The sequence below is a fragment of the Erpetoichthys calabaricus genome, chromosome 5 (genome assembly GCF_900747795.2).
Source record: "Erpetoichthys calabaricus chromosome 5, fErpCal1.3, whole genome shotgun sequence".
Taxonomy (NCBI): domain Eukaryota; kingdom Metazoa; phylum Chordata; class Cladistia; order Polypteriformes; family Polypteridae; genus Erpetoichthys; species Erpetoichthys calabaricus.
The window spans coordinates 177,489,045-177,633,223 of NC_041398.2; the positions used below are offsets into that span (position 1 = coordinate 177,489,045).

At 39.6% G+C, this 144,179-nt stretch overlaps 1 protein-coding gene across 1 annotated transcript; it reads right to left on the bottom strand.

The window, feature by feature from the left end:
* Positions 1-3,261: 3,261 nt before the first annotated feature.
* On the bottom strand, positions 3,262-105,604 carry LOC114652069 (probable tRNA methyltransferase 9B). Its single transcript, XM_028802248.2, has 4 exons — positions 105,191-105,604; positions 21,380-21,534; positions 14,148-14,321; positions 3,262-9,029 (listed from the first exon to the last, which is right to left on the bottom strand). Exons 1-4 carry the CDS (start codon positions 105,208-105,210, stop codon positions 8,113-8,115), a joined length of 1,266 nt encoding a protein of 421 aa, XP_028658081.1. The 5' UTR covers positions 105,211-105,604; the 3' UTR covers positions 3,262-8,112.
* Between the last annotated feature and the right edge of the window lie 38,575 nt (positions 105,605-144,179).

The window sequence follows — 144,179 nt, forward strand, 5'->3', positions numbered from 1 at the left end:
TTGGCACCCTGCCCAGGATTGGATCCTGCCCTGTCTTGGCTGGGATTGGCTCCAGCAGACCCCTGTGTTCGGATTCAGCGGGTTGGAAGATGGATGGATAGATTACCACTTATAAGAATTTTTTTGTACTCTGTATACATAACAAAAATGACTCTATAATAGTAAAATTAATGCAGGGCCACCTAGGGTTATTTCTAGAGTGGAGGCCCCAGGAGTTCCAAATGTCCATTCTTGACCCCAGGAATGGCCCCAAAGCCTACTCTGGAAGTGTTTCAGATCACCTCAGTCCAATAAATGTGGAGTAGGGTGGAAAGAATAAATAAGTATTTATCTGTCAGGTGGAGAATTAGAGACAGAAGAGTAAAAGAGAGACGACAAGCTCTGATAAGTAAGTGTACTAGGAATGTTCACAAAGCTAACCTTGGCTTGAACCCTCATGTAGATAGGCCAAGTGACTTTCTTACACCTTTTGGTCCACGTGAATGAGGTTTATAGATGTAACGTTGACTAATAACTTCACGTGGTGGGCAATAGAAGGGCAAAAATAATGGTAAATCAATGTGCACGTTGGGAAACCAAAGCCCCAACATGACAAGGCTAGAGTCTCTAAATCAGGTCAATTTGATAATGACCACCACTGGATTTTCCCAGCAAAACAATTTGAGTATAAAAGTAATCAGTTCAATGACAGATACTGAGAAGAAGTGGCAAAAACAGACGGCTCTATTCAAAGAGAAAAAGATTGGCGCTGGTGAAAGGGATCGGGTTCACATTACAACCCATGTAGCATATAAAAAAATTAAGTCTACAATGATTTCTTAGATTGTAACCCATCTTAGATGTGTAGCACAGCTAGACAGTATATATATATATATATAGCATGTGTATATGTGTATATTGTAACAACACAGGCCGCTAGAGAGTCCCAAACCACAGACACAGCAATGCAGCACACAATATATCTTTAAAATAAAGGACTTTTATTCCTTCCAATCCACCTTTCCACTGACCTCTTTCTAGCAATCAGCCACAAATGCAATTACAATCACAATCAATCAATGAATCTTCCTCTTTCCGTCCTCCAGTTGAGGGTTACATGCTGCCTCCCAACTCACTTGAACTGAGGCAGTGGATTCCTTTTACGTCATGCCTCTGAATGCTTCTGGTGACACTCCATGTCTTCCCATAAAGAAAGTAGGGTGGTCCTCCCCTGACAGCACCGTCTAACAAGACCCAGGGATGCCGACAGGGCTGCACTTCCAGACTCCAATTCCTAAGCACTCCTGCAGGTATCCCAACTGGATTTTCATTATGAGGACCACTGCCACCTGGCGTATGGGGAATGGAAATGCTCTAAATGCTCCGCTGATCCACCCATTAACACAAAGTTATTTCTCTGATCCACTGACCAATTTGCTTCATTGTTGCAATAGCCTCCAGTCTGGGTAATGTATTTTTCCCTGCCTCATCTGGGATGCCCATTCTCCTCCTACATAGTGAAAGCCATCCATCCCGTTGAGGGTGAAAGAACAATGCAGAGGCGAGCGCTCACAGTCTATAAGTTGGCGACTGCAAAAAAAAAACAAAAAAATTTACAATTGGTTCATGGTGGCTGCTGTTGAAAAACTTCCAGCTCTGACCCCATAGTATGTTACGTGGGGTAGTGTCTCCAGCAGTCTCCCCCCCTACAGCATAGATAAAGCTGCCCCCTCCAACTATTAAAGCAGAGGGGATATTGAATGTTTTGGGCCCCTTCCTGCACAATTCCCTTAGGGGCTACATCCTGTCTGGGTGTGTCATCCCATGATGTATTTAGTATAGGTAACCCCAAAGGATCACATGACTCCGGTTGGTGAGCTGGAGTGGTCGTCTTTATTTTATTGAGTGAGTCCTCCATTTTTGAGTGACTGCCCGTTTCTCTTTGTGGCCTGCAGTTGGTTTGAGACTCTCTGCCGATCAAAAGGAGTCTCTTCACTGTCTGTGTGGCCTTCAAAACACTGGGAGTTTCTTTCCCCTTCACAAATTTATATTTTGTTGGAGTCAGCACTACTCAGCTTTCCTCAAGATTATCCAGATAGTGTCAAGTGAACATACTGGAGTGGGCTAGAAACTTTCATGATCTGAGCCCAATTGAAAATTTATGGTCTTTCTGTAAGCAACAACTTTGTGGAATGGACTGCACAACAATTTAGAAGATGATTCAGGCCCTAATTCAACTTTGGTACAGAGGTCCCAAAATCCTCCAAGATTGTTCAAAATTGGTGGATTCCATGCCAAATCACATCTAGATGCTTCTCAAGAGTCAAGGAGGTCATGTCATGTATTGATATAAGTATATGAATATTATTCATAATAAAATAATTTAGCAAAACTGATTTTTTGTTTTTTTAATATATAAATAATGAAGTCCAAGTAACAAAACAAAACAGAGGTTTTAAAAACAAAATTACCTAGTAAGTAATACAGTACAACCAAATCAGAAAATATCAAACTCCTCTGCCCCAGGGCCTAACTAAACAATAATAATCCTTGGCTGCACTGTTGACATGTTTCCTCTGATCACCTTCCACTATGGAGGTTTCATTGCTATGTCCAGTTGAGCTCTTTTCACCAGCTGCCTCCCAACTCTAAGGTCTCTGAGCCAAGGAAGCAAGGCCCCTTTATGCACCTTCCAGGTACCCTGCTGTAAGAAATTCTGGGGTCCCGGCTGACACTGATTTCTGGTTTTGTGTGTGTAGGACTCCACCTAGAATCACCAGATAGTCCTGCATGTTAGCCCCACTACAGAGTTGTACTGGAAAGGCCCAGATCAGTTGTCCTTCCCAGTATGCCTGTGAGGTCTGGGTAGACTCAAACCCTGTAATAGGGCTTATATTATGACCTCCGGGGTCTTGAAAGACATCTTGCTTTAAGAGTAGTGTCCTCTACTGGTCAAAAAGGGTACTGCTGCCCAAATTAACCACAAAAGATTAAGGAAATGAATCCAATGAAGGTTTTAAAAAATTCTCCCCAATGTGTTGTCTTTTTTCTGTGTACAGAAACTTAAAGATGCCTTTTAAAATTGTGTTGCTTCACCCCTAAAGCAAAAGATACTATGAGAAAACATTGTTTACTGGTGTTTGTAATCCATTTCTGCTGTTTTCAAAGACATTAGTTGTATTTTACTGTATAAAGATGCAGTGAAATGATATGATTGTTTGAAACCCAACCCCGCCCCTCTCCCCCAAAACAAAAACACACACACATATTTGAACTTAAATATATATTATTTTTTAACATAGTAAGCAACTTTTATTATATCACTCTAAGTGTTGCTTCTGCTTTTTATGTTTCTGATTACATTTTATTACACAAATAAAAATAGTTTTCCACCTACCATTTGAATTATTGCATAATAATTATCTGGGCATGCAAAAAGCCACATATTGTACATTTAATCAAACAATAACAGAAGGCATGTATTTGTAATAATACCCAAACCACATGATGATTTATTGTAAAAGGGCTATTCAACAGGCCAACTGAACACATAGGGTCAGTTGCAGTGTGCATTTAGCACAGAATCAACCCACAATGATCTCATCATTGTCCATATTGATGGTAACAAGACTACCGATCAGTTTTAGCATTGTTGCCATGTGTACTTCAAGACTTCTGTGGATTACAACCAAATGCCATTGCAGTTGTATCTTAGAGCTGGTGAAGGGTAATAAACTTGCATACTTACAAAAACCACTGTGTGGGCAGGTCTACCCAACTTACAGTGGTGAATGTTCTAAAATGAATACCCGCACACATCGTACAAACTATTGCAGACATGAAAAAGCACTTATGTGCAAATACATAAATTAAACCATTACAAAGGTCAAATTATAAGACATATATATTTTGGCCTGTCTTTATTTGTATTGAACTTGATAATAGCTATCAAGTCGATCTATCATACTTAACTCAGGGTCATTGAAAACAATAGATAATGCATGTAACATTTAATATTGAATAAATCAAATTGTCCTGCTGCGTATTCAAAAAAATAAGGATTGCCTTATATATTTAACTTTTATTTATTCTTCATGATTGGCAGCGCTGTTAGTAAGTTTGTTTAAAGTTCCATTCCTTCTAACTCTAGAAGTATCTCTGCAGTGTCTTCCATGTCCTTGACATTACATTTATCCCAGTATGGGCTGTTTAGCACTTGTGCTGTGATGTGTAGTGGTTAGTCATGTTTTATGAATATTGTCCAATATCTGAAAGTATATCCCTTCTGATGATGTATGCGTAATAGCTGATGTATCAGATTAATTTGGCAATTATTTATTTTTCCAATTTGTTATATTATCTCATTATCAGTTATCTATTAATTCACATTTATTTTTAGTAGGACTGACTACTGTAATGCGTTGTTCACTGGCTGTTCTAATCATCCTTTATGCAGCTTTCAGTTAAATCAAAATGCTGCCACAAGAATTATTACACAAACCAGAAAATACAAACACATAACTCCAGTTCTTATGTTCTTACAGTGGCTCTCAGATATGTATAGAGCTGATTTAAAATACTCCTTTTAACTTATAAAGCCTTAAATGACCAAGGCCCTGTTTACTTATCTGAAGTTATCATTATCTACAAACCAGAGTGCTCATTGAGATCTTAAAATGTTGGCCTACTTAAAATTCCAAGGATTAATAAAATAACAATGGGAGATCGAGCTTTTGGTTACACAGCCCCAAAGTTGTAGAACAATCTGACTGCTAATATAACAGGTGCACCTTCTGTCTCAGCTTTTAAATCCTGGCTGAAGATTCAGTAACTTAATCTAGTATACCCTGATCAATGTTCCCTCTAAGGAGTAGCATATAGTGAGCAAAAAACATTGTTTATGAGCGACATTTTGTTTAAGCCAAAAATTTATGAGCACCAACTCCGACGGTTGGAGTGAGCAATCGTGCGATAAGTACGAGTGACGCCGTCGGAATGAGCGATCGTGCGGGAAGTATGAGCAACGCTCTGAATTCGTGTGAGCGATCGCTCACGCGCTCAGCTTAGAGGGAACATTGACCCTGACTAGAGCTGCTCATTAGCTGTGCATACTGCATTTTTGTTTGTTAGTCATTTGTACAGAAATGTAAGTATCACAATATTTTTAAACCATTACTATCCTTTTCCATTCTGTTTATCTTCATGGAATCTGGAGGTGGCACTTGGTGCCACTTCTCTACTGCTAGGCTGCTCTTCTACACATGGAAAAGTTATTTCGGTTAACTGAGCATTGGAATCATCAGATGGAAAGATGTTCTCATCAGATTGAACAACCAGCACAGATCCCACTACAGAAAGCCCAGGCAGGGGTGAGGAGCTAGTTGGCCAAGGCCTCCAGAACTGTAACTTTATTTTTAGCTTTCTCTTTTATAATTTAAATCTCCTCCATTGTCAACTGGCCATAGCACATCAATTAATTAATTGACAGATATTGTTGGTTTCAATTTATGTTTAATCAGTTTCTACGTTGTTCTCTATGTGTTTTAACAAATCTGTATTTATATGGGTATCATTTCTTAATTTATTACTTCTATCTTGACTCTGAGAACTGCTCACAGTGTTCTGTGTGGTCAGGTGTAATCCACCTGAAGCTAAGCATGTTCGGGCCCAGCCTTTACTTGGATGGGTGATCATCTAGGAAAAGCTTGGGTTGTTGCTTAATGAGGTGTTGCTGAGGCCAGCACGAGGCCCTTATCCTGTGGTCTGGATGTGGATCCCAATGCTCCAGTGCAGTGATGGGGACACTGCTGTAAAAATGGTGCTGTCCTTCAGAAGAGACATAAAACCGAGGTTTGACTCTCTGTAGTCATAAATGATCCCTGGGCATCCATCTTAAAGAGCAGGGTGTATCCCGCTGTCCAGGCTAAATTGCCCTCTATGGCCTAGTCAATCTGACCCGATAATCATCCCCTATCTCTAATTGTCTATCTCTTTCACTCCTTCACCCTCTGATAGATCATGTGTGGTGAGCGGACTGGTGCAAAAATGTCTGTCATCACATCATCCAGGTGGATGCTACACATTGGTGATGGAAGTGGCTCCCCAGTTACTATGAGTAGTGAGATAAACGCTATATAAATTTAGAGAATTATTATTACCATTATTAATTGTGTATTAAGTTCCTGATTCAATCATTTTCAGGTGATGTTTTACAGTGAGTGAAACTGATTTCAAGGCCTTTTCATAAGTCCCGAAATGAATAATTTTAGCAACAATCCTGCAGTCCACCATGTGGCGACACTCAGTTTGAAATATAGTTTGATATAGTAAGCTTGATATAATAAGTTCATGTGGTGTTTCTAATAATGTTTCACAAGTTTAACAAATAGTTCCACACCATTTTTTTTCTCTGCACTGACAGTTTCAACTTTGGGGAATGCATAGCAGCATGTCATGAATTACCAATGCACCATTGCTAACAAGATATCAGATGCTCAGCAAACAATAAACATCAGACCACAATAGGACTATCGGTGGGTTATTTAAACTTGATCTCCTTCTGTCATTCATTTCAACAACACTTAGTCCTGAGGACCATCCTTTCCTAGCAATGTTCTACATAGTGCAATCCTGATACAGTAATAGGATGCAGTGGACTTTCTGCTTTAAGGGCAAGTGGGGCACTTCCCCCCAACTCCAGGAAAATGGCGCTGTTATGTAAAACTTAAATAGTTGAAAACTTGCCCCATAATTTAACATTATTGTTAAAATGCTTACAGCAAACTAATCTTAGTCAGTATAATCAATTTTTTGCAGTTTGACAATAAACAACTTCTTATCTAGAAAAATATTTCCTTTTGAAGTACTGTATGTGAAATTGTTGTTGTGTCTGGCACCGCTTGCCTGTTTCCAGGTTGTTGGAGCAGGCTGTTCAAACCTGCCGTGTTCTATGCATGACTTTACTCATGCGTGTGCATGTGCAGCATGAACTTGCAAACTCTGCCATGCAGCTTGAAAGCTATTGCCCTTTTTAAGCAACTGATTGGCTGATTTTTTTTTGACGCAATTGTACATATCACTGTTTTACAGAGGTCGTAATCATTATTGAGTATCAAGTTGATTACCAATGTACAATACAATTTAGCACTTTCCCTATTGGAAATGAATACTTATTCATTTGAGTTTCTGCTTTCAGCATTAAGTATTTGATACTGTTGCTGTAATTTCTTTTAATACTGTCCTTTGGTGGTTTTACTGTATGATAAAATATTGATCTTCCTTTTGTCTGATTGTTTAATGGCCTTTTTTGGCTGAAACTTTATCATCAGAGATGCTGGTAGCCTAATACATTGTGAAATGTAATGTCTCTTCCCTGATCCATCACGTGAGGCTTATTGGAGAAGATCTCCTACCTCAGCTCAGCCACCACTCTGATCTTCTACAGCTCCTTCCATGTGGCTCCCATGATCTTTTTTCTCCCATGTTTCCTTCCTACTCATTTATACCACTGGCTATGCCCCACACAAGTCACTTGGGGTCAGAAGCGACACCATCTGTACTGCCTTTTTCCAAATGAGCCGATATATGGCAGTATCCTTTCCAATCCTTGCCTGGCCAATGGATTTAAGCAGAAGAGTGCATGTTGTAAGTTATGCTCTTTAAATTCTTGATCATCTCTCTCTCTCTTATTCACAAAACCACACCCACTCTGCACGGCTTCTCAGGATGGCTCCGCCCCTTCTGATAGTGTCACTCTGTTCCAGGTCAGCATGGCCCCACCAGAATATTCATGCCAAAAAGATAACTGCTAGGACGGTACTATCTCAAGTACACTACAACTGACCCATGAAGTAAGCCAATGGGCCAAGGCTTGTTACTTTTTTCTCTCTGATTTTTTCACTGAACTTTTATGGTAAGAGGATATCACTTTCTAAACTTACACACTGACACTGAGAAGAAATAAAGAAAGGATTTAACACATAATAGCCATGCTTTGTAGCTGGAATCTTCTGTTTAAAAAAATTATTGCATTTTTTTAAAGGGTGAATATTTCTTACCTGGCAGTGTATCATTTGGTGGATTCATGACCCACTAGTTGAGTAGCCCTGCATTATAATGCATGACAGAGCAATGCTATGTTATCTTTCTTGCAATTACACACCAGTTACCATGGTCAAAACATGAGGAGACAATGCTTAGTTCTGCCACATTCTCCTCTATTAACTGTGATAGTTCCCCATCCCTGAAAACATGGTAATAGCGCATAAAGTCTTTGGTGTTTACCAAAGGTTCAGCATCAGCATTTATTGCATCAAGAAAAGAATCAGTGGAATCTAATGTTGAGGTTCTCAAGAATATTCGATTGCTAACAGAATTTAAATTGTTTGCACCCAAAATGGTGGGCATGTATTGCTCATTTTTAATTGAGAGGGATTCCTCCTTATTTGTAGTCTCTACAAAAACATCATCATCTTCATAAACCTGCCCATTAAGTAATGATCCGGTATGACCTAAATCTATACTGCAATGTCTTGATGGCTGAACTAGAACAGTATTCTCTACCCAGCCATCTGAATTTTTTAAGGGCCTGACCCTTTCCATATGTTTTTTCAGGCTTGATTCATCAAATGATTTAGAGAAAAACCATGACCTTAAGGATTTCCCAAAACTGCTATAAAATTTATTTTCATGTTCTTCTGGAATTTTGAGGCAGCATCTTCCAACTGACACATAGTTCCCTGCACTGTAGGAACGCTTGGCTGTGTTCTCTTGTCTCAAATTGTCATCCATCCTATAGTCTTTGGAGTACAGCATTGGAGGGAGGTCTATGTAACCTGGACTGTTTTTGTTTGAATTCTCACTTGAAGTTGAATTGTTTCTTGAACATAAAGCCTTGTTCCATGGAACAAATACATCTTGCTTTTCAAACCGCCTGTGTTTTTGCTCGAGTGCCCAAACATAAATCATAATCAAGCCTCCGGGGACCATTGTTCTCGCCATTTCTCTTATGGCACGAATTCTTCTTTCCTTCATTGAAAAATGATGGATCACTGTAAAACACATAAAAAAAGAAATTCTCAAAGGTTGCAATGTATTTATAAAACATTTTAAGAATGCAGCAAGTATATTAAATATATTAACATCTAACAAGATCCATGTATACTTGAAAACTAAAAAAAAAATGGTAATAACAGAAATTAAGACAAAGAAGTGGAATTGATATTATTGTTTCTATTCTTATAAATTATATTCTCTTATCATTTATGAAGACCATATGCCATTTTCAGCACACATCTGTGCCTTTGACAAATGGATGTTGAAGACCGATTGGTTTAAATAAGTATTTCCATGTGTACATAATTTACAGTTAGCTCATTTGATTTGTTACACATGTTAAAAGGAGATATAACATTGTTCCACTCCATAACTTTCACCACATGGAGACAGAATACTGCACAGACCAAAAATAAAAAAATGATATTCAAGAAAGTATGTTTAAGCCAGTTTTAAATTAAGGTTTGTGTTTAAATAACTAATATCCTTACTAAAAACACATGCATCTTAGTTTACTGTACTAGTTTCACAATTTGGTTCAGTGTAAATCCCAATAATTTTGCCATTTTTGATAAACTGGTCAATATGCTGGTAGAACCTAGTATGTTGTAATGGACAATATTATTTTATATACTATCGAACAACAGCTGAGCAAATCTATTTTTATCATATGCAGCACTGACAAAGGCACAGTGAGCTAGACTTTTTACATTTGGAAGGGATTGGGTGTTACTGAAACTCCAAATCCTTGCTAATCTTTTATTTTGAAAAGACTGCTAGGGGTAATGTGAACACAGGAAGGACTTCTATGTTGATGTAAAGTATAACAGGAAGCTCATCATCCTGAGGAAGGTAGAAAAAAAAGAAAAACAGGAAAAGAGGAAAAAAAGAGAAGATCCGCCATTTTGGGGAAGACAGGCCTGGAAAGTAGGCTGCTGGGACTGGTCTTAGGGATTACAAAGGTTTACAAAGTGGTTGTGGAGTTCTAGGTGGAATGGAGAAGCTTCCAGATAATTAATTTAACGGATTATGCTTACTGGAAGCTTCCTGTTACACTTTGCATCAATATAAATGTCCTTCCTATGTTCACATTACCTCTGGCAGTCTTTTCAAAATAAAAGTTTAGCAAGGAAGTGGAGTTTCAGTAACACCCAATCTCTTCCAAGTGTAAAAATTCTAGCTCACTGTGCCTTTATCACAGCACCACAGAAGGTATTCAGAAACATTAATAAATGCCATTAAAAGTTTGCTGAATTGAAAATGATCAAGCATCAGTTTTTTAAAATCACTTTTCAGCTTAGATGTTTAAAGATGACCAATTCATTGTGCTTTAGCACTAGTATACAGTAGATCACTAGCTAAAGATGGTATCCAAGTAGAGTAATGCGGTACACAACTTAGTGCCATTCTGTAGTATTAGTTAAGTTTTCCATTATGTGTTGAGCCGATGTCACATTACATGACTTCTAGTCAGAGGGGATGGCAAACTTGACAACTGTGGCTGCTGATCTTATCACCCAAGTAAGTCATTTTACATGACTAGATGTTTCAATGGATATCAAGTTAAACAAGTGTGTGATGACTTTCCAGCACAGTTTCAAATATCCAAGTTAATGCAAGCTCATCCCTTTTTCTGACAGTTGATAACATGCTGCTTGACAGGGCTGATACAGGTTTGGCTGCAATCTCTGACCCTTTTTTTTATTTAATTCCTTCATTGTAAGTGAAACAAAGGACATCAAACAGATGAGCTTATCTTCATTTTGTAACGTCCGACATGCCCACGTGCTGCCTGATTCCTCATCACTACATTATATGTATTTCTGCGTGAGCACTCACTGGTTGTCAGAGCCCATCCTTACAACTTAAGATAAAAACTGGGTTTCACTGAGTTGTTGGGTATGTCACAATACTTTTACTTTCTGTCTTGCAATTTTGTCAGTGACTTTCATTTTGATATTGTCAGTCTTCTTGCATTTTGACCTTATGCTTTTTTTAAACTTGCTTTTTCCCTTCCAGATCTGTCCACTAACATTTGACCCTGATAGCTTGGCAGGTAGCTTACCGAATCACACCTTTGAATCCAACCTGTAAACCTTTGTTTTCAGCTCTTCTTGCACCTTGTCTAATTCTCTCTCTCTACTTTTAAATGAACATTAGCTATGTCTACCAAAGAAAAAGTGAGGCACAATTGAAGATGAGGCAGAGCTCTGAATAATATGAAAATTGCAAAATTAAATGCATGCAAACCTGTGTGACTTGATGGGGGCTGATAGTTTCTTATTTTGATTATTCAATGAAAGTAGCTGTGACTCAATGCTGATTTATCAAGTATCACATCTTTGTTAAGTATGTGTGCTTCTTTGTGGTGATCAAGATGGAGCTGGGGATGAGATCTCAGAACTATTAAAAGAAATGCGTGTAAATCATGTCACCATATCAATTTTAAAATATAATTTATTGGAATTCCGCAGAAATGAATCAAGTAATTCAAACTTAGTTCACTGTGGTCAATGTAATGCTGGCAAAATTAGTTGCTCTAACAACTGTGTAATATATTAGGTTACCATACTGTAACTGTTAGTCACTATTAGTAAACCAGTTTTGTTAAACCTAATTAATTAGAACAGTCTAGACAGGAACATTGCTGTGAAAGAGATGCTGTCAAATAAATTGAAACCTAGCGTACAGAACAGTAGACATATTAGAACATTAGAAATGTTTCAACGGGAACAGACCATTCAGCTCAACAAAATCTGCCAGTCCTATCCACTTAATTCTTTCCAAATAACATCAAATCAAGTTTTGAAAATCCCTAAAGTCTTACTGTCCTTTGCACTACTTGGTAGCTTATTCTATGTGTCTATGGTTCTCTGTGTAAAGAAAAACGTCCTAATTTTTGTATAAAATGTAACCCTAACAAGTTTCCAACTATGTCCACATGTTCTTGATTAACTCATTTTAAAGTAACAGTCTTGACCCACTGGACTAATTCCCTTCATACAAAACATGAACATTAACTGCACAAAAGTCAAGTGAGTTCATTGCATACTCACAGAGTTAGGAGTAATTCCTATCGATTACATTGTTCTGTTTTTAAAAATTGCACTTCCACATATTAATTAATTCATCAAATCATTATATAATTTGATAACCAATTGCAAAAATCACATCATTATAAAATAAGATTACAAAGTTGCCACATACACCAGATATTTTAATTAACAGATTATCTATTCCTATGATGTATGCTGTACAGTAGTGATGAGTGAAATGGGTAAGTTTTAATTCGTATACAGTTTTGCAAAACTGACACTAAAATTTTATGTAATGCTCACTGATACGAGTTTTGGAGGGTTTTTTTTGGGGGTGCAAAGCAAGGAGTATTGCTTCCTAAAATCACATTCACACGTCTTTGTTTACCAGTATTCTTCGCTGCAGCTACATAATGCATGAATCTGTTGTACACACGGCAAATCAATTCTATTTATGCTTCTCGTTCATATCACTGCACAGGTGTAGTGTGGGTTATTTATTTATTTTTAAAAAGAGATTTGCCACATATTTTTTACTAATGAAAAACCACACAAAAACACCCAATTGTGCACATTACTGTATTATCTCCACAAGAGCATCTCACTACACAGGGAACTGTACCCCCAAACTCTGCCCGGCAGTGCCGTTAGCCAGCAACCCCACTTTGCCGTTTATTGATTCCTGTAGAACAGGTTGAGAACATCTCCAAGCGCCGTGGAGCTTCGGGTTTCTTTCCTGTCTCAGATGCATCTTTAGGATTGCGATTGTCATTATAATTGACGAAGTGTGGATTGTGCCAGAAAATGTCTGGTGGCTCAACAAAAATGTGAGAGAAAATGATTCAGTGAACTTTCTGTAAATTCTAAATTAATGCACATGAACACTTATAAACAGGAACTAAACATACTTCTTCAATACCATAAATGTCATTGGAAGTAAAACAATATTTATTTTGTAAGTTTCTGTTTCATGCAATTCATTTCTTTCATTACTATCAAAGACAAACCAGCCCAAAACCAATGTCATTACCACACAAATCTTTGACACTTTCATAAAATTCTGTTATGTGCAGCCTTTATATTACCCTGACACTATATAAATGGGTGATTTCCAAGAGTCTTTGCAAAAGAGGGTGGTCCCTTAAATCAAATTAATTAAATATATTTATTAATAAGGAAATTTTTGCCAAGAAAATAACTGAAAAACAGCACAGTCATTCTGGTTATATCAATTATATTAGGAAGCAGATATGTAAAGCCTACAAACATCAACTTGAATCAATTTGAAATTTTTGGCTAAAGGAAATGTTCTTTAAAATAATTTTTAGGGCTTAAGTAACCTTTGAGCAAAGTTAGGTAATTGCAATATAGTTGTGATGATATTTAAACCAATGAACTCCTTGTGCGGTATATTGTTTCAGTCGTTTATATTAGAAATGGATATGTAAAGCCTTAAAACAAGTTTGTTATGTTTAAAGTTAATTTAACTGTAGTAAGAACATAGTATGAGTGTAGAGTCATAAAGGGACTACAGTATGTGTACACATTCAACTGTTTCAATAATGGCTTTAATTTTTTGCTATTTCTTTTTTCATCCACCATAAACATTTTTTCTTTATGCTGTGCAGTTAATATGTACTACTTAATTAGAACTAATCTTATACTATTATTTTAAAAGTCATGTTTTTTGGTGCATGTGTCACTTGCATTTGTCATTTAAGTCAACAAAACTCAAGTCATGTTGTGCTATTTGGCCATGAAGTGATAGCTTTGTCCACATCATGCACAATGTATGTCAGAAATGCACTACTAACTTACTATATGTAAAGCATAAAGTGCAAGTTATGGACAGGTTAAGGTAGAAAGTGATCCTTATTCTAATGAACAATTTATACAAAATAATTTATGCATTTTGCAAACAATTTTTTACCCTCCAAAAATTGGATTCAAATACCAGCCTAGACACAGTCTGCATGTAGTTTGCTCATTTATCTACACAGGTCTTTGTCTGGGTATTGTTTGATGTATTTTTATTTATCATTGAAAAGAAACAAAAAAGTCATAACTTATTCCATATACCTCCAATAGAAATAACAGCATTGAAGATCTGGTCCCTGAAGGGAAGACAGAGATTATCACAAACAAGGACTTCATGTCCATTCTTTCTTGCCACTTCTGCCAAGGGACTACAGTAATCACATCCCAGATTGTAAATCTGACCATTCACATCGAGATATTTTCCAGTTCCACAACCTAGAAATAAGCACAAAACATAAATTTCATTCCATATGCACTTAAAACATTCAAACAATAGGAGTGAAAATTTGCACATTAGCTTGCATGAATACAGTAACAAACAAGAATCCTCGCTCAGAATACAAGGAGTGGTTTACACTTTTATTTAAATCAACATTTTGAATCTCTCAGTTGCTATGGTGACGCAGAGAAAGCACCCTGTGAGTAATGAAACTGAAAGCATAAACTTTTTCTCTCTGGTACATTTCCAGCATTTGGAGAGGAACACGGAGACACTCATATGAGCTAAAAATAGCTGTAGACCTTGTCATCTCTTAGACATTCTAGAGTACGGATGGTTTATTTTATCTGCTCAGCAGTGTATTTGTCTACAAGCTTTGAAAGTAGTACACAGTTTACTTGTGTATCCTGCACCGTTTTGTTGCCTCTGTGGTTTATAATATAGTTTTATAGTAATATATAGTAATATAGTTGAGACTTTTTTGTAAATCTCTTATTGGTATTTGCTGCTTAAAATGTTTTGTGGATAATTTCATACTCCTTTTACATGCCTGTGCTGCTTTTTGCTTTTACGCTGCTGATTTCTGTACTGCTCAGTTATTTGATTCATATGATGTTGTAATCTTGTGATAGTGATTACTGTTAATGGCACTCACACGTGACTGATTGACCGCATGGAAGCAGACTAAACATTTGTGGTATAATTATTAAGGAATATTTTGGACAAAATTAAATAAATGCACAAATAAAAACATGTATTGTAACATCTGAAATTAATACATCAAATAAAAGTAATCATATGTGTACATAATATGCTATGAAGTATTTTTGATGCTTATTTCATTATCTGTTTAATAAGAAATGACACAATCAGAGGTACAACAAAAGTGGGAGAGATATCTAAGAAAGTACAGGAATGGAGGTTGAAGTGGTGTGGACATTTGATGAGAAGAGAAAATGAATATGTGGGCAAAAGAGTGATGGGAATGGAAGTACAAGGGGAGAGAAATCTAGGGAGACCAAGGCAGAGGTGGATGGATGAAGTAAAAGAAGATGTGTTGGAAAAGGACTTGACTGGCAAGTAGGTGTAGGACTGGGCTGTTTGGAGAAGGTTGATCTAGTACATTGAACTCATATAGAAGTGGGAAAAGATGAAGAAGAAGAAGAAAAGCATTTTATTATTTCTTAATTTATTTATTTTAGAGACTGCACACACATATAATAGAACTTGAAATGAAAAGTCATTTTCACTGATCAAGGTTGAGATGGTGGGCTGTAGCAAGTACTGCATTTGATTGGTGTGTTGTCGGTAGAACACACATAAAACCTTTGGCAATCAAGTGTTACATTTACAGGCAGACACTTCAGATGCAGACTCCTGAGAGGATGATGACTTCAGGGCTTTTTTAATTAATGCAGCTGCTTTGTACAGTAAGTCTGGCCAACTTTTTCTTGTGTTCAATCCATCACGGACAGGCACAGTTACAACTTTGAGCTTGTGCTTTGCTTGCCTTAATTTAAGTTAATTTAAGTTTTTTGCACTTTCTTAGTCATTTTGGTTTAGTTGCAGTATGCTATCAGTTCAGGACGATCCTATGCTGATGTGTTCTTACTACATATTTGAGGTAACAATACTAACTTTTGGGTTTAATGCTGTTACAGTGTACCCCAGAGCTGTGGACTATCGGTGGACCAAGACTAAGACTAAGTGCAGTTACACTGTGGTTCATGGAATCAGAGAAGGGGAACAAAGTTGCATACTAACTTAAACCACCTCATGAGTACGTTCAACTGACCTAGTACAGTGGATAATGTTACAAAATAAATTCCACTGTTATGGACATTAAAAAGCAGTTGTATGCCATTAAAAAAATTGAAAGCATATTTTATATTTACATTTGGACTGAGCTATAGTGTGATACTGAATCAAATATTATTACCACAATGCCACAGAAAAAATCAAGCAATACATGGAAATATTTATATTGTGTAATATTAGAAATAGAAAATTATGGATCAATATACATTTACCCTTAATTTTCAGTAAAAAGACCCATCCATCACATTATCCAACCCGCTATATCCTAACTACAGGGTCACGGGGGTCTGCTGGAGCCAATCCCAGCCAACACAGGGCGCAAGGCAGGAAACAAACCCTGGGCAGGGCGCCAGCCCACCGCATAGAGGCTTTATCACTAATTAAGAAAATCCCTTAATATCTACACCAAGTGACTGTGGTTGATTCAGCAACCACTCACTATCAATGGCACAGTCTATAGACACTGATAAATTTGTGAGAATCTGCACCAACTATTCTTGCATACATTTGTCGAATGCCCAGTAATTGCCATACTGAATCCTACTTTTATCCACTTCCATAAATTTGTTAGGCATATAATCCTGCTCAGCCTCCAATTCTGAAGTTTTAAGATGTGGCCACCTTGCTGGTTTTCTTTGCGGGTGTACTTCAGGTCTAATAAGATGTTTCTCACAATATGTATTATATACTGTAGATCTTGTGCTCTACTGTGAAGTTAGTGCTGCAATGAGACATTATTTACAAATACTGTCCAGCCTCTGACTAGGTATTTTATATGCTTTGCTTATTGATGGATTATTAGGAAAAGCTGGGTGCATAATGAATAGCAACTATTAGCTCTTCTGTATTATCTACTTAATTGGGAAGTGGCTTACAGTGAGACAATTATGCTTCAAATACAATTCTACTAAAGTGAACCGTTCATCTTCATTACTTAACATATAGAGATTTCAGTGCCTCTTTATATGATGAAAGTGATTGACGTTTACAATAATGACACTCATTTCGATGTATTGCAGTTTAATGATTGCAATTACTTTTTATCAAGTTAAAATGAAGATGTACTTTTCCCCTGTGCTACTGGATGTCTCTGTAAATCAAGAGGAATTTGTAGCAGTACGTTGTTAGTGGGGGAGATGTTAATTGCCAGTGTGTCACTGTTAACAAGCAATCAGATGGACAACTAAGCAAACCGAGAAGAAACACAAAGCTAAAACAAGTCCAGCTGTAGGTTAGCTAAACCTGGAACTGATCTTGTTCCACAGTTTACTAAGATAGCACTTAGATCTCAGGATCATCTCCTGTTATTACAATATTACATAGTCTGGTTTTGATCCCCTGCTAGTGTAGTCTATCTCAGGTACAATACAACTGATCCTTTATTTTATATTATTATAATAATTTTTTAATTGTTACTCTGGCAATGCCATTTTATATTTTGTGTAGTCGTACAATGTAATGTATTTGGTTGAACAATAGTATCTGCAGCCTGAGTATTAGTAGACAGAACCAACATCAAAAAGTTTGCTTTGAGGCATCTCACTTGAAAAGAATATAGTTTATAATTAAGTTTCACTCACTGTATGAGTCTAATGCTTTGTTTTAATATGAGTTGGTTTGAAGTAATTTATAAATATTCACATACTCCTCCACCTTCTCTTTTCCCCAGCATTCTGGTTCTGGTCTATTTAAATAGAAACAAACCTCTATAAATTAAGAGTCCAGTTGGGGGGTTAGTGCTGTTATTCAGATTTCCCAAAGTTACAGGAAAAAATACTTTTATTGTGTATATGCTTGGAGTTCATCTTCCTTGTTCCTGATGCTTTGTGCATTTCCAAACACAAATGTGGTAGGGGCTGTCGAATAGTTTTTTTTGTGTGTTTTTTCTTTGTTTTATTAATTCTATTCAGTAATCATCCTTTTGTTCTGAATACCCTATTTAAAAAATATGATGGAAATTGGGCAATTTCTTTATGACTCGGGTTTGGAACAGGGTGTTTGAAACCATTCTTCACTTTAGTGTATATCCTTTAATGCAAGTCTCTGCCTCTAGTACTAAGCAGCCACCTGTGAACACAGAACTGATGTGTGATGTCTTCAGATTATGTGAGTGTCTAGGCTACAAGTCATTCTTTGTGTTGCATGGCAGTGGTAATTTACAGGATCATGTTAATTTGGACACATTTCCTTCTTTACCTAGGATGCAATAATGAGTGCGGTGGAAGATGCATACCTAAAACTACACCAGGTTTGATGATAAAATGCTGAAAAGGACCTCAAATATCTGACCTGTTGTTGGCTTTCCATGGTATCCTCTACCAAATGATAACATTTTGTCTTTAGATGGCACTTTCAATGCACTTGAAAATTATGCGACACTCTCAGCTCCACATTTCAAGTGTAAATTTACTTGATCATTACCTCCTACAATCTGCTTAATCCAATTCAGGGTGCGTAAAGTTTACTTTGAAAGTACAGTATATAACAGGTCCATGGTATGCAGATGGGTGACGCATATTAATTTAAGTAGAAAAATTGAAGGACGGATTTGGGTAAGAATATAACTACAAGAGCAGGAATGAGCAGTTTCGGTTGTGTACTGCTAGACTGATTGTAAGTCAGTGCCTTTTAATCAATGGCTAATCTATGTCTATAAATGAGCTTCTTGCCTAATTTTCTTTCCTGTGGAGCTGGCTGTGCATTAAGAGTAGCTATCAGCAATCAGCGTGCAGTGTTTAAAGCATATTGAGACAAGTCACTTGTATCTTTTTAAAAATAAATTATGTTGGTGAAAGAACACAGTTGTAAATAGCAGTGTACACCCCTTAGGCTCAGTAGTCCCATTGTCATTCACAGCTGCCCAATCCTTGACAACTGAGTGCTCACTTAAGCTGTTTGAGAAATGAAGTAGCTGTAAGCAGTCAATTAAACAAAAATACTAAATAACGGCACAAACAGAGTCACCTGTGCCTATTATCAAGCAACACTTGGACAAAGTATAATGAAGTGCGTCGAGAGGCTGCTGATAGCATACCTCAACTCCAGAATCCTTGTCAGTTTACACCCATTCCATTTGCTTATCACAATGACAGGTCTACGGAGGATGCCATAACTTTGAGAGTCTCTGTCTAACTTAGATGATAAAAATACCAGTTTCAGATTACATTTCATTAGCTATATCTGTGTGTTTAACACTATAATTCATACAAAACTTAAACCTAATGTCAATAATCTAGAAACTAGATTTTAGTCTACAAAAATTAGCCTTAACATCTATTTTATGTTGACTGATAACACAGAAATCCTCCCCATTGTTATGTGCTTAACTCCCTCTTTGACCCCAAGGAGTTAGCCAACAAAAAAATTAGTTATCACATTTAAAGGGCCTGGATCACTAAATTTTGGATATTGTAGAGGTAGTTTGCTGTTTCAGGGTTTTGATAACCCTTAACATTAACATTCTTTCTTAGGTCAGCCACATAACTTCACGACTTGAGAAAGTAGGCACAAATTGATTTTTGTTTTGCATTTCTTATGTTATGAACTCCAAGGTTTTTATGTCATGTTGAATTTTACATTTATTTTTCATACCTTTTGATTTTTTTAAGCTTTTGGAATGTGACAATTTGAATTCTATTTTTATTCTGTTATAATTCAGCTAACATTTTTTCACCCTGTATATTCTTTTTATGAAACATCATTCTGAGATATATTTTTTTGACCACATGACCCCACATGTGGCACCATGTGACAATATCTTCCAGAGGGTATTTAAAATGCTACATTTAGCATCCAAGATGTAGATTAAATAAAATTTGCAGCTATGTAGCTAGTAGGCCAATAGGCTGTTTACTTTGTTATTTTTTATTTTGAATTTTGACAATCATATTTGGGATTGGCTCCAGCAGACACCCGTGACCCTGTGTTAGGATATAGCGGGTTGGAAAATGAAACTGACTGACTGATATTGTGTTTTGACAATCAGGTTTTCTGACCTTCCCATTTTGACCTTAGCTCATTTGAAGATATCTCAAAGTCCATTTTGCTTATAATATTCAATTAAGATGAGATTTTTACCATTAAGTAACAACATTGTATGCTAAGAGGATGTATGGTTGCCAAGAGAATGTTTGAATGGAGCACCACCAGTATGGTTGAGGGTAGGAGTGAGTCTCAGTGACACTATTTGAGAGAAAGAGAGAGCCTGGCAGCTAGGAAAGTCATAGAATGTGTGTACTGCATGTCGCCGAAGAACATCAGGCAGGTCCATCAACATGACTGGACCAGGATCTTCTATAAGATCATCCCTCCTTTAAATTTATCTATTTTTTTTAACAAACACAATTTTTTTTAACTTTTTCCTCTTTGGTTTATTTCTTGGCTGTTATGTGGTCCCACTCTTAAAATTCAGAATTTACCGGCATACAGTAGTTGGTAAAAGCAATGCCTTTACTGGAATAGAACTTGCACCAGTTGAGAAAATTTCTTCAGAACTGCACTCCAAATAATCATAGTCCACCCGGGTCTAAAGGTCTTGTTCTAGTCTTCACTGGCAGACGATACAAGATTATGAAAGCTCACACCGCCAAACTTAATATGAAAATAAAACTTAATATAAAAAATAAAAAGCTGTTATTTTCAATTGAGCTTTTGGAGTAGTGCTTCATAACACTCTTCTTCATGCTGTGGTAACTGATGAATTATAATAATGCATATATTTTTATATTTTGTGATGCTGTGTTTAATTAATATTTAGTTTTTTTGATGGTTCATCTGTGCTCGTAAAGGAGCTAGCAAGAAATCATTTCATTATACTGTTGTTGTATAAGATAGACTAATCTGCACCAATAGTTCCTATTCCATCCCGTTGTGAATTTGTTTTTATTAAATTTGTTCATGCAGCTTAAACCTAACCAAATGGTATCAGGTGCAAGATAGGACCAGCCCAGGTAAAGATTCATTGAAAGGCACACTCTTTCACACTCCCAAATGTACTCACTCTAAGTCAGATTAGAATCCACAAGTACCATAACCGGAAAAGCCTTGGAATGCTGAAGGTGAACCTGGAAATATTTCACACAGACACATGCAAAACATGCAAACACTGAAGAGAAAGTGACTATGGTGCAATCTGAATCCAGCCTCCTGGATCAGTGAGACAGTAGCACTAACCACATACCTCTGTGGAATGAATAAGTTTTCAAAATTTGCTCTTCAGTTGTGCAATTTTTCTTACCTATATCTGCAATAAGGCTCCCTGGCTCTTGATCAAGAAGGAACTGACGTACACGTGGCCAGGCTTTGCAACGAAGGTCACTGAGGTAAGGGGCGGTTTTCTCATATACGCTATGGACATGTTTTTTTTCCAGGTGAATAGCCTCATTCTCCATCCTACAAAGAGGAAAACAGTCCATTACTCAAACTGAATAAGCAGCATTAACTATTTTTGTATCACATTAGTTTCAAGAGATGCTTGTTTATCTATCTGGACAAATAATGAAACTCACCAAATTACCTGACTCTTGTTTCTGATTTTATGCATTACTAGCAAAATACCCGCGCTTCGCAGCGGCAAAGTACTACTTTAAAATGTTAAATAATAAACTGAGGGAAAATGTACCAATAATTATTTGTTAAGGATCTCTTGGTATACCACGTTGTCAGTTCGCCCCTCCAGTTGTAATATGACCAAGCTGTGCGCTGAGCTTACTCTTGAGCATGCAACGTATAGTTGGCCATGTGAAAAGCAATCTTGCCTCAAATCAATGCCAACCTTTTGTAGGGTCTGTCTCTGAGACTTATTAATTGTCATTGTGAAGCACAGCCTTACTGGAAATTGGAAGTGTTTGAATTGAAATGGGAGATCAGAGGGTATAACAGGGATGCGAGGAATAAAAACTCTCTCCCCTGAGCCACTGCCAGTAAAAATAGTTGCCTCAATTCGGTTCTTTTGCAAGCATGTGACCTGAAGTCTCGTGCCGTTACAAAGTTTCGGTGGCTGTAAGTTTCTCAGTAACATTATTGGTGCCCCAACCTTCAAAATTAGATTATGCTCAGGAGTGCCTGGAGGATTCAGAGTGTGGACCGAGCTGCAGGCTATGGGCGTATATATGTACATAAGTAGGATTCAGTTAGCATTGGGAACCCATGTACCAAATTTCTTGAAGATGGGCCCATTAAGTAACAAAGACCGTTGGAAAGTTCAATATGGCGGCTGACAGTGGTGTCATACCACTGAAATAAGTACGTACATTGGTTTCGGTTAGCGCAGGGAAGCCGCCTACCAAATTTCGTGAAGATGGGGCCATAAATAAGAAAGTTTAACATGGCGGACGTTGTTGACCGTTATGACCGTTACGTGTAGAATTTCGAAATGCAACCTGCTTAACTTTTGTAAGTAAGCTGTAAGGAATGAGCCTGCCAAATTTCAGCATTCTACCTACACGGGAAGTTGGAGAGTTAGTGATGAGTGAGTCAGTGAGGGCTTTGCCTTTTATTAGTATAGATGTATATGTGTATATATACTGTATATGTGTGTGTGTGTGTACATATATATATGTATATGTGTGTGTGTATGTATATATATATATATATATATATATATATGTGTATGTGTTTATATATATATATATATATATATATATATATATATATATATATATATAGATATATATGTGTGTGTGTGTGTGTGTATATATATATATATATATATATATATATATATATATATATATATATATATATATATATATATATATATATATATATAGCTGTACCCCAGTCTGGTTAAATGGAAAAGAGAAAGTACACGTTTCTAATATGCTTAATTTCACAATGATTGTGGATATACAATATTTTTTGTTGTTCCATTGTCTGTGCAGAATGTTAGACTGAATAATATTGTTAAGTTCGTAGACGTCTTTGTTTTTGGCCACAAGAATAGCTCGTTCACTCAGCCAATCGTGATTCTTATAATTGGTTTGAATATTGGGAAATACTTTTTCAACCAATTCTTCTTTTGACGCCACTAAATTGCAGAAGTTATGAGGCAATGAAATTCGTCCTGAGGTCAGATCAACCGGCACCTTTCCGTTCCCAATTTCCAGATTTCTCCAACCCCGTTATTGGCAGTTTGCATTATTTGATCGTAAATGCCTTTTTGCTGAAGCGTTAGCTTAGGAATATTTGATTGCACATACGACAAAAGATCACCCGTGTTGTAATTTTGTTCACGACGCAATTCTACATCGAACGAAGCAGCAGCAGATCGATTCGGTGTTGGCATTCCCATTGATTGAGAACTTTGTTCGCGATTTCTAAGCACAAATCTTCAATCATTATCAACGCTTAGTTGTAGATTTCTGCTGTGAAATCCATGTTTATATTTGAATTTTACTTGTGTATTCGACGGAAAATATCTTCAGCCATGTGTGATTTATATTTCTCCCATAACTGTGTTGGAGATGAAGGAGAGCAGGCGGTCAATATGATTGCAAACAATGCACGAATTTGATTTGGATGTGACGTGTTGCACACGTCATTAATGTATAAATCCCAGTGTCGGTCGTTCTCCAATAAATTCAGAGTTTGACATGTACTTCAGAAAGTGGCATGTGTAACGCCGTTGACAATTCTCAATTGCTGGAAAGACGTTGGACCGGGCACATTTACCAACAGCATGTGAACAAAGAAGCATTCATCTTGATTGGGATGCACGGTGTACAGTCTGCCTATCGTAGTTTCTTTGAATATGCCAGGTTGTCCGTTGACTCGCTCTCCTCGTTTGCGTTGTTCAAATGATTTTCTACTCGCATGCCATGTGTAATACGCAGGCACTTCCGAATACAGCAGTGTTTTCGCAAACACGTCATTTTGGCATAATATAAAGAAAGCAGTTAACGTTGTAGCCGGTGGATTCAGGGCTATTTGTTGCACATTTGCAGCTGTGAAATAAACGCGTTGTCCATTTTCTAGATGTACTGCTAAGTGAACAACATCTAGACTTCGTTCATGTATGGGAAATGAAGGAATTCGCCATACAGCTTCATTGCTGCTTATGTATCTTCCAGCCTAATACTGTGCGATTTCATCGATATGTATAACCGCATTCCTATCACTTCTTTCTGGTTGCACGCCAAAAACTGCCATGTCTTTGCCTTTATTCATGTACTTACAAACGTATTTGATCGAAACATTGAAATAGAATCATAAAATATTTAGTATAGGGTGTGTTGCTTTTACGTCCAAAAGATGGTGCTGTGTTTTCAAAAAAAGCATGTTTTTACCTGTCACAGGTGTTGCATCTATATAATATGTATATAAAAACACGCGCGTATTCGAATGCAACGTTGTGTCAAAATTTCAAAGCAATCGGTGAAGAACTTTTGGAGATTTAAGGTTTTGAACCAACGAACATTTACATTTTTATTTATATAGATATGTATATATATATATATATATATTTGCAGTTGGAGATCCACAAAGGGAGAAAAAACGAATCACGTATCATAAAATAGTTTTTATTCCTGAGCTTTCAACCCCTATCAGGGGTCTTCATCAGAGGATAATGCTTAGTCTTACAAGAATCAAAGGCAATATATAGCAGCACATTCAGGGGGGGTGGGTGGAGGTGACTAAGTCCGTATGATCATACGGACTTAGTCACCTCCACCCACCCCCCCCCTGAATGTGCTGCTATATATTGCCTTTGATTCTTGTAAGTCTAAGCATTATCCTCTGATGAAGACCCCTGATAGGGGTTGAAAGCTCAGGAATAAAAACTATTTTATGATACGTGATTCGTTTTTTCTCCCTTTGTGGATCTCCAACTGCAAATATGCAAACCGTATCACAGACCTTCTCTTCCATATATATATATATATATATATATATATATGGTTTTGGCAGCCAAGCGCTTTTTTTTCCAACCTAGAAGACGTCTCTTGAGATCCGTTTAATCGCCTCGTCGATTGCATGTCTTCCAAGGTAGTTTCAATACCCATTTCCTGCACCGAGTCATCTCCCCTTTTATGAGTGACTGTGTTAGTGGCCGTACTTCGTACAGGTCTTTGAACACACTGAATACTTGTAACTGGTGTCGCCCGTCGGCTACTTTCGACAGGGAATGGAAGCAATTGTTGAGTAACAAAAATTATTTTTAAGTGATTTCGCATTGAAGAAATAGTAAAAACTTGATCACTTGGGTCAATACCTAAAGAAATACACACAGCAAATGCAATTGAGAATACACCAGAATCTGTATGATTTAATTGTTGCTGTGCGTCTTCATAAACTATGGGAGGTTTGTAAGGAAACAAAGCATGAAGGAAACGAAGCTGCTCTTCGGTGAGGTTGAATTTTTTATCAGCGTTTAAACTGTCATAGACATGAATTACAGCACCATCATAATAGGTACACACCCAGTGAGTCACTCGTTCAGTAGCTGCAGAAGGTAATATTTGAATATGTTTTGCATTTTGTGGAATGGGCATTATAGGTATGTCAGGAGTCCACATTAGCAAAACGCTTGTTGTTGCCGCTCCTCCCTGTTAACAACGCTTTTCGCAAAATTCGCCTTAATTCTCCACTTTCTTACGCTTGTTTTATTTCGTTTATTATACGTATAGTTCGTGGCTACAGCTGACTCGAATTGCATGGATTTGGCTTAATATTTACAGATTTTATGGACTCCACTTTACTGGGAACAGCTGAGTCTGTGGATCACGGGATGAGACCTATGAACATTTCTTTGTACCTGGCGATCTAGCACCTCGGGATGATCTGTCTCCGTGATTATATTCGCTATGCTGATCTGCTCCCATTTCATCTTACAGTACTCTACGACCGGGAACTGATCTGATGTTCATACTAACCTGGCTTATGGCTTATGGCTCCGGGGCGATCACGCCTGAAATTACCAAGCGTTACTGTTTATGGCTGTGTATTGAATGTATCCTCCTCCTGCTGTGCTTTCTGCTGCTTGCTATCGCCGCTTCCCAGTGCAATTTGCCAGCATGCCAGAGCTGATTGGTCCGTGCCGTTCATTCGTTCAGCAGCCAGCTAATGACCACTGCTGCCCCCTGCAGCACTGCAGCATCACTGTCCCTGGCATTCAGCCGCTGTACTAGCCTGCAAGCATTGGTGTTTACCTCTGTGTGCTTGCGTGCAGCCAGTTCAAGTGCAGTTGACTCAGTGATTTACTGAATTTCATCAATGGTGTCAGTTGCACCTTGTACATATTGTTCCAGTAGTTTTTAATAGTTTTTACAGTTCATTGGCAGTGGGTAAAATGATCAGTGTTGGAGTAATTGTGATGCTCTTTGCATGAAAAAAAAAATATGTGTTCCATTAAAATTTCACTTTTTCTTTGTGAATTGTGACATTTACTTAAAAAGTGCAGCAAAAAAGCATTTGGCATCCAGAAGTGCATTAACCCCCAAGTATGTGGTGGTTTAAGGGTTAAATATCAAAATAAATTAGTTTATCTTTTTTGTGACAAAGTTTTTCTTTCATGGTTTTTCACTCTTTTACCTTCCGAATATTTTGAGATATTTAGATGTTAGAAACCTCAGGCCCATTTTTGGGCCAAGACACACTAGAAAGCCTGCTTTTTGAATTGAGGCTAGGCTGCCTCAGTGAGGCTTATTCGTAGAATTCAGACCTGTAAAGAAGGTCTTCTGTGGCTTTTGGAGGCCTGCACCCCTTTATGAAAGGCAGGATTATAACACCAAGTGCAATAATTTCCTGGATTCTTTTTTGTTTGGAGGATTTTGGTTACTGTTTTTCTTTATGACATTGATTCCCTACTATGTGTGATTGCTCTTCTTAGTTTATTTTTAACAAAAAAAAAATCCATGCTACTCAGTTTAAAATCTTTCTAGGTCGATCTTTCTACCTTGAGGGGTATACTTAACAAATAAAACAAAACTGGGCTCCTAGAGCTGTAAGACAGTAGTAAGCACTACAAAACTTTGCTGCCCATTTTTAAACCCCTAATTTATGGAGCATGGCAGGGCCCCGGGGGTGGATGAGATATGCCCGGAGTTCCTCAAGGCTCTGGATGTTGTAGGGCTGTCTTGGTTGACACGTCTATGCAACATCGCATGGACATCAGGGACAGTGCCTCTGGATTGGCAGACCGTGGTGGTGGTCCCCCTCTTTAAGAAGGGGGACCAGAGTGTGTGTTCCAACTACAGAGGGATCACACTCCTCAGCCTCCCTGGAAAAGTCTATTCGGGGGTTCTGGAGAGGAGGGTCCGTCGGACAGCTGAACCTCATATTCAGGAGGAACAGTGTGGTTTTCGTCCTGGTCGCGGAACAGTGGACCAGCTCTACACCCTTAGCAGGGTCCTGGAGGGTGCATGGGAGTTTGCCCAACCAGTCTACATGTGATTTGTGGACTTGGAAAAGGCGTTCGACCGTGTCCCTCGGGGAATCCTATGGGGGGTGCTCCAAGAATATGGGGTACTGGACCCACTGATAAGAGCTGTTCGGTCCCTGTATGATCAGTGTCAGAGCTTGGTCCACATTGCCGGCAGTAAGTCGAACCTGTTTCCAGTGAGAGTTGGACTCCGCCAGGGCTGCCCTTTGTCACCGATTCTGTTCATAACTTTTATGGACAGAATTTCTAGGCGCAGCCAGGATGTTGAGGGGGTCCGGCTTGGTGGACTCAGGATTGGGTCACTGCTTTTTGCAGATGATGTTGTCCTGTTTGCTTCATCAGGCCGTGATCTTCAGCTCTCTCTGGATCGGTTTGCAGCTGAGTGTGAAGCGGCTGGGATGGGAATCAGCACCTCCAAATCCGAGACCATGGTCCTCAGCCGGAAAAGGGTGGAGTGCCCTCTCAGGGTTGGGAGCGAGATCCTGCCCCAAGTGGAGGAGTTCAAGTATCTCGGGGTCTTGTTCACGAGTGAGGGAAGAATGGAGCGTGAGATCGACAGGCGGATCGGTGCGGCGTCTGCAGTGATGCAGGCTCTGCATCGGTCTGTCGTGGTGAAAAAGGAGCTGAGCCATAAGGCAAAGCTCTCAATTTACCAGTCGATCTATGTTCCTACCCTCACCTATGGTCATGAGCTATGGGTAGTGACCGAAAGAACGAGATCGCGAATACAAGCGGCTGAAATGAGTTTTCTCCGCAGGGTGTCTGGGCTCTCCCTTAAAGATAGGGTGAGAAGCTCAGTCATCCAGGAGGGGCTCAGAGTAGAGCCGCTGCTCCTCCGCATCGAGAGGAGTCAGATGAGGTGGCTCGGGCATCTGATCAGGATGCCTCCTGGATGCCTCCCTGGTGAGGTGTTCCGGGCACGTCCAACGGGGAGCAGGCCCCGGGGAAGACTCAGGACACGCTGGAGGGACTATGTCTCCTGGCTGGCCTGGGAACGCCTTGGGATTCCCCCGGAAGAGCTAGAAGAAGTGGCCAGGGAGAGGGAAGTCTGGGCATCTCTGCTCAAGCTGCTGCCCCCGCGACCCGACCTCGGATAAGCGGAAGAGGATGGATGGATGGATGGATGGATGGATGGATGGATGGATGGATGGATGGATGGATGTTTTCAGGAAATTGAAAATCCTAAATAAGTATGTCATGATCCCTGCTACAGAAGTTGGCAAACTGAAATAATCTTTAAAGGTATGCCATGTTTGTGTTTAATTTTGTAAATGACTTCCCAGATGGACACTATCTACTTTATCAAAATAAGTAAGGAGCTGGATAAAAATCCAGAAACCTGTCAGAATGAGAGAGAAGTGGAGGCAACACAAATCACACCTTCTAAGAAAATGCTCCCTGTCAGCTTGTTTGGCTAATGGTCTGTTCTTTCAGAAGATGTGTGATTCTGCCAGCTGAACATGCTGTTAGCAAAACATAACAGAATGCTGAGTATATCACTTTATGAGAGACGGCATGTTTTGTTTCCTTTGAAAATGCAAGAGATGACCTATTTTATTGAAATCAAATATAAAGTGTTATAGAGTTCAAGTCTGTATGCTAAACTCACTTATTCCTTTTTGTCTACTATAAACTTTCACAGACTTTAGAACTCATGACTGATTGTGTTTGGATGTTGAACAAATAAACCATTTTTAATAACCATATTTAATAAACAATATAATATTAAATACACATATATTTTGAAGGGTTGTATTAAGGTCAGGTCAGGTTGGGGAGCATGCACTGGTACAGTGCGTTGCCACACCCACAACACTACGAAACAGCTCGGGATCCTGGTTGGCAACCCCCCAGGCAGACACACGGCACCAGTCCCACCCTCCAGAAATGACCATCTATCTGCCACAGCCAGGTGTTACGTGTGTGTACCCTTGGCCTGGTCCAGCCTCCCGGGTCCTCAACAATGAGGATCCTGTGAGCTGGATCACCCTCTGGGAATCGCGCAACATTGCCGTAAGTGCCGTAACTGACGCTCCCTCACAATGCAGGTAATGTGTATCATTCGGGACTCGGAGTCAAACAAGCGGTACCCAAGGATTCTCCAAAGAGACACAGTACCAAAGGAGTCCAGTCTTTGTCTCAGGTCACAGGATAGAATCCATGTCTCGCAACCATATAGCAAGACAGGAAGCACCAGGACTCTAAAGACTTGGACCTTTGTCCCTTTGCATAGATATTGGGAGTGCCACACATCCCTTTCCAACAACCTCATGACCCCTCATGCTCTCCCAATCCATCTACTGAGTTCATAGGAAGAGTCACCAGAGACATGAATGTCACTGCCAAGGTAAGTAAACCTCTGGACAAGGTTGACACTCTTTTTGCAGACAGACACACTACTGATGGCTGTGCCCAAGAGGTCATTAAAGGCCTGAATCTTGATTTTTATCCAGGACACTCGCAAGCCCAGACACTCAGACTCCTCTCTCAGTCTCTCAAGAGCCCTAATCAGCCACCATTGACTCGACAAAGATCACAGCATTATCAGCAAAGTCAAGATCAGTGAATGTTTCTTCACCAACAGATGCCCTACAGCCGCTGGGCCCCACAACCTTGCCCAACACCCAGTTCATGCAAGCATTGAACAGAGTAGGAGAAAGAACACACACCTGATGAACCCCAGAATCAACTGGAAAAAACACAAAGGTTCTGCCTCCACACTGCACAGCACTCACAATATCAGTGTACAGGCTGGCCATGATATCCAGCAACCTCGAGGGGATCCTGCGAACCCTCAGGATGTCCCACATGGCAGCTCGATCAACTGAGTTGAACACTTTACGAAAATCGACAAAGGTTGCAAAGAAACTCTGCTGATATTCACGTTTGCGCTCCATGAGACCCCTCAGTGCCAGGATGTGGTCTATGGTAGACATCTTAGGTGTAAAACCAAACTGCTCCGGTAGCTGGTAGGTTAGCAAGTGATCATGGATCCTATTAAGGGCGACTATAGCAAGGACCTTACCCAGCACTGAGAGCAGTGTTATCCCCCTGTAGTTGCCGCAATCCAAGCAAACACCATTCCCCTTCCCGATAAGGATGACAAGTCCTGTTTTCCAGTCAGTTGGGATGATGTCAGTCTCCCAAATGGAAGCAAAGATTGCTTGTAAAGCCAGGAGGACTGCCTGGAGAATTTCACCCCAGATACCACAGATCTCTGCAGCCTTACTCTCCCTCAGTTGGTTCTCCACCTGTGCAATCTCAGTGAGATTGGGTGGTTCACAGCTAATTAGATCAGCCTCATTAAGATCAGCTTCAAGAACTATAGACCCAGAGATATCCAACGTCCTAGCCAGCAGTGTCAACCGTAAGGACCGCTCCATCAGCCGCCCTGACTGCAACTCTCCAAGGAACAGATTTGGATGTACGTAATGCTTCGATTCCTCTGTAGGCAGCACGTGGGTCGCTAGACCACAGATGCTGTGTCATTTGCTCATAGATTCCTCTAACAAACGTCTCCTTATCTGCCCTCAGAGCTCTCGCAGCCATCCTTCTAAGTTCCTGGTACAGACCAGAGTTGCCATCAAGCCTTGCTCTGCGACTCCTCTCGATGATATCCAGAGTGCCCCGCGAGATGAAACACCTCCTTTTGGGAACACCGGTAACACCAACACAACCCTCAGCAAACTTCAGAGTCTTGTCACTGCAGGTCTCCCACATCACATTAGGATTGGCAGTCTCACCCAAATCTGAAAGTACCTCACACAAACTGCGTGCAAACTCGTCAGAAACAGCCTGATCTTGGAGTCTGGCCAAGTCCAGCCTCATTTTCCTAGTAGGGTGTAACCTACTGGACCTAAGCTGGATCTTCAGAGTAGCAACAAGAAGTCTGTGATCAGAATTCACAAACTGGGGACTTCTATAGACCATGCAGTTTTTTCTCCTTCACCGCACTACCAGTATTGGAATCCAACGATGCGGCTCAGGGCGCTGGAACCAGGATCCAGCATTTCGCAGCCTCTGACCTTTTGCAGAGTCAAGGAACATAGAGCCACTTTCATCACAGTCACCAGACCCATGGGGACCAAGACAATCCTCATAGCCAGCCCTGTCAGTGCCAGTGGCTGCATTGGGTGTCACCTCATTGGCACCCATCAATCACTATGTGAAGTTGCAAATGTTTCCCTTACTGAGACATCACTCACTGCAGTCAGAGCATACACCGAGACAACAGACAAGGCACCCAAGGAGTGTCGTAATCTGAGTCTCATAATAGGCTCGTTAAAAGGAGTAACATTGGACACCATCGGAACAAACTGATCCGCTACAGCAACAGCTACTCCCTGAGTATGACAGCCATCAGATCGACCAGACCAATAAAAGGTGTATCCACCCACAGAGATCTGACCAGTCCTAGGTCTGCGCACCTCAGAAAGTGCCGCCACTGAAATGCAGAGTTTATGCAGCTCCTCCAACATCAGGGGAAGATGATCATCATACCAGAGCGACAAGATGTTCCATGGGCCTACCCAAATGGGCCGTCTCAAATTGGGACCCAAGTACTGCCATGCAGCAGGCGACACCACAGCACCACACCAGTTCTGATCCCCAACAGGCCTGACCCCATTGGCTCTCCAGTTTCTACTCTGCCAGGGATGGGCTTTCCCCCATCCCTCCCCACAGAGAGCAAAAAGGAGTCCTTTCTGTCGTCTCACAGCTGTGTGAAGTTTTTTTTACTGGAGTGCCAATCCTGCCACCAACCCCAATGATTTTCCTGCAAGTTGGAAGAAAACTTGCAGGGCCAGATGCAGTTTAACGTCATACCCAGGACTTATTGTATTAAGAAGCTTACTTTTTTACCCATCATTTTTCACTCTTTATTGTTTCATTTAGAATTATGGGGCAAGACAATAAATAGCTTTTGATAATAATCTTCTAGCACATACATTTTCCATACTTGCAAACCCCTACAAAATCATTTTAAAAAGCCATCTTTGAGGAGTATTCTCAAAGCTCTTTGGAGACTGCTCTGCGTACTCCTGCTCATAAGAGGGCGCAGTTGCTGACTCCTTCTCTTTTTCTATCCATAGCCTTTAGAAGGAACAGCCAGAAGAACAATGATGTCACTTCTTCTATGTCAATGGAATCCTGCCTCTTCCACCTCTGCTGCAATATACCAACAGATCAACCAGACATGTACTTGTGGGGACTTCCCAAAATCTTTATCTTGTTCCTTGTCTTATTTCCAGAAAAGTGAACCCTGAAAAGAAGAAGTGCTTTAAGTAAAGCAATTTTCAGTTCAAAATAGAACAGTAGAAAGAACAAGCCAGAGTTGAAACAAAAAGAGGTAAAGTAACAACAATTGCACGGAACTAAAAAAGTTAGTTTTTTAATGTTTATAAAACCTATATTTTGTCAAATGTTGAATTCCTATTATACTGAATTCCTATTATACCGAATGAGAAAGATTAAAAATGTAATTTGTTATAAATTTGGTAATGTTTTTATTAGGGATATTTGATATTATTTGTATAGAATCTTAATTTTGGACAGTGTCCAACACCTCATAAGAGCCTCCATGCAGTGTTGCTTCTTTCTCTCACAACTTTACAATGGCAGGACTTTTCTGATGATACCTTAGCCCTGTCAACCAAGCACTCCGTCACAGTGGCTGTCAAATGTCTACAGTAAGTGCCGTGGTACTGTAAATTTCAGTTGTTTTGTTAAATACATGTGGACAAAGTATATTATTCTCTTATAGTTTATTTAGGATAAGTTTGGCATTTTTCAAGTCAATGTTATTTCTTTGCAATCATGGTATACTGTATATTACTTTGCCACATGAAACTATATTCTAAAGTGAAGCACATTTTATAAATTAAAAAAATATCTTGCCCCCTCTGCCATTTTATGAATGAACTTATGGGTACCAGTATCTCATTATAAAGTGAAGCTTTAAAACTTATTGAAAATATCCATTTTTTTAAGCCAAAAATGTTATGGAGCATTGATCCATGTCTTGAGTATGCATATATTTCAAAACAGTCTATCCATATTGTTTTAATGAAAGTAAAAAAGCAAAAAGCAAATCATTGTTATGAGATTCAGCCATTTTAAAAGGAGAGCGGTTGTGCTTCCCCGTTCATCCTCCTGTGCAGCACCCTTACAGCTCCAGGAGCATGTATTCACCTCATAAAGTTATCTCCAAGCTCCATTATTAACATTGAATGTTGAAACATAGATACTGTATATATTGCTGTCTCAGCTCTGTAGATAACTAGACAATAATAACTGAAAAGTCCACATGTGCAATTGCTTATATTATTTCAATAAAACAGAAACTTATTTCTTTATTTTGCAAAGATATTGCCTGCTACCACTAGACTTATAATGCTTATATGTGCTTCAGTAAGAGAGGCTATTGAGCAGGTGCATAACGTTCAATCAAGTGGCAAGAGCAGAACAGACGTTACAGGCATCCATTCATCTACCCACCCATCTTCATAACCTGCTTATCCAGGGCAAGTTCATGGGGCAGGTTGAGCATAACCCAGCAATCATAAGGTATAAGACAGGAAAATACCTAACAATACCCACCTATTTTTCTCTCCACTATAGGCATAATAATAATTATAATTATATATCCATCCATCTTCCTGGCTGCTTATCTAGGGCAGGATTACAGGGCAGATGAAGCCTAAGCCATTAAGCTTCAGGGGCTAGGCAGGAACAACACCTGTACAGGATACAAATCCATTGCAGGGTAAACACACACATGCACACACACCCATACACACTCAGTAGGGCTATTTTAGCAATGCCTATTCACCTTAAGTTTAAACAGACTGAAGTTTAATACAGATGTTTTAACATAGGCAAAGTGATAGTGCAGAGCTGTCATTCCTGTCTCACAGCACCAGTTTCTACAGTACATGAAATTTGCATGTTCTCCCTGTGTATTTACAGACAAATTGGTGTCAGTGTGAGTGAATTTATTCACTCAAAAATATTGTGCTCAGTTTTTCTATTATTGTTGTAAGTATGTGGACGCTTGAGGGCGCTGCTGCCCCGTGAAACCCAAAAGACCGATGCAGACACTGGTTTAAAAGCACACAGAAGTATTTTAATTTTCTTCTTCAAAGTGCCCCTAAGCACCTCCACCACCATAAATCAATAATCACAATAACAATACACTACAATAAACCAATCCTCCATTCCCAGCAGCTCTGTCACACTCCCTCCCAACTCTGGCTCAGCTTGCTGGGTCTGCACCAGTCCTTTAAATAGTCCTTGACCCGGAAGTGCTCCTGTCCTTCAGTTCGTGTGATTCAATAGCACTTCCGGGTCAGATGAAGCCTTATATTTTTCTTCAGCCCTGAAGTACTTCTGTTCTTCCATCCCCGTGACTTGGGAGTACTTCCGGGCTATAGGGAAAATAAAAATCCCTGTGTCTCCCTGCAGCGTCACCCGATGGCAGCCACGGCCCCCAGCAGGGCTGTGAAGTCGAACTCCATCTCCCATGATGCCCTGTGGGAATCTGGGGCACCTCCATGCTGCAGGGAGGACTCCATCTAGTGGCCTGGATGTATTGGCCGGGATAAGCTGCCGGCCGCCTCTCACACTATATACTCAACAAGAGTGATTCATCATGCATTAAAAAAATCGTAAATTGGTTTGTGGTACTTCAATCTGTTCTATTGCACACTCTGCTTTTTTGATTTTCTGAGCTTATTTTTTATTGTGCATGTGCAAGACACGCTATAGAAAAGGTAGCATGGCCCTTTTAAAAATCTAAGGATTTTATTAAAAATACAACATATTGTAATCAGTTCAGTACAATGAAACTCGAACACAGTTCGGCAATGGGTTGTCATAACTGCAAAAAATAATAAGCAAAAAACATACCGTTACCTAGTGAAAGTTGTCAACAGCATGAATCAGAAATGCTGAAGGCATGTTTTTTTAAATCAAAACCTTTTCTACTTCAAAGTGAATATATTTGGTAACCTTTAAAACTTTTCTTTACAAAGGGTCCCATTGGCTGTACTATAAATGCAAAAGTGGGCTAGTTGTTTTTCAAAATTTAAAAAAAATGCTACAATTTAGATTGCAATTTTATCAGGAAAACTAATTTATACCATGATTGTGAAGAAATAACTTCAACTTGAAAAACACCAAAATAATCCTATAAATATATCTCCTCTTATTTTCCTATTTAAAGCCAAATATACCCAAGAAAACTGGGAACTAAATGACTACTTCAAAAATCATCCTAAAGACAGGTATGTCTATTATTATTGGAGGTCAAAACGACGGTGTGCTATTTATCTATTGCCATGTTTAGGGAGTTTTGCATTTGAAGTCCAGTATATTTAAAATGTTTGCTATTGATAATCTATTTCACATCTACGTAGAGCTGAAATAACTGATCAACCTTTACTTTATCCATCCACCTCTGCTTTGGCCTCTGGTCCAAGTCTTTAGAGTCCTGGTGCTTCCTGTTTTGCTAAATGGCTGTGAGACAAGGACACTATCCAGTGACCTGAAACGAAGACTGGACTCCTTCAGTACTGTGTCTCTTTGGAGAATCCTTGGGTAATGCTGGTTTGACTTTGTGTGGAACGACCAGTTGCTCACAGAGTCCCAAATGAGGCACATTACCTGCATTGTGAGGGAACGTCATTTACAGCACTATGGCCATGTGGCGCAATTCCCCTCGCAGGATCATTGCTGAGGACCCGAGCAGCTGGGCCAGGCCAAGGGGACGCTCACGTAACACCTGGCTGCAGCAGATAGATGGCCATTTCTTGGGGGTGGAACTGGGCTGTGTGTCTGCCGCGGGGGTTTCCAATCAGGATCCTGAGCTGTTTTATTGTGTGGTGGGTATGTGAACGCGATGTACCAGTGCATGCTCCTTACCTGACCTGTTCAAGCAGCACAACTGTATATGCAAATTATTTATCATATACAAATTCTTTAACTGTATTTGTGATAGTTATTGTTATTCAATGATTTCATTAATACATACATTAAGTGAATAATACTTAAGTGTATATATTACTATAATTGTTAATATAATTTATTTTGCATTCTTCAATATTTCTTTTGCATTTTTGAATAATACTAAAATACAGAAATAAAAACATATTTAATTATTACAATTTATGTTTATTCCTTTTAATAATTTGGTTGTTTTGTTACTAATTTATATAATAAGCAATGTTAATTGTATTCTTTGATTGGGTTCTTCATTTTGGGGGGGGGGGGCATTAGATGTGGTTACTGTAAAATAAGGTAGCCCATTCAGCCCACAAGACACACTTGAAATGTCCACCTACATCCCATGTAGGAACCTACTGTATATGTACCCTATATTGAAGTTATACTACTGTATACCCCACATAAAACCCTTGTGGGGCAACTGTGTTTACCCATTAGGTTCCCTCTTGTAACCCTTCTGGTATCCATCATTATCCCATGTGGGGCATCCACATGTGGGGCCCATCTGGAACTTGGGGACAAATGTTTGTGGGCCCTAGTTTGGCTGTCCAAATGGATCCCACTTTCTAGCTCATATGGGACCAAAATAGGTCCCGCATGGACATTCAGACTGAGTCATTGTCCCTCCTCATCACATATCCATACCACTTCAACCTACTTTACTGTACTTTTCTTGTATGTACGATTGTCTCATTTCTTATTCTGTCCTTTTTTGTAATGTACACATCCATCTCAACCTTCTCATTTCTGCCACATCTAACTTCTTCTGCACTCTCTTTACTGCCCATGGTTCAGCTCCACACATCATTCATGGTCTTACAACTCTTACCTTTTAACCTTCACCTTAATTATTCATTCACACAATACTCCTAAAACCTCCTTCCAATTGTTCCATCCTCACTATACCATGTTGGTTATCTCTGCATCTAATTCTTCATCTTGGGCTACCACTGATTCTGATTTAAACTTATCCACTCTTTTTAATTGTTCTCCAAAGTGAACATAAAGAATTCAGCGAGTGGACACTTTAATAAGTCTTTCCTTTGTACTTGACTGCTCAGACAGTAATAGCATCACACAAACTGACAATGTTATTTAAAGCTCTTAGACAGGTACCAATGGATTATGTGTGCTCAGTTCAGACAGAGACTGGACAAGATTAATGCTTTAATACATTTGAAAGCAACATAGAAGTGAATGGCAGACAGTCCATCATGAGAACATCAGGAGCAGCAAACCTGCTTTTTTTAAGTATGACAATAACACAGATGAAAGTGTTACCAGATGAAAATATATCAGTCTTGTGACCGGCCTATGGCGATTGAAACATTTTATGAAGAGAAACAGTGAGTCTGCAAGAATTCCACTGAAAACTGATTATAGCAGTGGTCCTGAAAGAAGCTTCTCAGAATGGACCACTCATTAGTGCAGTTAATGATTCAGCTGATTTACAGTGTAGTTAGTAAAAAATTGGAAAATAGATCAGGAATGAAACAAAGACACTAAAAGCTGATAGAAAACATTATCCAGTCTGAAAAACACTATGTTATAACAATTCCAATTGAAGATCAAGACTTGATCTTAGTCTTAGACTTGATGTAATGCTACTTCTTGTGTTTTTGTTCCAAATTGTTCTAAACTAAGTTAGAAGTAGCATATGAATGCCGTAAGATTAATTATCTGGTTTGGAAGTAATGGTACGTTTTGTGTTTTCATGACAAAAATTGCATCCTAAATTAAATTAGAAGTAGCATCTGAATACCATAAGATCAATTATCTGGTTTGCTGAACCCTAGTTATTAACAACACAGGGTGACTGGAGGATTAGACTATCCCATGAGTTGATAGACCCATCCACACAGCTAGTGAGTTTTTGGAGTATTCATCGAGTCAAATCAAATCAAATTTTATTTGTCGCATACGAATTATATATACAGTGCTATAGTGAAATGCTTAGTTACATAACTTCAATGACTTTAACAATAAGAAGAAAAATAGAAGGACAATAACAATAATACATGACTTCATAAATATCAAAATTATTAACACAATTTTAAATATATGATTGTAATAAATAATATCTAAATAAATAATAACTTAAATAACTTTAAGTAAGGGAGTAAACAATAAAGAATCATGTAGTTCTAAAAACTTTCCTTATTTAAGATGCACATGAACTATGGACAGAAGCTCCATCTCAGTTTCTCTGAACTGGACTATAAGTAGTGGTGGAGACTACCTGACCCCAGCACAGAAAAAATGTTGTTGTTGGAATAGTTGGTATCATACATGAATTTCTTTGCCCTAATCTGACATCGTAGATGTTCTCAAAGTTAGGGAGTGCTCACCCAGTAATGTGCTCCACTGATTGCACCACTCTATGCAAAGGCTTGTGGTCCTGTTGTGTGTAGTCTTCCAAACAAGGCAGTAATACTTCCTGTCAGGATACTTTCACTGGTGAATGTGTTGCAGCCTGAAATCTCTGAGGCATCTAAGGTGGTACAGACATTGTCATGCCTTCTTTACCAAGGTATCAGTGTGTTTGGACCAGGTTAGGTGACCTCTGATGTGGACACGTGAGTGCTGTTAATACTGAGGGGGTGGTAGTACCTCTGCTGTTTTCGTCCAAATTCCACAATCATCCCCTTTGTGTTGCTGACATTTAGGGTTAGGCTAGTGTCCTGACACCAGTGTAACAGACTCTACTCCTCATTGAGATAAGCCTGCTCATTGTTGTTACATATCAGGTCTATTACAGCTGTGTCATCAGCAAACTTGACAATAATGTTAGAGTCATGTGCAGCTGTGCAGTCATATGTGTGGAGGGAGTACAGCAGAGGGCTCAGAACACAGCCCTGTGGAGCCTCTGTGTGGAAGGTAAGAGATGATGAGGTGTGGTCACCTACTTGAACCAACTGGGGTCTGCTTGTCAGGAAGTTAAATGTCTAGCTGCACAATGAAGTCCTCAGCCACAGGTCCCTGAGCTTGGTGATGAGCTTAGTGGGGAGTATTGTGTTAAATGCAGAACTATAGTCTATAAATAGCACTTACCGTATATATACCTGTTCAAAAATGCAACACACTCATTTTTTTTACATCTTCTTGCCTCCTCCAATCTCGCATCAGTTTCTCAGATGCATGGAATTTTGTTGCAACAGCACAGTTACCAATTTCTTTCGCTACTTCAATGGCGTTTAATTTAAAACCAGCTTCATATTTTCTTCTGATCGAAGGCTCCATCATAGATAAGGGATGCTCTTACAATAAAGGTGTATGAGGGTGTGAGATACAAAAAACACAAATCAGTGCAAACGTTGCTTCAGAATAGTTCAGTATTACTGTGTGGTCACATAGGCACAATACATAGAAAAAAAAAGGCAATGTGCTCCGTGATTACTCTCTCAGGTGGGTGTTAGCATATTATAATCTCTTGGACCAATAGCGTGAGTTTTCCGCATTCGACTTATACGACCAACATTATAAAATACCAGAAATTATACAGTAAAATCAAGCCCCGACTTATCTGCGAGTATATACAGCATACATAATTCACTGTCCTGCTGTCCAGGGGCCTCATGCATAACACTGTGCATAGAATTCACACTACTGTATAACATGGCGTGCGGACAAAAGCAGAAATGTGCTTACGCACAAAAAAATCCAGATGCATAAATCTGTGCGAACACCATCTTCCACATTCTTCCGCTCCATAAATCCCAGTCAGCATGAAAAGTAACACATGTGCACGCGCCTGCTGTCCCTCCCCAACTCCTCCCAGAATTACGCCTCTTTGAATATGCAAATTAATATAAATAGCCCTTAAGCTCAGCCTTCTGTGGAAAGACAATGGCAAAAGCACAAGAGAAAATAGACGAATTTCAGGGAATACCAAGTGGAGGCAAGGAAAAACGTACTATTTGTTGGTTTAAACAGTGGTACAAACAACAAAAGGAAGGTGATCAAGTAACATAGCGTGTCGGAGAAACTCAAAAGCTCAAGTTCACATAATTGCTCAGTGCCTGAAATAAAAAAGAAGTTGTCACATATCAAAGTCGCCGTGAAAAGGTGAGTCGTAGCCCACCGCCTGAGTGTCAAAAAAAAAAGGCACAGAGTGGGAAAAAAGCACAAAATGTCAACTTTAATCTCAAAATTTCCACTTTAATCACGTAGTTTATTTTGTCATTAAAGTAGAACATCATAAACTTCATCTTAAAATCATTTAATTTACTAGTTTCTCAAATCCCATCGTAACTAAATTAGCACGTTAAATGCTTTGTTTTGTATTCAATCTTCTATATGCTCTATGTGTGTGAATCACTACGTGCTTCCGGGCTTCCTCTTCCTCCAACAGGACACAGAATCCATTACATTCGTAATATTACAGCTCTCTGAATAATTAAACTACTGAGATGTATACGTGATATCATTTTCATGATGATAGGAGTTAAAGCATGTCATTAAACATGGGAATACGGTGGCGCAGTGAGTGTTCATGTCTCATGCAAGATGCTTGCTGCGCCATGCGCGGCCTTCGATGAAAGTACTGTCTCTTTCAAATGTACTAACACCCAATTCCTGTCCTTACTTTTCTTGATCCAAATACCCAATCGCCACACAATCAGCTCTGTAATATATGTTAAGCCATCTGTAAGCTTAGAACGCCGATTCTTCAAAACTTTTAAGGAACATTGAAGTATCTTTGTAGTACATGTTTAATTATTCTATCCAGTTAAAGTTAAAGCTAAAGTTGTATCTGTATAATATAATAAACATATTTTGCTGCATTTCATCTTAAAAATGATATCGTCATCATATATAAATTCGCACTTTATAAAGTGGCTCAGGTTGTGCAATATTATAACTGTAGTGCAACTTTACAGTGAGGTGATTGTACTAATAAGTACAAACAGTTCTACAAGGAGCACTTAATGGACTGATTGAGTGTGTTTATAGCTCCTGTTTCAGAACCGTGAGGTCTGTACAGGAAAGGCTGTGAAGCGTTTGCTGTGTGAGAGCAGTTCAAATAGACAGCACAGCTGAGGCAGCGTGTGCTTGATGCTGTATACCGATAATTCTCTTTCCAGTCAGCTTGTGTAGATCTGTGATTCCCCACTCAGATACAGTGATATAAATACTCCGAGTGGTGCAGTGAGAGTAATATGGAAAAAGATGATCTGCTGTGGCAACCCCTAATGGGAGCAGCTGAAAGAAGAAGGGAGAAGGTGTAGTGAGAGTAACAACGCTAAAGCAGCTATTGTATTTAGAATAGTTTGACCATTCTGTGGCCCATTATATTGTTACAGGTTAATTACAATCAGATGCATTAAACTAATAAAGAATATGCGGTTAATTTCAGTGTATTTATAAAGCCGCGTCAGGGATGTGGAACTAAAAAAGAAAGGGTAACCACACAGGAACAGTAGCACTGCTTTGACGCTAGGTGCTGCCAGTCTGCAAAACCGAGCGCAGAACTTGCGTATGCCAGGGTATGAGCTACCGTGGAAATGTGCGTGGCTTTACACTAAGTTTAGGTTTTATACATCGCAATTTGAACGTGGAAACATTCTTATGCAACATTTTTGTGCATACGCACCGTTTATACATGAGGCCCCAGGTGAGCTGAGCAGAAGAAAACATGAATCCCACTGGAGATATAAACAATGTTGTCATCCAGCTTAATGCATTGTCAGTCAGTCTCAGTCTAACTAACAATTCGTAAAGGATGTAATGAAATTCACTAACAATATCTGTGAGACTCATTAGCCTCTACTATAGTCTTGCAACCATGTGCTGTACTTTCAATACTTTGTTAATTACAAGAACCAGATAACAGAAAGGGGATCAACTTGTTTAATGTACTGGCAAGTGGCTACTGTATTTAGTAGTTATCTATTAGTTATGTATTTTAGTATCTGAATTACTTGTGAACACATCGTTATTAGTGCTATGTAAACTAAAGTTTCTTTGACTAATGACCTGGTAGCTCAAAAGTTCAATCCTGGGACCCACTGTGGCTGCAAGTTTCCATCCCAACCAATTTCTTCTTTTACTTGGACTCCTACCTAAATTAAGTAGGATGCCATTTCCCAGTTTCTGTGTTTTGGTTTCAATCCAGAAATTAGAAAACTGGGTTTGCTAATTTTTTGATGTAGTGCAGACAGAATTTATGCATGTTAAATGAGGATATTATATTTTAATGTTGCTTCTTTATGTTTTCCAGTCTGCTTTACCAATTATTTTGGTCATTAAGCTGTTATTTACTAAAGATCACGCTACTACAGCGCATTTCACACTGAATTAGCTGCAGCCTTTCACCATACAGTATCATGTGCTGTGCTGTCTACTCATTGTTATTTGTAAGATACAAATTAAGGGATCAAACAGCATAGTAACAAAGTGAATTAACAGTAAAATGACAGAAGAGAGTTAACGTTTTAAAACTATAGCAAAAACAGAACTTTTTCTAAATTTCCTATAAATGGAACTCTCACACTACTGCTCTTTTCCATATGTAGAATAAGATCACTAAAAAGTGAAATCAATTACAGGTAAAACGATTCATTGTTTGTGAGCCTGCCTGTAACAAATCCTCACATCCACAGTAGGCCTTCTGGACTGAACTTGAGAACCAGTGATGTAGGTGGACTATGGATTGCAACATATAATGGCATTTTTTGCAGGCTTTTTGTTTTTTGTTTTTTTAAAATCTTATTAGATATATATATAAAAAAAGATCTATGTGTGTGTGTGTGTGTGTGTATGTGTGGGTATAGAGCAGTTCGCTCTGCTCACGTTCAACCACAGCCACAGGAATTCTACGGTAGATGTAGAAACTTATACAAGTGTGACTTGCACTTGGTGAGATTGCATATGTATACACTTTTACATTTTTTTGGCACTTGCATGCACTTCACTTCTCGTTCAACCCAAGCAGACAAACTCAGCTTTGTGGTATGCGCATGATGTACGTTCACACAACGAGCTACCATACGTTTGCCTGAGATAGGTTCCAGCCTGACCCGCTCAATTTGTGCCACAGCTGCACTCAACTACACGTCTATCTTGGACAAAATATGACCTGTCCTGGGCCCATTTAGCTGACACCTCTGCAAGTTCACCAATATAATTAAACTGCTAGGGAGTTTTCGGGTTGTTTTTTGTCCCAAGACCACACACAGCTAGTTTTATATAACATGTTGTTCATTATTTGGAGGAAAACTTGTATAGTGTATTGCATGGCTATAAGTGAATCTGATATCAGTAGGTTTCTGCTGTCCCTGGATTGTCACTCCAGTTTTAAATTGAATGTAACTGAATGCTTCATTCTTAGATGATTTTTGCTTTGATGTTAAGGCCAACACTCTCAGTAATGTTATTTAAGATATCAGCTGCACTTCCCTTCATGAATTTATTTTTCCAACTTTGCAGTTGATGTCTAACCTCACTACTCATATGTATTTTTTTATTTCACTCAAAAGTAAATTTAAATGCTGCCATGTGCAATCAAACTTCACTGCACATAAAATGCTGTGGAGTATGTGGAAAAGTGTGCACTGTGGAACAATTTTAAATATTAATTAAAGAAAGAAATTTATCCTCTACTAGGACAAATTTGAGTCATAAACCAGACTGGAGAAAACTTGGCTGTTGCATCTTTAATTATCTCTTCAACAAATTTCAAGAGGGAGCATTCATCTCAGCAGTCTGTTATAAAACAATCACAATAATAAGGGTAGAGGTCCAAATCATAAACAACTGAATTTACATAATAGTGGTGATTAATGCATACATTTACTTTGATTGGATTGTTGGTCTACACCTAAATGAGTTATTAAAATAAAAGTCTATTTTATTATACTCTTGTTCTTCTCATATCCTTTCGGATCAGCATTTACCTTTGAAATCTCTGTGTACCTTTCCAGTCTTGTTGTTTACAGGATATCTGCTGATCTCTTAATTATCTTTTAGTACATTTTATGTATTACATCAACCTTTCCTGGTACATCCTTGTTTTTTGTTGTTCACTTGACCTTCATCTAGTTTCCTAATATGCCAGAACAAATTTATGACATTTATGAACTCTAAGACAGATGCTATATTTTAATATGGAAAGCATATCTAAGCACTTAACTATTGTTACCTCCAGATTATTCTCTCATAGCACATACAGAAGATCGGTTTGCAAAGTCATGCAATGCATATGTGGTTTCATGGAGAATGTTTTCCTTTTTAATCCTTTTTTACATAAAAATTCTTATGTCTGGCCAGCATGTGTTTATTTAAACATCAGCTTAATATCTCACACATTTATGTTTCTTTAATGTGAATGTTTATTTTTACAGAAAGTTGGAATTAAAGCATTATTTTCAGTGTTATTTCAGACATAAACATTTATATGTCAACTAGGGTTTTTGTATACACAATGGTATTGAAGGGGATGTTCACACTCAGATACTTTGTGTTTTGGTAGTGTAGCATGATACATGTAAGCAAATTATACATAAATTAGTTTAATTTTAGAAATGTAATTTATCTTCCATATTTACAATGGCAGGGCATGAATGAAATTGGTATTTTCATGTGAACTTTTTTTTCAATTTCTTATGGAACATTATTACATATATTGTTTATTTAAACTAAAATTATGCTGTGAGAAATTGGGCCACGCCTTTGCTTTTTAGAGCTGAACTCACTTTCAGACATACTGGTTTTATAGATTCTGGAGCAGATGAAGTTTTTCACAAGTCACATAACTTATGGTAACAAAAACCTTTATACAGGGTGAGGCAGAAAGGACGGACGTTTTTTACAAAATCACAAAATTGTAAATTTTTTCTTACAAAGAAATTTATTGAAAGATTTGAGTTCATATTGAAATAGCATTTGACAAAATCAAGGGTGGAAAACAACATCTCCCATGTGGTGTCCGTTATCACTGATGCATTTCTGAAGGCGTTCATGGAAGTTGGCCTCCACTCTTTTCAACATCGCTCTGTCGACTTGGGCGACTTCCACACGAATGGCTTCCTTCAGTTCCTCCAATGTACGGGGCTTATGCTTGTATACATGTGCCTTGAGGTGACCCCACAAGAAATAATCGCACATGGATAAGTCAGAGGACCGAGGAGGCCAATGAATGTCACCAAACCTGGAAATGAGGTGACCAGGGAAGAGAGGGCGAATAACACCCATTGATGCTCTAGCTGTGTGGGCTGTCGCCCCATCCTGTTGAAATCAGACACGCCGGATGGGAATATGTTTTTGTCGTAATTCAGGTAAAAAGAAGTTGTTTATCATCTCGATATAGCATTCTGAACGATTACTGAGGCCAAGTTCAGAAGAATGCTTCCAAGCAGATCGACTTGGACTGCGCAGCAAGGCTAGTCGTACGCTTTCCACATTTTCAGGGGTACGTGCCGTTCGTGTAGCCCCCGGCAGTCTTTTGTTCATTAGTGTACCTCGTGTACGAAGTGCTTTAACCCAACGTAGGATAGTGTTACGAGTGGGAACACCTTTATTTCTGTGGATATTAAAATGGCAACGAAACTCACGCTGAACTGTGGTAATAGATTGGTTGTTCTTGACAAAACGCGGTGTTCTATCGTCCATGGCTCCATGGCTTCAACTGAAAAGAAAATAAAAAAATGCTAAGACTTCGCGAACCTAACACCACCTACTGCACATCTGTCACTCTACCTAGTGGTGAGTTCTAGCCATTTCAAAGACATCCATCCTTTCTGCCTCACCCTGTAGCTGGTTAATTGCCATTGCAGTCACTTCACTCCCAGCTGGCTTTTCACTCTTACAGACTGTCCATGGTGCTTGATATCGCTGATGGAGATGCCTGTGGATTCTTATAATTTCGAGTGTCACACACGCGCGCATGGGAGGCAGTTAAAGGGTCTAAATGAGAATAATTCTATATGGACCGGGGGTTGGAAATGGGGACTGACCTTTATTCTCGCTTTCTTTTTCTCTTTTTTTCTTGAAATTCCGCCTGACCATGATGATGTCACTACCAGTTCCGGGCCATCTGATGCCGTCACTTCCGCTATAGAACCCATGTACAAAAAGCCTTCCGGTTCTGGCCCCTTTGATGACATCACATCCGCGTCCAAGTCTATGGAAGAGGAGCTTTTCCGCTTCCGCCCTTGATGACTTCACTTCCCTTTCTGGCCTTTAAAGCCATCATATTCTAAAAATCTCACCAGTTCTGTTTTGGACTCCATTCTGAGCACATCAGTGCTAAACAATTATCCTATCACAGCCAGGGAATATTATATGGGTGGCTGCCACAAACCTTTTTATGACTCTTGTGTCTGTTTTTTGTGACATCAGGAACAGACAACTGGATTCAAATGAGTAAAGAAGTGTATCACATTTGTTATGTGCCTTTAAAGAATTCTAATATTTGCAGCTTCATGTTCAGGAATGAAGAGTGTTTAAAAGGACTTTTAAGGCCAGGTTTATACTAACACATGCGCTTGAAGACACTACTGCTACGTAAGCAGTGTACTGTTTATACTTGCATGCCTAATTTATGCAAATCTGAAGGATTCCACCAGGTGACAGTGCGAGATATCATCACAACGAAAAAAACAATGTTCGGCTTCACTGTGTGGTAATTTGCCTGAAACATCCATTAAATATAAATGTAATGAATTATTATTATTATTATTATTATTAAATTCCCAGGACGCCTTGCCACATTATCTTTGAAAAGGATGATTAATGATTACCTCCTCAATCCAGGGGCACACCAATTCCAGCTAGCATCAGCCATGAGGCGGAAACAATACCTGGATGGGGCATCAGCTCATGGCAAGGTGAATACAAGCACTCACATACACTAGTGTCATTTTAGTGTCACCAAATCCCCAAACCTGCATGTCCTTGGGAGGAAACCGGAGCACACTGAGGATACCCACCAGGAAAACATGCAAACTCCAGGCAGGGAACACCAGGAATTTGACTCCCTACTGCGAGCAGCAGTACTATCACTCCACCTTCGTGCCACCCACACATGTGTAAATATTAACAGTATTAATTATTTAAATGAAGTAACATACATGCTTTAACACATTAAATCATGAAAGTAATATCAAATATAAATTTAAGGACTCAAATGTGCAGACAGTTGGAATATCATAAATGTAATGTGTTCTGTGTGGCAATTGCTGCCTGCCAGTGCTGTCAGCACAGGAGGAAGCCCCAGAAGCACGTAGAGAATAACAACTGCACTGGTTTTAAGATGACATTAATGATGTTCTAGTTTAATGACAAAATAAACTACAAGATTAAAGTTGAAATTTCCACTTTAATCATGAAATACACCTTTTTTTCTTCAACATGTTCCTAATTCCATACATTCTGATACTGTTGAAAAGGAGCAAAAAAAAAAAAAAGGCGGCACAGAAGATGGTATGTGAGACCTTTAAAATGTATTGAGTCATTACGATGGGGAATATGCAATGCTTGTATTGCCTATGCAAGAAATTAATGAACAAAATCACATACATTTGTATGTCAGCATTCAAGTTTGATGATTTGCTTCACCACATCGAACCATTTATCAAACATCAAACCACACACATTGATCCATCTGCAAAGTGGCTTGCTGTCACATGTTGATAGTGAACAAAGACATCGCATTCCAACTTGAACACACTGCACCCCCCACTTTTTTGCTGGTACTGCAACTCGTGCACGTGTCACATTAATTTCTGAGGAAGGGCTCAGAGGACACATAAAATGAATGCTGGGAACGTGTGGCAGCCATGATGTGTGTGCATACTCGTTCTGAGAATGAAGTATAAAATGGCCCTAAGAATGTGATTTGTGAAACTCTGAATTCAGTACACAACAACTCGTTATGTATAATTTGCAGATGAAAAGAGTAAGACAAAATGCTTTAAAAAGTTAATAAAATATGGCCCAGAAAATGAAGACATTAACTTAAGGGCTAGGCAAAGAGTAGTGGATTAAAACAAGCAAGGATCAGAAACCAGACAAAGAAATAACAATTGCCAAAACCAAAAATGCAAGTCAAGAATCAAAAGTAAAAAAGAGCAAAACTAAGACCCTGACCCATGTCCTTTCCCTGTTTAACTTAACCACCCTCAAAAGGATAGGTTTGTAGGGTTTTTATCCAAGGTCTGGATGCTATGCACTCATGAGTTGGTGTTTTGTTTTTAATGTTTTTTAAACTAATAATGGGTCAAAAATATTTTAAACATAATTTTTGTGAGTTTTAAAGACAAAAGAATTAAGTGGTTACCATACATTTGTTTTTCAATTTGATGCACTTTTTAACATTGTTAAAATTAAATCACATTCTCCCTTGATACCATTTTGTTTTCCTTGTGGATGCCAACATTTTGAGACAGTTATTTTGAATGTGGACATGCCAGTGTTAGGCAGAATGGTCAAGAGTGTGTAATGTGTGACATCATTACAGTTACAGTCTGAGTTTATGGATACAAACAAAATCGCTAGCATTAGATTCTGTGCATAATGTTTGATTTCTGGCTATAAACCTTTTTCTGTCTTCCTTGACTTTGTCTTTGACTCAGGTTGCGTGAGTCTCCTGGTTTTTGATATTCTTGCTTATTCTCTTTAACTCCCAGTTTTGACCAGGACAGTGTGGATTAGTTTTCCCCTTTCCTGACCCCATCCTTCATTCAGATTGCTGCCATTTAATGCAGACGGTATAGTTGACTTCTTTGATGATATATGGCCACATGCAAAAATTGTGTCAAAATGGTGCCAACAGAGCACAAATTGGCATTGCCATTCAAAGGAAGTCAAAAACAGAAGACAACTGTAAAAGCTTTTATAAGAAAGAAGAACCTACTACACAAAAATATTTAGATTGTGACATCATGTGATCTTAGACAGGATGGATCAATAAATAAATAAGTAAACCTTTCATGGTTTAGCAGATTTTATCTATTGGTTTTCCAAAATGGAAAACAGATTTACTGTATTATAGTCTGCCAATGATGCATTGTGTATGAGCATTTACTTTAAATACAAAGACAGGCTAAGCGCCCCATCATTTTCTGGCACCTACAACTAAAATTAATATCCACTATGGAATTTCGGGGACTGATTTTTTTTGTCTTATTTCTTCTTTTTTACACCACCCCACCCCTTTTATTTATATTTATGTATGTGTGAAAATGTCAAAGGACATAAACTTTGCTTTCAACTTGATTGACTTAGTATAAATTGTAAATGAATGATTAACTGAAACTGCTGCGGCTGAGTAATTGTTAAACACTGCATTTTAAATAAGAGCCTCTGTAAACTGTGGAGAAATAAAATGCACATAAAGGAAAGACAAAAAATGCAGGCTTTGTTTATGAGTTATACAATCAATGGCATGCCGAGAGAGCTGAAGAGCGTGTGGTAGAAGGCAACAATTAAGCTTTTTATCTTTGCAGATGATGACTGACTATTGTTCCTTTGTGGAATTCACAGAGAAGACCTTGTTTTGGGTTGTGAATGTGGTATTTGAGTTAAGCAGTCAGGGAAACGATTAATGGAAATTTGCATTAAAGAGTAAGTGATGATAAAAGCAGTCAAATTCCATTACTGCATGAACAAATTTTGTCTCTCCTTAGGGCACAAACAAAAGCTGACTCATCTATCTGGACTGAAAAAATGTAATTCAGTATATGAGTATCCACTGCACTTTTCTAAGTTATGGTTAACAGTTCCAGGAAGCTTAAACAAGTGTAAAATACAGAGAGACACATGGAAAAGACTTTTTGCGTTTCTAGGAATTACTTATGAATGCTTTGAAATTATTTCAGCTTTTTTTTGTCCGATATCTCCTGACTCACCAATATGAGAAAAACCCCACATATGATATACCATTCATCTTGTGTTAATGTCTAGTTATGCAAGATGTCAAGCTGTTTGGGGTTTTCCTCTATTAAGCATTCATTTTAAAGATATTTTCAGGCAAATATTTTGTGTAGGAAATTACACCGTTATTATAAAGAGTTTAATGAACAGGTGTCTTCAGAAAAAATGATCAAAAGGAGTTGAAGTTGTGCATGCCACATCAGAACATCCCTGGGTTTCAAATTATTGCATACAAGGAGTCAAAGTTACTTCTTGAAAAAATGGGGAATATTGTTTTATGTTATTTCACCATTATTGATCACAAAAATGATATTTTTTTTATATTTGATTCTTTACTGTTGGCCCTAGCTCTGTAAGAGTCATTCGCAGAAGGTTAAAAATGACAAATATAAAACATAATTATATGGAGTATCGTCTTAGACTATTCCAAGGTCAGTGATGGTGAATATGATGTTTTTTTTATTTTTCTGTTACATTTGTGAATTTTTGGACTTTAAAACATTTAAATTGAAGCATACATTTTATAATTTCAAATATCTGACTATAACTATTCTTGTTTATTATATTCTTCTACCTCATGAAGTAAATCATCACATTTCTTATGAACATCCAAATTAGGGTGGCTTACGCTAATTCAGACTTTTCTGTGAAGTGATTTTATAATAGGTGAGCAGCTCATCATTTTTGTGTCATACTGAAAAAGGTGACTGGACTCCTATTATTTTGGTTATAGGGTAAACGTTTCTTTGATTCCAAAGAGGTTGCATAGTTATGAAAGAGGTGTCAAAATAAATTGAAACCTAGTGTACCAAACAGTACACATTATTGGCAAAGTTTCAACGAGAACAGGCTATTCAGCCTCACAAAATGCTGTAATCCTATTCATCTAACTTCTCCAAAACAACATCAACTCAAGTTTAGAAGGCCTCAAAATGTCTTACTACTTGATAATTTGTGTCATGTGTCTATGGTTTATGTATGTAGGAAACTTCCTAATATTTGCGTTTGCACCTGCATCTGTTGATTCATACCTAAACAACAGTAAGGGCTGTTGTGAAAATGTGAAGAGTCGTAGAACGTTGAAAAGCCCGATTAGAATTGTTCAGCATGCAATACTTTAGTATATCTATTAGAAATAAAACGCACATTTAGAAGAGTGTGTTCAATCACAGTTTAGAGAGGTTGTATTCCATATGGCGCATGAGGAAAACACTTGTCACTCTCACAATAAGGAGTGAGCCATCACTGAATTAGCCTATAGCGCTAAGATTCAGATTTTCTGTAAAACTCAACAAAACCTTGACCAATATTGATAAAATGCTTCAATAAGAATAATGTGATGGCATGGCCACCTGCATTGGCAAAATCCTTTTCGATGAATGTTTTTCTGAGTTTTAAAACCAGACTCTTCTTTGTGCTGTTTATAGATGCAATTTCATGGTGTTTTCTTCATTCTGTGCACAATTAACTCAATATAATTTGCATGCATTGTGCTTCTTATTCTAGACACAATAAGCTTTGCATGTATATCAAAAATCCAAGACAATTTAAATTGTCACATGTAATATCTGTTGTGTCTATTAAGTGTAAGGTTTTGTTCTTGACCACACCTTAATAATCAACATATTCTGGTGCAACAAAGTTGCAATCTATGCAGCAACACATTTGGACATGGAAAAACAATTAGCAATAATAAAAATAATAATAAATTATATTTATAAAGAGCTTTTCTAACCTACTTAAAGCACCTTCCATAGCCAGTGCAGAACCACTTCAACCACCACCAAAGCATATAATCCATGTAAAATGATATAATGGCAGCCATTTATGCACTCACAGCACATTAGCTATTGGCTGTTGAAGGGGTGAGACACAGATAGTTAGCCAATCAGGGATAGGGGGATGATAAGGAGGCCAGAATTTAGCCAGAACATGGGGAATCATCCTGCTGTTTTTGAAAGATACCCAGGGATCTTTTTTGACCACAGAGATTTAGGACCTTGGTTTTAGATCTAATCCAAAGGATGGCGGCAGTTTTTACAGCACTATGTCCCCTTCACTACATAGGGGCATTAAAATCAACATATAGACCAGGTTAAGCAGCCCCTTTTGGCTTCACCAGCACCATTTCCAGCAGCAAACCATGCTTTTCCTAGATGGCCACCCATCCAAATACTGGCCAAGCCTAAACATGTATGGCTTCAGGTGGACTAGTTGTTCTTAATTGCAGGGGAGACACACCTATGTAATGGTCCAGGTTGGCTGCACAAACCCTCTTGAAAGGCAGATAACGTACCTGAGGGTGAGATGGGCAAATGAGGACACACACAATCAGCAAGGGGTTGGTGCAAAGTGAAGAAGTGCTTTTATTTAATTCAGAGTTCAAAATGTAGTGCATCAAAAGATCGTCCATAAATAATCCATGAAATCACTGACAATATTTATTTATTTAGCGTGTGTGGTGTTATGGGTCCACAGCTCTTCCAGCAAAGGCCAGTTCGTTTTTAAATGAATAATCATTGCGCTCGCAACTTAGGAGGGGGTGTGGTGGCTGTAGCGAGCCGCAGGGCGATCTGCGGTGTGGGCGTTTCTCACCTAAGTTAGGAAGGAATGAAGAAAAAGAGAACGAGGTGAAAGAAAGACGGAGGTTGTAGAAGAAAGCAGGAAGCAAGAGAAAGAGAGAGAGTGTGCCAGTGTGAGTGAGTGAGCGAGCGTGAACAGGCCCATAGCAGCTGAGTAGGCAACCTGGGTGTTAGGCCGACACCCAGGGCGTTGTAGTAGTTGTTGTTGCTCCCGCAGATTTTTATGAAGGACGGGAGTGACTGGAAGGTGGATGATTCTCCATGGATGGCCGCGGGAGTCAGGATTTGGGAATGTGGTGTCCTCCACGTGAGAGCCTTGGCCGTTGGAGGAATTCCCAGGTCACTGTCAGGGGGAGCCGTCCGGAGCCAAGGATCGGAAAGGCGAGTGACCGTAGTAGCAGAAGTAGGTAGAAGGTCAGCTGTAATGAGAGCGTCTCTCCTGTTGAGCAGCCCAAATGGGAGTAGCAGGGGAGCCGCCAGGGTAACAGAAGAAGCACCGGGCTTCTCATTTGTCTTTAAAGACTGCTTCCTGTTGAACGCTTTAACCTCATTTTAAAGGATTGTTTTGTTTTTGTGTATTTTAACCTCCACACGTTTCTTTTATGGATTATTTATTTATTGAACATTGCACTGCTGCACTATATTTGGACACTGTTTTTGATATCTTTTAATAAAAACACTTTGCACTTTGTTACACCATCCCCTTGCTCATTGTTATTGCCTCACTGTCTAGCTCATCGGTGACATTACCAACGGTGTTGGGTTCAAGGTTTCCCTAACAGCCAATGGGAGCACAGAGCTGAACCCGCATCATCACAGCATGTATGTGCCACAGACCTGCTATCTCATCATCTACTAAATAGTGTTATTAGAAATGCATTAGATACCTGTACAGTTTGTTTTGTTTTGCTTTAGAATGCTATTAATATTCATTTTCTCTTTGATTTATTTATAATTTTCAATGTATTTCAGTAGGAACTTATATTTTTTAGATGCATATGCAGTGTGTTACAGGGCAACGTGGCATGTACCTGTGTGGTGTGTAATGTCAGTACCTTAAAAAATGTCAGCACACACAACAAACTGTCAAAGCATTATGGCTAAACGTGAATATGAAAAATAAAAAAGAATGTTTTGTTATGGAATAACAACTTTTTGACTTTATTCATTGGTTTGTGTTTTGCGTAAATGAAAAACTAACCACAGTTTGTTTTCTGACAATTCCTTTGCCAGTTCCTTCAAGTTAAACTTTTGCCAATCTAACCATCTATCCAATTTGAACTCAGCAGTGGTTATCCTGTTTGCTTCTTAAGTTATACTGAAGTGAAAACCATACTCTTAGTGATGAGCGAAACAAGCCAGTTCTGTTTTGTATGTCGTTTCATGAAACTGATGTAATTTATTTTGCAGGTGATTCAAAACGCAAAACTCACTAAAGAGTTTTTTGGAGTTTTAAAGTTTTTGTTTTTTGGGTAGAAAACAATTAAGCATTCATGTTTACCTGTGTTCTTTTCGGCAGTTGTGTAACTAATGTAACCCATAAGAATCCAGTAAAAGAAAGGTTAAAGCAAAAGCTGAGTAAACTGTGTCAGGTAGACAGGATCAGGAGGTGGAGAAAAAGAAAAAATAAGTTGCGAATCTCCTCTTTAGGGATCCTTTCAAGTATGCACGCCACCTGCTGTAAGAAAAGCAAAGTGGAAGGCTAGAGATCTCCAAGGAAGAGTTGCAGCACTACATCAGGGGCCAATACACAGGCTCAGTGAAGGATATACCACTCAGCTCACCAGGTTATGTGCCACGACCATCTCCTCCAAGTATTGAAGTTGATACCTTGTCACCAAAGCTTTGCGAAATTAGAAAGGTCATTAATGGGCTCTCTTATAAGGTGCATAAGAACTGTCCAGTTCTTGTGGAAGCTGAAGAAGACTTCATGGAAGAACCCATCCATATTGTCGTATTGGCAGCAGGCTATGTGTGTCTTTATTCTCAAAGAGAAAAAATGTACTACCATCAACCAGCTCAGAAACATTGTTTTGTTGAACATAGTGGATAAAATCTTTTTTTGGTGTTTGCATGACAAAAGTCCAGCTTCCTGACGAGCAATAACTACATTGATATAAGCTGCCTGCCAGAAGGCTGCAATCCCTTTCTACCCAGGATGCATCAGGCATTCTTTTATGATCTGGGAACAGATAGAGTGGGCTAAATGAGAGAGTGGCCACTTGCATGTGATGTGGCTTGATTTGGCAATTGCGAATGGATCTGTGTCTCATAAGCTGATTGAATTCACTCTGGAATATTTCCCTATGCTTAAGAAGCATTACAAACATCATTGCCAAATATTTTAGCAACTTCCACTTGTGTTTTGCTGTAAGGGGTTTTATGACCAGATGTCAACAACTGGAAGTTGGCATTGCAATGGGATGCGTCATTTCTCCAATACTGTTTGTGGCTGCCTTCGAAGTAATTCTCTTTGGAGCTAGACAAGTAGTAAGAGGCATGAAATTACCATTGGGCGACAGGCTTCCTCCTCTGAGAAGTTACATGGACAACATCACAAGTATCCTCCAGAGAGCCCCTTCCACAACAAGACTTCTCAAACGCCTTGATGACCTGCTCGCATGGACGAGGATGAAGATCATGTCATCTAAGTCTCAAAGCCTATCGATCAGGAAGGGTATCAGAAAGGATAACATTGTGTTTGTCGTTGGATGTGAAGAGATCCCACAGCTGGTAGATCAACCTATCAGAAGTCTGGGGAGACAATATACATGAGAGTTTTCATACAAACATTCTGGGAGGTTGGTGCAGAACAGTTGGCAGAAACAGTTCACAGTTTGGCTTGCATAGATTGACAGCTGTCAGCTTCCAGGGCAATACAAAGTGTAGTGTTTTCAGAGAATGTGTACAGGTGCATGTACCTGTGCATTCTACCTGACCTGACCTGATGTTATCAGTATGCACTTTACCAGCATGTTATGCGACCATTTAAAGTGAGCGAGGTAGCATCAATTTTTTCCAGCAAGATGGATCGCATAGCTAACTGTTACATCAGGAAGTGACTTGGCCGCCACCATTGCTTCTCCAACACAGGTCTCTTTGGCAAGAATGGCCTGCAGCTGCCTCTCAAGACATTCAGCCTCAGATACAAGTGGGAGAAAACTTGTCTGGTGCTAGAACTGAAGAAATCCAGGGACCACCTGATAAGGAAGGCAGAAGTGAATGTCAGCACAAGTGGAGGGCACAGGCTAAGGTTGTCCTTGCCATCAGTAGTTTGTAACACAAAGAAGTCCTGAGGAAAGTGAAAGACAGTCGAGTAGAACTGGGTGGAGGAGTACCTACACGGGTTTGGAGTAAGGCCACAAAGGAACGGAGAAAGACTGGTTGTGCAGAAGGTAACACGGGCGGAGCATGAGTGCTACCTTATTTATGGCAGTGTCCTAGGGCTAGTAGGGAGCAGAGACATGATGAAAGCTCTATATAACTAGAGTTGTCAGCTGGGCAGACATCTGGAGGACACCACAGGCACGGCTGAGTTTCCTGATAAGGGAAACGTATAACACTGTCCCTTTTCCTAGGAACCTCATTCTATGGTTTGAGAGTGAGAAGAAGTGTCTACTGTGTAACAACAGCAACACAGGACTCCAGCACATCTTGTCAGGATTCAAGGTTACTTTGACACAGGGGTGCTATTGGTGGCAGCATAACATGGTGTTTAGAAAGTTGGCCAAGCTATTAGAAAGGTGCAGGGTGGTGGCAAATAATGCTTCAGAATTCCATCGGCCAGACAGTGTATTTGTTAAACAATGGGAGACCAAAAACAGCAGTCAGTGCTGACCCCTGGGAGAGCATGGGAGTTGACTTGGATAAGCAGCTGCTGTTTCCATGAGAAATCACTAAAACATCATTAAGACACTGTAATGTGGTCTACAGCTGGAAGTCCTTCATCATCGAACTTATCATTCCCTAAGAGGAGGGACTACCAGTTGCACTTTAGTTCAAGCACCTTAAGTACTCTGAGTTGACAGCAAAGTGCAAAGAGGCAGACTGGGCAACTTTCATCTACCCAGTAGAGGTCAGATGCAGGAGCTTCATGGGTAAAAGTAGTAATATGGCTCCTGAGGGCTATGGGTATAACTGGTACCAACTTCTAGAAGGCCATTAAAGAACTAGCAGAGGAGGCGGAGAAGGCTAGCTACTGGTTGTGGCTGTGGAGGAGAGATAGTTTTTGGGGCTTAACCCCACAGTAAGGCAAGCTGTAGGGAGTGATTGAGAGACGTCCACTTCACCAGGAGATGTACTGCGTAGAGGACAAAACATCAGTGAACAGCGTAATCAGCTGACGACCCTCCAGCTGACCTACCAGTGACCTAATGGGCACTGGTGGAGGTGCGTCAGGCAATGCCACCAGGAATAAAACCACCTGTACAACAAATTAACAAATTTTCTTAAAAATAATGATTTTTTTCTCTTAAATATAGATAGAAGGTCTTATTAAAGGTGAAAAAGGCCTGACATGATCTGTGTCAGTTTTGTTACTAGTATCTCTTTACATTGCCAAGGGTACATTTACAATCCTGACTGAAATTTCCAAGTATACACTTAGTCTTTTCTATGGTCTGGCCGTAAACTTAAAATTATGCTTTCCTAGATCGCTTGTACTTTCTTTATGAAAATACAGGCAAGTTCTTAAATCACAAATAGTACAATGACAGGCTCAAGATCTACTGTTCATACAAATCACAATCTGAAAACCTGCTTTAGATTACTGTAACATTATGGTGTTGCTGCTTTGCTGTACTCAGAGTGTAATTCTGAATTAATTATGGTGTCCTTGAATTAATGCGGCCTTATTTTGCATAACACTTTATACAAAGCATATATCACAGCCCACTTGACAGAGCAAACAATAGGGCAATTCAAAGTACAGGGATACAGTGTAGATTTGCATTTTAAACATGAAAAGAGTATTCAAACAGCTCTAGGGGAAATTGTTTGAAGGAATAGGTGACACAAAGTTTAATGAAATTCTTGCAAAGGTTGTATAACAAGTCATGAAATACTGAGAAGACGGGCAGCATCAATGTCATTTGTCTGGCAGGTTGGTGTGGAGAAAACAATGATCTGCAGTTTCTGTATTTACAGCTTTATAAATCCTTAGCAGAATCAGTCATAAACTTAATATTACTCTTTCTTAGTCTGATTGTATCCTGTTTATGAAAATGCAGGCGAGTTCATAAATGGCAAGTAGCAAGCTCAAGATCTATTCTTAATGCAAATCACAATCTGAAAACCTACTTTAAGATTACTGAAACATTATGGTGTTGCTGCTTTCCTGTATTCAGAGTTTAATATTTTGAATCTATAATGCTGTTCATGAATTAATGTATCCTTATTTTGCATAGCCATTTATTTATACAATTTATTTATTTATTTACTTATGAATCATTGCATTGATACAGCTCATAGAGAATTATCGAGAAAACAGAAAGGTTTGCATGCGTTTTTTGTTGATCTGCAGAAGGCTTATGTCAAGAAGTCTGGAGGTGCATGAGAGAGAATGGAGTATCAGAGGGGTATGCAAAGATTTTCCAGGAAATGTATGAGGAAGTGAAGTTTTGGGGTAACAGACAAGATCCTAGTTAGAGAAGGTCTGCATCAGGGATCTATTTAAGTCCTTACCTCTTTTATCTGGTTATGGATGTGTTGAGTCATGGGATAAAATACCAATCCCCCTGGTGCATGCTTTTTGCTGATATCATTGTATTGTATAGCACCAGAAAAAAGGAAGTGGGGAAGAAGTTGTAAGAATGGAGAAGGACTTTGGAAGATAGAGGGTGGAAGATAAATAGGAAGAATATATGATGTTTAATGATGGTCAGGATTCAGAAGTTAGCCTGCAGGGAGAGCTATTGAAAAGGATTAGTGGTAGCCTAAGATGGAAAATTAGAAGTGATAACCCATAAAATGTAGTGTGGATGGATCAATTGGAAGAAGATATCAGTGTATTGTGTGATCAAATAATTAAAAGAGTTTTAAGACAATGGTAAGACCAGGAAAATGCTTGGAGCTGAAACATGGGCAGTGAAGGGAGCACAGGAGAAGTTAATTATGACAGAAATAAGAGTCAAGTGATGTGATCATGCACCGTAGTTTTCATCAAGCTTTATTTAAGGTGCTGAAAAAGACATTCTCAAAAGTAATTTGCAAACTTTAGCACTACTTGGGGGAAATTGAACATGTTATTGTGAGGAACTTTTTGACTACCAACTGGTTTAAGTCTTTGTTAAATGTGTTTCCCAGACCACAACCTGTTTTAAACAAACATTTTGCCTGTGCCTTTTCTTCCCACCATTTCCTAATCACTTTCTTGCTAAAATTTCTGTTTGAAGACCTGCATCAGTTTGGTGATCACAACAGATGTAAATTCTTAATATCCTTTACAAGGAGACCAATATAAAACAAATTGTATTAATCTAAATGATAAGTGAAGCAAAATGACACCTTTTATTGGCTAAATGAATAGCATACAACACACAAGCTTGCCTAAAGAAAGGGCCTGAGCTTTCTTGAAAGCCTACATATTGTAATCTATTCAGTTAGCCTATAAAAAGTGTTATTTTGCTTCACTTCTAATTGCATCCATAATGGCTAACACTGTACATCACCCTACTACTACATTAATCTAAGTGAATAATGACAAGCATTCCATTTTGATTAGTATTTAGCTGTAGTAAATTGCAATAAGGTAACGCATTACACTTAAGTCACTAGTTCACCTGTGTTTCTGTAGCAAATAGGTAACAAATAAAGGAAAAGATGCAGTGTCAAATTGTTAATTGGCCTTGGCACTAACCTAAGAAAAGAATATAAGCAAATGTCTAACTGTAGATCCCAAATGTACTGTATTAAATTAATAATATATTATAACATATGAACACTTGTTTTAAATATACATACAAAATGTATGTATGTATGTATTTAGCTGTAGTAAATTACAATAAGGTAACGAATTACACTTAAGTTGCTTGTTCAAATGTGTTTCTGTAGCAAATAGGTAACAAACAAAGGAAAAGATGCGGTGTCAAATCCTTAATTGGCCTTGGCACTAACTTAAGAAAAGAATATAAGCAAATGTCTAACTGTAGATCCCGAATGTACTGTATTAAATTAATAATATATTATAACATATGAACGTATATATTTTTATACAAGAAATAAACAATATAGATCTGCTAGGTGCACATGTCATACATCTGAGTCAATAAACAAAGAATTATACATATAACAACAAAGGACATGTATCATCCAATATGGAAAAATCATATAATATTTAAATAAACCAGGGGACATGATTCAAATTGCATACCAGTAAACAAAAACATGTACAGAATCAAGACATATTAAACAAAATAAATGTGACCAACAAGATCACCTAGCAACTAACAAGAGTCAACATCAAATAGACATTGTGAACCACACATGGATCTAATAAATAATAAAGATGTATAGATATGGCCAACATGTTTCGAGGAATCCCCTCTTCTTCAGGGCCCAGCAACCATGTAGGAAACTTGGAAAGAGTAATATAATCAACCATTGAACATATAACAATTCCATTATAGACCTCCAACCATGCAATTAAAAGGATAACTACCTATTATACAATAACAGTAACTTAATTTCCCTGAAATAACAACTGTATAAAAATAAAATCAAATAAAAATAAATATTAAAATGATAATCAAAGATTCAGATGAAAAGTAAACACTTAAATAAACAACTAAATAGGAGGTACCTCTTACCTCATCCATGTTCAAAATACAAGTTCAAACACTCTTGTCCCAAATCCTTATAAACGGCTCAAATAAGCCTAAGGAAAGGGGTATAAACACCATCACATATAATAAATTATAGCAAGTATAAGTACTCAAAAACTGAAAAATGAATTTACCTTAATCTATGAAGTAACTCAAAAAGCCAAGCAACTATCTAAATGGGACAGGTAAGTGGAAGAAAACACAAGTTCAGGTTTTATTATAAAAAACACACCCAGTCAAGTGATTCATTTAAGCCAGAGGGATGTAAAGTATTTAATTGGTAAATCCAATGTGCTTCCCTGCATAATAACAAGTTATAAAAGCTACCCCAATGGGGGTGTGGCTTAACAATTTCAAGAACAGTAAACCTGAGATCAGAAACTTTTTGATTAAGGGTAATAAAATGCCTGGAAACAGAATGCTTTATAGAATTTGTCCTAATATTACTTTTATGTTCAGTGCTTTGGTGACGAATCGATAGTTTTACCAATATATAACATGGAACATACCAAAAGATAAATAAAGCCTTTAAAACTACAATTGCATGTATGTTTAAGAGTGATGTCGCCCTGTGGAGTACTGACCCAGATACCTTTTAAAACATTACCACAACAACTATAATTAAGACAGGGATAATTCCTATGAGGATGGAATTAAGAGACTTAGAGGAAGTAGAAATAGCGTAACATAAATAATTCACTACATGACTCTGAAGATTCTGACCATGTGTAAAAGCAAACAAAGGTGGGTCAGATTAAATTGGGTTGTAAACTCAATATGTGTCAATGTTTTAGAATAATTTGCTTGATTTGATTAGCATAATGGGCATAAGTAAGATTACACACTCTCCTGTTTGTCTGTACAGATGTCTCCTTTGGTGTAAGTAACAGTTCCTTGTTGGTATAAAGCGCTCGCTTAACATTATACACTTCATGTCAAAATTTTGATGTTAGTACTAAAATATTAAAAAAGTTTGTCTTTTAGGTATGTATTCAGCATTTCTTGCATTTCCTGTCATCCTACACTTACATAGATCTTTGTAGACACGGAACGCACGTGAAATGCATGTGTTCTAAATAACGATATATTTTTTAGCCTATACAGCTCTAGGTACTACCTCACTCCCTGATAAACAACGGATTTAAGGTGGGCTGGGTTTACAAGTTTTTTCATAAGCTTTGGTAATTCTAGTGTTGAATGCCACCTTAACGTAGGATTTCGAGCATACTGGCGTAGTAATGGTTGACTTTGCATCATGCATGGTGCACATTGGAGGTGATTGAAGTAGCTCTCCTCTGTGTATGTAAATTGCTTTGAGTAGATAAAGAAGTACTAAATAAATAGAATTAATTAATCAATATTATAGAGAGAACTTTCTTATAAAAAAAAGCATTTTCTGCCTTGTCCCTTGTTGATCACTTCAAACACGTTTTGTACCCTCATTCCGTGGTATCGCAACAATGAGTCCTACAGTTTACAATGAACAGTGATACGACTATCACAATTTATGCTCCAGCCTTGAGCACTAATAGCTCATCGATTTAATGAGAGTAAGAGTGACTGAGTATATTGGAGAGTCAGATCAGTGATAAAGTGCCATTTTACAGTTTAGCACTGTCTTCTGCAGTAGATAGTAAATGTGGGAAAACATTGGGAAGAAGACACTTATATAGAACATCTTTAGTTTGAGGGTACTCTCTTATGTTGGTAGGTAGTGGTAGTGCAAGAGACAGACACAGTGCAAGAAATCATAAGGTCAGCAAAGGCAGTGTTACCTGAGATAATTATATATCAGTTATTGCTCTGGTTTACATCTCTTGCAGATCTTAACATGTAACTGCAGCATAGCTAGTTTTATCTAGAAACCCAGATAGGCAGTCAGGCAGGAAGTTAAAGAAATATCACATTTACGGTATGGCATACCCCTCATTAAGTCCAGGATGGTAGATGCTCGGACAGGTTTAAATTGCACCTCACAAATCATGTTGAACATAGATGCTCTTTGTGCATTTTTAAGGACAACCATGGCAAATACTGGGACAAAAGCCATAATGAGTATCAGGTAATTATTTATTTTAGTGTCTGAAATCTAAAAGAAGTGTAAAACAGATAGGACCAAATTCTGTCAGGCACACAAACAAATGTAGTTACTAACAAAACCACTTAAACAAACAAAACACATTTAGTTATAATACTTTTTGGAAAGGCAAGAAAACATAATGCTCAAGCACAAACATTAGCTGTTTTTAGTTCCCCACACTCCTGTCACACTAATGATGCCCAGCAATATAGAAAAATGGCCAGAGTCACATGAAGGCAGCATGTAAAAATAGGGGAAAGCTAAGTAGCGCAAAACAAAAACTGAAAGAGTACAACAAGAGAAGAAAGGAATGAAGTTAGAAACTTGTCAGCCGTTTCCTTAAATCACCTCAATCATTCAAATTGAAGAATGAAAATTAATAATAGTTCATTTATCACAACCAATTAAACAGCTGTGACTTCAAAGAAGGAGTGTTTTTGGGTAGGTAGCAATTTAAATAAAATTTGGCAAAAGAAATCAGTGTTAGAAAATGTTGTGAATGAATGAGAAAGAACACGAGATCAAGGACTCTATTTGAAAGTCCCCATATAATTATTAAGTTAGACATTATGTGTTTGCAAGAATTTCCTTTTTTAGTAATTCATCATCGGCAGCCTGGCACTCATGTAAGTCATAATATTCACCCAGCGTTTTACCTCTGAATAGTAGCCCTAACAAATTGCCCACTCATGTTTTGGCCAACAGTACCATATGGTTGATCATTCAAACACTAGTAAATATGCCTCTATGTTGCTTATTTTCAAGTAGTGCCAGAACTTGTGCAGGGCCTAGTATGTTTCAGCCCAGACAACTTCTTCACCTCCTCTCCTCATCTTCATTTCTCCAAACATTTCCAACTGGTGAGCTGACCTGTATTTTTAATTGCTCTACCTATTCAAAGAGCTGCTGCAGGCTGCCAGCCACGGTTGGCCCATTCACTAGCTCCGTCATCTTCTGCTGGTAAAATCCTACTGACTATGACAATGTAAAATGAATCACAATGAGCGTAAGAAGACTTGGGGCTCTAGCCAAGAGGCACTGTTTAATTTTTAAGTCAGTTGTTATTCATTTGCAAAAATAATAGAGATGGAGCACCCTCTGGTGGCTTTAAAATTAAAAACAATCATTTGGAAACTGCCAGTTCAGGTGGTCATATGATACTGTCCTGCAGGAGTGGTGGAGCTTTATTCTTCTTGACAAAGAACCTGAAGTGGAGAACAAGTGACACCAGGGTTCATCATCTTCCATTCTATAGAGGGAAATGTAAACTTTGTGAAGAATCATTTCCACTCCCTTACTACTATCCCGGCGTGCCATGAAAATGGTCTCCGTAAGAGATCATTGAAGCATCAAGATTTAGATAAGTAGTTGAAATAAATGTCTTAGATGTGTACTTAGATGCTTAGTAAGTGTATGCTAATCATATACTAGAGCACCAGAATGATCAGGGCAAGGATTTAAGACCTCTTTTGTTGGATTGTGAGACACCTTGACTATTAATACATAAATTCAGGCACTCCAGAATTTACTGCGTCTGTTAAACATTGACAAAATTTAGTCAAACTTGCACCTTACAAACAAAATGATTTAGACTATTTTCACTGAAAATATAAATATTCTTGTAAACAAATAAACTCTGAAATGATAGCAACTCAAATACTAATGATCAAACCACACACATCAAAACAATGGGTCAGCCAAGAAAACAATCAAATTAACAAGCTAAATAAGCATTCCAGCCACCATTAATGGATTGCTTTTTATCTTATTTCATAGTCACAGAAAGCCTCACCATCAAGTTCAAGGCAGCAACAAACCTTGAACAAGGATCGATACTGACTAAGCCAAAGTAACAAACGTATTCTGCCAGGTGGTGAAAAAATTGGCAAAATATCCTAAAAAGCACAGTTGAAAAATAAGAATAAGACCCCTGTTGCTGGCTTAGGATGCAGTGAGATACCATGGATGCATGACCCCGTTTCATGTGTTGCAAGGCTGAGAATAGTGTGCTTGCATTGTATCTGATTTTAAATTTAGAAATTATTTGGGGTTGCAACTCTTATATATACCTATAATACATGCTCCAGAAAATAACATATTTGGAGAACTTAAGGAATTAAAAAGTGCACTGGCTTTGTGACAATTATGGTTGTTTCCTCTTTAAAATCCTGTTTTACAATTGTGCCAAGCTTTGTTAAAATGTATTGAAGTCAGCCACCACGCTTTAAACTGCATTCTCAGTACAGCACGTCCCTAGAAAACCTTTTTGATGAGATACAGAACAGATTTCACTTTGTCGCTTACCAATCTGTTGCATTTGAATTCTGTCCAAGTAAATGGTACTTAAAATATTTTTGTCTGTATATTTTGTTGCTGAGAAATTCTGTTTAAGTTAGAACAATGAAGAAATAGAAACATTCTCACCACTTAGCTCATTATCATTAATCTGAGTTGATGTTAGCAATGTTCATAGAAATCGAGCACATGCACCTACTGAGTCTACTATGATAATCTTACAGCCAATGGTTGTTCCCCTGCTAATGTTTTAAATTTTATCATTATTTTTGTTATTTTGAATTATTTTTCATGTGTTTTTTGTTTTTATTTTTTTTAATATTGTTAGGTTCATTTTTCATTCAGTATTTATTTATTTATTTTATTTATTGTGTAAAGTTTGAATCTATTATTTGTATTTTGTGGGTAGAACCCAAAAGGCTGGGCCACCATGGCATGACTACTTTGGGACCATCCTCAAATTCTATATTGTGTCATTGAGGTTGAGGAGATGGTCCAGGCTAGGTATTGTGTCAATGAGGTTGGCGAAGTAAACAGTATAATAGTCAGTACTGGGCTGGATGTCATGGTATTTTGGATTTTTTTCTCTCTTTTCTTTTACTCTACCTTTGGATTTCAGATTGGATTTGTTTGATTTGGAGGCATATCCTTCTTGCCTCATTTTTGCCTTCTTGGCCATTTTTATACTTCTTTTTGTTTTTTCAAATACATTTTTTTCTTTACAAAGGAAGTTTAAAGTGTAAAGTTTTGTGTTGTTCTAAAAACCAGAGGTTTAAGGTTTCTCTCTCCCTTGAAGGGCCTTTTTCATTATATCTGGGATATTTAAAATTATTTTTCAACTGTTATAAGCCTGTGCACGCATTTTGGATTGGAGCCTGCAAGTTGCATTTGGGGTCAGGCTGTCTGGGGTAAGGCCTTTCTCTAGGAAGACTAGTGAAGGTCCTTGGGCCTGATGTAAAAATGGGGCGTATACACAAAAATGTTGTGTTCGCCTGTTTCCATGCTCATATCGTGATGTATAAAAACTAAACTTGGCATAAAGCCACGCACATTTTCACGCCAGGTCAAACCATAGCATACAAAAGTTTTCGGCTCAGTTTTGCAAACAGCCAGCACCCAGCAATAAAGCAGTGCTACTGTTCCTGTGTGGTTTCCCTTTATTTATTTGATACACGTCCCTGACGTGGCTTTATCAAATACACTGCAATTAACCACATATTGTTTTTTAGTTTAAGGCATCTGATTGTAATCAACCTATAACAATATAATGATGCACGGAATGGTCAAACTTTTCCAAATACCATAGCTGTTTTAGCGTTGTTACTCTCAGTGCACCTGTATTTTAACCCATTGTATCTGAGTGGGGAATCACAGCTAAACAGCAGCTGATCGGAAAGCTCTACGGCAGATTGTGTCAAGAGTAGAGGGGTACGGCATCTGGCACACGCTGCCTCAGCCACGTGCACAGTCTGTTTGAACTTCTCTCATTGGCAAACACTTCAGAGCCTTTCCTGCACGAACCTTGAGGTTCAGAAACAGTTTCATCCCAAGAGCTTTAAACGCACTCAATTAGTCCATCAAGTGCTCCTGGTAGAACTGTTTGTACTTTTAAGCACAATTTATTGTTGTTATTTTACCATTTTATAGGAAAAAAAGCTTATGGAGGATTTGCATATTGAGTCTCATTGTACCATAAAATAACAATAAAGGAATTCAATTTAATTCAACAGAAGAGAATGAGTATTTACAAATGATGATGACTTGCTTCTAAGTTGATTTAGATTTCCAGGCGCTATCTTCTTGGAGCTCTTGATATCATTTTTAAGATGAAATGCAGTAAAGTATACATATATTACATTGTACAAATACATTTTTAACTTCATTTAAATAATGTATACTGTTATTAATTAAAAGCTCTGGACACAGTGGACAGCGCTAGCAATGAACTGGCGCCCCGTTCAGGGATTGTTCCTGCCTCGTGCTGTATGCTTGCTGGGACTGGCGCAACCATGGATGTAGAGATGGACGGAATAATTAAACATGTACTGCGAAAATATTAACGTTCCTTAAAAGTTTTGAAGAATCAGTGTTCTGACTTTTATTAAAGAGCTGATTGTGTGGCTATTGGTTACTTGGAGAAAGAAAACGAAGGACAGGAATTGGGGGTTAGCACGTTTGAAAGAGACAGTACTACTGCAATAAATTATTTCATTGAAGGTCACGCACAGCAAGCATCTTGCGGGAGGCAGGAACAATCCAGCTTGTCGCTACCATTGCGCCACTGTGGCCCTATGTTTAATATGTTTAATATATGCTTTAATTAATTTCATCATGAAAATTATATCAAGTATACCTCTTAGAATTTAAATTGTTCAGAGAACTGTAATATCATGAATGTAATGTATTCTTTGTCCTGTCATTGTAAGAGAAAGCCCGTTTAATAAGAAGTAAGTAGTGATTTACACACATACTACATAGACGTGTAGCAACCGCACAATACGGATACGCGATTCCTACACTTCACCACCCGTACAGGGGGTGGACGATGTTTGAAAGCATAAGAGCACAACCATATTCGGTCCTCGTCCCCTCTTGCCACGATCCCCTTCTTAACAATTTGCAACAATAAAACACAACAGGAAATGGAACAGAAAAAATATATTAACAGGTGCTGCTACATAAACTTAACCGGTGCTTGAGTGCTCCTAAGTGAACCCCTTCCCCAGACGCCCTCCCTGGCGCCCCGTATACTAACCCCCGGTTTGACACAGACAAAAGAAAAAGAAAAATAAATAATGAGAAAAAACTGTTCTTTGATACGATTAGTTTCACTGAGTCCAAAGATATGGAAAAACACGAAATCCTGCAGTTAGTTCCTCCTGGAAGCAGGAAACACAACCGTCCTTTAGCGGGACGGCTTCTCTGCGGACTATCACGAAACGAAATTCAGGAATCCGACTCACCAGACGGGAGCACCCGGAGAACACCAGACACTGGCCTCTTCTCGGGGATTCGTCCTTAAAATATTTCTTCGGGGTGGCCACCCATGAAAAGCAGACGTCCCTGTGTGAAGTAAAATCCTGAATAGTTCTAGAGTGTAGATAGTCGCTGCGATGTCTTGAAAATTGTGTCTTTGTTCTTCCTCCTTACTTTCTCCTTCTTTTCTTGTTCCGCCATTCCCCTTAAAAAGAGAAAGTTTCCCGCCAAAATCCTTGTTTCTCTCGGTTGTTATGGCAACCATACGCCGGCATCAGGCAGCTGGAAAGTGTACTCGGGTGGGATCCTCCCAGAACGGGACGTCACCAATGGTGCCTGAAGGGCTATTTAAAACACCCTCCCAGTCAACATTAAGAAGTGACGGACAATTCAGAAGGCTAACCCGACTGTCCATTATGTAGCCTTGCTACATAGTTCCCCCCCCACAGGTTTCCCCAAGGGGGGACCGAAATATGGCTTAATGCTACTTACATTAACCGTATCTATTTTAGACTCAGAGTTAGTCCCTTTCTGTACCCGGTAATTATTCGGTCCAAGCTGCTTTAAAATAATAGCTGGTCCTACCCATTTGGGCGCAAGCTTAGAGGAAAATTTACGAGCAGCATCAGACAAGTAATGAGTTCGAACCCAGACCAAGTCTTCCCCCTCGTAGTGCACTTTCCGATGACGGGCATTATAATACTTGGCTTGTCTTGAAGTTGACCTCACTAACCTAGCCTGTACCTTCTTTCGTAACTCCTCTAGAGTTTCCAGCGTACGATATTGAGAAGTATCTGGCAAAGGGACGGATTCCACTAACCGATCAAGTGGGCCTTTGATTTGACGACCTAGGGTAACCAGTGCAGGAGTTTCACCCAATGCCTCGTGCTCTACTGTGTTAATGGCAAACCATAATTCAGGAAGCCATTTGTCCCAGTCTTGATGACGATCTCCCACGTAGGATGCCACCATTGTTTTCAGGGTCCTGTTTACCCTCTCTGTTAGATTGCTCTGGGGATGGTATGCTGTTGTCAATTTTCGTTTTACCCCCCAAGCTAAATATAATCTTTCAATGATTTCACTGGTGAACTGTGGCCCACGGTCCGATACAATGAACTTGGGGACCCCCCCACCGAGTAAAAATCTCATTTTTTAAGAGGGTGCAGATCCGGTGAGTCTTAGCATCGGGCAGAGCAAAAAGCTGTACATTTGGAAAAATAGTCCACTACCACCATCAATATAGTTTTCTTGGTGGTAGAAGATGGCAGTGGTCCCATCAAGTCGACTCCCAACATCTCCCCTGGCTCCAAAGGAATCATAGATTGAAGCTCCCCGGCTGGTTTACCAGGTGGAGTTTTATACTTTTGACAGACCTCACACCTTTTAACATAGTCCCACACATCTCTGCGTACCGATGGCCACCATGCCACTTCTAGTAACCTCAGCAGGGTTTTTAACTTCCCCAGGTGTCCACCAAAAGGGCTATCGTGATAATAATGCAGGAATTCATGTATATATTTTTCTGGGAGTACCAGTTGGAGCTTGGTGCCCCCGCTCTTAGATGGCACAGATCTATATAGCACCCCTTACAGCTCCCTGAAATGAATGCGGCCCGGTTCAGCCTTAGCAACACTCTCTCTGAGCTCCAAGCAGGCCGGACAAATCTCTTGTGCTTGTGCTATATCCTGTAAACTTAAAGGCAGGGCACACCACTGGCTTTGTGCCATAGCCATACACACCACTCCAGTCATCTCTGGTATTCTTGACAAGGCATCGGGAACAATGTTGCTGCATCCCTTCCGGTAAAAAACTTTAAAAGTAAATGATTGAAGGTGCAATACCCACCGGGTAAGGCGTGATGACACTTTGGGTTGATTAAAAATATACGTCAGGGCATTGTGATCCGTATATACTTCGAATTCCACCCCTTCTAGAAAATGATGCCATTTCTCTATTGCCCAAACCACTGCTAAACACTCTTTTTCAGAAGCTGAATAGTTGAGTTCAGGGCCTCTCAGACTCCTAGATGCATAGGCAATCACTCTCTCCATTCCATCCATATTTTGCGTGAGGACTGCCCCGAGCCCTACATTGCTGGCATCAGTGTGTGCTTGGTAAGTTAACTGTTGGTCTGGTTGAGCCAGGATGGGCGGACATTGCAGTGCTGCCTTGAGTTGGTCCATTGCCTCCTGACACTCTGGGGTCCAGTTCCAGGAAATGTCTTTTTTTTTTTTCAAGTGGTTGAGCGGGGCTGCTATGTCAGCCATCCGTGGGATAAACTTATGATACCAGCCCACAAGACCAAGAAACCTTTGCAAACTTTTCAGATCAGAGGGTGGAGGGTAGTTTTGAATAGCTGAGGTTTTCTTAGGATCAACCTCAACGCCCTTTCCTGATACTACATGCCCTAAAAAATGAATCTGCGGTTGTGCAAGGCGACACTTCTTCACATTTAATGTCAGTCGGGCTTGCCCCAGCCGCTGAAAGACAAGGTCCAAATCCTGGAGGTGTTGGTGAAGGTCAGGGGAGAAAACAATAATATCGTCTATATAGACAAAGCATATCTTCCTGATCAACCCACGCAAAACCTGCTCCATCAAACACTGGAAACTTGCACCCGCATTCTTCAGGCCAAAAGGCAAGACCCAAAATTGGAACAAACCTTCTGGAGTGGAAACCGCAGTCTTATGTATGCTGCCTTCTGCCATTCGCACTTGCCAATAACCACTGCGTAGATCTAATGTACTAAAGATGGCTGCTCCGTGCAGGGATTCCAAAATTTCCTGTACCTGAGGCATGGGGTATGCATCTAAGAGTGTCTTGGCATTAAGTCCCCTGTAGTCCACACAGAATCTGTATGTACCATCTGCTTTCTTTATCAAAACTACAGGTGCCGCCCATGCTGACGATGAAGGCTCAATGATCCCTTGTTCCAACATCTTGCCGATATGTTCTTTAATAATCCCTTTTCTAAGGGGCGAGACTCGATAAGAGCGATGACGCACCGGAACCTCGTTCACCGTATGGATGTCGTGTGTAACCACCTGTGTTTCCCCCAAATTCTCCGTCCATACATTCGACCATCGGCGAAGCAGAGGTTTGACTTCATCCAGCTGGTTTGACACAATATCCGGATCTTTGGTCTCACAGGCCTCCACCTCTGCAGCATAAAACCCCAAGTATGCCCCATGCAGTTCTTCCTGGACCTTTGTAACAAAAGGATGTTCCCCACTGCATGGCACCAAGTATTTTCTATGATGGAAATGAATGGTCATCTTTACTGCAGTGATAGAGTCTAGGCCCAGGAGCAAAGGCAATGACAGGTGCGCATCCTCTAGGATATAGGTTTCCATCCTCCAAGCTACATTATGGAGTAAATACCACAGCGAGACCTTACCCAGGGCCCGGTGCTCAGTCCCATCGGCCATAATAAACTTAATGGTCGAGGTAGCCAGAAGTTTTTCGTTCTGTCTGGCTATTTTGTTCCACCAGCTTTTCTGCATCAATGTGAAATGGCTACCTGTGTCTACTACTGCGTCCACACACCAGCCTCGAATATGGACTGGGAGCACTAAGAGGGTAGCTAGAGTGGATACCACTGAGACACCTGCCTCAGTCTGTCCACCTTTTGATTGCTTGGCTGCCTTGGTGGTTTGGGTTTCCTTTTTACTGGCATGAACTTTCTCCCAGTAGCCCTTGTTAGATGCCCAATCACGTTCGACTGCACACCCGACCTTTACCAAACCATCCACGGTGGTCACAATCCCTCTCAGTCCCCCAGCCAAACGGGGGTTACAGGCATTTAATATTCGACGCACTACTTCCTCTTCCTTCATCTCGGGTCGCCATCTCAAACATAGAGCCCTATAGTCATAGGCAAAATCTCGGATGCTCTGTGTTGGAGTTTGAACCATGAGCCGAAGTTTTTCTTCTAATTCAGTTTCATAATCTTCTGGGAGAAACCCCTCCAGGAATTCCTTCTTAAAAGCATCCCTGGTGTGGATTGACTGTTTGCTTGCCTGCCACCAACTTTTCGCAGGACCCTTCAAAGAGGCATTAATCACCCCCAAAAGTTCATCTTCCCCCATTGGAGCAACAGACAGAAAAGCATCTGCCTGTTCAATGAAATTAATTATGTCCTCCGAGGTATATGACTCTCCCAATTTAGGAAACTCCATGCGAAGGGACGGTACGGCTGGCGGAGTATACGAATGCACCGTGCGGGCTGCCTCCCGGGGAGTGGAATGCGTGTTCACTGAACCAAAGGAACGCAGATTATTCCGCACTTCGCGCCGAAGATGTTCCTTCCATAGCTGATCACGCCTCTCCAGGCATTGCACAACATCCCGCTCCAGCCCAATAATCTGCTCCTCCACATATTCTCGCAGTTTTTCCATCGAGTCATCTATATAATTTCGCAAAGCGTCTTCACGGGATAAGGTGCTGTCAGCCATGGATGAGATCCGCTCGTCCAGCGCTTCAATCCGCTCCGTAATCTCAGCAAGCAGGGGCGGAGTGCCATCGTTATCCGCCTCATCAGATCCGGGCAAATCACTCAGGTACATCGATTAAAGCAGGCTCGCTCTCTCTCGGACGGCCGAATGTGCCCTCACCGTTACGTGGCGGCTACCGGCTACCACTTCCTCACACAAAGAGCCACTCGGCGGGGCGATCGCCTGCCCCGATTGCCCTAAAGACATCATGGATGATTAAAGGATGATTTTTAAAGAATGGACTAAAAGGAACCAAAATATGACAGATGCTTATAATACTTCCTCAGAGAGGGCACCACTCTGTAGCAACCGCACAATACGGATACGCGATTCCTACACTTCACCACCCGTACAGGGGGTGGACGATGTTTGAAAGCATAAGAGCACAACCATATTCGGTCCTCGTCCCCTCTTGCCACGATCCCCTTCTTAACAATTTGCAACAATAAAACACAACAGGAAATGGAACAGAAAAAATATATTAACAGGTGCTGCTACATAAACTTAACCGGTGCCTGAGTGCTCCTTAGTGAACCCTTTCCCCAGACGCCCTCCCTGGCGCCCCATATACTAACCCCCGGTTTGACACAGACAAAAGAAAAAGAAAAATAAATAATGAGAAAAAACTGTTCTTTGATACGATTAGTTTCACTGAGTCCAAAGATATGGAAAACACGAAATCCTGCAGTTAGTTCCTCCTGGAAGCAGGAAACACAACCGTCCTTTAGCGGGACGGCTTCTCTGCGGACTATCACGAAACGAAATTCAGGAATCCGACTCACCAGACGGGAGCACCCGGAGAACACCAGACACTGGCCTCTTCTCGGGGATTCGTCCTTAAAATATTTCTTCGGGGTGGCCACCCATGAAAAGCAGACGTCCCTGTGTGAAGTAAAATCCTGAATAGTTCTAGAGTGTAGATAGTCGCTGCGATGCCTTGAAAATTGTGTCTTTGTTCTTCCTCCTTACTTTCTCCTTCTTTTCTTGTTCCGCCATTCCCCTTAAAAAGAGAAAGTTTCCTGCCGAAATCCTTGCTTCTCTCGGTTGTTATGGCAACCATACGCCGGCATCAGGCAGCTGGAAAGTGTACTCGGGCGGGATCCTCCCAGAACGGGACATCACCAATGGTGCCTGAAGGGCTATTTAAAACACCCTCCCAGTCAACATTAAGAAGTGACGGACAATTCAGAAGGCTAACCCGACTGTCCATTATGTAGCCTTGCTACAGACGAACACATAGAATACAAAGCATTTAACATGTTACTTTAGTTATGATGGGATTTGAGAAATTAGTAAATCAAAAGATTTTAAGATGAAGTTTATGACGTTCTACTTTAATGCATGTATGCATTAATGGAAATATAAATTATAATAGTCATATTTAAAACTTTCTTTTGTCAAACCAAAAGTGAGTACCAAAAATTAAGTCAAGAGATGAAAGCCTTAGTCAAAAACCAAAGACAAAATATAGAGGTAATTAGCAAAAGTTTCTTTGGAAGAAGGGGTTTGTTATCCACAGTCTTACATTGGGAAACGTGTCAGATTGCTGACCTTTAAATCCAACATGTCACAATGTCGTGAATACAAACTCTGAGGATGTGTCCCTGACAACCAGGGGGGTATTTTCTATATGTCGATTAAATCATCCGAGATTAGATGCCTCATCTTGGATGAGTTAATGCCAGTGAAACTCATCCGGGATAAGTTGGTTTTTCAAACGCAGCCGTGTAGTAGATTAGTCTAGCTGGATCTAATCATCCGAGATGAATGCGCGCGCCTGCACTCATTGAAAAGCCCATATACTGTATATTGAGTCTAGACAACATGATCAGCAAGTCTTTGATAGGCTGTAACAAAATGATGAAAGAACAGGCGCATTTTTTTCACACAAGTGGAGCAGGACCTTTTATTCGAAGGACATAAAGAATTTCAAGATTTAATATGCACAAGGGGTAACAAAAAGCAAAAGCAGCCCAAACCAGAAAAGATGGCTGGCAAAAAGTGGCTGACAAATTAAATGCTAAGTAGTGTACATTGTTCTTACTGAATGCAGCGTTTCATTTCCTATGTGTCAGATTTTATTATTTAATATGTCATAATTCCAGATCGGCGGCATGGTGGCGCAATGGGTAGCGCTGCCGCCTCGCAGTTAGGAGACCCAGGTTCACCTCTCGGGTCCTCCCTGCGTGGAGTTTGCATGTTCTCTCAGTGTCTGCGTGGGTTTCCTCCGGGTGCTCCGGTTTCCTCCCACAGTCCAAAGACATGCAGGTTAGGTAGATTGGCGATCCTAAATTGTCCCTAGTGTGTGCTTGGTGTGTGGGTGTGTGTGTGCGTGCCTTGCGGTGGGCTGGCGCCTTGCCTGGGGTTTGTTTCCTGCCCTGTGTTGGCTGGGATTGGCTCCAGCCCTGTAGTTAGGATATAGCAGGTTGGATAATGGATGGATAATTCCAGATCAAACGTGAGCACAAGGAGAACATGGGAACAGGTTAAAGTGAAGTACAAGAATATACTTCAAACTGGTAAATATTGGTATATAACTATTTAAAGCATTGTTGACATAAATAATCATATATAATATAAAAGAACATTAATTTTAAAGCTAATAAGAAGGCAGACAAGAAAAAAAAACAGGTGGAGGTCCACGTGGTCCAGACCTAACCCCTGCAAAAGAGTATGTCCAGCAAAATGCCGATCGCCCTGTTTCTGAGGGCATTCCAGGGGGAAGCTCCTCCCCAGAACCAGTGGCAGGATGCAGTGGTCACTTCATTTCAGGTAAAGGATGGTCATTGCATATATTTGTCCTCAATGTGTGCCATAGGTATGTTCCATATAGCCCTCATTTTTTTGTTGGGTCAGTTGCAGAGAATGTCATATCCCTAGAACTTGAGTCTGACCAACGAGATATTGACAAAGGTCAAATATTTGATGAAGACACTGTGTCTGATTATTCGTCAGGAGGAGAAGTACATTTTCCAAATAATGTTTGATCAAACTTCACTCTGATCAGTCCCATGTGCCCCAATCACATTTGGAAATCCTGGGTAATGAGAATGTTAGGCTGATTTGGAGATTCTTCATGGAACTCTGGGTGTTTTTGCCTGTGTATTACCTACCTGCAATGGCATGAAACGCCTCTATTATTGTCTGCACACGCAGGTGTCCAAGAAACACTATGAAAACCCAAAGGAAATCTTTCAGAGCCAAGCAGACTTAACGAATTGCCTGGAAAACTGCACTTTTAGATAGATTTTCCGCATCGCCTACAGTATATGAAAAAAATGCCGCTTGTAAAAAACCTCAAAGCAATGCATACTGTCTGTGTGGTTGTGAGAGCCTGACTTCGCCAAGTTTGACTTCGAATATAAGGTGCTAATAAATATTTCCCCTCGGCTAAAGCGGTATCTTTCGAAAAGAATTTCCTCTGGGAGCAATAAAGGATCTTGCCGATCGCGCAAAACCCTCTCTATATGAAATTCTTTTCTTATAATTTGCACATTGATATCAATTGGTTGCTCATTCATGAACGGTGAAGCCATGACTGAATGAATTCCATGCATGGACACTGATTAAGTGTGTGAGCTAATTCTTGTTTACATTGAACAAACCTGCTCCGAGCAGGTTTGAGGATTTTGATGTGCTGCTATGACAACACATCCAGCAAGAGTTTCAAAAAACTGACAGATCCAGGATCAGGCCAAATCGTCAACAATTACATCCGGCTAAATGAGTAATCCACGTACGAAAAATAGCCCCCAGGTGAATAATCAGACACCGTGTCTTCATCAAATATTTGACCTTTGTCAATGTGTCGTTGGTCAGACACAGGTTCTAGGGATATGACATTCCCTGCAACTGACCCAACCAAAAAAAAGAGGGCTATATGGAACATACCTATGGCACACATTGAGGACAAATATATGCAATGACCATCCTTTACCTGAAATGAAGTGACCACTGCATCCTGCCACTGGTTCTGGGGAGGAGCTTCCCCCTGGAATGCCCTCAGAAACAGGGCGATGGGCATTTTGCTGGAGAGCCAACTCTTCTGCAGGGGTTAGGTCTGGACTGTGTGGACCTCCACCTGTTTTTTGCTTGTCTGCCTTCTTATTAGCTTTAAAAGTAATGTTTTTTATATTATATATGATTATTTATGTGAACAATTCTTTAAATAGTTATATACCAATATTTACCAGTTTGAAGTATATTCTTGTACTTCACTTTAACCTGTTCCCATGGTCTCCTTGTGCTCACGTTTGATCTGGAATTATGACATATTAAATAATAATGAATCTGACACATAGGAAATGAAACGCTGCATTCAGTAAGTACAATGCACACTACTTAGTGTTTAATTTGTCAGCCACTTTTTGCCAGCCGTCTTTTCTGGTTTGGGCTGCTTTTGCAGTGTTACCCCTTTTGCATATTAAATCTTGAAATTCTACATGTCCTTCGAATAAAAGGTCCTGCTCCACTTGTGTGAAAAAAAATATTCCTGTTCTTTCATCATTTTGTTACAGCCTATCAAAGACTTGCTGATCATGTTTTTTAGACTCAATATATATGGGCTTTTCACTCAGCACGGGCGTGCGCATTCATCTTGGATGATTAGATCCAGCTAGACTAATCTACTACACGGCTGCGTTTGAAAAACCGACTTATTCCGGATGAGTTTCACCGGCATTAACTCATCCAAGATAAGGCATCTGATCTCGGATGATTTAAGCGACGTAGGAAAATACCTCCCAGGTCAGAACGGAAAGAGGCAAAATAAAACTTAAGAGCAAAACGAGAAGCAAAGTGAAAGGAGTTAAAAAAAAACAATGAATCAAAACCTGACACTAGAGCTTGTTTATTTGAAAGCTAACTAATGCTAGAATTCTTTTTAATGAATTTAATCCAACTGAGGGGTGAGACATGCTGAAACCAACACTATGCTTACATTGTCGGGTCCTGTGATGTAATCGATATAACGATTATGGTCACACGATTGTCTCTTATTGTGTCAAGTAAACAAAGAACAAGACAGGAAATAAAAAATAAAACTTTCTCAAAATAAATTAAAACACAAGCAAAACCTCCAAAATTGGATTTCAAACAATACAAAACCATAAAAATATACATATATACAGCATTAGTTATAATAAATGTCAATGGTTTGAAGGTATAAAGGATATTAGCACATCATTTATAATAGCCCAACATTGTGGATATCAACTAAAAAAATCAGTAGGGAATGGCCCATACAGTACATGTAAAGTTCATTTAAGTAATACTGTAGGAAGTCTGGAAGATGGCCACGATAATAGTGCACGACTGGCACTTGAGGGGGTGGATTCACTCCTGCTAAATGATGTGAGAGTAGGGGTGAACCAACGTGTGGACTCCCACCTTAAGGCCGTGCAGTGGTAGTGGATGGGAAACGGAGCAAAGCTTGGCGTGGCACCCAACTGAATGTCGAGGCACTGGTAACAGAGACCCAAGCCATGTTATGGTTAACTGCACTAGTTGGTGAACGTCTCCTCTGGGTCTAGAGATCCTTTCTGGATTAAGTTGAGGAGATATCAGTTTATAGACAGGAAACACTGGGGCTCAGGATTAGTTTTTAAAGGTCAGCTTGTGCCTGAGTTTTAACCTCATTTTTATTTTTGTATTGGGTGTTTTAACCTCTACATTTCACTTCTTATTGGATTATTTATTGACTCATTTTTGAAGCACTGCAATTTTGTTTTTTTTTTTGCTTTTTTTGTAAATAAAAGCACTTCAGCACTTTGCATCAATCCCTATCTGAATGTATTTGTCCTCATTTGCCCAGCTCATCCTCAGGTATGTTATCGACAGTTCCAGGTTCAAGAGGATCCCAGAAGCAACCTTGGGTTTGTGGAGCCAACCCAGACTGTCACAAAGGTAGGTCAATTTTTTCAGAAGTTATCATTGTGCAAATGTTTAATCAGGCACACACAAACAGATACACACACAGAATCCATTCTAAAATTAACTTTTCTTAATATTTTAACAATCGCAGAATCAGAATCTGAACTTAACCCGAGGAAGGAATCTTTGACTACTTCACCAAACTTCCGTTTATATGGAAATAAAAAGATTTGTGATGTAGTAGTGGCGTTTTGGATGAAAGGTTATTAGGTTTGGGCTAGAAGGGTTTGACTAAGATTTCTGGTTACTGTTTTTTTTGTGCTCATCATTTGATTCGTTTATAACTTGTGGTATTTGACCCCTGCTTGTTTCTTGACTTACATTTCACTTCTCACAATCCTTTCCTAAACTGAAGGTTTTCTGCATCCTTTAGTTTATAAGAACAATGCACTTCTAGTGAGTCTACTGTAACCACTTTACATTTACAAACATTGGCATGGCTTTGACTGAAGAAGTAATTATCGAAGAAAGATGAAGACATTCCCTCCAGAATGCATAAACATTACTCTAAAATTATAATTTGCAGATACTGATACAGGCATACTCAAATTATAAATTAACCAATAAATACCTGCACTTGATTTCTCTTATAAAAGTGCTGCCAGTGGCGTAGGAAGGCGGGTGCGGTGGGTGCGGCCCGCACCAGGTACCAGCTCTGAGGGGGTGACAAAAAATTTCTGGTTTTGTATTAATGCGCCTTTTTGTTACATAAAATAACATGTCAAATAATTTACATGGGCTTTAACAATCCCCAATTGCAGCAAATTGCGGGTGAACGATGTGATGCTGTAATGATTTAGTATTATTGTGTGGTGCGTGGGGGGAGGGGGTGTTCTGTCCCGTTTCTTTTGAACTGTGCTGGTGCTCAAGTAAACAAACAACCGGACCTGTGACTCATTGTCTCATCCCTGCCACAAATATATCATCACCCTAAGTTGTTCTGTGCAACAAGATGATATTTTTAACCCGAACATCATAATAATATAGTTGGCGCGAAACGTTTTAAACAGTGGGGTGGGTAGGTATTGTCCGCTCAAGAACCGACCATAAAGTAAACGAGTTTACTTTAAGATCGTTCTACGAGCGAACGGACAATATCTCCCTCCCCATCCCACTATCTTAAGGTCCCTATATATACGAGCCGGGACACACGACGAAATCATGTGTCACAATTCTGGTTAATTGGCGATTTGGCGTAATTTTTGGTGACAAATCAGAGGCCAAGAAGGGGCAGTATTGGGAAATTATCATTGGTGTTCTCTTGATTTGGCTCGTTATTGCCTTTATTTTACGTCGCCAAGACAGTATTTTTAAACGTATTTTTTTCTAATTTTTCAATGCTTCTTCGGTTTTTCCTTGAAATTTATGTTGGAAATCTATGGTAACTTAAACGAGTGCATAATTTATTGTTCCAATTTCGATGTATTTTTCAAGATGTGCTGTTCATAAGACTTCAATAGTGATACCGTTTTTGGCGATTTATTCCTTATTAATAAAAAGGCATTTTACTTTTTTTTTATTCATAAAAAATTATTTACAAAATAATTAACATTATGCCATCTTTACTTAACCAATTGAATAAAAAAATTGCTTTCTCAATAAATTTCATTTTATATTTTGGTGGACATGGGGGTGACAATTTTAAACTCCGCACCGGGTGCCACCAGACCTTGCTACGCCACTGAGTTCTGCAGCCCTCCATGAAGAGTCTGACATTCCTAATTTAAGTGAAAATGAAGGACAGATATTCAGCTGTGAATGATTTGTCTCCCTGTTAAATTAACTTTATTATTGCTTGTATACCACAACATAATTTGTTACCCAGTGGCTGTGGTTATAGGTTTGGACACCACCTCTGTGTGACTGTGAGTGAGACCTTTACCCTTCCTATGTTACATTTGCACATAATTTTGCTATACTTACTATTACAGAGTTTTAGTAATGGCATTCATTACATGATTGTGCTACATAAAATAAAGATTACTTTCTTTGTTAACTCCCTTGTGAAAGACAGTCAAATTTAGACTGATCATAAACTTACCATAACAAGTAGAAAACCCAAACCTTGGAATGATTTGCCAGAAAATATCTTGGGATTTAAAAGAAGCTCTTTTTCAGTCTAATGTTCTATGCAACACCACTGAAGTATTAGATTTCATCTAATTATTATTCATATTCATTAATGGTATATTTGTGTTGCTTTTCTTATTTCTTTTTTATTGCTTATACAAAGCTATTTAAATAAAATGTATAATTATTATCACTGTGTGCCACCTCCCCATTTGACCAGGTAATTTTTTGAAGCTATGGAGCATATCTTCATACAGTACTAGATAGAAGAAGCAGTGCCACTACAATCTAATGACCTGCCACACATATCGTTCTTGCTCTTTCAGATGTTGCCTGCTCAGTTTTTGTCTTGTATCCTAAGAATGTCCAGGGCAGGCTTTGGTTAACCAACTCGTAGGTTTGCCAGTTTTACAAAACTCCATTTTTATGCTTCTGAGCCATTGATGTGTAATGTATTTCTTCAATGCCATTTTAGTCTTTGCTTCAATTTCTGAAGAAGTTTGTGATTGGGAAGCACTAAGACCTAAGTGAAGATCACCATCTAAAACATACGTTATTCTCATGTTGCCCTGTAAGTGGATGAATATTGAAGAATTGCAAATTGTGTATTCCTCTTTAAAAAAAAAAGAACTCTTTCAAGGATTCTGTTCAAATCAGACAATTTATGGAAGCTGTGACATTGACTCTGGGTACTTTGTTGCCCTGAGCTACCAGAAGGTAATAAAGGGCTATTCATGACAGAGGGCCAATGGCAAACAAATTGGGAGGCATCCTGGATAACTATTGGATAAACAAATTTGGATCCTTGGATAATTACCTTGCTGAAAAGGATGCTTTTTGAAAAGTGCCTGATAAAGAAAGAATGCTTGATAAAGAAAAAAGTGCCTGATAAAGAAAGTGTTTATAAATCAGACATCTTTACCTTTACTATATATACAGTATTTACACCTAGCTGTTTTTTTTACAACAAAATCATAGAAATTATATTTACTTTCATCTGGACCTGAGCCCTTTGAAGTGTATTGTAATAAGAAGAGGCAATATTGTGACAAAACACTAACAAACACACTGGACCTTCGTAGACAATGGTAACTTGGAGTCTTGCTCTATCCCAGCAGCTTTGGGCGCAAGGCAGAAACCAACTCTGGGTGTGGTTTTAGTCAATCATACACACACGCACATGCACACATTTACACTTATGAAGCCAGTTTAGAGTAACTAATTAACTGGCACATCTTTGTGATGTGGGAGGAAGCCAGAGCACCCAGAGAAAACTCTATACAGACATGGGGAGAACATGGCAACTTTACACAGACAGCATCCAGGACTGCAGAGCCGTGTGGGGCCAGTCAAGTTTCTCAAATGAAAATACACGTCTGGGTGCAACTCGTTAAAAAGTTTGGGTAGCACTTTTATAATAATGCATAGCATTATTATGCATTTAGAGTAGTATTCTATCTATCTATCTATCTATCTGTCTATCTATCTATCTATCTATCTATCTATCTATCTATCTATCTATCTATCTATCTATCTATCTATCTATCTATCTATCTATCTATCTATCTATCTATCTATCTATTCCTCAAAATCAATAGGCCCCTGACATTTTACTGTGCTAATAATTGTGTCAAGTTTAATTAGGAATAAAAGGTTCATTTTTTAATTATTATGTCCTTGGATGCACATTCTGATATTTCATAATGACATTCAGACACACATAATGACAGAAATCACTGTGAAAGTGGTCAAGTTGTGTTAAGGAATGCCTAAAATTTGTAAATTCATTGAAAATTTTAAGTTAAGATGTTGACAACATTACAATATTTTAAACATTTAATATTTTAAATATACAGTACAATATGTAGTTCATATAGAAAATAAAAGGACAGGTGAAAAAATAGTTTAACAAGTTAATATCTTCTTCCATATTCAAAGTATATTGTTAAATGTACTGGGCCAAAAGTGCCTATAATGAGTATTTGCTCCCTTTGGAAGTTTTCACATTTTATTGTTATACAACATTGAATCCCAGGGGAATTGGCTATTTTGACATCATTCAATAGATTAAGACTGTTTAATGTCAAACTGAAAACAAATCTCTGCTAAGTAATCTAAATTCCATCCATCCATTATCCAACCCATTATATCCTAACTACAGGGTCACGGGGGTCTGCTGGAGCCAATCCCAGCCAACACAGGGCGCAAGGCAGGGAACAAACTCCGGGCAGGGCGCACACACACACACACACACACCAAGCACACACTAGGGACAATTTAGAATCCCAATGCACCTAAACTGCGGGGAGAACATGCAAACTCCACGCAGGGAGGACCTGGGAAGCGAACCCAGGTCTCCTAATTGTGAGGCAGCAGTGCTACCCACTGCGCCACCATGCCACCTTGTAATCTAAATTGATTACAAATATAAAACATAAAACAGTTGAACATATAAGTATTCACCCCCTTCAAGTCAGTATGTAGTACATGTACCATCGGCAGCCATTACAGCCTTGAGTCTGTGTGCATAGGTCTCTATCAGCTTTGCATAACTGGACCTTACAATTGTTACCCGTTCTCCTTTGCAAAATTTCTCAAACTCTGTCAGATTGCTTGGGGATTGTGAGTGAACAGCCTTTTTCAAGTCCAACCACAAATTCTCAATTGAAGATCTGGACTCAGATTTGGCCACTCCAGGACATTACAATTGTTGTTTTAAAGCCATTTCTGTGTAGCTTTGTCTTTACAATTGAGGTCATTGTCATGATGGAAAACAAATCTTCCACAAAGGGACAGGTTTCTTGCAGACTACATCAGGTTTTCCTCCAAGATTTCCCTGTATTTTGATACATTCATTTGACCCTCTAACCTCACAAACCTTCCAAGGCCTGTTCTGGAGAAGCATGGTGTGTTTTTGGTAATGTGCATTGTTTAAATGTAGTACTTATTCTGATGGCTAAAACGTTCAAGTTTAGTCCTTCTTCCAGCTGACTTTAGAGCCTGAAACATCATTATAGTTTTTGACGGAACATAGCTTAACAGTTTTGTATCATAATACTCCAATTAAAATAAATGCTTTTCTGTGGTCTATCACAGAGCAGACCTACACACACCCACACTGGCACAATCAACGGTAGCATCAGCATTCTAGGAAATCCAGAAGAACATGGGAAGAACATACTTTTTATGTTCCTTACTTAGCACTGCTAGACGGCCAGCAAAAGTAAGGACATGCCCTCCATTTTAGTGGGTCTGTGGCATGTGTATTTTAAATAAATAGTGTAGGTGCCATGACATAAGGACAGGCATCCTGGCTGTGATAAACATAGGACTCATACCCAGCCAGGAAACCATAATTGAAGGAGCAGCTCTACGAGGTCACCAGGAGCAGCTCCTTCCCCCATACAACAGGTGTCAGTGTTCCTCAGGCCTGGATCACTTTAGGACACCTGCAGGGTGGCACGGGAGTTGGAGTCTGGAGACTCAGCACTGCTGGGGTCTTTCAGAACCGTCAGAGGGTGCTGCCAAGGCAGGACTGCCTGGTTCATGTACGACCTGGAACTACTTCAGAGGACTGAGACAGGAAGTCAGAAGCAGTTTTTGGTTCGTCTTTAGAAGAGAGCCCATCACCACATCTAGATCAAGTCAGAGTATGGATGGAGCAGTCAACACTCAAGTGGAGGACGGAAGGAGGAAGATTAGGTTTGATTTATTTGTGGCTGATCTTGGAAAGGGTAATTATTATGACGGTATTATGGATGAATAAACATCTTTTATTTTTTCCTAGAAACATGTTGAAGTGTCTCCAGAGGCAGATGCAGGTTGGGCGATCCCTCATCCACATGCACACGTGTAGGATTGACCCATTCCCTCATTAGCAATGGAGCAATGATTGCCATACCTGCATCTCACAGGGTTTAAATGAGATCTAAGGCACAAGAAAGAAAAGGAGTGGAAAAAACAGAGAAGGGTCTAACTGCAGCCTGTAATACCTATGACATAGGTCAGGTAATGCCTGCTACGTCAATCATGAAACGCTGTTTGAGTCGGATAACCTTCCCACAACCCCAATCTTAATCATAGTGTGACGGGGCCCTAATGTTAACAATAGTGTGATGTGATGGGTGTTTCGTGACTGACATTGAGGGTTTTCGTGATGTTGGGGTATTTATTACATGACTGACTTGATAGGTACTGGGGTCTGCAATTACACTCTGTTGATGAAACGAGCAACAAAAAAAAACACAACAATGAGTGAGCACAGTGTCAGATGCCTGAGAACCAGCTTGAGAAAGAGGAGGCAGAGCGGAACGTTTGTTTGCAGAAGAGTCAACGAACGGTGCTCTAGGGGAGAATTGTTAAAAGCTGTTTTACTGGAGGAGCTGGTACAATGGTAGTGGAGTTCACCTTAGGGATCCAGAGGACAACAGGAGAGTGTGACGGAAGACAGGAGGACAGCTGGCTCTGAGTGGTCTGGCAGACGGCAACAGAGGCAGCCAAGACAGTAGACGGATGGGAGGACTGCAGCTGATGATGTCTCCCCGCTTTGAGCAAGGCATTGGGTAAGCTGGGGAAACAGCAGAGAGGAGGTTGTGCAGGGCACAGTTAGAATGATGAAGAGAGTTGTAAGGACCCAATGACTGTGTTTTTTATTATGGTTTTATCATCAGATTATTTATTGAATTTTAAGTCACAAACTGTCACGGATTTTATGGATTTATTAATTTATTTGAAGATCTTTTTTTTTTGCACTGTACTTTGGACACTGTTTGTTTTGTAATAAAAGCATTCCAACAATTTGCAACCAAACCCTTGCTGACTGTGTGTGTTCTCATTTGCGCAGCTCATCCTTGGGTCCTATCCTATCGACTAGCATATCGACTGTTCCAGGTTCAAGAGCTACCCAGAAGCAACCAGGGAGTGGACTGTCATGTGGGCTGCTCCCAAAAGAGCAAAGTGACAGGGGTGAGGGATAAATACAAGTGCACAGTCACCAAAAAAGGGAAAGAGTTTAGATAAGAAATAAAGTGGATTGTGATAAGAAAAGATAGCATCAGCGGATAATGAGGAAAGGGACTGAAAAATAAGCACAATGTGAACTAATTTACTGTTTCAATACAGTTTTGGATTTACGGTTTTGTTTCCTGTAAACCAGAGACACAGTAATTGGTAGGCTACCAGTTATAGCATCATAAATAAACACAAGACAGCTCTTTTTGGACTCATCCAGAAAAAAGGCTCATGTGTAGCTCAATTGGTAAAGTTTTCACAATACACTCTACCCATCATTCTTTATTGATGTACTTTGTCTGCATATCATCCTTCTAAAATACAGTCCTCCTTCCCATCATTCTTCTGAAATTTACTGTGTAATAATAACTAATAATAGCTTCTTGACCACTGATACCATGACAGATTATTAGGTTATTAATAAGCCTATTTTTTTCCCATGTAGATTTTTTAAGACTAAATGAAACTCTTTCAATACTGCAATACAGAGTGGAAAAGCATAAAACTGTATGTGTTAGACCAAATATATTCATTAAGGGCATGGTTCAGATTTTTTTCCTTTACCTTTCAGTTAGAATGTTCCTATTTTGTAAAAACAAAGTTGTCGTGGCAAACTGGTAATTTGATCTTTCTACTGATCAGGAAGAACAGTTAATCACTAAATCCTGAGTTGCAACTTACAAACATGGAGATAATGCTGCCAAATTCTGGCACTAATAAGTATCCTCACATCTGATTTAGAATCCATCAAGTTTCTTACAAAATAAATAAATGAATAAATTCTACTTATATTACAAGAGTGGCAAGGGGCTAATTTATACGGTAACAAGGGTCCGGGGTTCTCGGTTTTATTTCCACCCGGGCCACTGACTTTGCAGAGTTTTTCTCACATTTTGTAAGCTTCTTTCCATCCACATTTTAATGATTTGCACAGGAGGTTACTTGGCAACTTGAAACTGGCTCAAATTGAACAAGTGTGTGTATGCACTGCAATGGACTTGTGTCCTTATGCTAGATGACGTTTGGCTGTGGGTCGCGAAGAACCTCTGAAGTGCTTTAGCCAAGAAGTGCAAATGTTTTAAAGCAGAGATCAAAACAAAACCAAGAAATGAATAGCATTTTGAGTGAGCTAACACATTGTCCGAAGTTAGACAATTGGTCTGAATTCCAGGACAAAGTCAAGATCTGAGAAAATATTTGTTAAAATCATAGTCAAAAAAGTAAAACAGGAATTCAGTAACAAAAGATTAACCTTAAATTCAACAATTTACTAAGACAGAGCTTAATTTTTATAGTTGTACTCTTCCAAGGTGGGTGTCGACAAAAGTCGACATCAAGGGGTAGAATGCTACAGTGGATTTCTTATATCTTATATCTGCAAGATGGGAAATAAACTGAGGCTTGCACAGTTAAGGCATCCATTCTCCTCACAGCACAGAATCAGATACCAGTCATCACTCTCACTTGCCAAGCAGCCAAACTGAACATCCATCCATCCATTTTCCAACCCGCTGAATTCGAACACAGGGTCACGGGGGTCTGCTGGAGCCAATCCCAGCCAACACAGGGCACAAGGCAGGAACCAATCCCGGGCAGGGTGCCAACCCACCGCAGGACACACACAAACACACCCACACACCAAGCACACACTAGGGCCAATTTAGAATCACCAATCCACCTAACCTGCATGTCTTATAAATCAGGGATGGGGTATCTCCTGCCCACAAGCCATTTCCTAGATTGGATGTTACAGTGCCCTCCACAATGTTTTGGACAAAGACAGATTTCTTCTGGATTTACCCACAGTTTAAAATTACAAATCAAGCAGTTCAGATGTGATTAAATTGCATATTGCAGACTTTCATTTTAAGGGTATTTGCATACATTTTGGTCACACCATGTAGAAATCACAACACTTTTTCTACCTGTTCCACCCCCTGTTCACCATAATGGCATTTTATATCCATGTTGTTTGCTGTTTTCATAAAGCCATAACTTTACTAACTGTAATTTCTGTAAGCAGAAATTGTAGTCTTGGAAGAACATGTTGCCAAATGCTGTGCGTTTTCTTTCAAATGCAGTTTTCTAATTACCCAGTTGGCTACCATAGACCTATTGCAGTTTCATCATCCAATTGCTATTACAAGTGATTAATGATTTGACGATTTAATGTGAAAAATGGCAAAAGCAGGGAATATCATGAATATCATGTTTTTCAACAAAAAAGCAGGGAGGATTACTTCTTTGCGAAAGTGAAAAACAAACCAGTATGCCAAATTTGCAAAGGGGTTTTCATCATCCTCAAGAAAAGGAACAGTGACAACCGAGAAAATCAAGGTGCTTAGGAATAATCAGGCTGCCCAATATACCAACACCTTACAACCTAAAAAGGAAATGGATAGTGACATAGAGGCCAGATATGTTGTAAGTGAATTTATCGCTAAAAAAATGAGGCCTTAGTCAAAAGGCAAGCTTGTAAGGAAAAGTGCTGTTACTGCTGCACAAATACGTTCCCCAGAAAAGCTTAAATTGTTTTAGAGTGTTAACTGTGTCTGACTGTATTGGTGACGTGTTATGAAGCATTGAGAAGTCCCTGCCAGATTCTGCCACCAGTTTCGAGTTTTACTCATTCACTTTAGAAGAGACAGCAGACACAATGAACACTAGGCAGCTACTGATTTTTGTGCGAGAGTTTAGTAAGAGTTTTGAGATGCAAGAAGATTTGCTGTCATTGATCACCATGAACAACAAGTAGAGGTGAGGACATTTTCAAAAATAAGGTAATAATGACAATGTAATCATATAGTTTATCAGTGGGAAAACTACAATTAGCTTGACAAGTGATGGTGCACCAGCCATGGTGGGGCCTGAGAAGGATTTAGTGAACAACATCTGGAAAGAAAAGGATACTACTTGGTCTGGATCTGAACAACTTAGTTATGTGTCATTGCATCATTCATCAAAGTTGAACAATGTTGTGTCACATGGCATTTCCTGCATTGCCTTCCTCAAAAGTAAAGGTCTGAACTGCCAATCAAAAGAATTGTTGAATAGTTTAATAATCAGGCAGTGAAGATTTGGTTTACTACTGTAAAGTGCAATGGCAAAGCAGGGCAAACATGCTGAAGAAAGTTTATGAGGTCAGGGATGCTGAGATAGAAACATGGGGCTAAGCTCATTAATAGCAAGTGACTCTGTGATCTGGCATTTATTACAAGCTACCTGTCAGAATTCTGTGTTACACTGCAAAGGGCTAACCAGTTCTTGGTCTCACTCATTTCACATATAAAGGCATTGGAAACTAAATTAAAACTGTAGTAAATGCAGCTTGAGACTGGGAATATGGGGCATTTCCCCGCTCATTGTGACCAAAATCCTGAGCATGAGCAGATTAGGAAATATACAAGAGGCTGTGATCATTTGCTATAAAAGTTTGCTGAACGATTTGAAGATGTGATGTTCAAAAATTAAAAAGAAATAGGAAATGACAAAAAGTTGTTAAAGAAGAATAACACTGAAAATGAAAAATCAGCTCTAAGACCATTAGGAGAACTGTCAAGGAGGAGGAAGTGAGATATAAAAATAAGGGAGGACACAAATGTTACACAAAAACAATGCAGATTAGGTAGCTAGGGAGCTGAATTCATGACATCCCCCTTTAAGGCCAATGAAAAGCTTGGGCTTGTAGCAGCATTAGGGCTCTCGCCTGGTATCCCTGTTGAGCCTGGTGCCCTGTTGTGGAGTTTAAAGTCACAGCACAGCTAGAGATCCAGCTAGTGTAGAACTGACTGATCACCAGGCTAACAGGAGGAAGTGATGAGAGAGTATCAGAAACACAGAGAGAGGGAATAAAAGAGAGAGATGTGGGTGGCAAAAAGAAAATGTGATGCTTGGGCCATGGTATAATGAGGACGATAAATGAGAAGACCACCCTGCCATGAAGACGGGCTGTAAGTCCTGTACAGTTCAAACTTGTAGTTTTTTTGTACTACTATCAGCTTTCTATCTTGGCTATCCCTTTGCTCAACCCTCCCCTTTTCTAATAAACCTTTTATTTTCATAATCTGACCTTAATCTGAAGTTTGGGAGATGCTACACACTACACAAGTAAAATTACTAGAACTATATAACCCTACCTAAGGGTCATTAAAGTGTGACCACCCGTAAGGAGTCATCACTTCTTGTACAAGGAACTTGAGTAAAAGTGCTCCACATCCTAAGAATAACTGAAGAAGCCACTAAGACCAATTTAACCAGAGTGTCACAGTGGCAGCAATTTTGTTTCTTTCGAATACCATCGTGTATTGTTAATGTTCAAACCTTTAAGGAAATGGGGACAAACATGTTGACATTGTAAATATGTACAGTATCTGTGTATCACCCTGATAGTACCTAGGACAGCCACTATATACAGGATATATATATATATATATATATATATATATATATATATATATATATATATATTGTGTGGAGGACCATCGGGGCCCTCACTTGGCTGGGATGCATCGATAATGGAAGGACCGGGTGGGGGGGGGGCCGGGTTGATGAGCTTATTCCAGATACTATCTCCCCTGAAACGCTAGAGGGCAGTCCCCCTGGCTTGCAGCGGGGCCACAGATTTGGAACATGGAAGCTCAACCCTGCTGGGGTCCATGTTCACCACCAAGGGGTGCCTGGACCTTTGCAGCGCCCTGTTCAGCAGCACTTCCGTCACACCTGGAAGTGCTGCCAGAATCAGCTCATTGGACCCTGAGATTCCTTCCAGGTGTCCTATAAAAGAAGCCAACCACCACTACTCAGGGAGCCATAGTCGGGAGCAGGTGGACGAAGCATGCTGGGAGAGGAATGGAGGCAGAGAAAGAAGAAGAAGGAAAGAGTTTTGTGTTGGACTGTTTATTTTGGTGCTGTGTTGTGCTGTGCTCTGGGGAGCAAGAAAAAAGTGCTTCTCAGCCTGGAATAAAGAGTGTTGTGTGTGTGTTACATTTGTGTCTCTGCCTGTCTGTGCCAGGGTAGGGTGGCTGTATGCTCCCTGGATTTCCACAATAAACACACACCTCCAGTCCTCTCTCGCAAGCTTCGTCCTCTTCCACCCGACTCCGGCTGCTTGAATGGAGTGCTCCAGGTGCTTCCCAATTAACCTCCGACAGCACTTCTGGGTCTGGCGGAAAAGCTGCATGTGAATCCAGTTTCTCTTCAGGCAGCACTTCCAGGTGTGGCAGAAGTGCTGCAGATCTTGTTTCCGGGGCTGGTATAAATTGCCAGTCCACTGTCTCCCCCTGCAAAAGAAAAGGAGGAAAATGGTGCAGAGACGCTGTGCCAACACCACCTCCAGGTGTCCGATGCGGACAGCGTCTCCAAGTGTGACCAATACCGTGGCACTCGTAACACCGGCGCCCTCCTTCAAACCGCATCCTTGATGTGTAAAACCAAGCAGGTTATATCCGCTCCACCTCATCCCCAACCAGGTTCAGGGCTTCTCTCTGCTCTTTTGGAGAGTGAACTAACATGGCGTGTGAGTACCGCAGCTCATGCTTCTTCCTGTTGGGAGACTTTCCCTTCTTTCCCTGGGGTCTCCCTTTATTTTGGTGTGCAGCAACAGTTTGGATCCCCTTATGGGAAAAAGAGGGACCCAGAACTGCTTGCACTCTTCTCGACCGAGTCACGACAGCTGCTGCTTTTAGGATTGGGGCAGTCTGGGTGCTAACACTGACAAGCCGGCCCCTTCCCCGCACCTCGGATGTTTCTTCTGCTGCTGCGGCATGATCGGTCATAGTTTCCCGGTCTACTCTAGTATACTTGAATCCATTCACCATCTTCATGGCTGATTTTGCTAGGGTTTCCTCTTTATTTTACGGTACCGGCAACACTTACCTGTACAGCTCCATCTACTTTGCAGAGACAGATCCTGAGCCACCACAGATACTGGTCCACCTTCTCCAGCGGCACCCTGGCTGTTTCCTCTAGTACTTCAATCGCTGTCCGTATTTTCCTGGCGATCGTTACTAGTGCCTTAACGGGTCTCAACACCTGTTTGAGTTCCTGAAATGAGATGTTATTTATCTCGGCCAGTGACAGGCTTCCGCGAGCCCTATCCTCCCGCTGGGAGTCAGCATGCAAGCGCCTCTCTTGCACACATGTCATCAGGTGCTTCTCTAGAGGGGGGTGGAGATTCATCATCCCTGCCTGTCCTACTTTAGTTACTTTACCTGCCTCACGGAGTGGTTCCTGGCTTTCCACCATCCCCTGCTCCATCGGGCCACTCTCCATGGGGTATGGCTCCTGGCACTCTTCTGTCAGCTGCGGTTCCTCTCCGTACAGGGGGCCCTCATCCTCCTCGGACTTTATCCCATACTTATGACTGGCATTGGCACCCTTCGGTCAGCAAAACGCCTCCGGACAGTCTCCCCCTGCGAGGTACGTACACGGAACAGCGCTACAACACTCCCAGGGCAAATAGTCCATGGGTCCGTTACCTACGGGTAACGTGCAGGAGTGCACGTGCTTTGCGCTGCTGCATGTGCGTGCGTGTGTGTCTCACGCTGCTGTGTCAGGCTGCTCTATGAATTATTTTTATGATGGGTCCCTGCCTTTTAACATGCAGAGTGTCCCATCTGGGATGCCATGTAAAAGAAGCCCAGGCACAGACAGACACTGAGACAGCCAGATGGCGGTGGCCATGGACCCCAACAGGTTTTAGCTTCTAAGCCCGAAGCCTGTGGCAACGATGCCCTTTCATGTCCCAGAGTATAAATTGCCCTTCTCCTGGTCTCCTGCTCCTCCATATATATGGAAATTCCTGAAGACCAGAAGCTAGCAAGTATTAAATCATGTAAAAATGGTGATCAAGCTTAAACTATTAAATATAGGCTCATTTTTTTTAACTTTTACAGAAAGGAACATATATAGAAACAATTATTAAGGATAGGATATGTTAGTCAACATAAGTTTAGACGTGGGTTGGATGAACATATTTCACTAATATATTTGAATTTTTGAAGAAGCAACAAAAGCTTCATCACAGCAGTTCATCACAATGACATGTATGTTGTCTGAAAGAGGTTTTGATAAGGTAGTGCATGAGAGGTTAGTGGTCAAACTAAAAGAAGTCAGATTTAAAGATGAAATGCGCAAATGGGTGCAAAATGTGTCCCAATACAAAAAGCAAAGGGTTCTATGTTTTCTGAATCAGCTGACTTTAAATGTAAGGTCCCTCTGGGATTCCAGGAATCAGTACTGCAGTCACTACCCTTTTTAATACAAATAGAACTAATGTAGCTGTAAAATCAGCAGATGACACTAAAATAAGTCATTATAAGTAGAACTAAACAGAATTCAGACTTGAACAGAGGTTTTGACAGTTTTTGTTGTAATGTACAGGGTGATTCATACAGAACTGAACACTTCAAAAAATGCAGGTACGTACTAAATGTTGTATGAACTGCAGTCTCAGGCAGTTTGTAAAAGAGTCTCTCATGTTACATGTTATCTAATTCATCTTGTACCCTGTGATCCATATCAGAATCGATGGCTGATGCAACAATGTAGTGAATATCCTGAAAAATGCTCCCACTAGTGTACTGCTTGCCCAGAATGACATCAGTTTTGAGAGACAGGGAGATAACACAGACACACCAGATTCAAGCAGGGGTCCTAAATGGAAAGGGTAAATGTAGATAAGCAAAAATTATGATGAGTAGCCAGGAATCGTAGTTGAAGAACAGCGCAGCAAATCGTAAGTCAAAAAATAGTGAGATGTAATTTGTAGTCAGAGAGCAAAAAGAGAAGCCATAACCAATAACTCTGAAACTAACAATAAGAAAGATAGTGAAGATTATTAATTATGTGAATCCAGTCTTGAACGATTAGGAAATGTAAGATTGTCATTGTGGTAATGATGGTTGCACACTCTCAGCTGTTAAACTAAGCAACGGCATAGCAACTGTTGACAAAACTATCCCAGAATTGTGATGTCAATAAGAAAACCATAAAGCACAGTGGGAGAAAATGAATTTCACTCAATAGTGTTAAAACAACAAAACATAAATATTATCAGTAGATTCCTTGACCTTCATATTTCGATCCCAATGGCTCCATAAGAACATATTGGAAATAACTTTTAAAGTCCAAGGAACAGTTGGAAAAAAACAATAATTATAAGCCTGACTATGACAGCTAGACAGCAATGATTTAGAAAATTGACCAGGAGTTTTTGGAACAGACAAGAGACGTAGTCAGAAGGCTGGCAAAGGTCAGGAGGCCAGAAACACAAGAAATAAAACAAAATGTAGTGACAAAATCTCAATGATGGATCAGAACTTTCAGGCAAAGCAAACTCAAAAACAGAACTTACACAAGAAAGTCTCTTACCAAAAAATGTGTAAATGTACCATTGGTAAAAGTTATTTATATTTATCCCAAAGCTTGGATATTGAGTTCTAATTGCCATAATCGTTGATAAAGTAACAGACGTGACATTGCACAGTAGCAATATCCTGCAGCAGCCCTGAATAATATAACCAAGATGACTGTGGCCATATAGTCAAAAGATGACATGGCAGTGAAGTGATGCCACCGTGAAAATGAATTAAAAAAAAACTAAATGAGAGAAAAACAAAATATTAGTATTCAAAAATGTTCAATAATGATGGTGAATGAGAGAATATTGGGAATTGTGACAGACTGCCACGGTGTGTTACTTCTTTTACTCAAGCACTAAAATATGGAAAGTAATTAAGGAAAATTCTACAATTTGATGCTATTACGTGTTCCTGTGATACTTAGTCACAGAGTAATACATATTTATAAGTAGTTCAATTCTTTTTGAATGTTAAAAACCAAATGAAGACATATAACTAAAAATACATCCAACCCCTGTTTTATTTCAATTCAGGGACATGGGAAGCCAAACTCTATGCTACCAACATCGCATTCAAGGTAGGATCCAACCCAGGAAGAGCTGCCACTCCATTGCTGGGCATACTCATGTACTCATTACCCAGCCTGCACTACATTTAGATATGTTACTGAAAGTGGAATACCTTCCTACTCAGAACTTGCAGACTTCATACAAATATTAAGCTGGCTGGAATTCCAAATGTGACACTTTACCAGCTGGCAAAAATAAATCTTATGGAAATTGTATACAGTATTGTATATTAAAAATGAGCTGTGTTGTGAATGGCTCACTCTCATCCAGCTTCGAATAACAGGTGGATGGATGGAAAATTTTACCATCTTCCATTAAAGTCTAATTTAGATATTTTTAATATTTATCAAAGCACCTAGCTTAACAGGATATATATGTATTGCAGCCCAAAAGAAGAAATTAAAGGCATTCTTGCTGGGTAATGATGCTGTTCACACATGAAAATATGAAATGATTCATAGTGTCGTTTCTTTACAAAGTCCCTCTTCAAATTTTTGACAGTAATCCACTTGGAAAATCTATGGAGGAGCGTTAGAAAGGGGAAGGAGCTACTACCAGACGTCAAAGAGACTAAAACGATAAAGAATTTAATTACCCGAGAGTAAAAAGGAAAACCCTGATGAATACACCAAAAGCTTCTTTTGAAACAAAAAATGAGAGAAGAATATAAATAGCACTTGAGCCGAAGAAGGAAAAAAAAAAAAACATCAATGTTGAAAAGCATGAGTAGCTGCTCATTAGCAGCCAAGGTTTCTCGAAGCCATTATGTTGGCTTTCCTTGTTAAATGTGTATGAATGAAACTGCAAAAAGAGGCAACAGCAACTGTCAAAAAATGTCACTTCCTAGCAAGGTGTCTGAATAAATCTTTGTCTTCTGATAAGCTGCATCTGGAAAAACAATTAAGAAATATGCTACGTTTAACCGATAGCTTATATTCATAATGAGATAACTAATTTGGAACAATCTGTTCTAGTCTGAAAACGCCGGCCACTGTTTCGTCTTTATTAATATAACTGTTACAGTCTTCCTGGCAGCTTAAGCTTCTCCTGCTCAGATGAGTGTTGAAAGTGAATTCTTTTGCTTTTTGGCAGAATATAAAATGTTATTGGAGTCTCCAACAATGATGCGTTTGGTGTAATTTCTAGAGTCAAATTTAAAGCAACCAACCATATGTAAATTTTACTTAAGAAGGAGGTGGGATTTGGTGTAAAACAAAGTTAAAATAAAATAAAGCAGATGCTAGCCTTTTCATGATTACTTATCTTGCCAGTAAGATGGTACATGATGGTTCATTCTGATGTCTGAATTAATTTGAATAATGGCACTAAAGTGGCACTTAAATATATTTGGTGAAAGAAGCAGCATCATTCTGTAAATTGAATACACATTTATTGGATGTTTGAGCAGGCTTAACCCTATAAAACCACTGGCATAAAACGCTAACAGTGGACTTAATGCTGAGCAAGATATAGGATTAATACAGTAAGAATAAGAAACAGGCTTATAACTTAAATTAAATTTGGGAGGAAAGTCAAAGTACTCAGAGGAAGGCAGGTAAACAGAGAATACAAGCACCACATGAATACTGACCAGGCCAGGTTTAAAGCCCAGCTTCTTGGAGCTATGAGTTAGAAGCGTTAGGAAATGCACCATTATATTACCCCAGATTGCTCCATTTCAGGGAAGGATCTCATTTTGGTAAGCTAGCAATGTCTAAAAACACTGAAGCAATTGTTTGAAAAGGTGTCATCATTGTAAACTTTCATTACTTGGCCATAGCATTGCGGCTTAACCCGCCAGAGCCTTGATGTAATTATATAAAGGCTTCATAATATTGTGTATTATGTTTCAGAATGGCAATGAATAGCAAACTCAAAGTACATTTTCATCAAGCATATAGTTATAGACTGATATTTTAAATCGTTACCTGCCACTCCAGACATTTTTAGGTGTATTCACATATAATGTGAAAAGCACCTACTGTTGTTGTCATGACTGTCTGTCGTTCTGTCAGCATATAATGACTTGGCTCCTGTTGAGTCTGGTGTCATGTTGTGGAGTTTAAAGTTACAGCACAGCTAGATTTCCAGCTAGTGTAGAACTGACTGATCACCAGGCTGACAGGAGGAAGTGATGAGAGAGAATTAGAGAGAGAGAGGGAATAAAAGAAAGAGATGTGGGCAGCAAAGAGAAAATGTGATGCTTGGGGCATGGTACAACAAGGAGGACAAATGAGAAGACCACCCCGCCATGAAGATGGTCCGCAAGTCCTGTGCAGTTCATACTGTACATGTGTACATTTTTTTTGTACTACTATCTGCTTTATATCTTGGCTCTCCCTTTGCTCAACCCTCCCCTTTTCTAATAAACCTTTTATTTTCATAATCTGGCCTTAATCTGAAGTTTGGGAGATGCTACACATTTTATTATCTACAAAGATTAAAGTACGGGTCCTCCCTGCATGGAGTTTGCATGTTCTCCCCGTGTCTGCGTGGGTTTCCTCCGGGTACTCCGGTTTCCTCCCACAGTCCAAAGACATGCAAGTTAGGTGCATTGGCGATCCTAAATTGTCCCTAGTGTGTGCTTGCGTGTGCATGCACTGCAGTGGGCTGGCGCCCTTCCCGGGGTTTGTTTCCTGCCTTGCGCCCTGTGTTGGCTGGGATTGGCTCCAGCAGACCCCCATGACCCTGTAGTTAGGATATAGTGGGTTGGATAATGGATGGATGGAAAGATTAAAGTAAAATTACTAGAACAATATAATGTTACCTAAGGGTCATTAAAGCATGACAACCCGGAAACAGGCATCACTTTTAAAATTTGGCACACTTATTCTTCCAGGAAATTTCTCAGGAAAGTTCATTTAGATATATCATTTACAACATACTGTGCAAAGTTTTGTAATTTCGAACTTTCAAACTTTCAAAATATTCTGTGTGACTTTAATTATGAATTAGTTTACTGGTTCAGATTTCCCTTAACTGCGGTGGGTTGGCACCCTGCCTGGGATTGTTTCCTGCCTTGTGCCCTGTGTTGGCTGGGATTGGCTCCAGCAGCCCCCGTGACCCTGTGTTCGGATTCAGCGGGTAGGAAAATGGATGGATGGATGGATTTCCCTTAAGTAAATTTTTATCTTTTATTTGTTTAACAACCAATCCTGACAGTATAACAGTGAAACACCTGCATAGTTATGCACGCTGCTTGATATACTGTGTGTAGAAGCGGCTCCTGTGGCTACGCAGCAGTCTGCACAAATGTCTGTCACAACAGCACAATTCTCAAACTCATTGAAATCATACAGGATAAGTTACATAATGTTTGTGAGTATGTAATTAAAAAAATGCACGCAACTTTAATTAGCTGGAAATGAATGAAGGGGGAAACAACTTCTCTAGCCATGGTTCAGTGACTGTATTTAGCCATGGTTTGGTGACTGTATTTAGATTTCGATTATGCCAAAAACAGCCTCATGGCCACATGATCTGCAGATCATAATGATTTAGTTTTTCTGTGACACTATAATTTATCGTCAATTTGCCCCAATCATGTGTTATCGATCAAGCTCAGATGAAGCCAACAATATTGTGTTGAGACTCTAACAAATATTTTAAATCTCCATCTTACATTACTTGTACTGTATGCTAGAGAAATATGAACTATGATTTGGTACAGATTCTCCACATCCAACAGCTAACAACATTTCAAAGTTTAGAATCAAACAGTTTTGAGGTGAAAAAGGACAAGCCACCATAGCACAGAAAGAACACACAGACTAAACACAATGAACAACCTGAGCCCAGGTCTATGGAGCTCTCTGGTATCAACGCTAACTAGAGTGCCACTAGGTGTTTGCTGGTCAATTGAAAAAAATGAGTTTTACTGGCTTGTTTTCCACAAAGTGGAAGGAGCTCATGTGGGCTTCCTTGGAATCTTTTTCAGATTAAATGCTCAGTGCAATATCTTCTACTCAATGCATTCCTGATACTGATCTGCTTTTTTCAGTTTACATAGGTACCTTCAAGGGCCTGGACTTTCCATACCTTTTTGCTGGCTTACACTGTATAGCTTTGCCTGTGAAAAGCTCAAAGCAGAAGTGCAAATGTGCAATTTATAAGTATAATTTGCTCATTATCACCTTCAAATCCCATTGTCACAATGTTTTACTAAATCAGTAATTACTGTACATTGAGCATTTGAAAGAAATTTGGAACAAAATGCTGTAAGGAATGGCCAGCAGCCCATGAGATGGAAGGACTGGTGAGAGAAAGCATGCATAGGTAATTATCTCGTCTGGAGTGCTAGATCATAGCCCCCCTGGGTTGCGGCGGTGCCTTGGATTCCCACAGGGCAGCATTGGACATGAAGTTCTTCGACAGACCTGTTGGGCTTCGAGGGTGATGTCGGGGGTGCTTCAGGGACTGGGCTGCTCTTTTTCATAGGGTTTCCATCTCACCTGCAAGTGCTTTTTGTACCACGTGTACGGAAGACGGCAAGTACTCCTAGGTGGAAGATAAAAGGAGTTGCCTGCCTCAAATGGACGAGCCAGAGTCAGGAGGAAGGTAGGCAGTGCTTGCAAAAGAGGAGTGGAGGAGACAGTGACCAAGAGATAGAGAGGAAGACAAAGAGCTATCTTGTGCTTTATTGTAATTGGTGCTTCTGTGGCAAGAAATATGCATTGTGGAAGAGTTTCCCACAATAAAAGACTCTTTGTGCTTTTAACTTGTGTCCATGCCTGTTTGTGTTGAGTTTTTGGGGAGCTGGAACACACCCCGGTGTCCACAATGCCTAGGAAGAAAATGCTGAGTTGTCATAGACAGTTTAGTAATATGCTTAACTACTGAGGGGAGCCTATTACTTATTTTGCGAAACATCTGTTGACTTTGTGGCACTGCACTGAAGGCAAACAATGGTAGAAACACTAGCTTATGAAATGTTATCTTCACAGAGAGAGTTAAGACAAACTATCTTGGCATTATAAATCTAAGGAGTAAGAGACACAATGCAACATTTAAATGGATTCACATGCATTAATCTTACTTTGAAGAAGAGTGTTTATAGCTGCCCAGGTCACAAGGCATTTATGTTGTAGATAAGTCATCAAGTTATATCACTAATTTCTGAATCTTGGGCCAATCAGCATAACATCACAGATTTAAGTTCAGGGTTGATAAGACATATGGCTTCTTCTAATTTATATATATTTTGTTTGCAAGGGGCACTAACCTGTTGTAGAAGGGCACACTCACATGCATAACAACAAGGGGCCAGTTAAGAATAGATTTGGAAGGAAAAAAACTGGAATACCTAGAGCAAAAAACTATGTATGCACTGCGGGAATTTTACAGAAATAGTTACTGAGTATGGAATTCAAACATAGGATACTATATATATGAGATGTGTTGACAATGTAATTGGATTCCACCTGTGGCAATCTAAATTGATTGGACATTATTTAGAAAGTCACACACCTGTGTATTAAGGTCCCACAATCCACACTGCATGTCAGCACAAAACCCAAGCCTTAAAGTCCAAGGAACTCTACACGGAGAGCCGTAGATCAGAGCAAGAGTATAACATTATTTCAAAAGCTTTGAGTGTTTCCAGTAGTACAATGGCCTCACTAAGTATGAAATGGAAGAAGGTTGTACCACCAGGACTCTTTCTAGAGTTAGCCGTCTGGCCAAACTTAGTAACTAGGCAAGTAGAACCTTGGTAAGTTTAACTGGTCTAATGGTTAGTCTAACTGAGCTCTAACTCTAGTCCTCCCTAAATCTGGTGTTTATAGTAGAGTGGCTAGATGAAAGTAAAAGGCATTTGACAACCTTCTTGGACTCTGAGAGCATGAAGAAAAAAAATGATCTTGTCTGATGACACAATGACTTCTTTGGGTACAACTCCAAGCACTATGTCTGGTGAAGTCCTAGCACTACTCTAACCTGCCTAATACCATCCTTAAGGTGAAGCATGGTGGTGACATCATCACGCTATGAGGATGCTTCTCAGCAGCAAGGACAGGAAGACTGGTCAGAATTGAAAGGAGGATGAATGCAGCCAAATACAGAGAGGTCCTTGAAGAAAATGGTTCCTATTTCAGCACAACAATGACCCATGACAACGCTGGAGAGGCTTTGGGGCAAGTCTCTGACAGTCCCTGAGTGGCCCAGCCAAAGCCCAGAATTAAAACCCATAGATCAACTGTGGGGAGACCTGAAGATGGCAGTTTACAGGCACTTGAGAGGATATCCCAGGAAAAGAAAGCTAAATTGCCCAAATCCAAATATGCAACACTTGTAGAGACGTACTCAAGAAGACTCAAAGCTATAATTGATGCCAAAATGGGTTCCTTCAAATTACTGAATTAAAGGTTTGAATACTTATGTGAATGAGAGATTTCAGTTTTTGATTTTTAAGAAAATTGCAAACCTTACTGAAAACATGTTTTCACTTTAATATCATGGGTGATTGATAGATTGTTGGGCAAAAATTGCTAATGTATTCTTTTAAAATTAAATCTACAAAACAATAAAGTATACAGAAAAAGAAGAAGGCTATATACTGTACTTTCTGACTCCACTCTATATCTTATACATTGTCATGCACATAAGCATCAGGAGTGTCTCATTAAATCACGTATGGAGAAAAACAAAGAAGTAAGAGGGAGATGTTGACATAATAGCTAAACTCCTGTTCCTTTTCTGTTCTTAGAATGGAGGAGAGGCAGCACCTGACATCACTTCTGCAATGATGCCACAAAGCAAGTCCTAATTCACCCATGACAGTATTTGAAGCGCATGATGATTGAAAGTCAGCATTCGTTTCAGAACCCTCTACCAAGGAAGCTGCACCTCATGACAGCACCCATTGAACCCTAACTGGTATATGCCAGAATTCTGAATGCTGTTTTTTTTTTTTCATAATATTCGATCATTGTGATCGATGAACATTAAATGGGTTCTCTCTCAGAACTCTAATCCGTTATGCACTTTGTGTGCTTTTCTTTACTATGTATCTTTTTTTTTTCCAATTGCAAGGCTATGGTGTATAAAAACACATTCTGGAGAATGGATTGCACAGTTGATGACGTGCTTGCTGAATGAAGGAGAATGTTCCTGAAGAAGACTGATGTCACTTCTGGAATTTCCAGAAAAACTCAAAAAGGCACATGCAAGACTCTCTGACATGCCAGCCAGGCTAAGATTTGATCCCTAGACTCTAGAACTATTAACTGTTAGATGTCTCTTTGAACAATAACATACTATATACACTGCCCAGTATACCCCAAAATAGTTTTCTTAAAATTATCTGTTTCCCTTTAAAGTTAAACCTTTTTATGGGATCCTATTGCATAAAACAGTCCAGCAAATGTAGTTTATTGGCTGCAAAAGAGATTTGTCAATACAAAAAATAAAAGTGGATTTTTCTTCCCAAAATTATTTAAGACCATCCTGCAAAAATGAGTACATCACAATGAAGGCCTTGAGAAAGCACTTGATAAAATGCTAATTAAGAAAAATTAACAACAGAGGAGTCTAATCTAATGTGAATTTCCCATCGGGATTAATAAAGTATCTATCTATCTATCTATCTATCTATCTATCTATCTATCTATCTATCTATCTATCTATCTATCTATCTATCTATCTATCTATCTATCTATCTATCTATCTAATCAATCATCACACAGGTGACCACCAGTTGACTGACAATTAAGGGTGGTATTTAGCAAGAAAAATCCCCTCTCATTCAGTGCTGACAGAAATGACACCACATGGAAGAGAAAGTGACAAGACTTGAGAAAGAAAGCAATTACTTTACACAATAATTAGTCAGAATACAGTAGCAATAGTGATTTGGGAATTTAAAAAGGATGGTGTTGTGGCAAGCTCTCTGAGACATCTAGGCTATCCATGGAAGCTAACACCTCAACATGAGCAAGAACGGTTGAGGAAAATCACCATGCAAGTTCATCACAGTTAGCTAAAGCAGTAGCCAAATGAGGGTGACCATTTCCTGTGACACGATATGAAGTACACTGCAGAGGAGTGGCATGCAAGGTTGTTGTCAAATCAGGAAGCCACTGCTAAAGCCCATGCACAACAAAAGCGCATTTAGCATTTGTCAGAGCCATGTAGACAAAGGTGAAGACTGTAAACTTTTGAGTGATGAGATAAATGTAGATCTTTTTGGAGCTGATAGCATCCAAACTGTATGGTGTTGCAAGGGTGAGGAGTACAATGAAAAATGCATGGTACCCACAGTAAAGCATGGTGGTGGCATGTGGAGTTGTATGACTGTTGCAGGTGTCGAGGAATTGTACTTCATTGATGGCATCATGAATTCACAGATGTTCTACGAAATACTAAAGGAGAGTGCTGACATCTCTCCATACCCTTGGTCTACCTCAACCCAACAGGACACCTGGGGAAAGTTCTGAAATGGCAGGTTCAACATTATTCTCCATTCAGAAACCAGGCTCTTAAAGACCTTATTCTCCAAGAATGGAGAAAGACAGACATGACAGTATGTCACCAACTTGTTCATTCCATGTCTGGAAGAGTTGGTACTGTTCTTAAAAATCACAGAGGCCATATAATGCATTAGATTTGGTGGAGTTTGTTGTAGGGTGTATTCATTTTTGCAACACCTCATTTGAATAAAATGTATTATTTCCTTATTCTGGAGTTTCTTTTTTGTTTTTTCTGCCCTCCCTGGCCATCGGACCTTACCTTTTTTCTATGTTAATTAGTATTGCCTAATTTTATTTGTTATATATTTGTCTTTTTTTCTCTTTCTTCACTCTGTAAAGCACTTTGAGCTACATCATCCATCCATCTATCTATTTTCCAACCCGCTGAATCCGAACACAGGGTCACGGGGGTCTGCTGGAGCCAATCCCAACCAACACAGGGCGGAAGGCAGGAACCAATCCAACCCACCGCATCAGCTACATGATTTGTATGAAAATCCATCCATCCATCCATTATCCAACCCGCTATATCCTAATTACAGGGTCACGGGAGTCCACTGGAGCCAATCTCAGCCAGCACAGGGTGCAAGGTAGGAAACAAACCCCGGGCAGGGCGCCAGCCCACCGCAGTTGTATGAAAATGTGCTATATAAATAAATGTTGTTGTTGTAATGATGTTGGTTACCAAGCTTTTATGTTGTTAATAAAGCAAATGATTAATAAAACTCAGTTTTGTCAAAATTCTGCTAATTGTTCTAGTGTTTAGTGAGAAATTAATTCAAATCTTCATTTTCAAAAGGGGGGGCGTACTCATTTGTGCTGATGACTGCGTATTATTAATGATTTTCATTGAGTTAGTGAATGTGCCTTGCAGTCTACTTCCATCCTGCCCAGTGCTGGTTGCTTCTTTCCACCTCCTGTTGACAAGATTGTCACTTGCTCCACTTGCTTGTCTGACCTTGATAAGATGGTTAGAAAACACATACATGTATATAATGTATACTGTATGTGATGTTTATATTAATGTAAGTCAGACATTTGTAATCTTCTCTTGCTAACTAATGTTTTTTATTAAAATGACAGAATAAAAATGAATGGCAAAGCAATCAATCAATTTACAGCAGTGGTATGTTTTGTCAATATGTAAAATGTGTGAGTATTGCTTCCATTTTTACAAATGTAGGACCTCGGCTTTCCAGCCATATGCCCCTCAGCAACTCCTTTGCATTCATCAGGCAAACTCTGGGTTCATTTTGTCTCTGCTGACTGCCAAGATGCAGCATAGTCTTTATCTGTGTGTCCATTTCAATGTTTTACATCATTCTTCATTACTGTGTATCAAATTTTAAGCACAGAGCCAAACAATACAGTATATACATACATACATGCATATATATATATATTTATAGATATACAGCGAGAGATAGAGAGAATGAGTTGGAGAAAGGGACGTATCTGAAGTTATAAAGCCAACAAGATTTTCATGTCACGGTTCTTTCCAAAAGGCATTGAATAGCAGGCACATGTTAAAAGATTTGCTGTGCAGACAAATTAGTTTTTAACACCAAGATTAACTGCTTGTCCAGTATCTCAAGTTTCTGGGTTTTTTTTGTTTTTTTTATACTGTTTCTATCTTTCCAGAGTAGACGACTGTTACTGTTGCTCATCTCATAATTGCAATTATCCCGTTATAGATACAGTCGATAGCTTAAACAATCTGTACAAACATGTACTTGTCTCTTTGCACACTTAGTAGATTAAAATATTTTAGTCCTATCAAAGGTTACACCTTGCAGAAACTACAACAGCTCTAGCCAAAAACATCCTGACTGGGTCAATTAAGTTTTAAAGCTTATGGTTCCTTTTTTTTCCATGTAAAGATTTAACAAACTCCAGTCTGCAAGAGTGAAGAGTTCAGTTTTGCATCACATACCTTTTGTACAGCAGCAGCAGCAGTAAAGTGAGAAATAAAATCAAGGTAAGAATGCCCAAATATATTTGCGTGCTAAAGTCCCCTGCTACAGTACAGTATATATGATGAAGATGGCAGCAAGTTGATACAGCACACAGCACAGCCTGTGTAAATGCTGAGCTTAACAGCCTAACATTTCTAGTAGTTACATAATTCAGCATGATGTCCTTACCTGTTTCTACGATCCCTCATTTGCCTGTTCACTCCTCGCTGCTATCAGGCATCCTTGTACTTGAAAGGAACAGCAGAAAAATAAGAATCGACCAATTTCTCCATTTTCAAGAGCTGCAGCAGCAGCATGCCAAAGCTCCACTCAGGCATTCAAACATTTTTCGACAGTGATTATCTATTGCATTAGCTTGCAAATATTCAGGCCAACAGTATCGCAGCGAGCACATGCAGTCATTCCCCCAAGCAGCGATGGAAACACTGAAGCACACTGAGCGTGGAGGCTGCCGGCTCATGTGACCCAGAGGCTCTCTCATTCAGGTGATGTGGTAAATCCTTGTCTTGTGTGACGGCCCCCTGGGTCCCCAATTATAGCATTCTCCTCTCTGACTTGCTTGCCTACCTTTGTCATGCACAGCAAGGCTCAGTAAACGAAGACATACAAAAGAAAAGGGGCAGACATGTTCCACTCTAGTTTCCCGGGTAGCAAATAATTGTGATTTACTGAATGCTTATATCCTTTGTAATGAGCTGCTCCAGTGATTAATTGCGGGGATACAGGGCATTTATGCGAGAGTGCATCACGAAAGCGCTTTCAGACCCTCAACGTCTCTAAATGATGGCTTATTTGCAGGCCTTATATAACCCATTTTTCATTGAGATGCATGGGGTTTTTAATGTCATTTATCATTTTTTTTCTAAACACACCATTGTGCTCATAGTAGTGATGCATGCAAGTTCACTTTCCTCAAAGTCTGAAAAAAGTCATCGGTATATCGAAGTGGAGAATGTCACTTGCAAAATAAATCAAGTTAAACCCACAATTCAGCAACCTGCTGTTCATTAAAATAGTCAGTATTTCAATTCAATTATTATTATATTTATTGTTATTATTTTTGTATAGCGCTCTTCACTGAGGCAGGCATAGAGCACTGTGACAGATTCAGGAAAAATGCAAGTATGGATTTTACAAATTTTTAAATTCAGAATTAGTATGCATAAGGGTACACATTTGTTAAAACACAAAGAAATCAAAGCAGAAACTGAATAACAAAAATGGAAACCAACAATATCTGCCTGTTAATATCTTTGCTGAACTACAGCCAGATGACAATGGGGGAGCGGAAAACAAAACTCCTGTCAGCAAATTTCCTGGAGAAAATCAACCTCAGTGGGTTCCACTGTCAGTGATAAAAGGGAATGTCAAAAGACAAAGTCAGTCCAAGTTCTAAAGACTTTGGCCAATTAGCCACCCATCCACTCCTTTCAAAATAATTTTTCTAATTATAATATAATATTATAATATTTTTGAATAGTGGTGCATGGGTTTGCACTGTTACCTCACAGCTCCAGTGTCCTGATCTCGAACCTTGTGCCTGGTTATTGAGTACATGAAGCGTGCACATTATCATGTCTGCATATGTTTTCTTCTGAAATTAAGTATTCCTCCCACATCTGCAAAGATGTCCATATTAGGTTATTTGGCAATTCTAAATGGCACCCGGTGAGTGTAGGTACAGCACTTGATTGGTGGACATTGTTTCCTGCTTTGTTCTTAGTGCTGCTGGAGCAAGTTCCATTTTCCCGACCCTGAATTGGGTTAGCCAGCTTTAATAATATAATATAATATAATATAATATAATATAATATAATATAATATAATATAATATAATATGGGCGGCACAGTGGCGTAGTGGTAGCGCTGCTGCCTTGCAGTAAGGAGACCTGGGTTCACTTCCCGGGTCCTCCCTGCGTGGAGTCTGCATGTTCTCCCCGTGGGTCTCTCTGCGGTGCTCCGGTTTCCTCCCACAGTCCAAAGACATGCAGATTAGGTGCATTGGGATCCAAAATTGTCCCTAGTGTGTGCTTGGTGTGTAGGTGTGTGTGCCCTGCGGTGGGCTGGCGCCCTGCCCAGGGTTTGTTTCCTGCCTTGCGTCCTATGTTGGCTGGGATTGGCTCCAGCAGACCTCCGTGACCCTGTAGTTAGGATATAGCGGGTTGGAGGATGGATGGACGGATAATATAATATAATTTATATATATAAAACTCCTAAGCCTAAAAGTGCTATGGTTTTGTGCAACGATTTTATGCAACGTTTTTTGTCACACTTTAAATTGGGCTTATTTTAAAATCTACATATATATGTTTGGTATAATTCTTTTCAGAATTTATCGAACTTTAATGTGATGTTGTTAGATTTTCAGATTCTTATTCCGTTTTTAAATTATAAACTAAAAAATATCAAGAACTCACATCCTGCAAGACGAGACTTTGTGCCAAGAAATTTAACCACGCTCAGGACCGGAAATAAAACCGTAGGACAGCTGCTGTACAGGCTTTTAAATGTTCGAAGCGCCACACAAGATGCAGATCATGTGGCACAGCAGCAGCAGCAAGCCAGCAGCTGATTGAGCAAAGAGGAGGTAAAAAAAAACTATTTGTTTCCCATCGTATCACCATTTAAGAGGGGGTTTTGGAGGAGCGACTGCGTCTCCTTGGAGTGCGTTCAGCCCCCCTCTTCACAAAGGGAGTGGCAGAGACACAAAGTGGATGGCGTGCAGTGTAGGCCAGGGGGTTTGGTGAGCGAAGCAAGCAGGGGGCAAAGCCCCTAGTATATAATATAATATAATATAATATAATATAATATAATATAATATAATATAATATAATATAATATCCATCCATCCATTTTCCAACCCGCTGAATCCGAACACAGGGTCACGGGGGCCTGCTGGAGCCAATCCCAGCCAACACAGGGCACAAGGCAGGAAACAATCCTGGGCAGGGTGCCAACCCACCGCAGATAATATAATATAATATAATATAATATAATATAATATAATATAATATAATATAATATAATATAATATAATATGGAAGCACAGTGGTTAATGCTTCCCATTCACATCAACATAGTCCTGGGATCAGGTCCTACCCTGCATGATCTGAATTTACATCTTCTACCCTTGAGTGCATGACAGTCTGCTTTTCCTCCTGGTTATTTGATGACTTATATGAGTGTGAGTATGTGTGTGAATGTGCCCTATGACTGACTGCCACCTCTTCAAATTTGATTCCTGCCTTGCAAGTAATGCTGACTGGCATCATTGAACTGAACTAACTGCATTTTATAATGTAAAATTACATTTTGAAACTCATCTTAATCCAATTCAGTGTCTCAAAGAATCAGAGCCAACCCTGAGTGGAGTGCCAGTCCATAACCAAGTATAGGAATGAGCAAATGTATGGCTAAATGTAATGTACATTTGAACCTCTATAGTGTCACTGTGCGAGTATAAAACGTGTATGACAATAAGGAGAGTTTAAATGAACCGAATTACATTATATGACTCACAAGGGTGCAGCACATTTCTTTAGCCTGATGTTCAGAAACTTCTGCAAGAATTGGTCCACTTACAGGAAGCTGTCTTGGACAAAGCAAAAAATCCTTGCACCAACTTGGTCTTCTTTCCCCTAACTATTCTATTGATTAGATTTTTATGAAGAGGTTTTACAATCAAATCTAAAACACTGTGGGACTGAAGCAGCCATTTTATATAGGGAAAAGGAACTGATATGACGATATTCCATCATTGCTTCATATGACAGGCAATGGCCATTGCAATGGTAAACGTGATGGCAGCAGCTGTGAGAAGACCATGCAGAATAGAAAGACCTGCAAACAAAATATATCTAAAATGGAAATATAATGGCGCCAATGTTGAAAAGCAGTAATTATCAAGATTTTTATTCTGGAGTCTAGAGACAGAAAATTGTCAGAAATGCAAAGTGAGGGAAAATGGAAAATCTTTCATAAAGAATAAGTAATATTAGATAGAACCCAGATTCCAAATATACAAGGCTTGAAAGGAAAGTCTACTAAGATGAAAGGAATGACCAGGGGCCTCATGTATAAATGGTGCGTACGCACCAAAATGTTGCGTACGAACGTTTCCACACTCAAATCGCGATGTATAAAACCTAAACTTGACGTAAAGCCACCCACATTTTCACGGTAGCTCCAACCCTGGCATACGCAAGTTCTCCACTTGGTTTTGCAAACTGGCGGCACGCAGCATCAAAGCAGTGCTACTGTTCTAGTGTGGTTACCCTTTCTTTTTTAGATCCACATCCCTGATGCTGCTTTATCATATACACTGAAACTAACTGCATATTGTTTATCAGTTTAAGGCATCTGATTGTAATTAACCTGTAACAGTATAATGATCCAGGGAATAGCCAAAGTATTCCAAATACCATAGCTGTTTAACCTTGTTACTCTCACTGCACCTTCTTTTTCTTCTTTCAGCTGCTCCCGTTAGGGGTTGCCACAGCGGATCATCTTTTTCCATATTACTCTCAATGCACCACTCGGAGTATTTATATCATTGTATCTGAGTGGGGAATCACAGATCTAGAGCAGCTGATCAGAAAGAGAATTATTGGTATACAGCATCAAGCACACGCTGCCTCAGCCATGCTGCCTATTTGAACTGCTCTTACACGGCAAATGCTTCAAAACCTTTCCTGTACGGACCTCGTGGTTCAGAAACAGTTTCATCCCAAGAACTATAAACACACTCAATCAGTCCATCAAGTGCTCCTTGTAGAACTGTTTGTACTTATTAGTATAATTACCTCACTGTAAACTTGTGATACAGTTATAATATTGCACAACCTGCGCCACTTTATAAAGCGTGTATTTACATATGATGATGATATCATTTTTAAGATGAAATGCAACAAAATGTGTTTATTACATTATACAGATAAAACTTTAACTTCATTTAAATAATCTATATTGTTAATAATTAAACATGTGAGGACACAGTGCCGCAGCGCTAGCGAGGAGCTGGAGCTCCGTTCACGGATTGTTCCTGCCTCGCGCTGTATTCTTGCTGGTGCTGATGCGGCACTGGAAGGATAGATGGATAGAATAATTAAACACATACTACAAAGATATTTCAATGTTCCTTAAAAGTTTTGAAGAATCTGCATTCTAAGCTTACAGATGGCTTAATGTCTATTACAGAGCTGATTGTGTGACGATTGGGTATTTGGAGAAAGAAAAGGAAGGACAGGAATTGGAGTTTAGAATGTTTGAAGAGACAGTACTGCTACAATAAAGTATTTCATCGAAGGTCGTGCATTGCGCAGCAAGCATCTTGCGTGAGACATGAACAATCACTGCGCCACCGTGTTCCCATGTTTAATAATATGCTTTAACTCCTATCATCATGAAAATGATATCACATATACATCTCAGTATTTTAATTATTCAGAGAGCTGTAATATCACAAATGTAATGGATTCTGTCTCCTGTCGGAGGAAGAGAAAGCCCGGGAGCACGTAGTGATTCACACACATAGAGCACATAGAACATCAAATACAAAACAAGGCATTTAATGTGCTACTTTAGTTATGATGGGATTTGAGAAACTAGTAAATTAAACGATTTTAAGATGAAGTTTATGATGTTCTACTTTAATGACAAAATAAATTACGTGATTAAAGTGGAAATTTCGAGATTAAAGTTGACATTTCATGCTTATTTCCCACTGTGTGCCTTATTTTTTCCTCTGTACCCTAATAAGCTTTCATATGACATTCAGACGGTGGGCTACGACACATCTTTTCACGGCGACTTTGATATGTGACAACTTCTTTTTTATTTCGGGCACTGTGCGACTTTGTGAGCTTGAGCTTTCGAGTTTCTCTGACACGCTATGTCACTCGATCAACTTCCTTTTGTTGTTTATATCACTGTTTACACCAACAAATGGTACGTTTTTCCTTGCCTCCACTTGGTATTCGATGAAGTTCTTCTATATTCCCTCGTGCTTTTGCCATTGTCTTTTCACAGAAGGCTGAGCTTAAGGGCTATTTATATTGATTTGCATATTCAAAGAGGTGTAATTCTGGGAGGAGTTGGGGCGGGACAGCAGGTGTGTTTGTTACTTTTCACGCTGACCAGGATTTATGTAGCGGAAGAATGTGGAAGTTGGCGTTCGCACAGATTTATGCAACTGGACTTTTTTGTGCATACAAACATTTCTGCTTTTGTGCTAATGCCATGTTATAGTGTGAGTTCTACGCATGGTGTTATACATGATGCCCCAGAAGAGGAAATGTAAGTGAGCAGAAAGTCAAAACTAAAAATTAGTCCTGCCAATATCCATATCGTAGTAAGAGAAATTAAAGTAAAAGTTAGAACTGTGAAATTTTAATAGCACAACTACACATCCATGAAGATACATTCTTCTTTGATATCCACAAACTCAGAGAGTGAAACTGGTTCTTGCAGCAGCGAATTGATGATGTGATCTACCTCAGGCATGTCAAACTCACCACCATTGGTGGGCTGCATCGACTGCCATACGTGCGTCAGCGGGCCGCACTGTAACAAATACTATTATACAAAGTTACTGTAGCTTTCTTTCCAATACTGAAAAGTTTAAAGAAAAGCAATTTATTTCCATACAATCTCCATACAACAGCGTACAATTAGAGTCTTAGTCTCTTAGCTAGGTTCTTATATTACTTTATTATATTCATTATATTATATTCATTGCTTATATAGGAGTCTTACATTGTGAGATCTATTTCTTTTGTCCCGACACTTGGCATCTCTTGTTAGTAACCAGTTCGTCAATATCAGGCTTGAAATCTTGTGCAGCTGCAACTTTTATGATGGATGAAAGGTGCTTGACGGTAAGTCTTGAGCGATGTGGGGTTTTGGTAGCTTTCATTAACGAAAACAATTGCTCATAAAGGTAAGTGCTTCTACACATAGGCAATACTCTCGATGCCAACTTAAGGATCTACACATACGAGGATGGCAGGTAAGCATACAAGCCTGGCACACCAACTTCATTGTATTTTGCCTTCAGAATAGAATCTGACTGCACTTCAATCAATTCCATTTGGATATTCTCAGGAGCATTCTCAACGTTGTAAGAGTATGGTGACGTAAACAGCAGAAAGTCCTGTTCGTGTGAACTGAAATCACGAAAACACTCACTGAATTCATTGCTCTGTAATTTAAGTTGGAAAACAAATCCTCCAAAAATCTAATTTTACTTTACTAAGTTTACTTCAAAGTTTATATTGTAAAATAAGCCGATATGCAAAAAGCCCCCTGACCTACAATAATTTTAAAAACTCAAAATCACAAAAATTTGTTAATAAACAACTCACCAACTTCTCGCGTCCACTTCAGATCTTCAGCTGTAGTCTGCACTAACTGTTCGTTACAATACTAGCACAAAATTACATAAAACTAGAGCAAAAAAACGTGAAAATATGCGAGCTATTACTACTCGTGATGGTCATTTCTGCCCAGTGGCCAGTCTCAGCAGCCCAACCAGTAGCGGCTCTAGGCTCGTGGCAGCCCTGGGCAGAGAAAGAATCGGTGGACCTTCGCCCGTCCGTTGCGGACACTGCATAGCCGCCTTGTGTTCATGACACGCTTCTATATGCGCATGTCTGTAACTTGAAAACCAAGTGGCGGCCCATGATATTCTTATTACGGCAGAACGTTATAATACTACACATAGTTTACTGCTCTGACTCGAGCGATATTAGTAAATACAGTGTACTAATTAACAAGAAACACAATGTTTTTTCGGCCACATTGCCGTCAGCTGTGTCGTTATTTTCTCTTTCTGTTTTATATTCAATATATATTGGCATGGCGGCCCTGTGCAGGTACACAGTTTGCACATGCCTAAGGCCACCCCTGCTGCCAGGCTGCTGCAACCTAGCACTTCAGTTGCGATGTCGCGGCTCATTAACTTTGGGCAAGGCTCGTTGCTATACTAGCAGATGACGTTTCCGGTACCATAATGCCATGGGAAAACGGGCTTTTGTCAGAAGGCAGAAGTAAAAAAAAGTCAATAACTAACGCCAAAGATGCAGAATGATTCAATCACAAACGATAGTAATCATTTTGTACAAGTTCAGTGCTAACTAGGATCGGTCATGCGGGCCGCACAGATTTCTGTTGTGGGCCGCATGCGGCCCGGGGGCCGCGTGTTTGACATGCCTGATCTACCTAACTTCTGGAACTGGATATATAGTATCCATCAATGGGGACACAACACTGCGACACCCAACAGAAAGGTGACAAAAATGACACAAAATCATTTCTGGTGACTGATAACAATTCCTATGATAAAAATAAATACAGATGCAGAACCTTAAAAAACCCAAACTGGGTTATGTGATTACTCCTTCCACAAAGGCCACTGCTATCACACAAGCAAATAGAAAACATATCCTTACTTCCGAGAACCATAATACCAGGAATATGCAATAAAGTGATTTTTTCCAGATCCCTTTTGTTGTTACAGATATGTATCAGACACACAGAAGGCATGTTTTCTTTTGCCACTTCAAAGAGAATGTATTTGCTAAGTGCTTAGGCTTTTATTTTCCAGTGGTGCTCTGTGCCCCATAGGTTACATTACAAAATGCTAGGACTGGCTACATATTTTTTAAAATGTATAGAAAATACTTAACTTTAGAACACAATTTCACATGGAAAATGCATATATACCATGTTTGTGGAGAAGTAACTTCAACTAGAAAAATACCCAACTTATTCTTTAAAATAAACATGCACACTTTTCACAAAAATAATTTCTCTTATGTAATTGTGTACTGTTACATGAAACAAGCTGTATTTAAGGTTTAATAATAGATAAAACACCATATTTCAAATACCATCATAATTATTGCATTGTTTGTGATTAAATCAAACAGAACTAAAGGGAGTATTGCTGCCTAAATTACACTTCAATATTATTTTCCGGCGGCACGGTGGCGCAGTGGGTAGTGCTGCTGCCTCGCAGTTGGGAGACCTGGGGACCCGGGTTCGCTTCCCGGGCCCTCCCTGCGTGGAGTTTGCATGTTCTCCCCATGTCTGCGTGGGTTTCCTCCGGGCGCTCCGGTTTCCTCCCACAGTCCAAAGACATGCAGGTTAGGTGGATTGGTGATTCTAAATTGGCCCTGGTGTGTGGGTGTGTTTGTATGTGTCCTGCGGTGGGTTGGCACCCTGCCCGGGATTGGTTCCTGCCTTGTGCCCTGTGTTGGCTGGGATTGGCTCCAGCAGGCCCCCGTGACCCTGTGTTTGGATTCAGCGGGTTGGAAAATGGATGGATGGATGGATATTAATTTCCCCCTCCTCAAACCGCCACCTTATCGTGGTGGAGGAGTTTGCATGTCGCAATGATCCTAGGAGCTCTGTTGTCCAGGGCTTTATGCCCCTGGTAGGGTCACCCAAGGCTGGTCCTAGGTGAGGGATGAGACAAAGAGCGGTTCAGTAAACCTCTTAAGAAGAACAAAAAATTTGGACAGCGTTTTCCCTTGCCCGGACGCAGGTCACCAGGGCCCCCCTCTGGAGCCAGGCCTGGAGGTGGGGCTCTATGGCGAGCGCCTGGTGGCCGGGCCTGCACCCATGGGGCTCGGACAGGCACAGCCCGAAGAGGCAACGTGAGTTCGCCTTCCCATGGGCTCACCACCTATTGGAGGGGCCAAGGAGGTCGGATGCAGTATGAGTTGGGTGGTGGCCGAAGGCGGGGACCTTGGCAGTCCGATCCTTGGCTACAGAAGCTGGCTTTTGGGACATGGAATGTCACCTCTCTGAAGGGGAAGGAGCCTGAGCTAGTGCACGAGGTTGAGAGGTTCCAGCTAGATATAGTGTGAATTTCCCATTGGGATTAATAAAGTATCTATCTATCTATCTATCTATCTAGTCGGGCTCACCTCAAAACACAGCTTGGATTTTGGAACCAATCTCCTTGAGAGGGGCTGGACTCTCTACCACTCTGGAGTTGCCCCCAGTGGACGAAAGGGTAGCCTCCCTCCGCCTTCAGGTGGGGGGATGGGTCCTGACTGTTGTTTGTGCGTATGTGCCGAACAGCAGTTTGGAGTACCCACCCTTTTTGGAGTCCCAGGAGGGGTTGCTAGAGGGTATACCTTCTGGTGACTCCCGCGTTCTGCTGGGAGACTTCAATGCTCATGTGGGCAATGACAGTGAGACCTGGAAGGGCATGATTGGAAGGAACAGCCCCCCCGATCTGAACCTGAGCGGTGTTTTGTTATTGGACTTCTGTGCTCGTCATAGATTGTCCATAACGAACACCGTGTTCAAGCATAGGGGCATCCATATGTGCACTTGGCACCAGGACACCCTAGGCCTCAGTTCAATGATCGACATTGTGGTCTTGTCGTTGGACTTTCGGCCACATGTCTTGGACACTCGGGTGAAGAGAGGGGAGTAGCTGTCAACTAATCACCACCTGGTGGTGAGTTGGCTTCGATGGTGGGGGAGGATGCCAGTCAGACCTGGTAGGCCCAAACGTGTTGTGAGGGTCTGCTGGGAATGTCTGGCAGAGTCCCCTGACAGAAGTAGCTTCAACTCCCACCTCCGGCAGAACTTCGACCACGTCCCGAGGGAGGTGGGGGACATTGAGTCAGAATGGGCCATGTTCTATACCTCTATTGTTGCGGCGACTGACTGGAGCTGTGGCCGTAAGGTGGTCGGTGCCTGTCGTGGCGGCAATCCCCAAACCCGTTGGTGGACACCGGCGGTGAGGGATGCCGTCAAGCTGAAGAAGGAATTCTACAGGACCCTCTTGTCCTGTAGGACTCTGGAGGCAGCTAAAAGGTACCAGCAGGCCAAGCAGAATGCGGCTTTGGTGGTTGCTGAGGCAAAAACTCGAGTGTGGGAGGAGTCTGGGGAGGCCATGGAGAACGACTTTCGGACGGCTTCAAGGAGATTCTGTTCCACCATCTGGCAGCTTAGGAGGGGGAAGCAGTGCAGTGTCAACACTGTATATGGTGGGGATGGTGCACTGCTGACCTCAACTCTGGAGGTTGTGGGTCGGTGGGGGGAGTACTTCAAAGACCTCCTCAATCCCACTAACATGCCTTCCAATGAGGAAGCAGAGCCTGGGGACCTGGAGGTGGGCTCCCCCATCTCTGGGACTGAGGTCACCGAGGTTGTCAAAAAACTCCTTGGTGGCAGGGCCCTGGGGGTGTATGAGATACACCCGGAGTTCATCAAGGCTCTGGATGTTGTAGGACTGTCTTGATTGACACACCTTTGCAACATCGCATGGACATCAGGGACAGTGCCTCTGGATTGGCAGACCGGGGTGGTGGTCCTCTTCTTTAAGAAGGGGGACCGGAGGGTGTGTTCCAACTACAGAGGGATCACACTCCTCAGCCTCCCTGGAAAGGTCTATTTGAGGGTCCTGGAGAGGAGGGTCTGTCAGATAGTCAAACCTCAGATTCAGGAGGAACAGTGTGGTTTTCATCCTGGTTGCAGAACAGTGGACCAGCTCTACACCCTTGGCAGGGTCCTGAAGGGTGCATGGGAGTTTGCCCAACCAGTCTACATGTGTTTTGTGGACTTGGAAAAGGCGTTCGACCGTGTCCCTCGGGGAATCCTTTGGGCGGTGCGCCGAGAGTATGGGGTACCGGACCCCCTGATAAGGGTTGTTCAGTCCCTGTACAACCAGTGTCAGAGCTTGGTCCGCATTGCCAGCAATAAGTCGAACTCGTTCCCAGTGAGAGTTGGACTCTGCCAGGACTGCTCTTTGTCACCGATTCTGTTCATAACTTTTATGGACAGAATTTCTAGGCGCAGCCAGGGCGTTGAGGGGGTCCAGTTTGGTGGGCTCAGGATTGGGTCACTGCTTTTTGCAGATGATGTTGTCCTGTTTGCTTCATCAGGCCGTGATCTTCAGCTCTCTCTGGATCGGTTTGCAGCCGAGTGCGAAGCGGCTGGGATGGGAATCAGCACCTCCAAATCCGAGACCATGGTCCTCAGCCGGAAAAGGGTGGAGTGCCCTCTCAGGGTTGGGAGCGAGATCCTGCCCCTAGTGGAGGAGTTCAAGTATCTCAGGGTCTTGTTCACGAGTGAGGGAAGAATGGAGCAGGAGATCAACAGGCGGATCGGTGCAGCGTCCGCAGTGATGCGGGCTCTGCATCGTTCTGTCATTGTGAAAAAGGAGCTTAGCCGTAAGGCAAAGCTCTCAATTTACCAGTCGATCTACGCTCCTACCCTCACCTATGGTCATGAGCTATGGGTAGTGACCGAAAGAACAAGACTGCGAATACAAGAGGCTGAAATGAGTTTCCTCCGCAGGGTGTCTGGGCTTTCCCTTAAAGCTAGGGTGAGAAGCTCAGTCATCCGGGAGGGGCTCAGAGTAGAGCCGATGCTCCTCCGCATCAAGAGGAGTCAGATGAGGTGGCTCGGGCATCTGATTAGGATGCCTCCTGGACGCCTCCCTGGTGAGGTGTTCCGGGCACATCTTACCGGGAGGAGGCCCCGGGGAAGACCCAGGACACACTGGAGGGACTATGTCTCTTGACTGGTCTCAGAACGCCTCGGGATTCCCCTGGAAGAGCTAGAAGAAGTGGCCGGGGAAAGGGAAGTCTGGGCATCTCTGCTCAAGCTGCTGCCCCCATAACCCGATCTCGGATAAGCGGAAGAGGATGGATGGATGGATGGATATTACTTTCTGTACAGTACATAGACTTTAAATGCTAATTGTCTATGTGTCTCACAGATAGCTATTACAGAAATACAGTATATCAGAGTTTTAAATTTCCCTTCAGTGCTCACAACATTATTCAATTATTTACACCACCAAATCAGCTCTCACTCCCTTCCTTTGTGGCTTTCTTTTTTTCAATCTCTGTAATGGTCATGAAATGGGTTAGCTGTTTATTTGGTTTATAACTGACCATCTCCAGATTGAAAATGCAGTCTTGGAACAAGCCTGTTGCACATTTTGGCAATGAAAAAGTTCTTACATAAACTGAAGTGCCTAGTATATGAAGAGCTCCATCTACACAGTGTGTTGGAAGGGTTGTCAGGAATTTACATTCTGTAGCATTTTATTTGGAGAAGAGTAAATCATAAATATCCATGAAGACAAATTATGTCATAATGTAAGTTCATTAACAGATGAAAATTACAGTTAATAGAGAACAGCTGAGTATATACAGTATAATATGACTTTCACTGCTCCAAAATGACAAGAAGTTAATGCACATATACAATACATTCTTCTTTATATAGTAACTACCTGTGTAAGCCCGTGCTGTAAAAAGCGTGGGGTCCTAGAAACTAATGAAGTCGTCAGAAAAAAACTGAAATGAAGAGATGTCAGGTAATTGAAAGGAACTACTCTGGGCATCTCTTTCCTCAGAGGATTCGTTTTGCCAACGTGCTCGCATCTCTTGTGCATTAGTGGCTAAGTGACTTTGTCTTTCTTCTGAGGTTTCTTTTTGCTGACGTGCTGGCCTTGCTTGTGTTATTAGCGGCTAAGCGAGTTTTCTGTTTCCTCGGAGGCAGAGCCCTTACCTCAACTCCACCTCTCGTTATTCGCAGATTGTTTTCCAGCAGATTTGGTTATCTGCTTCTATAAAAGTGTAGCCCATTTCACAACAACTGCAGTCTTCTCACTCCTATTTGTGGCCATAAGCAGTATGTAAATCACAACAAACAATGCTGACCTAGTTACAAAGAGGACTTTGCCATTGCCCCATTAGGCTCAACTTCAATGCTGGCGATGTCTACCTGCCCTCACTGTCTCCAACACCCACTTCACAGAGTGGCAAGAACCTTGCCCTTGGATCTTTTGGGGGTGATCAATGTTGAAAGGTTCACCATATTGCAATGTCCTCCCTAGCACCATCACTCACCTTTCAAGGTAACAGTCAAGTTCATAAAATTCATTTTTTTGTTATGTTTTGGTATTAAAGTGTGCATTCATGTGTTTTATGTTAGATTCATTTTATGCATGATTTTCTATTAAACTACTGCATTGATTTTATTATTTCATTTTGGTGATAAAGTGTGTAATTCACATTTTACATTTGACTTCTTTTACACAGAATTTTTGTTAAGCTTGAAACACCTTTGTAAAATACATGTTATATATTGGGGGAAAAGTTCTTTACAGGAATTCTCCTTCTTCCTCTCCATCTTTTCCCACTTCTTTGTGGTGTTGATGTGCTTGATCAACCTTCTCCATGCAGGTTGGTCCGGCACCTCCTCCCCAGTAAAGCCCTTTTAATTCAAATCTTCTTTTACATTATTCATCCACCTCCACATTGGCCTCCCTAACTGTCTCTTCTCATGAATTTCTATTTCCCATCACTATTTTGCCAACATATTCACTGTCTCTCATCATCACATGTCCATACAACTTCAAGCTACTTTCTTTTATTTTCTTAGATATCCCTCTCACAGTTGTTGTATCTCTGATTCTCATTTCTTATTCTGTCCTTTTATATAACTCTACACATCTATCTCAACATTCTCATTTCTGCTATACAGTTAGGTCCATAAATATTTGGACAGAGACAACTTTTTTCTAATTTTGGTTCTGTACATTACCACAATGAATTTTAAATGAAACAACTCAGATTTAGTTGAAGTGCAGACTTTCAGCTTTAATTCAGTGGGGTGAACAAAACGATTGCATAAAAATGTGAGGCAACTAAAGCATTTTTTAACACAATCCCTTCATTTCAGGGGCTCAAAAGTAATTGGACAAATTAAATAACTGGAAATAAAATGTTCATTTCTAATACTTGGTTGAAAACCCTTTGCTGGCAATGACAGCCTGAAGTCTTGAACTCATGGACATCACCAGATGCTGGGTTTCCTCCTTTTTAATGCTCTGCCAGGCCTTTACTGCAGCGGCTTTCAGTTGCTGTTTGTTTGTGGGCTTTTCTGTCTGAAGTTTAGTCTTCAACAAGTGAAATGCATGCTCAATAGGGTTAAGATCAGGTGACTGACTTGGCCATTCAAGAATTTTCCACTTCTTTGCTTTAATAAACTCCTGGGTTGCTTTGGCTGTATGTTTTGGGTCATTGTTCATCTGTATCATGAAACGCCGCCCAATCAATTTGACTGCATTTAGCTGGATTTGAGCAGACAGTATGTCTCTGAACACCTCAGAATTCATTCGGCTGCTTCTGTCCTGTGTCACATCATCAATAAACACTAGTGCCACTGGCAGCCATGCACGCTCAAGCCATCACACTGCCTCCACTGTGTTTTACAGATGATGTGGTATGCTTTGGATAATGAGCTGTTCCTCACCTTCTCCATACTTTTTTCTTGCCATCATTCTGGTAGATCACCCCACTGAATTAAAGCTGAAAGTCTGCACTTCAACTGCATCTGAGTTGTTTCATTTAAAATTCATTAGAAAAAAGTTGTCTCTGTCCAAATATTTATGGACCTAACTGTATCTGTTCTTTACAGGAATAGTACACAAAAGTATCTGTTTATGGTAATCAATAGCAAATGTGTATAGTAAATAGGGTCCACTGGAACCTAAGCCCATTTTTCCCATAGCATCAATGCTTCAGTATGCATTGTTTCTGTTTCTGTGAGGTTTTCCGGAATGTAACCTCTTCAGACAACAAGAATTGACTGTATAAGATTTTATATATGACTAGCTGAAGTACACATCGTAGACAGGTTGAAATCTACAGTAAGTGATCAAAGTAGGACTAATTTTCTTGTTTTATTTTATAGATGTTTTGTCCATTTGGTCAGGTATAATCATACAAACTTTATTTCTTTCCCCAGTGGCAGACTTTTCCTCTTCAGAGTGAATCATCCATTTTCCTTGCTTTCTCTCAGTATCATTCGTCAAACTGTCCACTCTTATAGTCAAAGTGTTTTACTAGAAAACGTGGAGGTGGTTTCTGCCACAGTGGCCTGCTTTAGTGACTCTAACCTAGTCATTTCGGAGCTTTGGTTTTACAGCTGCACATTGATTTGTGGTTATTTATTATCATTTTTTATTCTATTGATTATTCTTCTATTCACCTATTTTTACATTCCTAACCCTAGCAATCAGACAGACACACAGATAGACACACACAGACATTTGTCCTTTTATTAGAGTGGATTAAAGGAGCCTGGTCTATCCATATATTCACTTTCAAACACAATCAAAGTCACAGTCTTGGGAAGGTGGCATGAGTAGTGTAAGGTAGCATCAATGTCAGCCTAGGCCACTTTGGATCTTCTTTCTTTCTTTCTTTCTTTCTTTCTTTCTTTCTTTCTTTCTTTCTTTCTTTCTTTATTTATTTATTTATTTATTTATTTATTTATTTATTTATTTATTTATTTTAATCATGGTTAACTCATTTTTGGAAGTGGGCACAGTTGTGAGCAGGGGGCATTTAGTTGAATATTGGAGGACCTCAGGGGCTATTAACAGTATTAAACAGTAGCTTCTGTACTAGAGATCACAGAATGAAGAGATATGGTCTTGTCAGAAAAATATCAGTTGACTTTGATTATTAAAAGTGGACAAATGTAAATGGGTTAGATGAGGAGATAATCAAAATGCAGCCTTAAAGTTCAAAATTGGAATAAGCTAAATAAAAGAAAAATAAATAACCAAAAATGTAGTCCAAGAATTCAGCAAAAGTAAAAAGGAAAACTAAAGATAGAAAAAAGAATTTCAAAAATAGCTTTTAAAAACTCAATGGCTGAGCATTTACTTTAGTGATGTTTAAATAATAAGAAACCTCAGGTATTTTAACAAATAGCCCAGAAGAAGATTGTCTAGGCTGATTTGGTACTGAGCAGTATGCGCTAAGAGGAGAGGCTGAAGGAGTTGAAACGTATCAGTTTAGGGAGATTGGAGATTAATAGGTGACATAGTTGAAGTTTTAAAAATTATGAAAGTAATTAGTACAACGGATACCGGAAGTTACTTTAAAATAAATAACGTCCAGTCTCTTGCATTTCTCTGCCATTATCGTTCTTGCTTTCTGTTCTCACAATTTGGCACTCAGCAGATGCTCTTCTTCTTCCTATTTTGCTGTTTATTTGTCACGTCATTGGACTCTGCGATTTGCTTGTTGCACAGCAGATATCGCTGGTCTTGAGCACAGGACAAGTTGCTGAGGTTGCTACTACATCAAATTCTCTGAATTACCAGAAGACTATCAGGTCATAAGCTTTCGATCAAGGCCAAGGTTATATCTCCAGTAGTTGGTGTCTAATGTCCCATTTAACTTTAGTGCAGTAACAAATGTCAAGAGTCAGAGGAAATAATTTGCAATAGGGTTAAAACAGCAATTAGTAGTAAATGCCATTGAAATTTGAATTATTGGCACCTAGCTTTCTATTTACTTTTGCAGAATATAACTATGAGCATGTGGGGCATCTTTTACCATGTTTTGGCCTAAAAGTCACAGTTAGAACGAAACATTTATCAAGTAAAATTATTAAATCACTTTAAGTGATTTTGTGAATTTCCCATTGGGATTAATAAAGTATCTATCTATCTATCTATCTATCTATCTATCTATCTATCTATCTATCTATCTATCTATCTATCTATCTATCTATCTATCTATCTATCTATCTATCAAGTCTTACAAAAAACCATACCAAATGGAGTATGTGAGAGATTAGGCCTATTTTACACTAGACTGTATTTCCTCTATTCAGTCATGGCAAGTGGCCGGACACAAACACAATTAGTATTTTCATTCTGGGTTTTTGTCTTAATATCAGAAACCTTAGTCCCAAGGAGACATTTTGCAACTTTTTGCATTATGAAAAGATTTTTAACATTCCAGTTTATCAAACCACTAATTGCAAACACCTTATAAGTATCAACACATGAGCCGCTGTAAGCTCAAATCTTTTTCTGGATGTGAACCAGCGACTGGTGTCCCTCAGACTTGTTTGATTTATTAGGCCCCCAGTGTGACAGAGCTCAATAATGTGGACCAGTAAGGGCTTGGAGGATGTGCCACTGAATTCAAAATGGCCATATAACCTAAGCAAGACAAGCCAGTTTAATTATTGATTTGCTATGTTTCTAACCTTCCTATAATTCAGGGTCGGATTAAGGCCAACTGATGCCATAAGCGCAGCCAAACAATGGTGCCCGTCACCCTCCCATTACTTAACTTGCAAGACATTAAGACCCAAGTGATGAAGGTGAATAAAAGATTAAAACTTTCCTAGTTTTTTTTATAAATCAGTAGAAGAAATTGTAAAATAAGGAGTTTAAGCGGCTGTTACATAAGTTTTATGCTAGGCAGACCTAGCTGTGCTTACACTTTACAAAAGCAAAAGTCTGGTGATACCTTCAGGCCAAATTTTAAACTTTAGTCACTCGCCATGCCAAAAAAAAATTTTTTTAACAAAGATTAAAGATGAACATCAGATAAGGACACTTTCATAAAGTGGAATATTGCAGTGAAAGAATCAAGGGCATGATTCTTACTTGGAGCTCTAAGTAAGTTCTTATTTCACTTAATGGTTATTCCAGGACTGCGTTATTTTGAATTCATATAATGATTACATCGGATGACATTTGGACAATGTTAAACGTGTGATGCTCTGGACCAGCAACCATGGTCACCTTCCTTTAAACTGCACATCAATAATTATGAACCAAGGATGGACCAGGGCAGAGGAGCAAACAAGCAAAACTTTTTGTTCAAAAGAATAACAGAGTTTATTTTAAACAATTAAATAATAGTGCTCATAAATGTGCAACCAGTGCATATTCTAATCCATAAATTGATCAAATAAATAATCTAAAACATCAGTGCTAATAAAATCAATCAGTTTTAGGGTGTTCAGAATAACAGGAATCCAATAAATACATTCAAATATAAATAGAAAGGTAAAACCAGTTTTGTGCCATCATTGCTTTTTCCCAGTCCTCATCATAATGGGAATTCCCACCAACCCAGTCCACTGCATCCCAGGACCTGAATTGCACTGTGTTCGCTTTCCGCAACTCCCATAATGCCTTGTTCTCCCATGAATGGCAACTACATTGGAACCTCCTTCCTTCAGCCAGCTCCTGTTGCCTCTCCTCGTCTCGACTGCTCCATTGTTCCGCTACTTAGCCAATGAGAATGCATTCATGTCACAGAACTATCACCCAGCCTGCTCTGCACAGATGAATCAGCACAACAGATTCTGCCCTACTCATTCTTCTAACAGTTACCTCTCCCACCAGCATTCATTTTCTCTCTGATCCAAATACAAAAATAACTCCCCTCTGTACTAACCCTGTTCCCTTTTATTCCACATAATGCTCGGCTGGTAGCTGCTGATTACATCGCTACTGCTGACTGGTAATTGTCAGTTAATCTTAGCCCACACATTCATGTGCATGCCTCGCACCAAAACTCCCTACAATGGGTTGTGCTAAAATCAATAAAGCTATTAAAAGGATTAACAATTAAAACTACTAACACACTTCTTGATTAATTTCAATACAAATGTTGCTGCTGTACATTTCAAGAGCCTTAGGCTTAATCCCCTCTACAATGAAGTCTCTTTGGAAAATGTACATTGTTCTCATGTTGACTACTTCTGGTATTTCATTTTTCTCCCCCTCCCCAAAGATATGGAAGTTTAATTAGTGATTTTAAGTTGGCCTGTATACTGTAAGTGTTGGTGAACAACTTCTCCACCTCGTCATTGTTTAAATACATCCATCCATCCATCCATTATCCAATCCTCCATCCATCCATCCATTATCCAACCCGCTATACCCTAACTACAGGGTCACAGGGTTCTGCTGAAGCCAACACAGGGCACAAGGCAGGGAACAAATCCCCGGCAGGGCGCTAGCCCGCTGCTGCGTTTAAATACAGGTAAGTGATTATTTTAAAATTTTTGTCAAAAGAAGTTGAAGAAGTTCGCTTGGCATTGGCATATTTCCAGGCTAATAATGTAGTAGGAGCATGTCACTGTCATCCAATAATGTCATTATTGGATACATTAATTTAAAAGATAAATATAAAACAGCTTTTGTCCTAAAAAAACTCACATCAGTTGTTACATACAGAAAGTTGAAATAAGTAACATATAGGTATGTATATTGCTGAAATCTTATATTTTATATTATTTCTTCATTCTATTACCTAGCATTATTGTCTTATATAAGCAGTGCATTTCTGACAATGGTTTTGCACACTAAAAGGTGTGAAACGAAGATATTAACTCCAAGTTCCTGAGGGTATGATTATTTTCTTGAGCAGCACTCACCTCAGGAGAACTTTTCATCCATCTATCAATTTTCCGAGCCCACTCTTTACAGTAAACACATACAGGGGCTACACACCTATACTCTCTTAAACATGGTCACCTCAGAATCTCCATTTAACCTGACACCCATTTTTAGGATGAGGGAGGAAACTAACATACCTAGAGAAGATCCAAGAAAAATGTATAAACTCCACCAGACTACAAACAGGCTGATATTTGATGTGAAGAGCGGTGTTCCACAGGAGTCAGTGCTATTTAGAAATTAAATAAATGATTTGGATACTTTATTAATCCCAAGGGGAATCGTGGGCTGCATCAGGAGTGGACAGGAGGAGTACAGGAACCTAATCAAGGACTTTGTTAAATGGTGCGACTCAAACCACCTACAACTGAACACCAGCAAAACCAAGGAGCTGGTGGTGGATTTTAGGAGGACCAGGCCCCTCCTGGACCCCGTGATTATCAGAGGTGACTGTGAGCAGAGGGTACAGACCTATAAATACCTGGGAGTGCAGTTGGATGATAAATTGGACTGGACTGCCAATACTGATGCTCTGTGTAAGAAAGGACAGAGACGACTATACTTCCTTATAAGGCGTCCTTCAACATCTGCAATAAGATGCTGCAGATGTTCTACCAGACGGTTGTGACAAGCGCCCTCTTCTACACGGTGGTGTGCTGGGGAGGCAGCATAAAGAAGAGAGACACCTCACGCCTGGACAAACTGGTGAGGAAGGCAGGCTCTATTGTAGGCATGGAGCTGGACAGTTTGACATCTGTGGCAGAGCGACGGGCACTGAGCAGGCTCCTGTCAATCATGGAGAATCCACCGCATTCACTAAACAGTATCATCTCCAGACAGAAGAGCAGCTTCAGCGACAGACTGCTGTTACTGTCCTGCTCCACTGACAGACTGAGGAAATCGTTCCTCCCCCACACTATGCGACTCTTCTATTCCACCCCACCAGGGGTTTAAACGTTAACATTATACGAAGATATTGTCTGTCTGTATACCTGCATTGTTATCACTCTTTAATTTAATATTGTCTTTATCAGTATGCTGTTGCTGGAGTATGTGAATTTCCCCTTGGGATTAATAAAAGATCTATCTATCTATCTATCTATTTATCTGGATAGCAATATAAGTAACAAGCTTGTTGCATTTGCAGATGATATCAAGATAGCAGGATTAGCAGATAATCTGGAATCCACTGAATCATTACAGAGGACTTGGACGGCATACAGGCTTTGACAGCTTTGTGGCAGATTAAATTTAATTTCAGTAAATGTAAAGTATTTACAGGAAGTAAAAATGTTAGGTTTGAACACACAATGGGGCATTGAAAAATCAAAAACCTCGGTTCACGACCATAATTCGTTCCAAACCTCTGGTTGTAAACTGATTTGGTCGTGAACCAAAGCAATTTCCCCCATAGGATTGTATGTAAATACAGTTAATCTGTTCCAGACCATACAAACTGTATGTAAATATATTTTTTTTAAGATTACACCATAGAATGCACAGTGTAATAGTAAACTAATGTAAAAACATTGAATAACACTGACACAAACACCCAGGCTCCCTGCTCAGCTGCACACGCAGGCTCGCTCTCTCTCAGCAGCACGCAAGCCCCACCCCCCCCTCTCTCAGAAGCACGCGAGCCCCCCCCCCTCTCAGCAGCACACACGTCTGACTGAGAACAATGAACAGGGAGAGGCTGAACACGTACTTAAATACAGTAATTGGCACGTACGAACTGGAGGGGAAATGAAATAGAGCACAAAGACTTCACAGTGAAAGCATGCACGTCCGAGAACAATGTGCAGAAATCATCAGTGCGCACAAACCGAAAGGGAAACTGGCTTGTTCGTATACCGAGTGTGTGGTCGTGAACCAAGGCAAAAGTTTGGCGAACTTTTTGGTCGTAAACCGAGTTGTACGTGTACCAAGACGTTCGTGAACCGAGGTTCCACTGTACACCTTATCAGAAGGATTAATAGTGGACTCAACGCTATCAACTTCTCGACAGTGTTCAGAAGCCATAAAGAAGGCTAACAGAATGTTAGGGTATATAGCACGATGTGTGGAGTACAAGTCCAAGGAGGTTATCCTCAAACTTTATAACACACTGGTGAGGCCTCATCTGGAGTACTGTGTGCAGTTTTGGTCTCCAGGCTACAAAAAATACATAGCAGCACTAGAAAAGGTCCAGAGAAGAGCGACTAGGCTGATTCCAGGACTACTGGGGTTGGATTATGAGGAAAGAGTAAAAGAGCTGAGCCTTTTCAGTTTAGGCAAAAGAAGATTAAGAGGTGACATGATTGAAGTGGATCGAGACTGTTATTTTAAAATGAGTTCATCAAGAACATGTGGACACAGTTGGAAACTTGTTAAGGGTAAATTTCGCACAAACATTAGGAAATTTTTCTTTACACTGAGAACCACAGATACTTGGAATAAGCTACCAATTAGGGACTTTTAAAGCTAGACTTGATGTTATTTTTGAGGAATTAAGTGGATAGGACTGGCAAGCTGTGTTGGGCTGAATGGCCTGTTCTTTTCTAGATTTGCTCTAACGTTCTAATTTGAATTTGTGCCACTAAGCTGCCCTCCATGTAAAAGTAATTTTGAAACAATTTACTTCCTTGAAAAACTCAACATGCAGCAGAAATAAAACTATTCAGACAGTTCAAACACTGGTGAAAAACAAAAGTCTCTTTGTAGAGAGAGTAGACAGTATTTTAAGCCAAATTTGACTAAAAATATTTGAAGATGCACAGATGGTATACAAAACTGTACCTCCTCAAATTCAAAATGGAAACAGATTGAAAGCTGATGTAACTGAACTGATAACACTTGTATGTGTCACAAAACACATTTTAAAGGTGCAAGTGTATAAATTTAAATTGAAAAATACTACACATCCTGTTTCAAATGGTAATTCTGACAAAAAATGATGCTATCAACACCATCTGTACAATGTTATGTCCACAATACCTTAACGTGACAAATGTTTACTAAATTAATCTACACAGTGAATAGAAATATGTGAAGAAAGACCAATACAAAGAAAACTGCCGGAAGCGCATTCCAAGTGAATGTTCCATGGTTGGCAGACGAGCTGAGAAATTTCATTCCTTTAACCCATCGCAGGTAAAGCACAGGCAGCCAATGACAAAATGCAAACTGCTGAGATGTGAAAAACAGAATCAGCACCACTACACCATTGAAAAACCATTTGCCATCACTTAAATATGCCGATGCTTGTATAGGAATGATTGTTATTTGCCTTTCTCTTTTCTTTTTTCCCCTAAATCAATATTTACTGGCTCTTTGAGTGGTAATCAAGCTGACAAGTGGTTACTTAATGAATTCACTCTTTAAAGATTATTTCTCCAACATCCTCTGTTCCTTCATCACCCTTAAGTCCCTCATTTTTCAATCAGTTTTTTGAAATTGCCAGTTTGCCTGGAGTGATGGGGTAGTTCAGTTTGATTGCCTTGTCCAATTTCTAACCTGTCATCCCTTGCAGTAAGTTATTATCTCTTCAAATTTTCCAAATATACGGACTAAAAATGGTGATATTAAATTTTTTTCTGATGAATTTAACTCCATATCTCATTAAGTATGTTACATAAACATGGTGTGCCAAAACAGACAGAAACCAAAAGAAAACCCTTGACCTTGACTAGCATAGATCTGCAAACTTCCAATTTTTCTTGAATGGACTTTGAGATTTTTTCTGTCCACTGAGAGACACTGAAGTGGTTGGATATCATCATTTTATAGCAGAAGTCCAATGACCTCACATACTGCGCCATCAATCGTCATTTTGTAGTAGTCACAACAACATTGTGGCATTCAGGAACTTTTATAATTATTATTATATAATAATATACTTCGTGCCAGCAAAGCAGCAGGTCCAGATGGAGTATTGCCACGACTGCTGAAGGTCTGTGCATTGGAGCTGGGGAGTCCTCTACTGCGCATCTTCAACCTGAGCCTGGAACAGGGGAGAGTCCCGAGGCTTTGGAAAACATCTTGCATCACCCCAGTCCCAAAGATATCACGTCCTAGTGAGCTGAATGACTTCAGGCCTGTCACCCTGATGTCAAATGTGATGAAGACCATGGAGCGGCTGCTGCTTCACCACCTGAGGCCACAGGTCCGCCACGCCGTCGACCCTCTGCAGTTCGCATACCAGTAGAAGGTGGGAGCGGAGGATGCCATCATCTATATGCTACACCGATCCCTCTCCCACTTGGACAGAGGCAGTGGTGCAGTAAGAATTATGTTTCTGGACTTCTCTAGCGCCTTCAACACCATCCAACCTCTGCTACTTAGGGACAAGCTGACAGAGATGGGAGTAGATTCATACCTGGTGGCATGGATCGTGGACTATTTAACAGACAGACCTCAGTATGTGCGTCTCGGGAACTGCTGGTCTGACATTGTGGTCAGCAACACAGGAGCGCTGCAGGGGACTGTACTTTCTCCGGTCCTGTTCAGCCTATATACATCGGACTTCCAATACAACTTGGAGTCCTGCCACGTGCAAAAGTTCGCTGACGACACTGCTATCGTGGGCTGCATCAGGAGTGGGCAGGAGGAGGAGTATAGGAACCTAATCAAGGATTTTGTTAAATGGTGCGACTCAAACCACCTACATCTGAACACCAGCAAAACCAAGGAGCTGGTGGTGGATTTAGGAGGACCAGGCCCCTCATGGACCCCATGATCATCAGAGGTGACTGTGAGCAGAGGGTGCAGACCTATAAATACCTGCGAGTGCAGCTAGATGTTAAATTGGACTGGACTGCCAATACTGATGCTCTGTGCAAGAGAGGACAGAGCCAACTGTACTTCCTTAGAAGGCTGGCGTCCTTCAACATCTGCAATAAGATGCTGCAGATGTTCTATCAGACGGTTGTGGCGAGCGCCCTCTTCTACGTGGTGGTGTGCTGGGGAGGCAGCATTAAGAAGAGGGATGCCTCACGCCTGGACAAAATGGTGAGGAAGGCAAGCTCTATTGTAGGCATGGAGCTGGACAGTTTGATATCTGTGGCAGAGCGACGAGCACTGAGCAGGCTCCTGTCAATCATGGAGAATCCACTGCATCCACTAAACAGTATCATCTCTAGACAGAGGAGCAGCTTCAGTGACAGACTGCTGTCACTGTCCTGCTCCACTGACAGACTGAGGAGATCGTTCCTCTCCCACACTATGCAACTGTTCAGTTCCACCTTTGGTTAAACGGTAACATTATACAAAGTTATTGACTGTTATACCTGCCTCACACTTTTTAACTTACACTGTGTTTTTATCACTCTTTAATTAATATTGTTTTTATCAGTATGCTGCTGCTGGAGTATGTGAATTTCCCCTTGGGGATTAATAAAGTATCTATCTATCTATCTATCTATCTATCTATCTATCTATCTATCTATCTATCTATCTATCTATCTAATTATTTATTTAGAAGACACATTAATCCAAAGTGACTTACAAATCATGTAATAATACATGCAAGAATGATTAGAAGGTGCAAGCAAAAAATGTTAATTGACTTCTTTTCTCTTTATTCTAATTAAGACTTGGTCCTCGGAATTCATTATACTTTCCTTAAATGGCAGCCAAACAAAAAAGAGATATGAAGCGAGCCAAAAGGTGACCAGCTAAATTGAAGCCTCAAACTCCAGCCAGTTTCTTAACCTCCTTAGCATTAGACCTGAGTGTCACTCAGGTTGTAAAAACAGTGCTAAAAGTGTCAATCCGAAGAGTCACTCAGGAAAGGGTATAGACATGTCTCACATAATCATTAGACCCGAAGGATTACTTGAGCTGTAAAAAAGCCAGCAGCATTAGTGCCAAAATTACTCAGGCAACGGTATAGGTGTGTAATTTTTATAGGTGTGTATCAGTGTAGACACGTCTCCTCCTAGCCTCATAATGGCATCTCGTAAGAAACGCCTCTGTTTCAGCAGTGATGACGAGGAGAATCTGTCTTCAGTCAGTGAAACTGAAAGACGTACTGGGAATCCGAAAGTGACGCTCATATCACTTGCACATGTGTAGTGTGCTGTTCATATTATTATTATTACAGTAATCCCTCCTCCATCGCGGGGGTTGCGTTCCAGAGCCACCCGCGAAGTAGGAAAATCCGCGAAGTAGAAACCATATGTTTATATGGTTATTTTTAGAATGTCATGCTTGGGTCACAGATTTGCGCAGAAACACAGGAGGTTGTAGAGAGACAGGAACGTTATTCAAACACTGCAAACAAACATTTGTCTCTTTTTCAAAAGTTTAAACTGTGCTCCATGACAAGATAGAGATGACAGTTCTGTCTCACAATTAAAAGAATGCAAACATATCTTCCTTTTCAAAGGAGTGCAAAGCAAGCAGTCAAAAAAAAAATCAATAGGGCTTTTTGGCTTTTAAGTATGCGAAGCACCTCCGGTACAAAGCTGTTGAAGGCGGCAGCTCACACCCCCTCTGTCAGGAGCAGGAAGAGAGAGAGAGATAGAGAGAGATAGCGAGAGACAGATAAAAAAAATCAATACGTGCCCTTTGAGCTTTTAAGTATGCGAAGCTCCGTGCAGCATGTCCTTCAGGAAGCAGCTGCACACAGCCCCCCTGCTCACACCCCCCTACGTCAGCGCAAGAGAGAGAGAGAGAGAGAGAGAGAGAGAAAGTAAGCTGGATAGCTTCTCAGCCATCTGCCAATAGCGTCCCTTGTATGAAATCAACTGGGCAAACCAACTGAGGAAGCATGTACCAGAAATTAAAAGACCTATTGTCCGCAGAAACCCGCGAAGCAGCGAAAAATCCGCGATATATATTTAAATATGCTTACATATAAAATCCGCGATGGAGTGAAGCTGCGAAAGGCGAAGCGCGATATAGCGAGGGATCACTGTATTATTATTAGCATACTTTCTACACTTCTGTCTTTATACTTTTAGTGTTTTGCACATTTTACTGTAGAAAGACGAGATTTAATAAAAATGTAATTTTTCAAGCCAAAAAATGCAACGTATATTACATGTTTTTTTGAGAAAAAATGTAACGCTAAGGAGGGTTCGAAGTCATTCCTTATTGTTTATTAAAGATGTGATTTAGTTCCATGGCTTGTTGGTGCTCTCATTCTGCCCCACTATATATTTCCAAAATTGTTGATTTTCCTTTTCCTAAGAGCACTGTTGGAATATTTTATGGACCTGGACAGGTCAACATTACTGTTGTGATGTGAGATTTTACATATAATTTGATGAATATTTTTGTATGTCTTTATTTGATTTTTAGGCAAAGCAATGTAATTTAGTGTTACTTTGGTGAGAGGCATTCGTGTTTGCCCCCCCCTTTTTACGGCTGAGCCTCTTTGAATTTTACGACAGGATTTGGGGGATGTGTGTTTTAAACCAGTTTGGCAAGTGTTTCTTTGCTAAAGTCATTTCTACCCCCGCAAATGGGCTAAGGTGTACTTTAACATATGGTTTGGGGGCAGGTGTTAAGATGTTCTATTTCCCCCATTGGTCTGAAGTATGGCTGTTTGGAATTGGCTTGTCTTAGAGGTCATTAAGTACCATGATGTCCTATTGGCTCGAGGGGTTTGGACAGAACATCTATAAATGTATGTGTTTAACCTCAGTATCTCTCTCTTACCAACCAACATATGATGAAGAAGCATCTCTCTTGCTAACCTGAAGAGAACACAATGAATAGCACAGCTCAGCAGCCATTTTGAACAGACATGTGGCTGAAAGCTGAGCATCAATGATGCCTTAACTAGAGACATTTAAGTAACCAGAAGTCTGTGTGCCACCTGAACTACATATCTTCATTTAATCAGGTTGTATGGTTGCCAATATTCAAATGTACTTTGCATTTTGTTATTATTTATGAATATTATCAATAATACTTATACATTGTTTAAACTGTAACTTAACTTCTGCTTGTCTTTTACTATTTCTAATTGCCTAAGGTTATAGATATAGAAGGGGAAGGTGGGGATAAGTTATATACAATAATCTATACATATTAATAAAAGGCAAAGCCCTCACTGACTCACTGACTGACTGACTGACTGACTGACTCATCACTAATTCTCGAACTTCCCGTGTAGGTGGAAGGCTGAAATTTGGCAGGTTCATTCCTTACAGCTTACTTACAAAAGTTAGGCAGGTTTCATTTCGAAATTCTACGCGTAATGGTCATAACTGGAACCTGTTTTTTGTCCATATACTGTAATGGAGGAGGCGGAGTCACGTATCACGTCATCACGCCTCCTACGTAATCACGTGAACTAAAAACAAGGAAGAGATTTACAGCACGAGTCAAATGCAGGAACGAAGGTAAATGACGTTAATTTTTGAGTGTCTTTTAATACTGTGTAAGCATACATATTAACACATGTGCAATTAAACGTGTGCATTTACGGGGTGATTTCTCAGGCTTAAAAGCTCGCCTTTTACTAAAAAGGTAAATGGAAACTGTTTTCATTCTGAAGGGCACAAACCACGTTAGATTTCACACGTTAAACGCGCAAAAATGTCGGTACACCAGATAAATAAGCGCAACATATTATCAGTTGTATTGTATGCTTACAATACATATAGAAATGTGTTAATCGTTAACTAATATTATGGGATGGTGCTTTTCGACTCGCGCCTTGATTTAAACGATTGCATTTCTTGGTGCGTTTGCGTAGCTTATTGTCAATATCTTTACACCTCTTTTTAAGACTTAATTTAAAAAGATTTTCTTTTCTTCTTACTTAAAATTTAAAAGCAATACTTCACCGCTGCTAAGCCCCTCTAGCGCTGACGTCTGAGGTTCGATTACTGTAAGCAAGTGCAGTGAGTGTGTACGCCTGATGAGCCAAGAATAAGGGGGAAAGACGTGTCGCATACTCTTTACATTATTTGACAGTAAACTATTTTCAACCATTCTATGATCTGCTTCTCACAACTGAAGGCACCGTGGCTGATGTTACCTCACTTGCTGGCCAACCATAAGCGTTACCTCGTAGGTAACCAGCCACTCACTTCACTCCCTTACGGGAATCGAACCTCGGACGTCAGCGCTACAGGCAAAGCCCCTAAAATTGCGCCACGGCGTGTGGTTCGTTTATTTGACAACATGTAGATCGGAGTAATTACATTCCGCGCCACGGCGTGTGGTTCGTTTATTTGACAACATGTAGATCGGGGTAATTACATTCACGGCATTCGTAGTCTGATTCACAATCTGATTGTATGGGTGGTTACCTACCAGGTAACGCTTATAGTTGGCCAGCAAGTCAGGTCGAAGTGATCACTCGAGGGAAGGCAGCTTCACAAAAAAACAGGTCCTTAACAAACTGTTATTAGTATATTTTCCCTCAATTTAAAAAGGTTTTCTGTTCTTCTTAATAAAAATTTAAAAGCGGTACTTCGCCGGTGCGAAGCGCGTCGATTTTACCGACTGACACATACAGACATATTCATGAGTGCAGGTACTTCGGAAAGAAAGCACCGTGTAAACCTAAAGTTTAAATTAATTTCATAGACCTACAAAAGGTTGCCATTCATTTGAGGCAAGATTGCTTTTCTTCTGTACAACTATACGTTGCATTCTCAAGAGTGTGCTTGCATGGCTTCGGATATAGATATACTGTATATATATATGTATGTATTTCTATATATAAATATGTAAGCTTATAAGTACTGCCTTACTTCTCTTTAAGAAAGGAAGATGTAATGATACTTGATTTAAACGATTCCATGTCTTCCTGGGTTTGCGTAGCTTATTGTCAATATCTTTACACCTTTTTTTAAGACTTGATGACTGAAACGGGCTTTCACGAAAAAAGTTAGGGCTTTGCTACAGGATACACCCTACACAAGTTAAGCAAGTAAAAATAAAATATATATTTCTGTTTTATTTAAACCTTTTAAGTTCGTATGCATAGCCCCATTAAGCTGTTTTATTTTTTTTTCTTTCTTCAGTAATATTTAATCTTCTTAAAGAAAAAGAACATATCCACTTTACTTTTTTTGTATCTCTTTAGTAATATTTTAGTGTAAAAGGATAACCAGTATTTAAACCTTTTATGTTACTTTATAAATTTATTTTACACAATGTTGAAAAATTAATAAGAAAGCTACATATTTTGGCAGCTGCTGCTTTAATTTTCAATTAAATGAAAAAACCTCTCCAAGAGAAAACGTCAGTGAAGAAGAAACAGTTTGCACTATCTAAAAATGAGAAACCCTCATTTATTAAAGTTTGCTGCAGATGACTTAACTGAAAATAAATGAATAGTTCCTATGTGTATAATACATATTTATCTATTTTACTTATGCCTTTATTCCAGCAACTTGCAACATCTGAGGTACAATTTGTTACATTACTTTTGTTTTTTGCAGCATAGGCAGGTGAAGTGACTTCCTCAGGGTCACACAGTGTTGTCAGTACCAGGATTTGAACTGACAAGCTCCCGGTTTACTGAAATATTACTGAAGAAAGAAAAAAAATGAAAACTGGCAAATAGGGCTATGCATACAGATGTCCATCCATGTAGATATGTCAATTTCTATATGTACATATATATGTATATGTGGATGTGTATATGTAGATATTTATATATATATATGTATATATGTTTATGTATATATATGGTTACATAACCTCTTTAACACACTACTTCTCCGCTGCGAAGCGCGGGTATTTTGCTATATGTAGATATCTGTATATGTAGATATGTATATATATGTATATATGTATATGTGGAAGAGAAGGTCTGTGATACGGTTTGTATATTTGCAGCTGGAGATCCACGAAGGGAGAAAAAACAATCACGTATCATAAAATAGTTTTTTATTCCTGAGCTTTCAACCCCTATCAAGGGTCTTCATCAGAGGATAATGCTTAGACTTACAAGAATCAAAGGCATCAAAGGTTTCGTCCGTTTATAGGAGATGGACGTCTGAAGCAGAGCTCCGCTAGCAGCGGCTTTATTTTCCCACGTATTTCATATTATTTAGAGGTATCCTGTATTTAACCCGACCAAGGAACTTCCACTACAATATACAAGCATGAGTAACAAGAAGAAAAGTCAGAAGGAACCGGAAAAGAAACTTAAAGCTGCATCGAAGTCCGGACAGACTTCCGGCCTGAGTGCAAGTGTAAGGTATGGCATCACGGAGACTGACCTGGAACAGGCAGAAGAGTGCGCAGAATTCCTGGAGCCCCGCTCCATTGTATCGTCTCCAGTCGAGAGTGAAAATGGGAGCGAAGGCGCAAGTGATACAGGTTGCGAGGGATCGCCGATTTCTGAGGATCATTCGAGACTAGAAAGGGCTCTGCAGGACGTGCTCTCATCTACTCATCGCGAGCCTGTAACAGGAGCTGCATTTTCACTTGCGGAGCACGAAAGCAGAAGCGAACTGTCCGAACTGAAAGAGATGATCGCTACACAGATAGCTACACAGAAAGAGATGAACACTACACTGGCCACTGCCATGGTTACGGCCATGAATGAGCTTAAGAAAGATAACACAAATGATCTTAAGAAGGTGGCCACTGAGCTCAAGAAGGATAACAAAGATAAGGAAACGCGTCTATTTGAACGTTTCGACGTGAACTTTAAAGGCATGTTGGAGAAATTAGTGGAACACATTGAAGAAACTAACTCCAAACTGAAAAGGCTTGATGATCATATTAATGACGTTTCAGATCAGCTGGAAGACGTTAAGCAGGGACTCACGGCTCGAGTGGAAACAGCGGAACAAATGGCATCTAACGCCGATGAAAAAGCCACAGCTGCGAACTCGGAATACAAAAAACTTGGAGACAGACTTGCAGCCCTGGAGGATGGGTGCAGAAGAAATAATATAAGAATTGAGGGTATACCTGAGAAACGAGAAAGCTCAAGCCCAGTGAAATTTGCAGTAGAATTACTGTCTAAAATAATTGGAGATGACTTTAAACTCGACAATGAGATAGCCACAGCTTATCGCACAAAGATACCAAGCGCCTTTAAATCTAGGTCTTTTATTGTCCGCTTCGAACGACTAAGATGTAAGCTTGATGTGATGGCACTTCTCAGACACAAGCAAGAGATTATATTCGAAAATAATCTTATTCGTATTTTTCCCGACTTCTCACCATCAACAGCTGCAAAACGCAGATCCTACAACGACATTAAAAGCCTCTTGTATCCTGCCAAACTGAAAGTGGAAGTTCAAGATGGACATTATATTTTCTTCAGCAAAGAAGAAGCTGAAAAAGAATTAAAGAAGCTGTTTCCGACACTTTTTTGAAAGTTAATTAAAATTAAAGAGCCGCATTCTATCAAGGCACGGGAAAGACCTATGATCTGATCGCTGGATCCATGTTTAAAGAGACTGGTATTATAATTATACATCTCTTATTTTCTTTTTTTTTTTTTTTTTTTTTTTTTTTGTTTTTATCTGGACTTTATATGTTATATGTTTATGTTTTAATCAGAGTTATAGAGTTATAGACGTGAGTGTGAAAATGTGGAAGTGATTAAAGTAGGACTTATTTATTTTTTTATTCCTTTTTTTTTTTTTTTTTTTTTTTTTTTTTTTTTTTTTTTTTTTTTACTATACCTTAAAGTAGACTGTTTAACTTCATACCCTTGGTTTAAATCTTGTTCTACTATTTATACAATTGCCATTATACTATTACAGTATGAATTACCAGGTTTATCCTAGACTAGTTTTTAAAATCACTCCCAGGGTTGTTTTTTTTTTTTTTTTTTTAATCTTAATATCTTAACTTAAAAGCGCTGAAGATTATTTCAAGCTTAAATATTGTTAATGAGATCATTTTCGGCAGATAGTATTAAGGATTTAACTGTAAAAGATATCTCTGTTTTAATTCTGTAACGCCGCTGCAGGGTGGGGTTTGTTTTGTTTTGGACGTGCTCTGTCTCTTCGTATGTCAGAGGACTGGAACATCGCGAAGTGGGGTCTAGCCTCATGTGGGGAGGCAAAATGGGGGGGTGGGGGGATAAAGGGGGGAGAGAAGGAGAGCAGGTTATATCTAATCTATTCTTATAATCCTTATAATTATAAATATCAATGCAGCAACAGGCTAACATGCAACAACTCATGGGGAATCTTGAAACTAAGATTAAAACTGCCATATTACCAATTAAAACTATAAAATGACATTAAAAACTCAGAATCAATGTCTCCATGATGGGACAGTTAACTTTGTGAGCTGGAATGTTAAAGGCCTGAATCACGAATTAAAGAGAAAGAAAGTATGCTCTCACCTAACAGGCTTAAACGCTAAAATAGTATTTTTACAGGAGACCCACTTAATAACCAAGGAACAGTTCAGATTACAAAAAGACTGGACTGGCCAAATGTTCCATTCTAGCTTTATAAAGAAAACTAGAGGGGTGGGAATTCTCATACATAGAACAGTTCCATTTGTAGCATCAGAGGTAGTGTCGGACCCTGAAGGGAGATATGTGATGGTCATGGGCAACTTATATAACAGTAAAATGATTTTGATAAATGTTTATGCACCCAATGTTGATGATAAGGAATTCATGCAAAATCTATTTGCATCCATTCCCAATGTGAACACTCATAAAATTATAATGGCTGGGGACTTTAATTGTGTTTTAAATCCACTCTTAGATAGGACTCCCGTGACAAGGGGGACGACATCTAATACTGCAAAGATAATTACACAGTTTTTAAATGATCACAACTTATCAGACCCCTGGAGGTTTCTTAACCCAAACTCAAGAACATATTCGTTCTACTCACCAGTGCATTATAGCTACTCAAGAATTGATTATTTTTTTATAGATAATAATTTCCTGCCTACAATTAAATCATGCAAATATGACACAATTGTTATCTCTGACCATGCCCCTCTAGTCTTGTTGCTAAAATCAATAAGCCCCTCGTACTCACCTCGCAGATGGCGTCTTAACCCTCTTTTATTGGCAGACGAGAACTGCACAGTATTTATATCCAAACAAATCAGCTTCTTCCTAGAGACAAACACGTCTACAGAGGTTTCTGCAGGAACACTCTGGGAAACTCTAAAGGCCTTCCTAAGAGGCCAGATTATTTCATATCTTTCCCATAGAAATAAATTAGAAACCAAGAAAGTGTCAGAGCTAAGAAATGAAATTACTAGACTAGATGAAGAACAAGCCAGGCGTCCAAGTGAAGCTCTTCACAGGAAAAGGCAGGCCCTGCATACAGAACTTAACATCTTAACAACTAAAGAAACTGAACAACTTATTTATAAGTCTAGACAGCATTACTATGAACACGGAGAAAAAGCTAATAAGCTTTTAGCTCAACAAATTCATAAACAAGAAGTTCACAATGCAATACCAGTAATCACCAACAAGAATGGAGAAGAAATCATCGACCATAATAAAATAATGCACACATTTAGAGATTACTATAAGTCTTTATATTCCACTGAGCCCAAAGAAGACAACACACAATCTAATGCATTTCTGGATAATTCACAAATACCACAAATAGATGCTTTAAGTGCTGAGGAACTAGATAAACCTCTAACGCTAGCAGAATTACTAGACGCTATAAAGTCACTACAAAGCGGGAAATCATCAGGCCCTGATGGTTACCCCGTAGAGTTTTATAAGAAATTCTCCACTCAGCTAGCTCCACTCTTATTGGTAACATTTACAGAAGCTAAAGACCACCAAATACTACCTCAAACATTTCGACAAGCATTAATCACCGTCTTTCCTAAACAAAATAAGGACTTGTTACAATGTGCATCATATAGACCAATTTCACTCCTGAATAATGATGTTAAGATACTCTCAAAAATCCTAGCTAGAAGGATGGAGAAAGTGCTGCCCTCGGTAATATCACAAGATCAAACTGGATTTATTAAAGGCCGACATCTATCTTCAAATCTCCGACGCTTGTTTAATGTTATATATTCACCAGCAAAATCAAACACCCCAGAGATATTACTATCATTAGACGCAGAAAAGGCATTTGACATGATCGAATGGAATTACCTTTTCACTGCATTGGAGAAATTTGGGTTTGGCCCGAATATTTGTGCTTGGATTAAACTACTGTATACCAGTCCAGAAGCTTCAGTTTGTATTAATAAAATTTGCTCAGACTACTTTAAACTAGAACGTGGTACCAGACAAGGATGTCCCTTGTCGCCACTGTTGTTTGCAATCGCTATTGAACCACTGGCGGTTCACTGCCGAAATTCTCATCAGATAAAGGGGATTGTCAGAGAAGGACTGGAACAGAAAATTTCTCTATATGCAGATGATATGGTCTTATATATATCGGACCCAGAAAACACTGTCCCTGCTGTTTTAACAGCACTAACAAAATTTCAAAAGATATCTGGTCTTAGAATTAATCTGAATAAAAGTATACTCTTTCCAGTGAACTCACAAGCATATAATATTAAATTAGACACCCTACCTTTTACCATAGCAGATCAGTTTAAATACCTAGGGGTAAATATCACAAGTAAACATAAAGCTCTTTATCAACAAAATTTTGGCGTCTGTATGGAAAAAATTAAGCAAGACTTGCATAGATGGTCAACCCTTCATCTCACTCTAGCCGGAAGAATTAACATTGTTAAGATGAATATCTTTCCTAAACTTCTCTTTTTATTTCAAAACATTTCAATATATATCAATAAATCGTTTTTTAAACAGTTAGATTCAATAATAACCTCATTCATTTGGAACTCAAAACACCCACGTATCCGAAGAGCGACCCTACAAAGACCTCAGGCAGAAGGTGGCATGGCTTTACCTAATTTTCAGTTTTATTACTGGGCAGCAAACATACAAGCCATAAAAACCTGGACACAAATAAATGCACATACACAGGCTTGGTCTGCAATAGAAGTAAAATCCTGTAGTACTTCTTTATATTCCCTGCTCTGCTCTCCAATAAATGAAAGTTATCGCAAATATACTAATAACCCAATTGTGCTTTACTCACTCAGAATATGGAACCAAATTAGGAAGCATTTTAAGATGGAAAATCTTTTATCAGTGGCACCTCTGCAAGGGAACCACCTCTTTCAACCTTCGCAAGTATATCCAGTTTTTAATACCTGGAAAAGTTTTGGGATTAAAATGCTCAGAGATCTTTATATAGACAACATATTTACATCTTTTGAACAATTACGTTCAAAATTTAACCTCCCAGCTACACATTTCTTTTACTATCTTCAAATTAGAAATTTTGTTAAACAGAAATTGCCCGATTTCCCCCACCTTGCACCCTCCACAATGCTGGAAAAAATACTGCTCAATTCCGAGGAAACAAACACTATTTCCGCAATATATAAAATCTTATTAGAGTCCCTACCTTTCAAAGATCCAAGAGGACATTGGGAAGAAGATCTCTTAATCAATATATCAGAAAAGGAGTGGAAGGTAGCAAAGCAGAGAATTCACTCGAGTTCTATATGCGCAAAGCATAGAATTATTCAACTAAAAATTATATATCGAGCTCATCTGTCTCGCTTAAAACTGTCCAAAATGTTTCCATGCCAGGATCCAACCTGCGAGCGCTGCAACCAAGCTCCTGCCTCACTGGGTCACATGTTCTGGGCCTGCACCAAACTAACATCATTTTGGACAAAAATTTTTAAGTGCCTCTCAGACAGCCTTAGTATCACAATCCCTCCTAACCCACTAACAGCTGTGTTTGGTGTCCTTCCAGATGGACTTGAATTGGAGAAGGACAAACAAACGGTGATTGCATTCACTACACTCTTGGCACGCAGACTTATTTTGTTAAATTGGAAGAATCCTAATTCTCCTCTTATAAGTCAGTGGGAAACTGATGTTTTATATTATTTGAAATTGGAAAAAATCAAATTTTCAGTTAGAGGATCTGTACAAAATTTTTTCAAAACTTGGCAGGATTTAATCAATATTATTTTAGAATAAGAGAATTAACTATTATTGCATTTAACTCCCTTCTCCATCTCTTATTTATATAGATATTTACTTCTCCCCTTCTTTTGTCTAATGTTGCCTTATTAAAAAGCTTAAAGAAATTTTCCTTTAGCTAAGCTCTCCTTCTCAGGGGTGGGGTTTGATTTGTTTTCAAATTTGTTGGGTTATAAATTGATCTGTTTGTATGGAATGATTACAATGAAAATTAATAAAATAAAAATATCAAAAAAAAAAAAAAAAAAAAAAAAAAGAATCAAAGGCAATATATATATATGTTTACATAACCTGTTTAACACACTACTTCGCCGCTGCGAAGCGCGGGTATTTTGCTATATATATATATATATGACAGCAACACTCATAACAATGACAACACAATTACATATATATATATGTAGATATGTATATATATATGTGTCAATCTATCTATGTATGTCTATATATATATATATATATATGTAGATATGTATATATATGTGTATATATATGTAGATGTGTATATATGTAGATATGTAAATATTTATGTATCTGTGTATATATATATATATATATATGTGTGTGTATGTATGTATGTATGTATGTGTGTATGTATGTATGTGTATATGTATATGTGTGTGTTTATGTATGTTTGTATATATATGTTGATATGTGTATATATATATGTATATATATGTATATATATGTGGATGTGTATATGTATATATATATGTTGATGTGTATATGTAGATATGTATATATATATGTATATATGTATATGTATATATATGTTTATGTGTGTGTGTGTGTGTATATTATATATAAAAAAGACAGCAACACTCATAACAATGACAACACAATTACATTGACAATCATGTTACGTTATTTTTAAAATGTTTCCTTTTCTTTTTCATAACCTCTTTAACACACTACTTCTCCGCTGCGAAGCGCGGGTATTTTGCTAGTACTTTATAAACAATGGTAAGTCTGTGAGATTAGGCATTCTAAGGCTACATATTAATAATACAATAGGGGAAAGTAGAGCAATATATATATTACTCTTCCTTGTCAGACAAAACAATTGGCGTAGTCGGCAGGATTTGGGGTAACCATGTTTTGCACCTTGTTTGCAAATACTGTTGATGTATATGTGTGTGTATGTATGTGAATTTTAGGGCACCCAGTGTACAAATGCGGTGGAAGTAAAACATTGTTTGGTTGCTGAATGGAATATAACCAACAAAGTGTAGAGACTTCATGTGTGTCACGAGGACACCCGCATGTTTGTTAGTGCTGGTGGTAGTGAGTCCCTAATTAAAGTGCTAGAGAGTGGTGGAACATTGCATGCGTCATTCATACGGCATTTAAGTGGTTAAAGTGCTAGGGAGTGATGGGACATGCATGCATCATTCATACGGCACTTATTTGTTTGGGATCTTTGTGTATGTATGTATGTTTGCTTACAGGGGCAAAAGTAGGCCAACCCATAACGAAGGTGGCAAATTGTATTAGACTATAATTGTAGACTCAGAAATGCCTAAATTTATATTAAAGTCAGCTATCTTCCAGTGGAGTGGCAGAAGCAAGCAGGCTAAAGCTAAGAAATGCAAACCTGTAGTGCAGGTAGAGAAAGCAGAAGCTGAGCTGAGCATGCCACAAACTGGAAGGGGGCTGGAAGGATTAAAAGCAGGAAAACAGAGATCAGGTATAAAGAAGACAGCTGCTGTTATAAGAGGTTTATTATCATGTATTATTGGTAATAAGGAAGATCAGTATAAGGAAGAAAATAGCAAAGTGAATGAAAGTGAAAATGGAATGTTGTGTGAAAGTTTTGAACGATGTAACAGTTGGTGTGATGATTGTGAAGTGCTAGCATGTAGAACACCCACTGCTAAAGTGGAAAGCACAGAAAGCAGAGGAAACAAGGAGAGAAAACCACCTATGGTGAAAGTTAGGGCAACAGTAAT

What these genes read in the sequence shown, in the direction of transcription:
- LOC114652069 (XM_028802248.2), bottom strand. Translation starts at nt 105,210, where the DNA reads ATGAGGGATCGTAGAAACAG. An exon ending in GAGCCTTATTGCAGATATAG is followed by an intron (nt 14,322 to 21,379) that starts GTAAGAAAAATT and finishes GCTTATTTCTAG; the next exon opens with GTTGTGGAACTGGAAAATAT. An exon ending in TGCTGTTATTTCTATTGGAG is followed by an intron (nt 9,030 to 14,147) that starts GTATATGGAATA and finishes TGTGTTTTACAG; the next exon opens with TGATCCATCATTTTTCAATG.